Source organism: Primulina eburnea, chromosome 1 (genome assembly GCF_022965805.1).
Source record: "Primulina eburnea isolate SZY01 chromosome 1, ASM2296580v1, whole genome shotgun sequence".
Taxonomy (NCBI): Eukaryota; Viridiplantae; Streptophyta; class Magnoliopsida; order Lamiales; family Gesneriaceae; genus Primulina; species Primulina eburnea.
This window is the reverse complement of record NC_133101.1, coordinates 56,741,414-56,884,516: the sequence shown is the minus strand read 5'-3', so window position 1 is coordinate 56,884,516 and position 143,103 is coordinate 56,741,414. Positions and strand designations below refer to the sequence as shown.

The following is a 143,103-nucleotide window of genomic DNA, read 5'->3' as shown; positions in this document are numbered from 1 at the left end:
AGCATTAATTCTCAGAGGATATTCTCGATTCCTTGACTTTGTGGTTGACGATGCTCGAAGATATTCTTGATTCCTTGGCTTTGTGGCTGAGGATCACCAAAGATATTCTTGCTACCTTGGCCTTGAAGCCAGGAATCCCCTGTCATATGTTGAATTCTCCTTGAGCACTTTCTTTTTACCATCATCCTTGATATGAAACATCTTATTTTTGGTACCCTACAGTTTTTTATTCCTCCTTTTGAACTACTAAACTTATCATGTTTACATTTGAGAGTATTGGGTGTAATAATTGTCTTTACTTGGTAGAGTGATCGAAACGTGGTGCTTGAGCTGTTGTGCGGTTTAAAAGATTTGAACCATCACCACTAGGTATAGCTTTTGGCAAAGCGGTATGCTCTCGGTCCTACAATTGGTATCAGAGCCAAGGTCACGGGTTCGATTCCTATTGATTGCAAGGAGTGCAATTATTGGGAGGGAGATTGTTGGGTGCAATAATTATCCTTGCTTTGTATAGCGGTCGAATCGTGGTGCTTGAGATGTTGTGGGGTTTAAAAGATTTGAGTTGCACCATTACCACTAACTATAGCTTTTGTTAAAACGGTAAACACTCGGTCCTGTACAGAGGAATTAAAGAATATAGTGCTCCTGAGTATTACTTCCAACATTTTGTGAGGTGGTGGGTACCGATCTTCCTCAATTTTGGTTTGAAAGGAAAGCGATTAAGCGATGAGTTTCGCCTGCTTGAACACTCCCCAAAGATTGTCCTCATTCCACAACCTACTTGTTTGGCCCTGGAGATTTGGTTTGGATATCTTGAACATATGGTTACACTTTTATTAACTCCTTTATCAATATCTTCAATAGTTGCAACCAAATTTTCACTCATCTCATCAAACTTTTTGTTGATGATCTGCCCAACTTAGACTAGAGATTTGCTAGACCTTCTTGTTGATATGATGCATTTTCTCATCTCTAAGTGTGTTATGCTCAAACCGATCCATAATTTCATGGATTGGCGTTATTTGTAGCGTCTTTCTGTCCCATTAGGCGTGTCAATTTGTTTATCACGAATTTTGTGCAAACTTGCAAGTATGAAATATACCAAATGATCGAAATATTTTAAAAAATCTAAGTTCTAAAACTTTATTCGGGTCCTCGATTTGGCTGTTAGTTGATAGCCTCCTCTATTTCAAGGCCGTGCCTATGTAGAGGCATAAGAGTCCATTGACTCAGGCCCATTTATTTTATGGGGCCTATAATTTTTTGAAAATTTTATTATATATTAGTATATGTTTTTCCAACATAAATATATTATTTTGGGTTTTTTCATAACAAAGTCATCGTCTTCCTGTCAAATATTCAATATTTCTTGCAATTATATTATTAAAAATATGAATATTATAATAACTATTTTTGGTAGGTTGATATCTCCATATTTTTATTATAAAAATAACAATTATTCTTTTTGTTAATTTCAATTTAATATTTCATGTATCTATTCTATTTTATTAAAGTTGAGGACATGATAGTCACTTAGGAAGGACACCAACTTTTTCTTCCAACTTTGCTTTTATATGATAATAATATTACATTTTAGTTTTCTTTTAAAAAAAAAATTTCAACACACACTTTTATTTTTATTTTTTTTATTTCAACAATTCGAATATCAATTTAATCCCTCCATAATTTGTCAAATTTCACTTTAGTCCATCGATAATGATAAAAAAGACTGTACACACACATCGCGTGTGCAGAGTAACTAGTATTTCTTAACTCTTAACCCGCATAAAAGAAAAAAATTGCTCTGCCTACTCAATGTTTAATTAGTGGACAAAAATATTTTTGACTCTATCTTTTAGCTCGCGCAATTCTTATGCCCAAACACTACTAGTTCGTATGAAATATTTGACTATAGAGAACCTATTGAAAAAAAACGTTCGCTACCGCTTCTTGTCGCCAGCAAGCGGCACAGACGCTCCTAGAATCGAGATTCATTAATCTAAACCATGAAGTTTCTCGATCTTTCTAGATAATCACGAATCTTCCGCTATATTCTTTACTGTATCTGATTATTTTTGGAGGTTGGTTTTCGTTTTTTATTTTCTCGTATAATATTGTTTTGCTTCATCGAGCACAAAAATTTTAGCACTAGACCAGTAGTATTGCTATAGTATCCGACAATTCCATCTGTTGTCTACAATCTGTTTGGCGAAATGTATAAATCTGCTCTATAAGTGATTTTTTAGTTATCATTTTGGACATGTTTGATCTTTTTATTCGTTTATTTTTTTTATTAATTTAATATATTGATTTAATTCGAAAAATTTGTTATGAAACTAAAAAATATGAACACATGATGAGAGAATTTTTTTAAAAAGTTAGACTCGGGCCCAAAAATTGCTAGGATCGGCCTTGCTCTATTTAATGCTGAAAACATAAACTCAAGTAAGAATTAAGGATGAAAATAAGAAAACTTGTAAAAACAAATTCTTCAAATAACAGAATACTCGACTAAGGGCACCCACATTGGTATGTTAATGGGTGTTATTAACACCCATTAACATTAAAGCACCAATGTGGGTGGAGGTGTTATTAATTTTTTGTGTCAAGTCAGCAGAAAAATTTATTATAATAAAATTTGCGACGGTTTTTCAAAACCCGTCGCAAATTCAAAAGCGTCGCATCTTTCGAATTTCTTTAAAAAAAAATTGCAATCGGCGACGGTTTTTCAAAAATCGTCGCAAAAAGCGACGGTTTTTCAAAAACCGTCGCTAATTATCACCAACGGCTATTTTCAAACGGCAGAATAATGCACCAACGGCTATATTCGAAATTAAATACTACATATACTATCTACTAAAATTTATTCACTATATATACTAACCAATTTCTACAAATGCATCCCACAACATTTATCTTGTCATATTTTTAAGCCAAATGGGTGACAATAGTCAAAACTCACAAAATCGACATCGATTTGTTTCTCCACCACAATATCCAAATTGGCCGTTTGTTTCAAATTTCCAAGGTTATGAAAATCCTTCGAATCATCCAAATTACACCTCCCGAGCTCCGTATCCACCGCCTACACCTGAATATTGGCAAAGTATAGGCAACCCAGATTTCATGCCGCCTTATTTTTATGGATTACATAATCCACAATCCACCAATATGCCAATCGAGAACGAGCCGCCAACTCCTACGTTTGTCCCAGAGACTCAGTTCTCCGACCGTGAAACACGAGTTGATCTCGAAAATGTGCAAAATGCTGATGTAGATGTTGAGGGTACGAAGAAGCGAATAATATGGAAAAAGGAGGAAGACGAGCTACTAGCGAGATCGTATGTCACAATGAGTGATGACCCAGTCATCGGCAATGATCAGAAGGGGAATGATTTCTGGAGACGTGTTGCGGACTACTACAATAACAATCGTCCCGCTGGTTCATCTCGGAGAGCTTTAAACGTGATTCGATCTCATTGGCACAATACCGTCCAAAAAAAGGTACATCGCTTCAACGCAAATTATAATAGTGTTTACAATACTTACCGAAGCGGCCATAGTGACGAAGACATATTGCGGTTTGCATATGAAAAATACCGTGATGAAAATAATGGAGTTGCATTTAATCTGGAGCATGTGTGGAGAATCATGAAAACACGTCCACTGTTCACTCCACAGTCCGATGAGCACTTGGTTGGTACAAAGAAAGCGAGAATCTCAGAGTCGGGGGCTAGCAACACCTCATCGAACAAAGATGCGAGTATTGATTTAGATATAAATGAAGAAGAGATTCGCCCAATTGGTCAAAAAGCCGCAAAAAGAAAAGGTAAAAACAAAGCAAAATCATCGATGGAGGATTTGACAACAAGATACGACAGTATATTCGAAAGTTTTGCGCAGTATACAGACATAAAGAAGAACGAATCTGAATGGAAACAAAAAGAACTTGCAATAGAGGAGATGAAAGCAAAAGCGGCTTTGAACAAATCTGAAGCTAAAAAGAGCAAATATTTGCTTAAGGAATACGAAATCCTTTCGAAAGACACATCACAAATGACGCCGGAGCAGTTATAGTTCATGAACATCTGTGTGACCAGATTAGAGAGAAATGGAATATGTAATTTTTTTTTGATGTAATTCTCTTTTCAATTATCGTAATTCGTTTTCATTGTATTTTGTGGTATTTTTAAAGAGATTGTGTTGAATAATATTTCAAAAAAAAAAAGATTCCAATTTTTTTTTCGTTTCTTAATAATATTTTAATGAATATTGGAATGAAGTTATTTGTAAAATAATAATAGTACTTATTTTTAGTAATAGTTGTTGTAAAATTTTAAAAATATTAGAAAGATATTGAAATAATTAAAAATAAAAAATAAGTGAGTAAGTGGATAGTGGGACCCATAAATAATGAAAGTTGAAATTAAATGAATGTGGGTGTGTGTTAATAATGGGGAAGTGTTAATGTAATGAATATGTGGCTCGTGGACCCCATCATTTTTGATGAGATGGAGAGTTATTAACATGGATTAATTCCGACGGATGCGGATGCCCTAAGTCACTAAGAATAGAAATAAACATGGAAAGGACAAAAATAAAGCTGAAGGATCTTTCTTAAATACTGTATAAATTTACAAAAAGACAACTAGAACAGAAATTGAAATTAAAATGCTACTGGAATTTGTTTCAAGAATATTTGCTGAAGTTATTGAGTAATTGTTGATGATCCTTTTTCCTTCTGTCTTACGTGCGAAATCCATTTCTTCATTGTGTGTAACCATGGCCTTGGGCAGAAATTTTATTTTAACAAGTAAAAAAACAAGTTTTAAAACTACTTTTGATTGTATAAAATTTATAAGATTGCTTGCAAATTTCGTGGTAAAATAATTTTTTACAGATATGTGCAACATTGTTTAATCTTTTTCTGACGGAGGGTTACTTCTAATTCATTCTTGATTCTACATAAACTAATCAATAGCCAAGTATTTTTGTGAAAAAAATGTAATTTAGAACATGTTTTTTTAGTTGGGAGAAAGGATTTTTACAATAGGATTTCGTCCCAAATTCGGAATTCGGTGGCAGATGAGTTACAAGTCATCAGTTGAACATTTGAATGCAAAGGATTGAGAAGTGTGCATAAATAAATGAAAATTACAATTGTCAACTCACCAACCTATCCTTCCTTTTGACATATGGTGTATGAAAGTTTTCTTGCTTACTTCCTAGCTACACGGTTTAATGTCTTACTACAAAGAAAGAAAAAGGCCGAGGTTGTGGAAACAAATTGCTGAAGAAGTGAAATTGACGAAAACACTTGAAGCCCTTCTGTTGTTTGGTTGATCCTATCGCGATCGGAACACACAATCAACATGCGTTGCCTTCTCTACAGTTGAGTACACCTGCTCTTGCTGTCATCGAGCTCACGAGGGACGATGGTCTCGCGCTCAAGCTTGATGCTTTGGCGAAATTAGATGACGCTCCAGCACCAGACAGCGTGAAGAACGCGCCATTTAGCATCAAGTCGCCTTCTGATCTCCAGTTCCATTTCTTCCACTGGCTTTGTGGAGCGGTCTCGTGTTTGGTCACCTTGAAATGCAATAACTTCACTTATTAGCCACCCCCAATAGTTAAATCATGATTTATTTCATTGATTTATGTTACTATTTCAAGCAAATAATTAGATTCTTTATGATAAACATTTAGCAAGCATCATAGTATATCAGTATATATTCTCACCTCCTTATGGTCCCTATTTTCAGGAGCAAGAAATCTATTGCCTTGGCTGTTGATAGTAGGGGATGCACTGCCACCAATAGCATACATTAGCCAATGTGTGTAGTCATTGTTCACAATGTGGAAATAGCCATGCCTGCATCTGCAAAATATATTAAGAACAGAGACTTTTCAGCCATCGTTCTGGTGTGACGCATCACGTCGACCATATGCATCGTTTATCTCAACAAAATAATAACAGAGTTGAAATTTGTAACATGTTAAATAGCTACATTAGGCTCGAATTACGCAAGGGCGCGCGGATCAAGGAATTTGAAAGAGAGGGGCTATGGTGCCTGTTTTTAATTAATTTACCTTGGCATCCTCTGAATGAGCCCTTCTCCGAAATGGTTGAAGGCAATGGTGATTTGCATAGATTTGTCACGTGTGTAACTATCACTATGCCCCAAGAGCATGACCTTATCATGATGCGTCATGTAATTGTTCGAAATGGTGATGGCTGTCGAGCCACGTATGGCGTCGATGAGGCCATCTTGGCAATTCGACAACGAGCAATGATCGATCCAAATATTGCTGGAACTGAATATAGACACTCCGTCACCATCTGATAAGCCTCTCCATCCAAAATGTTTAGTAGAATCCCTCACATAAGCATTCCCCCCTTGCTTGCAGTCATGTATGTTGATGCCATGTATGATGACATTTGTAACATATTGAAGGGTTATGCATGGCCCGTTAGCTATGTGCACACTCACACCTCTGCCGTCAATTGTTTTGAACGAGGTTATCATGAGTTCTTGCTTGAGTTTGATAACCATGTCGCGCGAAAAAACGACCCACAAAGGCTCGCTTTGGATGCAACCGTATCTCAGAGTCCCTGGTTTCGGATTCACCGCATCATCTCCAGCATCTGTCACTACATAAATCTTTCCATCTCTTCCACCAATGGCCTGTCTTCCGAACCCAATCGCGCAATCTGCCAACTGCTTCCTATTGTTTTTCCAATTAGGGTCACAACTCCAGCATTCGTCAATGGGGTTGCTTGCTCCACAGGATAGAACTCCCAAATTCCTTCTTGATGCATTAACTTTTCTGCAAGAATTTATAGCACATTGTTAGACTATGTTAAGTAGAACGAAAATTATTAAATAAAACGTCGCGTCACGTTAGCTTACTCGTTAAATTCTTGCACTACTAGTTCAGGGTCTGGAATCGGCGAAGATAATGTGAGAAGTGGAACCAAAAGAAGAGGTAACATTAGAGTGAAAAGTGGGATTCCCATGTTTTTTTCCTTGTGTTTTGTTTTTGTAGAAAAAAAGACAGAGGAATTGGGAGGGTGGGGGTGGGGTTGGGGTTGTTAGTTATCTGTTATTTCTGGTTTGGTTTTCAAGTGAATGACTTTGTATTTATATAGGAATGAAATAGGCATTAATTAGCCCATCTTTTCTCCACCATTCTGAAATTTTGCATCTTTCCATGTGATCACTATTTAAAAAATCTGAAAATAACAAGAAAATATTAAAGAATAACACTTTCATTCACACTTGATTTTGTATATATTTTTGAATTTTGATTAAAATAGTGGCTTGTAATTGTGTTGTAGTATTTCAAAGAGTAGGTCCTTTGTGACACGGTCTTACGAATCGTTATCTGTGAGACGAGTCAATCCTACCGATATTCACAATAAAAAGTAATACTCTTAACATAAAAAGTAATACTTTTTCATGAATGATTCAAATAAGAAATATGTCTCATAAAATACAACACGTGAGACCGTCTCACACAAGTTTTTTGCATATTTCAAATTCAAATAAATTAATTTGAATATGTTTTATGCTTAATATTGGAATCGATAAATATTAATTAAAAATAATAATTGGACTGGGAAACAAGTCAAATCTTGAATGAGTAAAACTATATATGCAGCAATGATTAGATCTTAGTCAACTTATCTTAATTTTCTTTAATTTATTTCATTCAATTGTTATTATAATTTACTAGTCTTCATAAATATATGTACCAAAATTAATCTATTATATAAAAATAAGATTGAAATTTGCCAAGAATTCACATGCAATAGTTCAACTTGATGATCTTTTAATGTAAGTAGGCATGTGCCAACATTTACAACTATTTATGATTATTCTCTTTGCACACAAGGAACTTGTGAAAGATCATTCCATATCTCATGTAAGAAATCAATTGATTCGAGTAAAGATGGTCGTCGTTCTTCCTCGATTCAAATTAGACGTGAGTTTTTGTTTTTTCTTTTTTTGTTTTAGAAAAATATTAGTTTTATCATGCGATCGAATATATGTTTGAAAATAGACCACGTTTCCATTTTTATCGCATTTGCTCGAAGATGTTTATATAGGACATAATCGATCTTATTGTAGGAGCAGTAGATCTTGAGTAGACTCGGAAGATTGCTTGGAGGTGTTTGGTGCAATTTCAATTTATTTTTTTATTTGATTTGAAAATTTTTAATTTATTTTTTATTGAGTTTCATATTTTATTTCAGTAACATAAAATAAAAAGTTGACGAATGAACTAATTAAAGTGGGAAAAACTAAAAACCTCACATGGTTTTAACTGTCACAACCACAAAACCCGCCGAGAATTTTCTTTTTCATTATTATATATATATATTTTAGCTTCTTAAAGATCCGTATAGCCAAACTAAATCGATATCCATAGAATATACATACATTAATTAAGTATATACGAGCAGATATTTCATGATACAGTCTTACAGATCTATATACGTGACAAATCAAATCAATCGATATCCGCTACAAAAAATGATATTTTCAAAATTAAAAGAATTTTTTTTCACGATTTAGTCGGGTTAGAAATTTGTCTCACAAAAATAACTTGTGAGACGAACTCGTAACAATTTTTTATTATATATATAGTCTGAAAGTAAATTTCAATATTTTTACAACATTTACATAATATTGAACTAAATCACACTCTTCTGCTAAAATGACGGGCATTTATATATTATAATATTAATAATATCTTTTTTTTAAAAAAAATATTTAGATTTTAATCAATTTTTTCGTAGTTTTTTTTTTAATTTATATTATAAAATATGGATATAGGTGTGAAATTTACGTTGGTGAAGGATATAATATTATTTTTATTTTGGTGAAGTTTAGTTATATCGATAAGGAAATGTGGATTTGTATATAAATTATGTACTCATTAACTATTGGGCCAATGATACCTCTTCTTTTGGGTGAATTCATATTTTAGAGTAGATCTCTTGTGAGACGGTCTCACGAATCTTTATCTGTGAGACGGAGTCAATCCTATCGATATTCACAATAAAAAATAATACTAGTAGCATAAAAAATAATATTTTTCCATGGATGACCCGAATAAGATATCCGTCTCACAAAATACGACCCGTCAGACCGTCTCACACAAATTTTTGCTCATACCTTTATTAAATTTTTTAGATCTAAACAATAAAATTTATATAGTTAATTCCTAACACTCTTGATGATTATGCTAACTTTGACTTGTGAAAATAGAACATGAGATCGGATGATCGTTGTTTATTAAAAATTATAATTGATGTTAATAGTATGATTCAAATCTTTAAAATTGAATACAACTCAAATATATTAATTTAAATAATTTGATACATTATCTAGCTAAAAACTTAGGAGATAATATTATAAAAGACTCTTGCCATAAGTAAATTTTAAATGAAAACAAGTGTATTGGCGATGAAGTAATCATGTTTAATTTAAGATAATGTAGGGGCTCTTCGAAATTACATGTAGAATTGGGAGACCGATCATCAAATCTAAAAGGCCATCGATTATTATGAATTCACGCTTCTATATATTTATATTAGTTTTATGATTTACTCTGAATTCTTATTGTTTTAAGGGAAAAATTGTGTTTTTAATCATGTATATTTGCCTTTTTATAATTTTGATCTTTGATGTGTTCGAATTCCAGTACCAGTCTATCATATTTGTTATTGTCGCTTTTTTTCTTTTTTTTTTTCAATTTTAGTTGGTTCTCCAAATTTGTACTAAATATTGGATAATGCAATATTAATACTGAAATTTGATAACATAAAGAACCAAAACAGAAAGAAACAAAGACATACAACCGAAATGACAGTTTTCCGATTTTCAATTATTGTTTTCCTCTATCCAATATAAACAACACTTTCCAAGATCTTTGGTGAGCCCTTATAAATTACAACATGATCATCATTCAATGTAAATTTTTTTATTGCGTATCTTCAAGGAATCGCATGCACATGGTTGTGTTCTATATTATTATTAATTGTAAATATTTTTTTATTTGATTTATAATTATCAAATATGTATTTTTTAAATTTAGTGATATAATTATAATTATATTTGATATAATTAATATTATATTTTATTAATAATTGCGACCCGTGTAGGTCGAGATGTAAAGAGCTCGACCACTCTTTTTTTTTAAGTGACTCATTTTCTATTTTAAGAAAAGTGGGTCAAGAGCTCGACCTACTCTTTTTTTTTTTAAATTAAGAGCTCGACCCACTCATTTTTTATTTTAAGAAGAGTGGGCCGAGCTTTTTTTTCAAAACAAAAAAAAAAAGAAAACTCTTTTGCGCCAAATTCGAAGCAGAGGGAAATGGAGTTGCGCTATTGCGCTATTGCAAAATAGCACAGCTCCGTTGGAGGAAACCCCAGTATCAAAATAGCGTGATTTTCACGCTATTTTGATGTTGGGTTGGAGATGCTCACCTTCATGCTTGTATTTGATTTTGTGAGTTTATTGTTATGATGTAGATTTATTGTGACATAGTTCATGGATCTATATCTGTTAGACGGACCGACCGAACATAGACAAAATACCTAATCCATTCCTTAATATAAATAAAATTTGGATCTATCAAAATTACAAAAAAATGGGCTTCTTCTTTGATTCTGGCGGCCAGTTACTCTACACGAACAAAATTATTCATTTACTCTACACGAACAAAATAATTTTTATTTGCCTTTGATTCTCGACATAATCCCAATCCAATTTTTAAGAACATATAATGTAATATTTTTACAGTAAAAATATTAATTTTTTTACATAAGAAGTAATATTTTTCTTCGTAACATAACCAACACAAAATTTTGCTCACTTATTATAAATTTTTGAAAATAATAATTTAACTGCAAAACTAATATTTTTATTTCAAATAAACATATATTACAAAATATATTTTTAAACATAAAAATGTAATATTTTTGCTATGAAAAAAAAATTTTGACATAAAAAATATCATTTTTATAATTTAATATAAAACAATTTAAAAGTAAATAAATGCTTTAATGAATCAAGAACCAATTCTAACTTGTAAATCGAAAAGGCCAGAAGCGTTCAGGGATCATCGTGAATTATAGACGATTTACAACATATCATTTATATGAGAGGTTAATCACATCTAAATCACGAGATCGATGATATCTTGTAATTCCATCACCTTACTGATATTAAAAGCAATCTATCAATCAAATGGTTAAAAATACAATAGTTTCAAAAGTAGGTCTAGACGGTCTCACGAATCTTTATCTGTGAGACGGTCAACCCTACCGATATTCACAATAAAAAGTAATACTCTTCGCATAAAAATTAATTATTTTTCATGGATGACCTCAATAAGAAATTCGTCTCATAAAATACGACCGTGAGAGCGTCTCACACAAGTTTTTGCTAGTTTTCCAAAATATGATATCTTCAGAGCTCAGTATACTCACATAAAATAAATAGAAACCGAATTGTTCTTCCTGTCCGATTGAAAATATAGGAACCCACAAAGAAACACCATTGAAATGGGATTGAAGAGACTGAGGTTTCGTGAAGATCCCTCGAGTTCAACCTTAAACTGTGAGAAGTATTCGGTTGTTTGTCAAGATTTAGTTTTAATTGCACAACAGGCAAGTCCCAGAAGTCAGAATCTGGATAAGAATAGTACTCAGGGTCATTGAATTTCGGGGGTGGCTCTTGCTTTACAAGAAGGAACTCGGCGTGGTTTTATGGATTCTTGATAATCGCTACTAGTTAGTCTAATCAACGGACATTCCATGAACATCTCCTGATCATTCCTGAAAAGCAAAGCACATATAATGATTGGATAAGATCTCGAGGAAAAGTATTTTCAGTCCGTAGAATGTCTGAGTTTACTACTACTCAAAGTGTACTATTTGTCAGAAAGCACGATGATATGCACGAAGGCGTCTGCATGTGTAATGAATTTCCAAATTCAAAAAGACGATCATTGCAGATGATCAATGGGGCTTACTTAAGAAATATCATCCGAACTTCAACATTTTTATCTATCTGAGCAAAGGTCTTCAAGTTCAAATAAATTTTTTAGAGCACAATTGACTATATCAAGCATACACTTATACTTTGTAATCTGATCGTTAAGGAACAATTTGTACTTATAATTTCATCGAGTAATCATTGTAATTGAGAATAATAAGTCTTCCTACTCATCATGTTTAAGTTTCTGAAATACTAAGATTTTCAGTTAAACACACGTAAGTCCTGCTGAATTGGGTAGTTGCAAAGTATTGAAATTGTCAAAGTAATGAAATTCATCTGTAATAAAGAAGATATTTTATTCAACCTTATCAGTGAATCTTTTTTCGTGCAGTAATCAACTATTGGCTTCTTGATATCATACCGACGAAAATTACATTCAGTATTGTTAACTCAACCGAAATATTTTCAGAATTTATTGAGATTATTTATTCACCCCTCTAAATCAATCTTGAATCCTAACAAAAGTTTCCAAAAAAAAAAGTTGTTGACAAAAAGAAACCAGAATCGAAATGATATTAAACCGCAAATTTATGCCATAGATAGATAATATAATTAAGAGTGAGTCTCATGTGAGATCGTCTCATGGAACTTAATCTGTGAGACGGGTCAACCTTACCCATATTCACAATAAAAAGTAATACTTTCAGCATAAAAAGTAATAATTTTTCATGGGTGACCCAAATAAGAGATCTGTCTCACAAATACGATCCGTGAGACTGTCTCACACAAGTTTTTGTCTATAATTAAATAATTGAACTATTTAGATTATATAACCTTTATTTTCATTTTAATAAAAAAAATTAAAGATTCATATAATGTTTTATAAATTGTTTTGACATCCAAATAAACAAACAGTTGGTGGCTCGAGGCTGTCAAGCAATTAAGTTGACTCGTTTGGCCAACTGAAATAGCTTCATCTCTAGCCTAACCAATCTGTGTTGCTACCATATCCATTTGCTGCTGCTATTGTTTTCTAGATTTTGACATATATGTATATCAATTTGTCGAATGCAAAATCGACCCCGTAAAATTGGTTATCAGGGGGCAAGGAAGGATCTATTGTCCTCACGTCCCCAACACTACTGTCTCCACGAGCTAGGTTGATGTGTAAGTTCATATATCATGTGATTGTTTTATAATCTATCAAAAAGCTTGTTTTAAGGTTAGGTTAGATTTGGTTGTCGAGGTTGTATTGTTTTATACACTTTTGATATATTGCTATATCGTATTGTTAATGAGGTAACATTCATTTATTGGATGTGATTAAACGTCACGAAATTGTATCTTAGAATGACTTCATTGGTGGGTAAGGAGTTATACACATTAAATGCACAATATATCAAAGCTGTTGTTTAATATATTTTTGATATGCGGTCTATTCACTGTGTCCATTATACTGAGCATTATATAATTGGTGGACATGAGCGTCCGGTAGACAAAATAGTAAAGCTGTTGTTTGATAATATATCCAATTTAATGTTTGCTTGTAATTTTGTGTATTTGTTTGACAAAATTGTAATTCATAATTTTATGATTATTATTTATTCTACACATTTTCATATCTTACTTCTCAATTTGTCGGAATAGCTTTATTACACTAGCCAGCACTCTGGCTACAAAGACTCAGTTCATGCATGCAGCACAGCATCCCTCCATCAAAATTGATCGTGTAACGTAGGAAATATGTATTAACGATAAGTCTATTTTAAATTGAATTTTTTTAAAAATAGCCTTATTTGCTATACAAATTATTCATCACGTTTTTAATACATAATGTTTCATAACATCATTTCAGGAAAAATATCTTCGTAAAAACTTCAAGAAAAAAAGAAAAAGAAAACCATCATCAGATCTTCAAGTAAAATAAATCTTCATCGTGAACTAGATGAATTCATGGTTGTAAATCTGCAATTCCGTGTCAACTCACCTACTCATACAATCTGTTTTCTACTCAGCTGTGGGTATTGTACACAATCCTTTATTTCAAAATTGAATTCCATTTTCTCAAAAAAAAAAAAAAAGAAAAAGAAAATTAATCTCCTATTTTCTATACAAACAAATGAATTCAAGAACCAAAATCACAACACTAAAACAAAAAAATCAACTGTACCTAGTGGAAATGATTCATCTCCTGGCACAATTCTTACAGCACCCCACACTGTCATCTTGTTCTTTAGTGGTATGTACCGAAGAAAATGTTCTATGCATGCATACGTGCTAATTCTTTTTTAGTTCACCAAAACTCTCTTTTTCGTCGTACAATTTCCGGAAAACAGAGTCAAGCTCGGGAAATGCGGACAAGAGTAGCAACTGAAGAAGTTCAAACGCCAGCTGCTTCATGAAAACAGATGACTGTACATAAAGATCAACAGTAATTGATTAGTCATGATGCAGGTAATACTACATACGATTCATAATGCATGCCAACTGGTACGGAAATAAATACTAGATATTAACTTGTGTCAACAGCGACATCCTTAAGTATCGACCTTCGTGTGGTATATTTGTGGCGAGACATAACCGTATAATCTAAAAATAGCAAGGGAATAAAAACAAGAAAGATGCAAAAGGAGATAGAGGTAAATTATTTTCAAGTCATAATTTTTAAAACAATCTACATTTGACATTTGCATAATCGACCACTAAAATGTGCTTTCAAAATGCCACTGAAAAAAGGAGACGAAAAGCAAGATTCACGTCATATGAGCCAGCTATGCGAACAAATTCAGGTTAAAATAAAGTTAGTATGGCCTAGATAGATTATGAAGATAAATGGCCTTAAAGAACCAATGGAAGTTTAAAAATGAGTAGTTGAAGCAGAGGTTACCAACTAGAAAAAACGTCAATTACAGGGGCAAGATACAGCCCATAAGTAACGTACCTTATCTAAGTGAAGTACTAATTAAGACATGATTAAGCAGATGTTAATCATGCATTATTAAGTAAGTGATTAATTGAGGATCAGCATGTTGGGATCCACCAAATTTAGAATGAACCACCCAAATTTTGTAGCTAGTGTCACTCAGAGAGAGTTCCGGGACACACAGATCGAGACGTCATCAGCAAGCTGACAACACATACAGAGCCTTCAACAGTGATTTAGAATCATTATGAAAAATTTTGAAATATGTTTAGTAATTCAAGATCTGACATGATAGCGATTTCAGTATGTTGATATTGAATAAGTTCCGTCAGATTGTTTCAGTAAAGTACGTGATGTATTGATTGAGATATCCAAGTGTAGTGTACACACTTATATGTTGCACATTTATCTGTTGTGTGATACTTGTTTTACTGTTTTGACATATTATGCACGACATATCACGTTGGACATGATCTCTTGAGATATATATCGTTTGTTTGGGTGGCTCAGCCTTGTTCTATATTGTGCTACATTGTCCGAAGGGACTCGCGGACTCTAATGACCTGGACATTTTAGATCCACGTCTCGATGACGAGTGTAAGAGCCAAAACATGTCTATGGCAGATCATGGCAGATTAGAGACTACGCACTCAGGTACCTCTAGACTGAGCATGAGATTCTAGACTTGATCCTTGATATCCGAGCATATTGCATTTCGCATGTATCATATCGATTTGTACACTTGCACACTCATACATTCTCGTATTGGACGATTGTCGCTCACGTCCTTTTATTCATCTTGGACACCCCACATTCCATGGGACAAGTCTTAGGTTGGACGGTTCGGACGGTCAGGACAGTGGCCAGAGTAGTTGGATTATCGGTGGTGATCCAGTGGAAGATTTATTTGGTTTCTCGTATTCTCGTGCAGGATTATAAATTTCATATGATTGAATTAACGTTTAATACTGAGATTTTCTCTATGTTTTCGTTTGTGTTCTAAAATGATTAAATTTCTTGGTTTCTACCGTTTAATTATTGATATTAAGTTTAATTATGAGTGCTTACTAGTCTGTTGAGTAGTGACTCAAGTAAGGACACTATAAGTAATGTCATAGAACACATTCGTAAATTTTCAATTATGATGAATCAATCATGTATTCATGATGTGTGTACCATATGATAAAAAATAAATCTGAAATCAGAATAACCTGAAAGAAATAGTAGAGATCCTTTGCGCACTGTTCATATTCCTTGCGTCCAACAAGGCCTACAACAGCAGCTGGTGCCTTATCTGCAGCAGATTATCAAATTCAACAGCACAAACACGTGGCTGCAATTGAAATTAGGATACAGATAGGTCATAACTTATTACCAATCATTACTTCATACACAAGTTTGGCTCGCCGCTCAGCTTCTTCTGTTGTATCTCCTCCGTGTTTTGGACATTTTCTGGTTGAGGTGAGCAGGGAGTGGAATGTTGGTCACTAGGAGAATTTTGTACTGAGCTTGCAAGTTGTGGCTGCTGTCGCCTTGGATGCTTTGTTATGAATATCCCATCAGGCCACAATAACTATGAATATCATACAGGTAATAAATATTATTGTCATAATCATATTTTGTATTGGTAGAACAGCATACACAATGTAAATGTTCATGGTCAAGTAGGCAAGGACGCTCATAGTTCAAAAGTGGAAAATCTTATTTAGTAACTTTTTTTTACCAAAATAACCTCTCAACCGATTCCATGAAGCAAAAAAGGAAAGAAATAAAAACAACTCTACAAAGATGAATCATAACGGAGTCTTTTTTAATGATGACATGTACCGTCTCCAACCGCCGGATTCCGGAAGCAACAACTGATCCATGTCGCAGAAGCTGGATTTTTCCAATCAACCAATCATCAAAGGCGTCACCCATTCCCAATTGTAAAACCTGCTTGACCACCCAAAAAACCTTTCTCCTGCAAACCGCTCAAAATTGTGCAAATCAAGAAGGACAGAGTGGGTTTGAGTTTAGTTGTACGAACAAACCCCATATCTGCATGTATAAAAATTTCACAATTTATACCTAATCCATCCACCATCCTTGAGCTGCAAAATAGCCTCAACAAAATCCAGTAAAGGAACACTTAGGTTTGGCGGCACCCACTGATTGAAGAAAAAGAACTGATCACTACAAGATCAACAAGCAAAAACTGGGGATAACACAGCAACATCAACAGGAGACGGATAACTAGTTCTACAAATCATAATATTCGATAGCCATTTTGCATAAACCAAGACTAAATAGAGGATAATGTTTAATGGCTTCAACACAAAGCAAATACGTAGAACATATGTAAATTACCTCACTAGGAAGGGTTGCATCAGAGGAAACATAAATGTCATCAGCATAGAGTGGAGCTCGCCTAGTCTCCATTTGCTGTTCTCTCAATGTTTGTTGCTGAAAGAGAGTTCTTTGGCTCTGAACTTTTGAAGTCAGCGTTTGACTCTTGAGAAGCCTTTCTTACTTCTTTTTCAGGCTTTTTTGCTGAAAGAGATTGGTCTCCCGCTTTCAGTTTTGAATCCTCACAACCATGATTGTCCTTGATACGTGATTCTGAATGTTGGTTCTCATTTCTGAAATTTTCTTTCGTGGAGGATATTGGATCACTGACAGGCTGAGCGTACTTCTTATGCCCCTTGTTCTTTTCATATAGCGCGCCTTTCAAGTCAACTGAAACACAGAAACAGTTTGAACATGTAAAAACATAAAACTGGAAACATGTAAGAAAAAATCTGCTGTTTAGAAACTTGGTTCACCTGGAAAAGTTTCGATGATGGATAATGAATCTGAAAAAATGTACGTCTACAGCATTTGGACATAATAATAAGAAGCTAACAAAAATATAAAAAAGGGTAACATGAAACAGAAAATGCAGGTGACATCAAACCTGAGAATCGACACTAAGGAAATCCCAAACTTCAATGGAGCAGGAAATTTTTGGAAGCTGGAGAAGGTTCTGCACAACAATGGAAAGTCAAAGAAATATCATCTCCCAGAGACTACACCATTTTCCTTGTTCACATATGCATGTCATATCTAGTACAATTCTTGTGCAATTGTTGACATTGGCCGTTTGCAGTCCAGGGATAAAAAAAAGGAATTTCCCAGTACAGAAATATAACATCAATTACATGAAAAAGACGCTACTGGATTACAGTTCTATAGAAAAGATATAAATGGTTTTCAAGCTTCAATTTGGAAACAAAAACTGAAAAACCAGTATAGTCTTCATCATCCCAAGGTTTGTTAACAATATAATTATCAAAACCATCTTATAAGCATTAAGAAACTTTGCCAAGAGGTTCATCTTCTAAGCTCTTAAGATATCTTATATCAGATGTTACTCACTTCCTCTTAGAATTTATCACTAATTTCTTTAAAAGCATAACAAATTAAAGATCCTCTGGTTGCATACTGGATAAATCTTCATGGCTAACTATAAAAAACAATGCCAAGTAGTTCATATTCTAAGATCTCAAAACATCCTATCAATATTCACTTCCTCTTAGAATTTATCACCTTCTAATTTATTTTAAAGCATTATTAAAGATCCTCTGGTTGAATACTGGATAAATCTTCAATGGCTCTCTAAAACAAGGGCCAAAAAAAATATGAACCAGATCAAACTAGACATCTGAAGGAGACAGAAAATATAAAATGTAAAGTAACAATCTCAAGAATGAAGAGAATGGGAAATATATTGAGTGTAGTAGAAGTATGACCTTCAAATACTGGTCAAGTAATGTACAACGTTCTTGAATTACGAATACATCTAGACCAGTTGACAGGAAATGCTTCGGGGGCAAATGGAGATAATACTCTGGAAACTCTTTAAGGCGCCTATGTAACTCCTCAAAATGTTGGAATCTGTCAAGATGATCAAATTGAATTATGTCATGTGCTTTACTGCATTACACAATTCTTCATGTATATAGGCTACTCCCTCCGTTCAGGATTCAATATTGCTACTATTTTTCCCGTTCTCCCTTAATAGATTTTCCTCTAAAATATCTGAGGTATATAGTATTCTACATAAATATTCTCCAATAATAATTCTGAAGGAGATATAGAAAGTCAAAACACTGACTTTCCCTCTCCCTCAAAACTTTACCATTTAAATGAGGATGATCAATCCCAGAAATGGTATTATTCACCCATTCGAACAAATATTTATCATACAGCGGATATATCGGAGTCATATCTCATTAGGTACCTTCTTTTGATAGTCCAACTGTTATTATTTACATTTGTCACTGATATGGAATACACAGTGAATGTTTTGGATCCACTCTTGACAATATTGGCGCCCGATACCTGCAAAAAAAATTGCCACTCACATCGACCACATCCTCAAACTCAAAACATGCAAGCAAGTTAAGGGTATGGGTTCATTTATGATCCAAAAGGTGTACCTCACATCTTAGCTTGAAAAAAGAATCAGCAATAATTGAATTTGTCGCTGAATTCACGGCCAACTTATGATTTATAGGTAAAGAAGCATCCGGAAAAGATGGTGAAGTTGTTGCTTCACTAAAAGCTCTACCTGACAGCTCTGTCTCACTATCATCACTTGAATCTCCAGGCTTGTCAACTACATCAGTTGAGTTAAGTACATCCTGCCCATCTCCCAATAGGAAACTTGTTCTTTCACCCTCTTGCCACAAATGTCCATTATAACCACTTGGTCTAGATCTCTTCTTTGCAGATTTATTTCTGTGCAACCTTTTAGTGATGAGGTGACCTTTTTTTCCCTTTATATTACTTTGACCGTCAAGAGTTTCAAGAGGATGATGAATGTGACTGAAATTTCTTTTATTTTTCGCATCCCAGACTTTAATGGCAGGTGAGTCGAGACCAGTGACATTGCTGGTGTCTTCACCCTCAGAGTAACTGCTGCTCCAGGATTCAACTTCTTCAGAAGGCAGACTTCTATCTTCATATTCCCCTTCATGTAAGGAAGCTGAAGCTTGATTCTCTTTTGTCAACGTATCATTATCCCCAGGGTGTTTGTAATATCCAGAATCAAGAATACCTTTATCCAAAGAACCACCACCCATTGCTTCCGATTCATTTTTCTTCTGCTTTGGCAGCTCCACTGTGTTAGATAACACCCCCGACGAGTTCCTCTGCACAGGATCAGCCAGTTGATCCACATCTCCCTTTGTTCTGTAGTTCCTTCCCTTTTCCCAGATATTGTCTAAATGTTCAGGGGCCAAGGAGTCTATCTTTTTGCGTGAAAACACATTAGGAGAACCACCCGACACTTCCCCAGATCTGGGTAGTTGGATATCTCTACAATCGCAGTTATGAATATCTGGCAAAGAATTCCAAGAACGGGTAGACCGTGTATCCATGGAAAGCAATGGATCCTTAGAGAAAAGTGTCCCACTCGTATTTTCCAAGTCAAGATCCCGATCACCTTTCGTATTCTGATCTTTCAACTTTACCAGTTCAACACCGTTAACAGAAGGATCTGTAGACTCTGTAATATCTTCAGATGATACCTGTGTGGATCCATTAACACTAGATTGTGATGCCATACGAGTTGCATTACCTACCATAGCAGTCTTGTTTGCAGAAATAATTAGAGATTCAATCCTCTCATTAATAAACCTGATACCAAATTTGGCAGTGTTAAAAACAAAAGGAGCACATTTTGAAAATTATGATAAATGTATACTCACCTAGGGTTAGCAAGATTTATGACTGGTCGTATTACAACACAAGCAAGGAGTTCCCTGGTAATATTGCGAAACAAGGAACACTTCAAATCCTCTGGTTTGAACGTAAACAAAATGAAGCCATTCATGACATGTTGAAGAACCTGCCAGAATAAAAAATAAAAAATAGAAGAATATGTTACCAGTAGAGGACAGGAAAGGCTGTGTTGGAAGAAATAATAAGTATAGCCAACAGAGTGCCTCAGTGGGGTGGATTGTGAGACAGAGCCAAAGGAGAGACAACCTTATGCTCAGCTTCAGCAGAAAACAAAGCAGGATGCAGTTTGTTATCTGCAGCGAGAACAGACTTCAGTTCAACGTCTCTCTCTTCAATTGTCAAAAATCTTGATTGCTGCACCTCAATCTTTGTCTTAGTTGCACGAAAAAGCTCCAGCTGACTGCATAGAATATTGATAGTATCCCTGTGCCAAACCAAGCATCATCCCTTCACATAAATTCAGAAGGTATGGCAAAATATAAAAATCAATGAAATAAATATACAGGGATACAAACCTTGTTAAAAGATCCAAGAGATTGACATTTCTCATGCGACTTGAAATTTCGGCTAGTACACCATTCATTATCAGCACAAGCTCTTCTGGACCTTGTCTATCCGTAGTTATGTGAGAATACCATAAATCTGTCACCCACTCTGAGATAATATGACGAGTAAAATGGTCAAGTGCTTCCTCAACAACAGGGGAGTTCACCTTATTCTTCCAGTCAGACCTTTCACGGATATATCTCGGGCTCTCAAAAAGTTCTCTCTTGGAAGAATTGTTTTCAGATGTTGATTTGCTTTTGTAAGTAGCAGTTTTCCTCCGCATATCAAAATCCAGAGACAAATAGTGAAAAATGATTATTAAGAACATGGCAGCAGGCAAGTTGACTAAAACTGATGAACTTGTCACTGCAAGTAGAAAGACATCGGTCTTGTGAAAACGGGCACAGAGAAATAGAAGGGTTGTCCAACAAAACAAAGTTAATACATGATACAAATATTGAGAATGTAAATTGGATAATGAATAATGAGCTTTAGTGCTGATTTTCTTGGCCTGAATTAAAGAAAGTTCTAACACCAAGTAAAACACTGTGATGCCAGAAGCAAAATAGAATCGGCCCACACTCTGTGATTGCATGACTGATTTTTATCGGCATTTTCAAGGGGAAATGCATTTGATTCATGGCAAAAACACACAAAACAGCATTTGTTTTATGTAAACAATTAATTGAAAACATCGTCGGAACCTCAGCTCCCACAATATAAGCAGAGACCACAGGTATGAAGTATCAAAACATGGCAACAAGCATTGATAGATATGATAGTTTGAGTTCAATTCCCTAAGTCATGCTGGAGGAGGGATTAGATCTCGGATTCAAACATGGAAAATAAATTAGATGTTTGATCAAGAAAAGCTATCAGAAAATGTTGATGAAATAAGGTAAAAAACAAAGTGAGAATTTGTTCGAGAGTATTTAGTTTCAAAGTTACAATAAGCTATATTTTTGTGTAAAATGACAACAAAATGGCAACACGATTGAAATCAAAGCCAAAATCAAGTTTTTGATCACCAATAATTGGAAGAGAGATTGTTGGAACACAAAAATTGCCCTTACTGAAATACACATTGATATGTGATGTCTGTTTTCCCGAATTCCTCGATATAGTTTAAAATATTTGAGTTCCAATTACCAGGTATAAACTTTGGTAAAAACGCTAAACGTTCTTGCAGAGGATCTTAGATGATAATTATCAAACGGAGGCCCTAACCAAGTAACCATCACCTGGTTCGTGAGTAGCCACAGCTCAAGTGACTCAAGCTAATGCTGCTTGAGTAGAAGTGGAAAAGAGCACAACAGAGAAGTAACTTAAAAATGAGAAAATAAAAAACTGAATATTTAGCTCCTTGAAAATGAATAACATGAATAAGGGTTCATTAAAGAACGAAGCTTTAAGAAGATGCACCATCATTTCACTTTAACAAGAAATCCGAGACAGAAGAAATTATGCACCGGAAAATGCTCAATGAGAATCATCATAATGAAACAATCGTCGACTATCCATCTGTCTAGGAAAAAAATTCACCTACATGACATGAAATAGGAGAGCCCCACAACGCACACGACCAAAATGACAATTCGCTTCTTAGCTTCATCGACGAGATCCCTAACGCTCACAGTTGGTATGTGGCCGCTCATTTTCCGACCTCCGGAAACCGCTTACCTCGATCACACCCACCCTAAAACCTCATCCACACTTCAAGTATAAAGCTCCAACAAAACCGAAATCAAAGCATCCAATCCGAAGCAATCACATCCTCAAACCACACTCTTCAGGCCATCATCCAACAATCTCCAAAACACGGGGGAATAACTCAGCAATACGAAAGCCAAATCCACCAACTGAATAACTAATTCGTGCAAAACAATCAATCAAATGAAGGAAATAATCATTGTTGATACACAAATGTCCAATACACTGTGGGGGTTAGGGCTCTTATCGTAATAATTATTTACAATATATATATATACACACACACATTGACGAGGTGCGTAGGAATTGTATAGAATCTGATAAAAGGCGTCGGAGTAACAGCTTGGATTTTGTGTAAGAATAAATCCACCTGTGGGACAATTTCGTCATTTCACACAAACCATGCTTCGTTGTGTAACGCGTGTCGTTCATATTGAAACTCGTGTCATTAGTCAAATCAATTAAAATTAATTAAAAAACTAATAATAATGCACATACAAAGATTTTACGAATAAATTGCAAAAAAAATAAATCATGATTATTTAATTAAATTCTCTCTAAGATAGTCTTATATTTTTAACATAGACGCTCTCGCATTCACAATAAAAAGTAATATTCTTAGCATAAAAAGTAATATTATTTCATGGATGACCCAAATAAGAGATCCGTCTCACAAAATACGACTTATAAAACTGTCTCACACAAATTTTTACCTATTTTAAAAATCAGTACAAAAAAATAAGAATAAAAAAGTGAAAAATGGAAGTTTAGTGGGAGAAAATTTTGTATTACAGATTGTAAAAGTAAGTGGAGAAAGCAGATAATTTTCAAAACTTTTAAATATGTGATTCAGTATACGGGTTTTTTTAAAACTAATTTAAATTTTAAATTTTTTTTCAAAATTAATGCAAAAAAAAAAAAGTGTTGCAAAATTACGGCAAACCGTGCTTACAAAGCACGGACGCTGCACATGTGGAGCAGCGACCGTGCTTAGTAAGCACGGATTGAGTCCACGTTGGCTTATTAGCGACGGTTTTACAAATCCGTCGCAACTAGCGACTGTTTAATAACCGTTGCTACTAGCGACAGGTTACAAAACCGTTGCCAACTCAAATTTTGCGACGGTTGTGTAAAACCGTCGCTATATTATGGAATTTTTCCATACCGCATCCGAATGGGAAAAAAGTTTATACCGGTACCGGTTCGGTGTACCGAAATATTTTCGGTAGACCGATTTAAATTTAAAAAAATAATAATAATAAAAAATTATTTTTCGTTATTTCGGTATATACCGAAATATCGAAAAAAAAATATTTCATACTGATACCGATACCGAAATTTTCAGTACGGTATCCTTTTAGGTATACCGATTTTTTCGGTAAGTTCGATATTTTTTTCTGTACGATTTTTCGGTATTTCGGTATTTTTTCCCAACCCTTGCCGTGAATAGTAAATGACGACGTGCGATTAATGTACGCCGTTAATGTCCAGACATAATGTTTTTAAAAATATTTTACTATTAACAGCGCACATAAAGATGCACGCCGTTGATAATACATTGAACGGCGTGGCGTGTCTTTATTGTGCGCTGCGAAAATTGCATATGTTATTAACAGCACACATAAATACAAGCTGCAGATAGTACTATAAATGCACGCCGCGGATAGTAATATTTGCAGCTTGCATTTATGTGTGATGTTAATAACATATGCAATTTTAGCAGCGCACAATAAAGACACGCCACGCCGTTCATAGTATTATCAACGGCGTGCATCTTTATGTGCGCTGTTAATAGTAAAATATTTTTAAAAACATTATGTGGACATTAACGGCGTACATTAATCGCATGTCGTCATTTACTATTCACGGCTAGGGCTGAGAAAAAATATCGAAATACCGAAAGCGTCCGTGCTTTGTAAGCACGGTTTGCCGTAATTTTGCAACACTTTTTTTTTTTTGTATTATTTTTGAAAAAAAATTTAAAATTTAAATTAGTTTTAAAAAAAACCCGATTCAGTATTGATATTTGAGAATATTTATATATGATTACATTGATGTAACAGGTTGATTAAAAAAGGTAATAAGATGTCATAATGTTTTATGTAATACTAAAAATAGTAAATGTGTGGTTTCAAAACTTAAAAGTGGATGAATGTGTCATGTTCGATATCATTGTAAATCATCCCAAATTATAAGAAAAACTAATGGGAGAATATGTCTTTTTAGCAGATGATAACAATTTTTCTGGAGTAGTATTCAAATTTAAAATTTAGCATCTTCTAAAAGATTTATATTATTATAGTTATTTATATTTAAGGTAAAAATATTAAACATGGCAAAAACTTGTGTGAGACGGTCTCACGGGTCGTATTTGTGAGACGGATCTCTTATTTGGGTCATCCATGAAAAAATATTATTTTTTATATTAAGAGTATTACTTTTTATTGTGAATATAGGTAGGATTAACCCGCCTCACATATTAGGATCCGTGAGACGGTCTCACATGAGACCTACTCATTAAACATTGAGATGCTAATTAATATAAAATTAATGCTATTAAAGTGAGTCTTTTTTTTTTCCGATGAATGGAATTGTCACTACCAAATAAAAAAAAAAACATTAGCGACGGTTGTTGCGACTGAATAAACCGTAGCTAATCACATTAGCGATGGTTTTAACAACGTCGCTAAATATTGCTACGGTTTCTCAAAACTTGTCCCTCCTTAGCGACGGTTTTAAGATCTATACCGTCGCTAAATTAGCGACTATTTACCGTCGCCTATTTAGCGACGGTTCTGAAAACAACCGTCGCTTTTAATTTATAAAAAAATTAGCGACTGTTTTCGCGACCGTCGCTAATCACATTAGCGATGGTTTTTAACAACGTCGCTAAATATTACGACAGTTTCTCAAAACAATCGCTAATTAGCGACGGTTGTGAGAAACTAATTTGTCGCTAAATTAGCGACTATTTAGAGAAAAACCGTCGCCTAAGTAGCGACGGTTTGTAAAAAATCCGTCGCTTTTATTTTTATAAAAAACATTTGCGACAGTTTTTGCGACTGAATAAACCGTTGCTAATCATATTAGCGATGGTTTTCCACAACGTCGCTAACTATTACGACGATTACTCAAAACTTGTCGCTAGGTAGCAACAGTTTTCAGAAACAAAACCGTCGCTAAATTAGCGACTATTTAAAGAAAACCGTCGCCTACATAGCGACGGTTTTAAAAAACTGTCGCTTTTATATTTATAAAAAAAATTGTTGTTTTATAATATCTTAAAATAAAATTTAATTTAAAATTATTTATATAAATATTTAAATAATCTACTCAGCTCATTTAAATTAATGATTTTCAAATTTATAAATAATATATGAAATAATTAAATCTTCCGATGATAAGTAAACAACAAAATTGCTTAAGAGGAAAAAAAATATTACATAGATGAAGAGGTGTGATAAAATGGACTGAAATGCCCAAATTTATAGACAATTTGCGATGGTTTTTTGAAAAACCGTCGCTTTTATCTGAAAATCGTCACAATTGACGACAATTTAAATAAATTATAGCTAATAGACCGTCGCCGAGTTATTAACTCTAGCGACGGTTCAGCACACCAGTCGCTAATTAGCGACAGGTCTCGACGGTTCCTTTGTAATGTCGCTCATGAGCGGCGATTTATAATCGTCGCTCAGCGAAGATTTATATAAATTTTCGTTCATGAGCGACGGTTTTTGTTAAATCATCACTAATCAGCGACATTTTATATTTGCAACGGCTCTGCCCAAACCGTCCCTAACACCTGATTTTTTTTAGTGTGTAAGGTCCAAAAATACGATAACGTAACATAACTACATGTAAATCTAGGGAAAAAGAAAATTGACTAATTAAATGGTTTTAGTTGGATGAATTAAATATGATGTGCATGTTTACATATTTAAAAGATAGTTTTATATTAGAATGCATAAAACTGTTTTTAAAGTTTATTCGAGACGCGATCGAAAAATGGAGACTGAGGACCATATAAAGGAAAATATTTTTATTAAATAATTATTTTTAATTGTTTAATGTGTGGTGTATTTTAAATGCAATTTTCGAAAATGAAGTGTTTTTATACGCCTAGTCGTATTTTAAACCGGTATTCAATTTTCAATAAAAATAGGGACTTTTTGATAACTCAACTATTATTTTCACAAACTTTCCTAAATAAAATATTTACTAATGAACGTAATGGGCCTAAACTTACATCATGTTTTATATCAAATTTCCACTACAAGAAATTTAAGAATCAACAACACACATACGACAACGGTTTTAACTAAAACCGTTGTCTTTTGGGGGTCAAAGACAACGGTTTTTAGGGTCAATGACGACGGTTCTGTAAAAGCGTTGTCTTTGAACGTTTATGACAACGGTTTAATGAACCGTTGTCTATTAAGCGTGTTTTTTTGGACAATGGACAACGGTTTTAGAAAACTGTTGTCGATTAGCGTGAGTTTAGAATAAAACACAACGGTAAGTTAGCGACGGTTATAAGCTAAATCGTCGTTACTTTCACATTAGCGACGGTGTAGTTAAAACCGTCGCAAAAGTTAGCAACAGAATCAAGTAACACCGTCGCTAATTTGAAATTAGCGACGCTTTAGATATAACCGTCGCAAATATTAGCCACAGTTGTAGGAAAACCGTCGCTAATATTAGCGACGGGTTTTGGAAACCCGTCGCTAATTTCAAAAATTCGATCCCGCCTATATTTCTCCTCCATTTTCTTCCACCACTCTCTATAAATACCTGCATATTCACTCTATTTTCTTTCACTTCACTTCACAACACTTAAAATTTTCTCACTTACAAGATTTTACAACTTCACAACACTTAAAATTTTTATCTCTTACACGATTTTACTACTTCACAACACTTAAAATTTTTATCTCTTACACGATTTTACCACTTCAAAACAATTAAAAAATTTTATCTCTTACACGATTGTACCAATTCACAACACAGATTTATTAAATTTTTTTAATTTTACCTAAAATATTAGCGACGGAATTCATGTCTAAACACCGTCGCTAAATTTTTGTAATTTTACCTAATTTTTTTTTAATTTTACATAAATCTCTTACACGATTCTCATGAACACTGTCGCTAAATTTAGCGACGGTTATTAAATAACCTTCGCTGAGTTTAGCGACGATTTAGTAAACATTCGCTAAGTAGCTGATAATCGTTGCTAATATCATTTGCGATCTACTAAACAGTCGCTAATATTTGCGACGGTTTTTATTTTTGTAGTTTGAGTGATCCTTTTAGAATTAAACACTACAACTCACGCACACTACACACAAAAGCTAGGACTCTTTTCCCCTCACCCCACACGTCCACACACACTAATTCGAAGCCTGCACGTGAGATTTGGTGAAGAAAATTCAGCAAGGGCCTCCTCTCCACAGATGTTCCTCGCATCGTAAGTTGTTTTCGTTCATAATAAATGCAAAGGCACGCCTTAATCTCTTTTTTCTCATCTATCACACCATATTATATGTTTGATATATATTTGCATGAAAAATATGTTTCCTTGTTATTATTTTTTTGTTTTATTGTCATGCCATGCCAAAAACTCTTGTTTTTATGATTCAAAACTCATGCTAAGGATACTTGGAGGGGCTGCCCTGGTAGGGACACCAAAAAATTATGAATTGTAGAAGGTTTAAGGGCCTAGACAAGGTGGAATAAGGGCGGCACCAGCAGGGACAAAGGTTTGAATGAAAATAGAGTTCTTAACGGCTAGGGTTCTTCGGCTAAGAGTACTTGATGGCCACGGCTTCTAGCTGCTGTTAGGGTGCGTCCAGGAGACCTAAATGGGATGTAGGATGGTTCAAGGGGGCCTGCATGATGCTAGGTTCGAAGGGCTAAGTTATCGCATGAGGCAAGGGGGAGCCACACATGCCTTGGGACTGGTTTGAGGGTCTGTGGGTTTTTAGGCTTCTCAAGCTCAGTCCAGTAGGGTTCATAGGGGTCCAGAAGGGTCTTAGGTGGTCAACTAGGGGCTAGTCGTGGTGGATAAGGGTTAGGGCCGAGGGTTGCATGGGTAGATGGCTAGGGTTTTCAAGTTAGGGCAAGGAAAATTCAGTAGCTGGTTTAGGCTTGTCCAATTATTTAATGGGCTTGAATTGGGTTGTTTATGGTTTACTTAGGTTTTAATAAGCAGATTGGTTAAGTTTTGAGTCCATACGAGTTTAAACTGGGATGTACGTCTAAGTTATGAAAACGAATTGGGAAAATTAGTCGAGAAACTTAAGTTTACCTTTAAGAAATATTTATGAGTATATTTTAAGGTGATATGTTAAGTTTGAAATGATTTGGGTCATCGTCTTAAGGTCTAAGGATAAATTGAAAAAGTTGGGGTTTCAAGAGAAAAATGATCATTTTACACCTGAAAAATGTTAGACGCCTTGGCAGTGTCCTGAATGCTGTAAATAATGTTAAAGTTGTTTTATGTCAATTGTTTATGAAATTTTATGATGAAACGTTAATTCTAAAAGATATGTTACATGTTTGATTTAAAAGAAAAATAATTTATATGTGCATGATTTTTATAAATTATGGAAATATGAAAATTTGAAGGAAATGAATTGATTGTGACTGATCTGATGATACGATGATATATAAGGCCAATTCTAGGTTGACTGGTGAGAGTGTCGTTGATATTTTCGCCGCCCGTTACCGTGGTAATACATAGATGGATCCATCGACCTACGACTATTACGAAAGTCACAATTAAAGATCTGAATTCAATAAAAAAAGAAACATATATATATATATATATATATATATATATATATATATATATATATATATATGATAAAAAAAATATTATATGATATGTTGAAAGGAAATCGTTAAAGTTTATGTTCATGAAAAGCTGTAATGTCCCAGATTCGATGACTGTCCTCACTGTATCAAGACGGGTCTTTCCAGCGTGCTTATGTCCTCACTCACACGCACCCTGTGAAAACTTCTCAGGTGGTCACCCATCCCAAAATTGCCCCAAGTCAAGCACGCTTAACTTTATAGTTCTAATGTGATGAGATACCGAAAATAAGATGCACCTTAGTGGTATGAGTAGTACCAATCAAATCTTTTAAGCCTTCTTCAACTGTACAGTCCATTACATTGAACAGTCTCGGAATCCCTCTCCTTCCGGTGTAAGAACGGTTCATTCATGTTCCCTCCACCTAGAAGCCTGCCAGGAGCCGCTCATTGTCCGTGCCACCTCATGGCACCGGCGATCACCCCCGCCATCTTCGGCCCCGGGCCTCACATGTCCACCAGCTTCTACTCGGTTCGTCCCCGAACCACACCGTACTCGGAGAGGTCGGCTCTGATACCACTTGTAACGCCCCAGATTCAATGACTGTCCTCACTGTATCAAGACGAGTCTTTCCAGCGTGCTTATGTCCTCACTCACACGCACCCTAGGAAACTTCCCAGGAGGTCACCCATCCCAAAATTGCCCCAAGTCAAGCACACTTAACTTTAGAGTTCTTATGTGATGAGCTACCGAAAAGAAGATGCACCTTCGTCATATGAGTAGTACCAATCAAATCTTTTAAGCCCTCTTCAACTGTACAGTCCATTACATTGAACAGTCTCGGAATCCTTCTCCTTCCGGTGTAAGAACGGTTAATTCATGTTCCCTCCACCTAGAAGCCTGCCAGGAGCCGCTCATTGTCCGTGTCACCTCATGGCACCAGCGATCACCCCCCGCCCTCTTCGGCCCCGGGCCTCACAAAAGCTATTTTACTTCACTGTTGCTTGTGAATGTATGTGTATTACTTGTTATCATGATGAAAGTTTGGTGAATCGATGGATTCACTAGGTGTGATCAATGCACGCGAGCTTGATAATAATGGAGGTCTTGATGGTTGATCTTCCTGGACTGAAGGTGCACATAACCCGATGATCATCGCTAGTTTTCCACAAATAAAAAAGTTTATGATTTATGATTACTTAAATATTTTATGATTTATGATGTTTTTGAGAGGATATTAGAATTAGGTTTATTTTGAAATAATTTTAGGTTAGGTTAGGTTGGTTGACGTTTTACGACTTTATGCTTTGAACTACTTTCTTTTCGATTTTCAAATAATAGTTGATTTGTTTATTTTTAAATGGTCCAAAATATTCATATTTTAAATGTTTAGTGTTTCGGCCGAATGATTTAGAAAACAAATTAGTACTTTTTAAAAAAAACGAGTAGTTGACGTTTCATGAATTCCAATTGGACTTGGTGAAAATTTGATAGGGGGCATCATTTGAATGTCAATGAGCGAGTCAATATTAACTTTGGAAATTTTGTCACAAAAAGACATATTAATTTTTGTAATTTAAAAATATTTATCTAAATTGAATTTTTTTAGGGATCAATATAGAGTTTAGAGGGGGGTGAATAAACTCTTTCCTTTGACGGTCGTTTTTGCAAAGAGTGCTGGAATCCTGTTAGAGATTATAGATAATCTTGTTCAAGAGTAAGTCCAGCAGATCACAATAAAAAGTGCGGAAACAATCCGATTGAGTACGATAAAACACAATGAAACAGTAGACACTAGACAATGGTTGTTTATGAAAGTTCGAAGATAAAATCTTATACGTCTCCCCTTTTTCTGCTTCCAGAAGGTATCATTAAAATACTTTGGTTTTTACAATACAACACTTGTACACACTCACTTCAGTAAGAATTATCCTTTGGCTACTGAAACTCTTAGTAACTCAACACAATAAAAATGAATACAACAAAGTTCTAGAAATGACTCTTTTCCAAATTACAAACTTTTCTCAAAGATATAGTAACGTGAATATGCTTGTAGAGATAGTAAGAAACAGTCAGCACAATATGATCTCAAAATATCAGATAACTAATATGAAGCGTGTCATGCTTTACTGTATTTTGAGCTTGAAGATGATAAGAAGTTCTGAGTGCTCAAATCAACGTTCGTAATTTGGAGATTGTGCTCGTAGTTTTTGGTAACCTATAAACGTTGTTGATCTTGCGTATATATAGAAGTCTTGAATCCAACGTCTATAAACAAAACGGCTTCTTTGACTTCTGATAAGATCAGCTTTATTACCTAAAAAGGTTCCTGCAAAATGCTTCAGAACAATCAGTCTTGTTTAATACCACATTTGGTAAAACGTATTAAATGACTTTGTTCAGCATTTAATGATTCATTAAATACTCGTACTTGATAAAGTAACAGTAACATTTAATATATGAGTGATAGGTTCTGTTTTAGCAAAGAGCCAAGTTCTGCTTCTATTTTTCTAAGCTGATAAGTACTCGAAGAGTACTGCTTTGTTAAGGCAACATGAGAACTTCTGCTTTTATACTATCTTCTGGTTTTACTAACGAGATCTACTGGTTTTGACTATCATCACCACAATTCAATTAAGTCAATCAAAATTAAAACAAAATGGATCAAACATTTCGAGAGCGCAAAAAATATTTATAAATAAACGTGCTCGACACTTGCCATTTTCAAGTGTAAGGGCTAAATCAAATATCGGGGCAATAAGTCAACAATTATAATTTTGTAAGTATTTTTGCCATAAATACAAACAAATGGAGTGTGCAAGACCAAGGTTGAGATCTTTTGAGTACAATTAATTCACAAATTTCAAGTTTTTTTTCAAACAAAAATTATGACGAGATGTTAGGATCAAGTGTTTATCATTATTATGTCAAAAACTATAGTTATTATCAAATACATGACTTTATTTTTTATAATCCATGGCAGCACAGAGTACAACTACTTGGGTGTTAATGGGTCGAATGTTAGGTCTATGAGTTTGGGGAGACATATGTCTATTTGCAAGTATTGTCTCATATATCTTGGAGATCAGTCTTGCATTTCCATACAATCGGTCATGTCTCCAACAAAAACTATATTACCCATTACGATTTGACATCACTATTTTACAACTCACTTAACCAATCAGATCATGTGACATAATATCAGTAGCTTGACACACCAAAACTTTTGAGAAGACCACTCAATTCAATATTATTCTCAGATATTTATGCTTTAACTCGACAATGGTTCATTTCATTTTGTTCCTTGATTATGTCTTATGCTCGACTTCTATTTTATTTTCGTTAGTACAATATTTCATTCCTTTATCATTTTTGATCGTGTGTTTTTTTGAGTAAATAGAATTTTGGTATATAAATTATTGATAAATACACAAACTGATACATAAATTATTATAAACAACTTAAATAGTACATGATTAAACACACAAATAAATTTTACTCATAATATAAATTTCTTTTAATTCATTTTATTTTTCAAGATTATTTTATTAATTAAAATTGTAAAAATAATATAAAAAATATTATTTTATTAATTAAAATTGTAAAAATAAATTTAATAAATAAGTATCATATTATTTGTATAAAATATTGTAATTATTAACTATAAATAATATAGTAAGTATCATATTATTTGTATAAAATATTGTAATTATTAACTATAAATAATATAGTCAATTATAAAATATTTATCAATTTATAATAAAATGATAAATTTCTATCTATCTATATTATAATAATATTATGATGATATATCAATAAAAATAAAACTCAATAAATAAATCATACATAAAACTAAAATATATTTAGTATATTGATAAAAATATAATAAAATATATGCACATATAATATTTTTGATAAAAAACTAAATGATAAAAATAATAATAAAAGTAAAATGAATCACTTGAATTTGCTTTAAACGTGGTGGCATCAGATGTCATCAGCTCTTCTTACAACCGACTCTCAGGAGCAATTTACATATATACCCGTATATTTTAGCTCATCCTCGTGCTAAAGCGAAGCAAACTGTAGGGTCAAATTCGGGATTTCATCTTCCGCTCCTCCCCACCACCGAATATGAATCGCCGCCTCGACTAAAGCTACAGCGATTCTCTCAAATCTCGTCGATGACATGGATGCGGCCGACGAAGCAAAAGGATTTTTCGACTCAATCAAGCCGCCACGGCTGGAGGATGCAGGCCTGGAGGATTGCGCGTTGCCTCCGGACCTCATAAAGGAGGCTTTTCGCAAAGCCGCATCCGCCGTTAAGTCGGTCATCACAACATCTGACGAAGAGGGTGAATCCGGAGGTCAATGTGTTGATGATCCGTGGGAAGATTCAACGGACGTGGTGATAGGGATTGCGGATGGGATAACAGCTCCTTCTGGAGGCTGCGTCGTCCAGAAAGGCGGTGGATTGACGGAGGCTCCTGGTGATGAGGTGGCAGTTCTTGGTGGGGATCCGAACGAGAAAGGGGACACGGTGGTGGATCCAGATCTTCCGGCGAGTGGGGATGCTTGCGTCGATGGATTGCAAGGCTTGGACATTGGGGGAAATGGCCGGGGCATCTTGGGAAAGAAGCTCGTGGATCGGAAAGCTGACGTGGATGAAGAGGACGAGGGCGGAGATAGACCGACTTTAGCGGAAGGTTATGTGTGAAAATATCGCCATTAATGTAATTTGAGTGACCTGAGCTTGTTAGTTTCTGTTAAATCTCAACTACCATTTTGTATTGTATTTTATAAAAAAAAAAATTAAAGTTCCAATCTTTTCATCATTTATCTCGTGATTTGACTGAATTTCATGTCAATTTTGTTTCCATACTAACAAAGTTTTGGTTGCCAAGTCTTTTAGCTTGGGGGATTGTTTGGACCTTGCAATAAATAATCATTTATGGTGATATAAAGACCGGCTTTCATTAATGTTTTCACAATTGGTTATTTGTGTCTTACGCAATGTAGAGATCCAAAAATTTTGCAGTAATGTACAGAGTGAATCAAGGCTTAAAGAATATTTATTTTATCAGGTTTTGATTTGAAGAATAAATATTACACTTCCATTCTCAGTGAAGAAATAATTAAGACTCACACGATGATGAGATCATGAATTTGGAATGGTGGGTAAGTTGTGAGTTTCACTTAAGAAAGATCGTGGAATTAAGTGTCGTTGATTTTTCTCCACGATACCACAACAGCATATGTAGTTGATTACTTTGTTTACTAATTACAAGTTTTATTTCACGAAGGCCTTTGTCTTTTTTTGTCAAATTCAATTACGAAGGTTTTCTTTCGGACCCACAGTACTTGCACTTGTTTTTTATGAGTTGTGGTAGGCCACTTTACGCATGTTCTTCATACAATCATACTCTTTGACAAGAGTTGATAGTTTTAAATTGATGGTTTAAGGTTGGCCTGGGCATACAGACTTGCTTAAGGTTTTGAGTGCTTCTACCGACGTCACAGTGATAGCGTTGCGTGTTTTGGAGGTAATGAACGCATCTCTTGCTGTAGAGGATTTATCAACTGTTTTTCCAGAAATTTCTTCCAAAATCTTTTGACTTTCTTTTCACAGCTTGGTCGATGGCGATTTTTTTTTTGGTGGTTTGAAGTTGATCTTTTATTTAATTTTAACTCGTAAATTTGTGTTTTTAAGGTGAATAAGAAGTGGGATTTTTAGAACTTCGATGGCTGTGGTTGGAGCAGAATTTAAGAAGCCATTGAAAGGAATCGCTTTGATTGTGATTGGTGCAATTGTCTTAGCTTGCGGGGTTGTTTCTGCAGACGAGGGTTTGAAGCAGGGGATTGCAAGAAATGATGGGAGTATGGAAAATTCTGAATATGGTTACTTAACCAAAACAATCAGCCTGTCGCTGCGTAATGATGAAACACTTTTTGAACATGTTTGGCCTGTACGTTTCTCCATTTGCCTTTTCTTGTATTTTCCATCATTTGAATCTTGTTAGATTGTTTAGTTGCTGAAAACATGATAATTTGTCAAATCATCAAGTCAATTTCCATTTAGCAATTACTATTCTCTGTGAGATGTTTCACAGAACATGGAATTTGGCTGGAGAATTGTAGTAGGTACAGTTATTGGATTCTTTGGTGCTGTTCTTGGGAGTGTAGGAGGCGTTGGTGGAGGTGGCATTTTTGTCCCAATGTTCATTTTAATAATTGGATTTGATCCAAAGTCATCAACAGCTCTATCAAAATGTAAGGGATTATATTTACAACTCTGTACGATATATCAAGTTCCTTGCTAAATCTTACTTTTGGTCAAGGTACCAAGTTTAAGCCTTCTGTTGTTGGTCAGGTATGATAATGGGTGTGGCGATTTCTACTGTTCATTTCAATCTGAAGCTCCGTCATCCTACACTCGACCTTCCACTGATAGATTATGATGCTGCTCTTCTTTTCCAACCTATGCTAGTTCTTGGGATCAGTATTGGAGTTTTCTTCAATGTGATTTTTGCAGAATGGATTGTTACGACCATGTTGATAATTCTATTTGTAGGTAAACGGAATGGTTCCCTTTTTGCAGTATTTTTATCTCAAGGTCGGATGTATATTGGTTTGTAATTTTACAGGTACTTCAATTAAGGCATTCTTCAAGGGCATTGAAACCTGGAAAAAGGAGAGCATAATTAAGGTTGTGGCCTGGAATTTCACTTCCTCTAGTGCACTATTATATTGAATATATTTGATCTGTGGTTTTACTCTCTTGCTTTTGACTCCAGGAAGCTGCCAGACACAGTACTTCTAATTGTGAGCATTTCTATACTCCATTTCATGAAAGATTTGAAACATGGTTTTGAAAAACTATCAAGCTTTCATCAACATTGATGAATAAGTAGAATCGGTTATGTAAAAAATTCACAGGAAGACACTTTCTTAAGATTAATCATAGTTGCTTGTCAAGAAATCCTAGCTACTAAAATTCAGTATCTTGTATTGGTCTTTTCATCTCATGTTTTAAACATCAGATGATGATGTTCCATATGAACGTCTACCTGGGGGCCCAACTAATGAAACTCGAATGCGAGTCATTAAATTCGAGCCACTGGAGGTAATGCATCATTAATTCCGAAAGTCCAAAGACGTTTTCAAGGTTTAATTTACAAGTGTTACAGGTCTCAACCATAAACAATGTTTGCTGGAAGGAGTTCAGCATTCTTTTTCTAGTGTGGCTCATCATTCTCCTACTCCATATTGCCAAGGTTATTCAGCAAGACCCGCTTTTATGATCTCTTATTTCCTGTGAGCTCTTGTTGAGAACTCGGTCGCATATTTCTTCAGGATTTAACGGCCACATGTTCGGTAGAATACTGGATAGTCACCCTCCTGCAGGTATTTTTTTTTTCTTCTCACAATGTGGAAAATTAGAGAGAGAGAGAGGGGGGGGGGGGTGGGGGGGGGTGTGGATGGAGAAACCAATTTTTTCTTTATTGTATTTCAATCCATTCATATATGAAGAGTACACGTGATATGAGTTGCACTATTGATAAATGTTACATTTTTAAAGAAAGCAAACGTTTGCTCGTTATTCTACTCTACCCATTCTTGGACTCTGATTTGCCACTGCTCCTTGTGTGCGTCATATGCATAGATTTAGGCAAGATGCAATGTTAACTAATGATGTTTTGATTGTGTAATTCATCCTTAGATTCCGGTAACTGTTGTAGCCTCTGGATATGAGGCAGTTTGCTTATACAAGGGCTGGAGGGTGATGGGATCTAAGGGGGAGGCACAAAATACTTGGACAATATCCCAGTTGATTTTTTGTTGTTTCTGTGGGGTTTTGGCTGGTATAGTAGGCGGGCTGCTTGGGCTTGGTGGAGGATTTATTCTAGGGCCATTGCTTCTTGAACTAGGAATTCCACCCCAGGTGAATTTCTTCACTAAAATTGTAATCTTTCATCGGATCAAGCCAGTTATTACAAATACTATGTAGTATATTCCGATGGCTCATCGTCTAACGGGAAAATCTCGTTCTGAATTTTGGTACTGTGCCAAGTTAAAGTTCACAGATTCATATCATGGTTCAAATTATTGTGACACAGGTCTCGAGTGCCACAGCCTCATTCGCGATGGCATTTTCTTCATCCATGTCCGTGATACAATACTATATCTTGAGGCGATTTCCCACATCAAGTGGTATTCTCATCCAGCTTTTCCATTTCTCACAACATATTTCGATTTTACTGGCAAGGACCTCATGGAAACTTGGCAAAAGGTGGTGACTGTCATTTCAATATCTTGCAACTCTTTCTTGCAGCCCTTTATTTTATTGTGGTGGCTACGATTGCTGCATTGGTAGGGCAACATATTGTGCGAAAGATGATCAGCCTATTTGGGAGAGCATCAATAATCATCTTCATTTTGGCCTTCACAATCTTTGTGAGCGCAATATCGCTAGGCAAGTATTATCGAAAATCGCGATTTCAATCACATGTTGAAAGGGTTGTTGAACAAAACCTTACTCCTCTTTTTGGCAGGTTGGATTGGCATATCAAATATAATTGGGAAGGTAGAAGGAAAAGAGTATGTGTGGTTTTACGACATATGTGAATATGATGCTTAGTTCTTATTTGGAACATTTGTTGTAATACTTTTTTGTTGTCTTTTGGTAAATGTGGCTAGTTTCCCAATTCCTATATTTAATTTGACAAAAACTTGGGTGAGACGGTCTCACAGATCATCTTTTATGAGACGGATCTCTTATTTGGATCATTAATGAAAAAGTATTACTTTTTATGATAAGAGTATTATTTTTTATTGTGCTTATTTGGATCATTAATGAAAAAGTATTATTTTTTATGATAAGAGTATAATTTTTTTTGTGAATATCGATAGAATTGACCCGTTTCATAGATAAAAGATTCGTGATACCGTCTTACAAGAGATTTATTCATTTAATTTTGCCTTAATTGGTAGTGAAAAGTTGTTAAATAAAAATATGAATTAATATATTTATCAGAAGAAAGCACCCCAAAAGATTCAAGATTGTTGTGAAAAAGTAAAAATTTATGGTAAAAAGTAAAAATTTCAAACTCTCAAAATTTACCAAAATACACATTTTATAATATTTTTTTCTCTACTCAATTGTGATTTTCTTCACAAATGAGAGATCTATTTATAAAGTTTTTTTACACATAATCAAAAAATAAAATTCATCATCACCTACATCATCACACACTAATTTTCAATATTTACAACTCTTATTTTCAACATTCAAATATTCAATACACACATTTTAAATTATTTTTCAACACTCCTCCTTGTGATGATGATCATGATACGATGATGTCTTCATTACGTATTTTGTACTGCCTCGTTAAAAACTTTACTTGGAAAAACCCATTGGGATAAAAACCATAGTAAGGGAAAAAGAGTGCAGTCACGTAAACTCCCCCTGATGTTGACATGAACAATTCTTCACAAATTTTGTAGATTGCGCATCCCAATATTATATATGTGCTTTCTGAATATTGACGTAGGAAGTGCCTTTGTGAAGAGATCTGATGAGTTTTCACTTGATTGAATGTGACGAACATCAATACATTTATTCTTCTCAAGCTCCTTGGTGAATGCGAAGAACTTAAGAGGAATATGTTTAGTTCTGTCGCTTTTTATGTATCCTTCTTTCATTTGAGCAACACATGCAACATTATATTCATATAGTATCACAGGCTTCTCATCGAGTGATAATCCGCATGAAATTTGGATATGTTGGGTCATTGATTTTAACCACACACATTCACGACTTGCTTCATGTAGTGCAATAATCTCGGCATGATTTGATGAAGTTGTTACGAGCGTTTGTTTCTGTGAACGCCAAGATATTGCAGTGCCTCCACGAGTAAATACATATCCAGTTTGGGAACGTGCCTTGTGTGGATCAGATAAGTATCCAACATCAGCATAACCAATTATACTTGGATTAGCATATTTTGAATACAAAAGTCCCAAGTCTGTCGTTCCTCGTAGATAACGGAATATATGTTTAATTCCGTTCCAGTGTCTCTTTGTTGGATATGTGCTAAATCTTGCCAACAAATTCACGGCAAAAGATATATCAGGCCTTGTACAATTTGTAAGGTACATAAGGGCACCGATGACACTTAGATATGGTACTTCTGGACCAAGAATATCTTCATCATCTTCACATGGACGTAATGGATCCTTTTCTATGTTTAATGATCTAACAACCATTGGAGTACTTAAAGGATTTGCTTTATCCATATTAAAACGTTTAAAGATCTTTTCTGTATAATTTGTCTGGTGAACAAACATTCCACATTCTTTTTGTTCAATTTCAAAACCCAGACAATACTTGGTTTTTCCAAAATCCTTCATTTCAAATTCTTCCTTCAAGTATGACACAACTTCTTGAATTTCCTTATTCGTTCCAATGATGTTTAAATCATCAACATATACAGAAATAATTACGCATCCGGATGTTGTTTTCTTAATGAAAACACAAGGGCATATTGAATTATTTACATATCCCTTTTTCATCAAGTGACCACTTAGTCGATTATACCACATTCGACCTGATTGCTTTAACCCATATAATGATCTTTGTAATTTCACAGAATAACATTCCCTGAGTTTTGAACTTTGTGCTTCAGACATCTTAAATCCTTCAGGGATTTTTATATATATATTACTATCAAGTGATCCATATAAGTAAGCTGTAACAACATCCATAAGATGCATTTCTAAATTTTCAGATACCGCCAAGCTAATCAAATACCGAAACGTAATTGCATCCATCACAGGAGAATACGTTTCTTTATAATCAATTCCAGGCCTTTGAGAAAAACCTTGTGCAACAAGTCGAGCTTAATATCTTACTATTTCATTTTTCTCATTTCGCTTTCGAATAAAAACTCATTTGTATCCAACAAATTTTACACCTTCAGGTGTAAGGACTATAGGTCCAAAAAGATTACGTTTATTTAGCGAATCTAATTCAACCTGGATGACATCTTTCCATTTTATCCAATCCTGCCGATTTTTACATTCACCAAAAGAATTTGGTTCATGATCTTCGTTATCATTTATGATGTCGATTGCCACATTATAAGAAAATATACCATCAATTTCATCTATATCTTTTCGGTTCCATATTTTTCCAGTATTAATGTAATTGATAGAGATTTCATGATTCTCGTCAGTTTGTGGTTCTGACAGAACATTTTCATCATCATGTGTTTCTTCAGGAACACCATTCTCTATTTTGTGATCATCATGTGTTTCTTCAGAAACATCATTCTTTATTTTGTGATCATCGTGTTTCTCTATTAATTTTTTTTTTCGAGGATTTTTATCCTTGGAACCGAATGGCCTTCCACGCTTCAGGCGTTTAATGACATCATGAGTATCTTCCATTTGTTTCTTTGGAATTTGAATTCGAGCAGGGGCATTTGCAGCATGTATATATGATTTAGTTACCCCTTTTGTGTCTGCAAATGCATCTGGTATTTGATTTGCTATTCTTTGCAAGTGTACAATTTGTTGTACATCTTTTTCACATTGTTTTGTTCTTGGATCCAGATGTAACAATGATGATACATACCATGTAATTTCCTTTTCGGTATGTTTCTGTTCTCCTCCTAACATTGGGAAGATTTCCTCATTAAAATGACAATCAGCAAAACGTGCTGTGAACACGTCGTCTGTCTGAGGTTCAATATATCGAATGATTGATGGACTATCATAGCCGATATAAATTGCAACCTTTCTTTGATGTCCCATTTTCTTTCGTTGTGATGGTGCAATAGGCACATACACCATACATCCAAAAATTCTCAGATGAGAAATGTCTGGTTCTTTACCAAATGCAAGCTGTAATGGGGAGTATTTATGATATGCACTTGGTCTGATGCGAATTAATGAAGCAGCATGTAAAATACATGTCCCCATATAGAAATAGGGAGTTTTGTTTTCATAATCATTGGTCTAGCAATCATTTGCAGACGTTTAATCAATGATTCAGCCAATCCATTCTGTGTATGTACATGAACAACAAGATGCTCAACAATGATTCCCATAGACATACAATAATCATTGAAAGTCTGGGAAGTAAATTCACCAGCATTATCAAGTCTAATTTTCTTGATTGTATAATCGGGAAACTGATTCCTCAATTTTATTATTTGAGCAAGTAATCTTGCAAATGCAACATTTCGAGTTGACAATAAACATACATGTGACCATCTGCTGGAGGCATCAATCAATACTATAAAGTATCTGAATGATCCACATGGTGGATGGATTGGTCCACAAATATCACCCTGAATACGTTCAAGAAACATTGGTGATTCAGTTTGGATTTTGACTGGTGATGGTCTTATAATAAGTTTTCCAAGAGAACATGTTTTACATTGAAACTTATTATTCTGAAAGATCTTCTGGTCTTTCAGTGGATGACCATGTGTATTTTCTATAATTCTTCGCATCATTGTTGAACCAAGATGTCCCAATCGATCATGCCAATTGGTTAATATCGAAGAATTATCAACTACCATGTTTGATTCAATGAGACTTATATGTGTATAATGCAATCCAGTAGGGAGCATTGGTAGTTTTTCAATCATATATTTCTTTCCTGATTTATATGTGATAAGACACATATATTTCCCATTCCCTTCATTCATTGTTTGAGTATCATACCCATGGGAATATATATCATTAAAACTCAACAAATTTCTTTTCGATTGTGGTGAATATAAAGCATCATTGATCAAAAATTTTGTACCATTAGGTAACAAAAATTGTGCTTTACCACATCCTTTAATCAAGTCTACAGGACCTTGATATTGTATTCACCGTTGTTTTTGTTGGTTTTAGTTCCAAGAAATATCTTTTATCTCGGATGATAGTGTGCGTTGTACCACTATCGGGTATACAAACTTCAGCTTTGCTCATAGCATTTTCCATATTTGAACTTCAAAAAAATATGCAATGAAATAAATTACTGACAATATATATTTAAATATAACACATATCATAATTATACAATAAAACATTATTCTATGAATACATGAAAAATAAATTATTGTACATTTATATTCTACCATTATATTGTTCATTTTCAGAGAAATCGTTGAGAAAATATGCAGCATCAATATTTTTCATTTCTATCCCACCAACATATTGATCATTTCCAGAGAAATCATTCATAAAATCATCAGCATCAAAATGAGTTGAATCACTCAAACGGTCACTGCGTTCAGTGAAGTTGGTCTCCTTTTCTTTCCCCTTTAATGATTCTTTATAAAGTTTACAAAGGTGCTCAGGGGCTCGACAAACTTTGGACCAATGTCCTGGAGTATCACATCTGTAACAAGAACTTTCATATCTTTTTGAGTGATTCTCATTAACACTTGTACTCTCATGATGCCTTTTCTGTGGATGGTTTGGGATGCTCTTTTGAGATGAGTTATAAAAATAACTATCTCTATTATTTTCAAAACCACGGCCACGTCCACGATCACGACCAATTCCACGTCCACGTCCACGACCACGACCTCGACCTCGACCAAAATCTTGTCTTTGAATTTGATTTTGGTTCCGAGGTTTAAATTCATTTTTACTTACAAGCATTTACTTCTGGAAATGATGTTGATCCAGTGGGTCGGGACTGATGATTTCTCATTAATAGCTCGTTGTTTTTTTCTGCCACAAGAAGACAGGCGATGAGCTCAGACTATCTCGCAAATCCACGTACTCTATATTATTGCTGTAGAGTAATATTTGATGCATGAAACGTGGAAAATGTTTTTTCAAGCATCTCAGATTCTGTGACCTCATGTCCACAAAATTTTAGCTGCGAGATTATTCGATACATCGCTGAATTATAATCAATGACTTTCTTAAAATCTTGGAATCTTAACATATTCCATTCATCACGGGCGGTCGGAAGTATAACTTCCCTTATATGTTCGAATCTCTCTTTTAATCCCTTCCACAAAGCCATGGGATTTTTTCAGTCAGATATTCACATTTCAATCCATCGTCGAGATGTCGACGCAAAAATATCATGGCTTTTGCCTTTTCTTGTGACGTGCATATGCCATTTTCTTTAATGGTCTCGCTTAGACCCAAAGACTCAAGATGCATTTCTACATCTAGAGTCCATGGCATATAATTTTTCCCAGTAATATCAAGAGCGATGAATTCGAGCTTTGTCAAGTTTGACATGGTGGTACTTTTTCTTCTGTTTGGAGCTTGGAAAAGTATGTAGGACTTTTAGAGCTTCGTGCTGATAACGTGTTGTGAAAAAGTAAAAATTTATGGTAAAAAGTAAAATTCTCAAACTCTCAAAATTTACCAAACTACACACTTTATAATATTTTTCTCTCTACTCAATTGTGATTTTCTTCACAAATGAGAGATCTATTTATAGAGTTTCTTTACACATAATCCAAAAATAAAATTCATCATCACCTACATCATCACACGCTAATTTTCAATATTTACAACTCTTATTTTCAACATTCAAATATTCAACATTCAAATATTCAATACACACATTTTAAATTATTTTTCAACAAAGATATCTTTATTTCTTCAAAAAAATCTTATAAATTACAAAGAAAAGAAAACTGAGACACCCAATTTCATCCTTTTGTCTAAAGAAAGATGGCGCAAAACATTTAAAATATAAAACATCCATCAAAAAACAATTATGGACAGAAAACTTAACTGCATCATATCTTGCAACTTTCCAAGTTATGTTTCGATCGACCAGACATAAAGTAGAACGGATTTCAACTGTAATCGCACGAGTTCTTCTTGAACTCGATAATCTTGTTGCTGGTGGAGTCGATTTTCAACGGGCACGAGATTGTTTTCCGGTGTTTCGTCCTGACCAGTTTACCGACCACATCTCCTCGGGACTGTACGGTGAAATTCAGCATCAAAGGTACTTGAACAGCATTGTTTGAACCAACCTGGAGGGTTGATCCGGCGCCGTAAAGGGGAATCTTTGTTCCTTCTATGTGCACTAACACAGTCCGACGGCTTTTTCTCGGCTGAAAATATTTTTTGAGCTGCAATAAAATTTAATGAAATTATTTATTAAATTTACATGCTATAGATATTAATTAAACTATTATCTAGTTACCTGGCCACTGGCAACGACGAAATCTGAGTAGAAGAGATTGACTGGCATGGAACTAACATGAATCCCATAGAATGTAGCTGGATTGTATATGCTAAGCTTCAGGGATCCATTAAAATTCAGCATGTTTGTCGGAACGCCGGAGGAGTCCGAACCGGAGCCGATGTAGAAGTTGCTTACGGACAGACTCTGCTAAGGCCATTCAATTGTTGAATTAAGATGTGAAATTATATTTTTGTACAATTGCTTGGTTTTGCATGATTAAAATAATTTAATATCTATTTGTTTTGAGATGTAAAAGGGCTCTCAATTGGGAAAAAAATATCTCTCTCAAGTCAAAATGAATAGAAATTAGAAACCTTCAAATATTACTAAAAATAAAGAAGAGATAATAACTACTTGAACACAAAAAATTTTGTTAAATGGTATCTCGAGTCTATTTTGTGAAATAAATATCTTATTTAAATACTTTTTTAAAATTATAAATTTTGATCCAAACTAACTCTACGATGTCTATACGATTTATGTTAAAACATTGCGATATAATTTTTTATTTTTATTTTTTTACCGATTAAAAAATAATAATGCCCTTTTATTTGTAAAAATATATGTATATTTTAAAAAGTAATAATTAAATTAAAATTGACTTTACGTAAATATTAAAAAAGGGTAAAAGAGTGAATGTGTGTGTACCTTGACGGCAACTTCAGCTTTGAAAGGCCTTGCGGAACCCCAAATAATGAGGCAGAAGACAGTAAAGAGAAGAAGGAAGCCAGCCACCGCCATCGCCGCCTGGCACCGCCGCGTGAACTTCTTGTCATCATCGAATTCATCGTACTTCCCCTCTTCCACTATCACATCGCACTCCGGCCACCCTTTGTCGTTTCTTTTCCTCCCCTTCCGCCCAGAAGACGGCAATATGCCGGAGAATCTGCTGGCGGAGGAATTTCGAGAGTGGCGGCCGAACGACTGGTGCGACGGAGATTCCATCGGGCTGGGCTGCATGGATGATTTGTCTCCGTCGTGTGAATCCCTGGAAGGGCTCTGCACGTAGTAGACATGGCGTTTCGGTGATCTTGAGGGGGAAGACGGAGCTAGACTCGTGACGTCGGATTCTGATTTTGCATGCTGCATTTTTTTGGGTTCTTTCTTCAAAGAATTTCACGGCGACGGTGCTGAAATCTGACTCCCCGATTGTTGAAAAACAAGAATTTCCAACAGTCAATCACATTCGAGCTGAAATCAATTCAAGAATCTGAAAACTGAAACCTTGAGATTCATGGAAAAAGGTCTGATCCAGTGCATCTGTTTCGAGACACTGGAATGGATTTATATTGTGCAATTTTAATGAGAAGAGGCTGTCGAGGATACAGTTCGTGAACTTGGAATCCGAGGCTGGGTCCTCGCCTCAGTCGGAACCTGTGCATGGTTTGTGGTTCTGAATACATTCGGTAAATCTTTCTCATTGTTCGTAAAATGATATTATATAATTTCAAGAATATATTTATTTCATTTTAGTTATTTTTACAATCTAAAACTATCTTGATCAGATATTTTTATCCACATTGATGAAATTGTATAGATAAAGAACATTATGATTATTAAAATATTTGAATAAAATATATAATAATATTGACTATGCGATTTTGTTGATTAAATTTTGGATGAGACTATAAATAATTTTTTTTATTTATTAATAATTAATGAATATTAATAAAAATAATAATAAGTAATTTTAATTCACATTTTTTATATATGTTATCTGAATAATTAATTATTTGATTAATGTAAAATAAATAATCAATATAAAAATATACAAAAAAATATTTAATTGAATTCAATTATTAATCGTATCAAACTAAATTTAAAACATTAAAAATTTTGAAATATTTGTTATTGGCAAAAACTTGTATGAGACGGTCTCACGAGTCGTATTTTGTGAGACATATATCTTATTTAGGTCGTCCATGAAAAAATATTACTTTTTATGTTAAGAGTATTACTTTTTATTGTGAATGTCAGTAGGATTGACTCGTCTGATATATAAAAATTCGTGAAACTGTCTTATAAGAGACCTATTCTGTATTATTTCCGATACTTTATTCAGTTTCGTAATAAATAAACAATTTGAAAGTATTATTGGTATTTGATAAAATGCAATATGATTGTAGTAATTAGTTTTAGAAAATTGTATTCTCCTTATTCAATGTAAAATAATACAGCAATATTCGTAACCAGCATCCGAACCTAGGCATGGATCTTGCTCTGGGTTTGAGGAAGGGGAGTGTCGGCAGCCAGTGGTCGCTATTTCTGGGTTTTAAATATTTATTTGTCATTATATTTAAAAATCAAGAATTTGGACAAGCCACCTAATTTAGATTCTTGGATTCCAGTTGTTTTGGGCTGTTTTTATTTTTATTTTTAAAATAATAATAATAATATCGTGGAAATCAGGTCTCATTGATTATGGATTTGGACAAGCCACCAATGCTATAATATTTATTTAGAGGCGTGGTTGATTTTCTTGTGTGGTTAAATAAAGTTTTTTGAAATTAATTTCTTGAAACTTTTCCAAGAATTTATATAAAAAGATACCATAAATTTTGTAGATAGAGGGTTTTCAAAATATGCATACAAGTATTTGATTTTTTGTAGATTTTGGATCAAGAGAATTAAATATGGGTTTTTAATGTTGCTAATTAATTATTTAATTAAGGTCCAATTGCACATTAATAAAATGGGCCAAACCCACGAATTATCTTCCAAAGAACTCTAAAATAACCCATATATCTCCTTTTCTAAAACATTATCTTTTAGGATGCATTCAAGTCAGATTCGAATATCATACTAAGCGAACTCCATTCGAAAAAAAATCAGTATTCTTGAACTCAACTCGACTCGATAATGTGTTAACTTGATTTAGACTCTCTTTTAATTATAAATAAATAATATATATGATACTCACGGGAAATTTAGGGTCCGCTCCCAGCAAGTGTCACTAGTACAGACGCAGGGTCTTGAAATGATCTTGAGCCTGAAATCACGAAAAAGACCGTTAAGAGGGGGCCAGGAGGGTGTCCTGACGACGTAGCCCCTCCGACGCTCAAGTCAGTGACTGGGGATATAAAGGGGAGCAGCTAAGGGTGCTGCTGAAAACAATATAGTGAATTTCAAATCATACGGTTAAACCTGATATTTATAGGAGAATACCTGGGCTTGTCATGGGCCATTCACCTGTGGGCCTTAAAGATGGGCCGGGAGTTTGGGCCGGATCTTGAGGGTTCATCCCTGGGGTATCACCAGTCTCCCCCTCCCGAGTCGAACTGAATCGCAGGTTCAAAGTTCGATTAGTTGTGCTGTCCTCGGGTTACAAGGCGTGAATTATGCAGTTTTCCTCTGCCGCTCACTGCCTCGACTCGTCGCCATGTCTTGCCTATCTCGTCCTCACTCCTTCGTAGCCACGTCCGCCCTCTCCCTTGCATTCTCACCCCTCGCACCACCTCGCCAACAGCCCTCTCCCTGCGCTGCCAGCCTCATCTTCTCTAAGCCACGTCAAAGCCTCACCCTCGCCCGCAACACCCCGCCGCCTCTTCATCTCGCCCTCGCCAGCACTCACTCAATGCAAGCGCCTTGCCCCATCTCGCGTAGACAGCGCCTCGCCCACTGCTGCACATCACCTCGCCCATCTCTGCTTTGCCCCGCTGCCCTTCGCGAGCCCTCGCACACGCACAACGCCCGACCATTAGCACCCGACTCGCCAAGCAACCCTCACGCCCGCCCCTCGAGCAGCAGCCCTCACGCTCGCCCTTTGCCATTTGCCCGTCGACTCGCCAAGCAGGCCTCACGCTCGTCCCTTCGCCTAGCAGACCTCACGCTCGCCCCTCGAGCAGCAGCCCTCACGCTCGTCCCTTCGCCTAGCATACCTCACGCTCGCCACTCGCGCAGTAGCCTTCACGCTCGCCCATCGTCGTTCGCCCCCCGACTCGCCCGACAGCCAGCTCGCCCAAGCGCGGCCCGCCCTCGCCCACGACAGCGCACGCTCGCCCCACATCGTTCTCGCCCGTAGCCCCTTCTCGCCTCGCCTTACGCCATCACTCACCTCGCCCTCGCCCCACCGGCTAGCCTCGCCTTGCCCTATCACCTCGCCCAACACCTCGGCCAGCACCTCGCCCTCGCCCCAACCAGCACCTCGCCCTCGCCCTCGCCCCAACACCTCGGCAAGCTCGCCCAGCCCCGTGCCACGCTCGCCCAGTGATGAGAATTTTGATATATTCCCTTGCGAAGGGTTGTGTGATTTCTGAAAAAATTATGGGGGCGTTGCCCCCACACCCCCACGACCTAACCGGGCAGGTCGATCCCCGTAATTTTCGCAGCGGCCAACATTGTTCGTTAACGATAAACGAAATAAATTTTTCTAACACAGTATGCCCTCGTCGCCCCCATCTTCAAGGTCCTCTACTAAGCTTTTGAAGGGAAATAGTTTCCACTTCCCCGTGCCCTTGACTCCTCTGCTAAAATAGTTCATAGCAGGAAAATAAAATTCAACACCTCCACCCTCTAACTCCTCTGTTAGGTGACGCCATAGCATGAAGATAAAATTCAACACCTCCACCCTCTAACTCATCTGCTAGGCGATGCCTTAGCAGGAAAATAAAATTCAACGCGCCCACCCTCTAACTCCTTTGCTAGGCGATGCCTTAGCAGGAAAATAAAATCAACACCTCCACCTTCTAACTCCTCTGCTAAGCCGGGCCTTAGCAGGAAAATAAAATTCAACGCGCCCACCCTCTAACTCCTCTGCTAGGCGATGCCTTAGCAGGAAAATAAAATCAACACCTCCACCCTCTAACTCCTCTGCTAGGTGATACCTTAGCAGGAAAATAAAATTCACCACCTTCACCCTCTAACTCCTCTGCTAAGCCGGGTCTTAGCAGGAAAATAAAAACTCAACACCTCAACCCTCTAACTCCTCTGCTAAACCGGGCCTTAGCAGGAAAATAAAAACTCAACACCTCCACCCTCTAACTCTTCTGCTAGGTCGGGCCTTAGCAGGAAAATAAAATTCACCACCTTCACTCTCTAACTCCTCTGCTAACCGGGGCCTTAGCAGGAAAATATAAACTCAACACCTTCACCCTCTAACTCCTCTGCTAAGCCGGGCCTTAGCAGGAAAATAAAATTCAACACCTTCACCCTCTAACTCCTCTGCTAGGTCGGGCCTTAGCAGGAAAATAAAATTCACCACCTTCACCCTCTAACTCCTCTGTTAAGCCGGGCCTTAGCAGGAAAATAAAAACTCAACACCTTCACCCTCTAACTCCTCTGCTAAGCCGGGCCTTAGCAGGAAAATAAAATTCAATGCGCGCACCTCTAACTCCTCTGCTAGGTGATACCTTAGCAGGAAAATAAAATTTTTCTCATCCCCAACTCTGCTCCTCTGCTAGGCGATGCCTTAGCAGGAAAATAAAATTTTTCTCATCCCCAACTCTGCTCCTCTGTTAGGCGATGCCTTAGCAGGAAAATAAGATTCTTCTCATCATCTCGTAATACAACAACATCCACAAACTTAATATAAGAACTTGACTTTATTAAATTTCAACATAATATAAGACAAATTCAGAAACGAAATACAGCAAAATTCAAGTCAAGATAAATATTCTCTAAGGTGGTAAGCTGTTCCCGAGCCTCTTTAGAGTCTTGCCCTGCGCATTTTCCAACTTTCATCTCTGCTCCTCTTGTACCTCAATAGGACAAAGTTACTCACTTCTTCCTTTCCCAATCATGTTAAGCTCCACACGTGATCTTTTTCCCTCCCCTCTCACTACCCCTTCATAACACCGACGCGCGACTATTTGGTCCCCGCACAAGACCCCAACTCCTTTTCCCACAGGAAACTTAAGCTTCTGATGATAAGTGGAAGCTACGGCTCTAAAATCCTTTAGGGCTGTCCGTCCTAGAATCCCATTATACGCTGAAAAAATATCCACCACGGTGAACGCTATCATCTTTGTCACCCGCCGAGGATCAGTTCCCAAGGATAGGGGAAGCACAATCTGACCCAAAGGCGGGATGGCGTGTCCTGCAAACCCATACAGTGGGTGGATACCAGCTCAAACTCAAATCTTCCCATCTTCATTTGATCAACGTGCTCTTGAACAAAACGTTCACGGAGCTTCCATTATCAATAAATATTCTCGCCACATCATAATTTGCAATGATGGTCGTTACCACCAAGGCATCGTTATGTGGAGTCACAACGCCTCGGAGGTCTTCCGGCCCAAAGTTGATGACGAGGTCTTGTGGTAAGTCTGCACCCCTAGATATTTCAAAATTCTCCAACCTATTCCCGTGCGCCTTTCGCGCTCGCCCGAAATCTCCATCAGTAGCACCCCCCGAGATCATATGAATAATTCCTCTCGTAGGGTGGTTATCCTCATTCATTCCCCTCCTCGGTTCCACGAGCTCCTGAGGGACATCTTGACATCCACATTCCCCTCTCTGCTCACCCATCCTCTGATTTATCCATGGAGGGCCTTGACCACGCCTAGGGGGCGAGCGAGACCTTTGTCGACTCCTTAATGAGGATTCTTTTCGTCTATCCCGTGAAGGCAATCTAGCACTGCACCCAACCCTTCGCGACTTCTCCCACCTTCCCGCGGGCTCCCTCACCTCCATCACCTCGTCCCGACTCCTATCTAGGGGAACATGAGATGAGAATTGTCTTCTACTACTAGTTCTGTCTTCCTCTTTTTCCCCCGCACCCCTCTTCCTTCCTCCTTTCTCCGCTCCCTCAACTCTACTTCCTCCGGGCCGGCTCTCCATCCTTCTGTACCGTTGGGCATCTTCCAAGTTTACATATTTCTCAGCTCGAGCCAACAGATCATCATAGCTCAACGGAGGCTTCTTGACCAGCGACTTGAAAAACTCCCCTCCCCTCAGTCCTTGTTTGAAGGCACTTATCATGATGTCAGGGGTAGCCGCTGGTATTTCCAGCGCTGCACTGTTGAAACGCTGGACAAATTCTCGTAAAGTTTCATTCTTTTGTTGTTTCATCACGAACAGGCTCAAATAATTTTTCTGGTGGCTCTTGCTGCTAGCAAATCGGTGCAAGAAGGCAGCTGAGAAGTCTTCAAAAGAACGTATAGAGCTGGGCTGCAAAGTGTTAAACCACTGCTGTGCTGACCTCACCAACGTGCCCAGAAACACCCTGCACCTGACTCCATCAGAATATTGGTGCAACAGAGCCGCATTCTCAAACCTCTCCAAGTGTTATTCGGGGTCCGTATGTCCATCATATTCTCCAACGTTTGACTGTCGGAAATTTGGAGGAAGCCCCTCTTCCAAGATGGATAGTGAAAAAGGGCTTCTTTTCTTGGGTACCGGCTCCCTGCTTCCTACCTGCTCTCTCAACCTCCGTATCTCCTTCCACATCTCCCCCATCTCACTAATCTCCCCACTTTGGAGGGGATGCGTCTCTTCAACCCTGCTCTGGTGGATTTCAACATTTTCTTCACGCTCCTCACGGGCAGCATGTTCCTCTACAAACATAGACTCTTGATTCTTCTTCATGGCCTCATCCACTGTCCGGGTGATAAATTGACCCAACTGCTCCAGGGTCAAGTTCCCCACATTTTCATTAGGACGTGGTTGCTCGACCCTGTTCTCTTGACGAGGCTGTTCTGTTCGCGCCTCCTGATGGGGTTGTTCCTGCCTTGCCTCAGCATGAGACTGTTCGGGTCCCCTCTGAGGACGCGATGATGCTGAGGTAGCTCTTCTACTCTCTCTCTTCCCTACCATCTCTACGTCTCAACTCAAATCTTCCCACAGACGGCGCCAAGTGATACTCACGGGAAATTTAGGGTCCGCTCCCAGCAAGTGTCACTAGTACAGACGCAGGGTCTTGAAATGATCCTGAGTCTGAAATCACGAAAAAGACCGTTAAGAGGGGGCCAGGAGGGTGTCCTGACGACGTAGCCCCTCCGACGCTCAAGTCAGTGACTGAGGATATAAGGGGGAGCAGCTAAGGGTGCTGCTGAAAACAATATAGTGAATTTCAAATCATACGGTCAAACCTGGTATTTATAGGAGAATACATGGGCTTGTCATGGGCCATTCACCTGTGGGCCTTAGAGATGGGCCGAGAGTTTGGGCCGGATCTTGAGGGTTCATCCCTGGGGTATCAATATATAATCGAGTAGCTCGCGAGTTACTCTAAGAAACACATGTAAAACTCGAGCTCGACTCGATTAAATATTCAAGTTACTTTCGAGTTTCAATTGAGCCGTTCACAAGCAATTCAAGAATAGCTTGGCTCGTTTGCACCCCAACTCATGTTTTTATTATAAAAACTCTCTAGTTTTTCTGAATATATTCTTGGTAACCGAATAATTTTCGATATTTATTTTTACATTTTTTACTTTGGAATTGACATTACATATCCTTTTGTCCACCAACAAAAAAGATGTTACATTCAATATCAAAATTAGTCACGTAGGGTAAGTACAAAAGCTAATCGGATTTCGGCCTATTCCATTGCCCCAAGATTGAACCCATTCTTGCTTTATCATAAGAACTACATTGGAATGATGAATGACTTTAACTTTAGATGATTGTGACCACCCACAAAACTTGTTTTTTTTTTTTGGGAATTGTTGGAGTGACCGCTAACCATTCGGATCGACTGTCCACCCGGATTGGGGTTTGTTTCACCCTGTCCATGCAGGCAGTGCCTACACGGACAATGAACGGCCCAGATTACTCCACATGAGTGATCTTATAGTGAAACGTCGCCTCCGTCTTGACGAAGAGTATGGATTAATTTGGGCCTCATCAGGCCTATCCTTGACGTAGTTACCCACTGGACGAATACAGATAAAGGGAAGGACGCTAAAAAGTCCTTAAAGTGTGGGAGTAAAAAGGACGCAAGAATCTATCACATGAAGAAAGCCGCTTATATAATGACAATACACTTGTAAAAAATGTACACAGTGAAGGCGAAGCGAATGATGAGTAAGCTAAGCTAAGCATCTCGCTGATATCATCTTCGCGATCAATCCAAAATTTCCTTTTCTGGGTTTTCGAGATATTTGGGTTTAGGTGTAGGAAAACGAGTAAATTAAAGGTGCGAACTTGAGACTATAAGATGTTAGAAGGGAAAGGTTTGATACAGGATACAGATATGCCATTGAAGATGCAGATCCAAGCAATGGATTTTGCTTCCCAGGCTCTGGATCTGTATGATGTCGTTGATTGCAAATCAATTGCTGCCCACATCAAGAAGGTCGGTTATCCATTTCTTCTTCTTCTTCTTTTATGTTGCATATATTCGTCTGGCCTCGCATCGCGAGGTTTTAGAAAAATTAGAACTTTTGTTCGGTGAGATTTTGAATATGATGCTCTGGATATGGATAACTATTTTAGGACAAAGATTGGATTGTCTTCTTGTTGAATTTGCTTCTCGGGCATGTCATTTTGGTGCTCAAGTTTGTTTGAAAGCGCTGTCTTTAAATGATATGTAGTAAACATAAAATTTACCAGTTTTCTAGTTACTCTATGATATACTTAGTAATTTGGAAAGTTTTGTGTTTGTGTAAATCGGCAGGAGTTTGACAATAGGCATGGGAATGGATGGCAATGTGTGGTGGGATCAAACTTTGGGTGTTTTTTCACACACAAGAAAGGGAGTTTCATATATTTTACACTTGAATCTCTCAAGTTTCTCATCTTCAAAGTTTCTTCCTCTCCCCCATCTTCTCCTTGATCAGACGGATTTCAAGATTGGATTATGCAAGTAAGAATGGTGCGAGTTTCATATCTCTGTCCTTGCAACTATTTAGCACGATGTCCAAAAATGATCCACTTTCGAGGTTTGTTCATCATGTAATGCTCTAATGCGGTGGGGTGGCAAGAATGAAGTTCAGTTTGTATATTTTCTTATTATATAGATATATTATTCAGAAAAAGAACATGTATCATTTAGCTACTACCTATCAAGGCCAAATGTTCTAAATTGAAAGCGATGTTAACTGAAATTGAGACTATACCTTGGTCCACTAGCAGCCCAATTTGATTTGAAGAGAAAGACGTAGGCGAAAAGCAAGTGAGAAATTTCAAGGAAACACGACTCGAAGCATCTTCTGCCTTCACAAAAACTCATAGTGTGAGACTGATATCTTCCTCATCCGATCATGAATATTATTTTATGCCAGAAGTATTTATTTTCGTTTCAAATGTAAATCGACCTGCCTCACTGATCTATATCTGGAGACTCTAGAAGGAAATCTAATGGTGCGATGGTGTGATATTAATGTATAGGATAACTCAAAGGAGATTTAATAATTTTGATATTAGATGGTTTTATTTAAACAATTTTTCGTAAGAGGCGTTACCTTTTTACTCGAAATGAAGCATTCATTCCAATAAAGAATTATGTCCGATGTGAGACTAAAATTTAACATCTCAATGATACGACTGCCAGATGATCAAAATCAAACTCAAACCACAGGTGTTAGCAATGGTTTGTTAATAAAATATGCCTCCAAGTTTGCAACAACAAGGTCAGCCATGGCTTTGGTGGTTTCGACAGTGTCGCTCCCAACGTGAGACAGCAATACAACATTGTCAAGTCCAAGAAGTGCCTCGGGTACCAGAGGTTCATTCTCAAAAACATCAAGCCCTGCCCCAGCTAACCGGTCTTCGAGCAACGCAGAAATGAGCTCTGGTTCGTCAACCAGTGCCCCTCTTCCGATATTGATCAGAATCCCTTTTGGTCCTAATGCACCAATAACATCCCGGTTCACAATGTGCCGTGTTTCTTCTGTCAAGGCACACGAGGCGATCAGGATTTGGCAATTTGCAGCCAAATCGACAACATTTGAGTAGTATGTATAGTTGATATTATGTTTCTTGGATCTGGAGTTGTAACCAATGGTGCAGCCAAATGCTTCAGCTCTCTTGGCTATTGCTGAACCAATCCTGCCCAATCCAATTATGCCTACTGATTTACCACTGAACTGGAAATCAAAGAAGTAAATGCAAGGAATAACAAACAAATGCACATAAATGTAAATTTTGAGAGTCTTCGAACACCTTCGCTAAAATTTAACTTTTTCGCTGGATGAGATGCTATCTCCAGGATAGTACCTCAGTCATTCATCAAACATTTATACCTCTACACATGAATAATATTGACATTTATAATGCTAATATGACAAAACACGAGTGATTAGGATAAAAAAAGAGCAAAAATCCTATGAAAAAATAAAAATCTTGCACATAAAAAGCCACATACCTTAGAACACAGCTGAAAATCTCCATTTTTCCACAGCCCACTTCTCACAAACCCATCACAAGCACAAATCTTCCGCAAAGTCGCCAATGCCAACCCAATCGCTGTGTCCGACACATCATCAGTGAGCACGTCAGGAGTATTCGCTACTCTGATGCCCTTCTCCCTGCACTTATCCAAATCGATCTTATCCAATCCCACACTGTACGTCGCCACGATTCTCAAATGGGGAAGCGATTCGATTAGCTCCGCATCGGCACCGATTTTGGTGTCCCCCACAACAGCCAAAATTGAGTCGGCGTAGCAATCCAAGAATTGGGTTTCGGAAGGAGATTCCCAGAGTTTAAAGAGTTTGAATCGGTTGTTGAGTTCTTGCTCGAGGTAACTGGACATTGGACTGGTCATTAGCACGCCAACGTCCTCCAATTTCGTCGCCATTGACACTCGGATTGGCCGAAATCGGGAAACTTTTCTTTAGCCTAAATCCATTGGTCGGTTTTGTTTCTTAACCAACAGTATTCCAGTTAATTTGGGAATTGCTCGAGAGTTTTTAGGGACTAATTAACGGTCTAAACAGTTCCTCTGATCAATGGCCTCACAATTTTCACTCTTCGTCTCTTTTCGACTGGACTTATTTTGTGAGACAGATCTTTTATTTGTTTTTATTTATGAAAAAATATTATTTTTTATGTCAAGAATATTACTTTTTATTGTGAATATCGGTAAGATTGACTCATCTTAAGATAAAGATTTGTGAGACCGTCTCACAATAAACGTATTCTTTCAATTATACTGTCATCCAAATTTCTTAAATCGAAAAACAACACTACCTAATGGCCATTTGTCTCACACAAGAGATGACCATGTATTTTATAGTATAAATCAAACAAACCATCGTTTTCAATTTATGACATCCTTTGTCTTGGAATTAGTTTTTTCTAAAAAACATGTGTACAAAATATGTAAATGTTTATAAAAAAAATGTTTATATTTAGAGAAGTATATAAACATTTTTTACATGTCAACTCATTTTTTCTTTGTTCATGCTCTGATATGCACCCAACATCCTCAACATCTCAATAAAAGTGTTTGTGTCGATGGACTGCATAATTATCAATATTTTCTTATACGAGCATGTTGTGTGACGTAGTTTATCTGACTAACGTGTTTACTAAAATATTGTGTTCATTTTATAAATAAAATAATAGCAACATCATATAAAGTTAAATAGAATAAAATAAAAAATAAATAAATTTTCTTTACTAAATCAGAAACAACACATTTCCTTGAATTTTTTTAAAAAAACTTGCTTCCTCAGCTAAAACATAATCACCTTTGTTTTGTTGTCATAATACTAATTAAGAAACATTTCCTTTACTTCCTCTTTCCTTTCAAAATACTAGGAAAGGGAACGGAAATCATCTTTACCAGTCCTCCCATTCCTATTATCTTTTTTTTTTTCTCTTCCATTTTCCATACAAAATCCAGCTTGAATCACACACAAAAAAATAATCATAAAAAAAAATAAAGAATATGGTTCGGGCCGCTTTGGAGGAGGAAAAGGAAATGTACGTGAACAGGTTGGGGTATTTCAAAGGAATGCATGAAAATGGAGGGGGGAAAGCCAGGAGTTTGGTTCTTGATCAAAACAGCGGCTCTTTGTCGCCGTCGGATCAGGAAAGGATGACGTCGAGAAGCCATGCGTCCGCCCCTTTACATGATAGTCAAGCATTGGAACAGGCGAGGATTGGGTCTGAGCTTAATCGGACGGAGAATATCAAGTCCCGGTTTGCCGCTGATGGAAGTGTGGCGAAAGAGGGACATCATTCAGGCAAGAAAACAAGATATAAACGGTTTGATTTATGTAGTTTTTTGTTCCCTCATGAGTTTAATTTTGTCTTGTGTTATTCGTTAGATTTCTTTCCAATATAAACGGTTTAATATGATTTGGAGCGTGATTAATAATTTCTGAAATCAATAAATTTTTTGGTTCGGTTGGATCCGTCCTTGCTATTTTTGAAGATCGTAGCTATTCTGGTTTGGGTTGTTTTAGATTCTTTTTCTTTATCGATAAATACGGATGAAAATCTGTTGTTGTTGGGTGTGATTTAGATATGGAATTGATGAAGGAGAAGTTTGCGAAGTTGCTTCTTGGTGAGGATATGTCAGGTGGAGGGAAGGGCGTTTCATCAGCTTTGGCATTGTCAAATGCCATCACAAATCTAGCTGGTAAATTTTTCCGATAATTTCCACTATGATGTCAGAAATTTTCCATTTTTATTGCTTTGGTATGCAATATTGTTTAGATTTTTGGAGTTTGATGCAGCTTCTGTGTTTGGAGAGCAAAAGAGATTAGAGCCAATGTTACCAGATACCAAGGCAAGATGGAGAAAGGAGATTGATTGGCTATTATCTGTAACAGATCATATCGTCGAACTTGTTCCCTCAAAACAAAGATCAAAAGATGGAACCTCTATGGAGGTAACTTTCATTCATTTGTCCATCACATGAAATTTGGACGTAATCTAGCTAAGGGGTCGATGGATCTGACGCTGGCCGTGTCTGCATGTTGATAAAATTGTTCTTGATTGTACTCATCGGTATTTTGAATAAGTTTGAGTTGACTTTTTGCTTTGCCAGATTATGGTGACAAAACAGAGAAATGATATCCAAATGAACATACCGGCCTTACGCAAGCTTGATGCAATGCTACTTGTAAGAGTATACTTTATTTGATTCTCGATCTGTATCTGGTTTTATGGGCATTCTTTAATTTGTGACTACTCATTTCTCTATGGTTGGAATACAAATAGGATTGTTTGGACAACTTCAAGGAGCAAAATGAGTTTTGGTATGTAACAAAGGGCGATGAAGATTCCCAGAAGGGAAAGAACATGAGAAACGATGAGAAGTGGTGGATTCCAGTTCCTAAAGTTCCCACAGATGGCTTATCTGAAGTTACAAGAAAATGGCTACAGTATCAGAAGGATTCTGTAAACCAAGTGTTGAAAGCTGCAATGGCCATAAATGCTCAAGTTTTATCAGAAATGGAAATACCCGAAAACTACATTGAATCTCTTCCTAAGGTGCTTAAGAATACAAGAAAAGTGTATCTAAGTCTTTGGTTTTGTACTAATAAAAGTGGAAAACCATTACTTATTCTCAGTCTCAAGTTTTTGTGGCTTTGACTTAATGAGCTAGCCCTCTTTCTCTTCACAGAATGGGAGAGCATGCCTTGGAGACTTGATCTACAAGGGAATCACTGATGACCATTTTGATCCGGACTATTTTCTTTCATCTCTGGATTTGTCAACGGAACACAAGATTCTTGACCTCAAGAACAGGATTGAGGCCTCAGTGGTGATATGGAAACGGAAGATGACGGCTAAAGACAGCAAGTCTTCGTGGGGTTCTGGTGTAAGTATGGAGAAAAGGGAACTTTTTGAAGAGAGAGCCGAGACGATTCTTCTAATTCTAAAGCATCGTTTCCCCGGAATTTCTCAATCTTCTCTAGATATCAGCAAAATCCAGTACAGCAAAGTAAGACCCACTACATTGTGTTACACAAGAATTCCCTCATTTTATTCCATCAAAGAGTTCAGATTTTAGAGCTTTCATGACCTTGCAGGATGTGGGACATGCGATTCTTGAAAGCTACTCGAGAATCATCGAAAGCCTGGCGTACACCGTAATGTCTAGGATCGATGACGTAATGCACGCAGACTCACTTGCAAGAAATCCCTCTGGGGAGACGAGGTCGCCTTTAAAAGATCAATGCCCTCTCAAAGTATCAGAGAAATTTCCCAACGCCAACGAGGAACTCGATAAGCTTAATTCATTGGAAAAACCAACTTCAATGACATTGTTGGATTTCATGGGATGGACTTTAGATCCAGGAGATTCAGAAGCGAAGAAGGACTCGAATGATGATAGTTGTGGAGACACAGATACAAAGTTCCTCGGTAAACCGGCTAACATTGTAACAGACAAGAAAATGTCATACATAGAGAAGCTAGAGATCTTAGGTGGTTCGAGAAGTCCAACAGCGCGACACTAACACGATCCCATTGCAGACGAACTAACTGGTTAAGACTAGGTAGATGAAGCCTGGAATTGAATTGATGTATGTATGTAAAATGCTCTTGACAAGTTATGTAGATGTTTTATCATATATGTTATAGATAGGAAGAATTCTTAGAGATCTATTTGAATTTTGACTACCTTAATTTAGATGTACAAGAATTCATGTCAACGGATTGTACCTTCAGGGAGAGTTTTATTTATTTAGTCATTGTGAAATGTTACCATTCGGCTGTTTTAATCGGTTCAGCAACATTTTCTTTATATATACACTGATTGAATTAGAGATGTACGAGAAGGTCAAGAGAAATATCGTAATACATCAATAAATCACTGAAGCTTAAATCAATCTTATCAATTCAAAAGTTATTCACGTTCAATCGTCAGTTCTAATAAATTTTAAAAAAAATCACGATAATAAATTACAAAATTCATAATGTTCTATAAAAAAGTTTACAAATATCAATAAAACTTATACAAAACAAATCTACAAAATTCTGTGAAAATTTTTAAAAATCTATGAGATTCTGCAAAAGTAAGTAGAAATCTATGAACTCCACAAAAGTCTTTATTTAAAAAAAGTCAGCAAATCTCTGCAACGAATACACCATCTTTAAATAATGTTAGTTTTGCTACAACGTTGTTATGTAATTTATACAATTGACTTCATATATTGTTTTTGTAATTGAACTAAAACAACATATAAACACCCACTTGAGCTCATTGTGATTCTTTTTATCCTATTACCCTGTTTTTTCATCATTCCATAATCATTAACATTTTTTGTTCTATAGTTTACCACTAAAATAACGTGAAATTTAGTTATAAAAAGAAAATTTGTACACGATGGCATATACTTATCAATGTTGTTGAGTATGTTTTTAGTCCTATAGTTCTAATATTTAATTGAACTTACACCTAAAAATAAATTTGATTAGGTGTTATTATTTTTTTTTTTCTATTTTTAAAATTCAAAGAGATAAAAAGTTGTTTTTAGATATGTTCTATTACAGCATATGTTTTTTCCCAAGTGGTGAGAAGGATGACATCAAGATATTCTCATATTGAAAGAAGGAGACACTGTCAGTGAATACATTTAGTCATATGAATATTTCTTCCGATCTATTATGAAGAAAGAAAAAACAAATTATTTCTTACGTATTTATACAATTACAAGGATACAATTATACTTTATGAACAAACTGATCGGCATTTTATGAATACTTATGAAATATTATGCGTAATGTTATATTTAATCGAAAATGGTAAATAACGAAAAATATTTTTAAATTTATTTTTTATTGTTTTAGAATATTTCTTTTAACACTAAGTTTTGATGATTGACTAAATAACAACATCGAGCTGTTACAAAAAACCAGCCGTTATATTGTTTTGTAATTTTAGGTTTCTGACCGCTGACAAAGAAGTCATACCGTTTAAGTTATTTAATATTTCATGTTGCAGATCACTCAGAGTTCTAACCAGAACAAGATTTTAAATAAGCATTCAATGTTGACCATTATTATCCAACGTTGGTCAGAAACGTGCAAAGCAAAGTGGATATTTGTTTTCCTCGTTCTAAAACTACATATTTTGGTATAAGACTACATCATTCCACCAACTCTTGATGTGACAAAAAGTTTCCTAGCAAGCCTAACTAAAGTCAAGTTAGTTTTTAGAGGTTATCCAAGCAAAAGACGAAAAAAGGGAACATTAAATGACATTTATTGCAGTGTACAATATTGATAGAAACAAGATCATTATATCGAGAATTAGTACAAGTGATCATTGAAAAACATATCCGACCGCTGGAGCTTTTCAACTATATATAGATCCAAATTCAGTTCAAAGAATACTCTTGTTCTCGAACTCGTATATTATCTTATCTGCATTTTAAACATCTTTGAGCAATCTTAAATCTATACATTTTCAAACCGCTCATTAAGCACCCGCTCTATTAGGATCAAACTTACCACTAGATCAAAAGTCATAGCTGTTAGCCAAATAACAATTTATTTTCTTAAACTTGTGGTTGCGCATAGTGCACTTACTTGTTTGCTAATAGCTCAGGCTGGTAGAGCTATGAGTCTGGACAGGTGCGTGTCTATCTGTTGGTGTTGTCTCATATATTTTACTGATCAGTCTTAACTTTTCTCTACCGTCGGTCCTGTCCCCAACAGAGATAATATTACAGTTAAGATATGACGTCACTCTTTACGGCACACATAGCCAACCAGATCTAGCGGGCAATGTCAGCAGTTTTACGCACGAAAATTTCATAAGAGGTCACTAATATCAGTACTACTCTGACACTCATATATGCTTAACCCAACATTTTCCCTCCCAAGATGTATATAAATATGTTTCTTAGGAAACTTGAACTCGTGATCTTACTCTGATACCAATTGTTAGTATTAAACGCTTATCATTAGGTCAAAAGTTATAGTTGTTAGCCAAAACGCAACTTTGTTTTATTATAGTTGTGATAACAAATAGTGCACCTATTTGTATGCTAATAGGTCGGGCTGTTAGGCTCATGTCCGTGGAGATACTTGTCTATTTGCTGGTGCTATCGCATATCCTTTAGAGATTAATCTTCTCATTTCTCTACCGTCAGCCATGTTTCCACCAGAGACAATATTACCCGTTAAGATGTGACGTCACTCTCTTACTGAGCCAACCAGATCAAACAACGCAACATCAACAGTTTGACGTACGAAAACTTCCCAATAGCTTACCCATCCCAGTAGTACTTTCACTCATGGATGCTTAACCCAACACGCTCAATAGTTCATTTAGATTTTCTAAGGATCATCGTTGTGCTACTTCACCAACTCAAGCCGTTACAAACTATCTGTTGGTTTTGTTTCTAAGTATCTCGTGAATCTATTTTTCATAAATAGCCATAATTGTAACATGATCACGAGTTTCAGTTTAAGCAGTATGATAAATTTTAACTGAAACGAGCTTATTACAAAACGTTGTAAATCCAAAATTTTTTAATAGAAAATTTTCTAAGCAGAAGAAGATGTGACATATACATTTTATCTCCGAACATCCATAAAAACTTTGTGTCATTTACTTACGCATTTTACATTTTCGCAAATTCAAATTTTTTGACCATTTGTTGTTAAAATGCTAACCGTTTGTTTAACACTAAACAAACCGAACCGTTTTCATACTTACTCTGTTTTAACGTGTTCTAATAAAAACTAGTCGTTCAAGAATGTTTTTCAACATATAAAATAAAACGGTTAACAACGGATTTAAATCAAGAAAATTTTTAAAAAATTATTTACCCTTCTCAAACTCTAACTCGATAAACAAGTGATATCAGTGCAGGTTTTTAGTAAACTCTGACAACTAAAATTTCAAATCTTGATTATGATAATATAAGGGACCAAAACCACATACGTCAAATATGAAGGATGGAAAAAGAAATACGTAAAAGATTTAAAAGCAAATTCCACAGTACCGCTTGAATTGAGATGGAGTTATAAGGGAATCCGTCCGTCAATTGTAATTTATAAAACCCTGATCGCCGTTCACACCTCAATGTCCTTCAATAAATCAGTTCCATTTTCGGAACAGAAGCGAATGAATATTACATAGATGAAACATAAGTGAATATGAAGACAGAAATTAAATCCAAGCTTACAAGTTTATTATTATGTTTTTTTTTTTTTTTGGGTGTCACCATGCAGTAGTCGTATCCTCGTAATCTAAAAAATAAGTCACGCACTGTGTTTGTCCATTACCAAAAATTCCTCGACGCTGCCTGTTGTGATGCTGAGTTTATATAACTCGTGCATTCGAGAAAACATGACACGAACTATTGCGCAACCCCACTTTTTCTACTTGCATCAATATTTGTATCCGACCCCGTACATTAGCTTTGGTTCATAGCTGCAAATCAAACGAATTGGAATGTTAGAAAGTACATAGACAGATCAAGTTAGTTTTACAAGGGGGAGCGGGATAGAAATTTTTCCAGATATTCAAACATCATAGTCTTCAAGAACATCTGAATCCAAGTTAGAAATGAAATTCGAATATCTTTTAATTTGGGTCCAGAGAGACCGCACGCTCCTTTCTCCGACCATTGGCATCGATTGTCATCCAGTATGAGCAAAAGACATGCGTACCTTGGAAGACTGAGCCAAATCTCGTTTAATCAACAGGAAGAAGTGCCATTTCAATTTCTTGTAATGACTTTCCTTTGGTTTCCACCACGTTCTTCTTTACAAAGACAACTGCCATCAAGCAAACGGTAGCAAACATTGTATACAAAGTTTTTGGCCCCAGAATCTCCAGCAGATGAAGAAATAGCAAACCAACAAAAAAATTTATCACCTGAAAATAACATTGTTGAACAAGACGTTATTTTTATAGAAAAACGACCCAGAAACAAAATCACATTATAGCATTGGCGAGCACCCCCGACACCACTTCCCCGATTTTAATAATCAAAACAAATTACATACCCAATGTACGGCCATGCAAATAGCCATTGCAGTTGCCCTAATTCGGCCTGGGAAAATCTCTGAAAGGAGGAGGCCAGGCACAGGTCCAGCGCCCAAGGAAAAAGTCGCGACGAACCTATAAAAGAGAAGAAAAGCAATCACCAGGTAAAGTAGTGGCCAACAAAATATTTCAGTTTCCATTTTTAATAAAAATGATCTAACAGGTCCAAATAATTTGAAGGGAACAAAACAGTAAGAGAATATCTAAATATCGATTGACGAAGTATGATTCCACAATTTTCTCTTGTTCTCTTTCTTTCAGGAATGCGAAAGACATTATTACCAGAGAGAATAAAAGTTCCCATTGGCATAAAATGGATAGTCTCTTTGAGTTTCAAGTTATAAGCATTATAAGCTGCAACTTTGTAATAGCTAAGTCAAGTGTTGTACTCACAGCAGCATGCCGGCAACAGAAAGATACATATTTCCTGAGCCTTGTAAAAATCCACTAGCTGCTATGACTTGAAAACACATAGCCAATGCCTGAAACCAGTAAAAAATATTGAAGGAATTTAAGCCACATGTGATGCATTTTCTTTGCAGTAGGTAAGTTTCTCGAGTAAGGATGTTTTACTTGCCATGCCCAAGAAACTCCAAATCAAAAGCACCTTCCTTCCTAATCTATCCATCAAAATCATTGCAACAATAGATCCTGTAAAATTAAAAAGAATAGGGTGAAAATTATGAGGGCTTAACAAGAGAAAATGCAACTTGCTTTTCCTTGTCATTACCTGATAAATTTACCACACCTACGCATATATTTCCGATATCTGAGGACACTCCAGCACTTCTGAAGACAGTTGATGAGAAGTAGAACACGGCATTTATGCCCGACAATTGTTGTAAAGCAAATAGGACAGACCCAAGGAATACCACTGTGGAGAGAGTTATAATGTCAATTATTGATATGTAAATGGAGATTTCACAAAATGCTACTCAAAAATATGTACCTTTAAAATGACGACCGTGAATCAACTCAGAAATTTTTAATGTATCCATGTCATCACCTCTGCCTGACTTGCACAATTCTGCCATTGCAGGTTTAACATGTGAAGCCCCAAAAAGCCTCTCGAGTTCTTCTTCAGTGTCCGCTATTTTTCCTCTCTGAGCCAATAAAGTTACAGTTTGAGCAGAGAAAGAAACAGTATGCAACAATAACGAACAACTCCCAGGTACAGTTCTAACAAGAACAACTGATCAGGGACTAAATGTTATACTCACAAATCTTCAGTTTCCCCGTAGGATAAACAAAATTATTTGATCTAATACATTTATACAAAGGAAGGAGAACTGAAGGTGAAAGATGAGAGAGGACCTTCAAAAGCCAATGAGGAGACTCAGCAGAGAACTCCATCAAAAAAGCTAATAGCACAGCAGGAATAGCAGAGATCCAGAAGCATACTCTCCACCTGCAACAAAACCACTGAGTGACATGATCTAAGAAGAGAGTTACAAGCAATATCATCTATAAATGTGGGCACACTCAACCAGGTGAAGCTCTATTTCATGACATCCGTTAGCCCCTTACCAGCCAAGAACACTTTTTGCTGGAATCCCTATGAAGAATGCCGTCATAAGTCCAAGGCATGTTGCAATCTGAGTGAAGCTTCCGTATGTACCCCTCACAAAAGCTGGAGAAACCTGTTCAAACATTTGAAACATGATCCACAAGACAAGTCGATGCAAACAGTTGGTGAATTATCTAATGAAATTGGGGCAGTAAATGGGATAATCATATTGTATACCTCTGATACATACATTGCTACAACGGGAGGACCAACACCCATACCAGTTCCAACCAAAAACCTTCCTAGGAGCATACCTCCTAGGCTACTTGTTGTGGCACTGAAAGTTGGGATGAAGACACCTTAGAAGCAATATGATTAAGTTAAGAAAGTTAAAGAAAACAGCCACATCCCAGCAATTCTAATCAATAACATTTTAAGTTAAAAGACAACACAAGGTTTTCATTTTTGAAGACCAGTTTTGTCAAAAGTGTCACAAGTATGCCTTGCTAAACTGGATCCAGGTGAAAATCAATATGATAGAACTGCAAGAGCTCTATCTCAAAACAATCACAAAATAATGAAGAAAAAGAGGTTAATCCCAGTGATCGAAAGCAATGAAACGATATTGTATTCAATTTTCAGAAATAGAAAAGAAATAAAAATGAAGAACTCTCCACTACTTCACTCAAGAAGGGAACAATCCCTCTTTGCCCCAGTAATGCTAGACTCACGTAACAAAACACATCATACAATCCCTCATGCCCTAGCAATGATAATACATGCAACTCTACTACTAAAATACTGTTCAACTGAAACATTTTACTGCAGAAAGTTAACCTTGTGGAAGAACCAATAATCATCGGTAAAGCACATAATTGAAATGATCTTCTACGACCAAGTCCATCAGCAATCAAACCACTGAACATTGATCCAATAAAGGCACCTCCTAGACATGTACTCACTACCAGACCTTCAGTTAATTAAGAATAGCTCATTAGATGGAGATTCATAACATATTGGTGAATCAATTTACTAAAACAAATCTGAAGACCATCCTTGTTACCTTCAGCCAACGTGCTACCACTGAAACCAAGATCCAATGAAATGCTCTCCAATGTGTCATTCACCACCCTTAAATGATCCCAAAATAAAGGTAAATAAATACATGTTCACTGAGCCCGGTTTTTGACAAATTCAAAGCATGGGTCAAGCAAAAAACTTCAGTGAGATGGAACAAACCCAAGATGGTAGCCAAACAAAAATGATGATAGACTTGCCACCACAACATATGGCAAGGGCCGCTTCCAGGAAGGGTTTCCAATATCTTTCCACACACCATTGTGTGACTGCTCTGAAATTCCAGAAAACAGAAGGAAAACTCAATAGATTACCACCCAACTTCACCACAACAGTAAGAAGAAATTTATGATGCATAAAAACTACTCACACAAAAATGCAAGATCAATGACATGCTTACAATAAGATGCATATGCCAATATCAACTTCCTCAACAACATTTAACGGAAAATGCAAATAAAACTAAACGACTAACCTAAATTTTCATCTTTCTCGAGAAAATTGAGACGTTCTTTTGACGATACACGCTTGTGCATCGTGAAGATGTCTGTATGGCGCCCTCGCATACCTCGATTATAGAATAAACATCCAAGTAAAGTCTGCCACAATGGATAGCTCAATAATCAACAATTTGTTCCTTTTTTTCTGTTTTTGGAAACATCAATAATTAAATTTCCGTATACTCTGTGAGTCCACAAACAACCCGAATAAAAATGCAAATGATACAAAAAGTGTGATAGCTGCAAAATCTTAGAAAAATCATATCTTATTATTGAATAATACAAAATAAATTGGAAATACATAGAAAAGCAGATTCAACGGCGCAGGTACGAACTTATAATCCGATCTTCAGTTTCTGGACAATGACTACAAATTAAAATGCGGAATCATAAGCAGTAACCTTATAATAAAAAATTTACCCTGGAATCAGGATATTTCACATCCAATCAACATTCCAACCAAACAAAAAAGTGATCTCGATTAATCTCTAATCTTTTTACACCGAAGCGCTTACGTTTGTGAGCACGTGCATACACACAATTCACGATCAAACAAAACAACGTGCATAACAAAATATTTTCTCCATGCGTCCATAAATACAGTAAATGCGTAAACAAACGTATTCCACTTCGACCAAAGACGAGCATTTACCTGCAGAGATGACAATGCGAGAGAAAAATCGACAAAATCGCCACTCAGCGGGATCCGAAAACTTCTTTTTCACCGTTGATCCGCAATTTAGGTCGGCGTATCGTAGAATGGAGTAGAGTGAGTGTAAATTAAGGAAGCAGCAATTATGAAACGACGGTGGACAAATCCATCTAGAGCTCACAGAGAAACACCTGTGAATGTTGTTGGAAAGAGTGTAGAGCCTTTCATTTTCTTTTTTATTTTATGTATTTAATTCCAACGTCTTAGAAAATTGAATATTCATACATTTTGTAAATATATTATTATTATTATCTATAATTATATTTTCTCAAATTTAAATTATTTCAACTAATCTATAAATATTTACTAAATTATTGATAATAATGAAAAAATAAAAAATTTAGCAAATTAAATATTATTACAAAAGGATAAAAAAGTATTACAACAATTTACTCTAAGATCATTATCCAACTAAAATAACATAACTTTATAATAATAATTTTTTCATTATACTCAACTAATATTATTTAAAAAAATATATTAAAATTACATTATAATCGGAAAATCATATATATATATTAATTTAATCGAGTATTAGCTTTGAGTACGAATAGAATTCTTTAAGATCTGACTTCATTTTCATATCCGAAAATCCTCATATTTGAATACTTATATATATAATTGAGTAAAAAATCTTTTTCATACCCTAGTCGTCCGAATTGAATATCAAATTCAATATCGAGTTGAAAGAAATTATCTTCCCTACAAACTAGTTGTTGGAAGTCGATGAGCCTTTCTTGCCATCCCATTTTTTGTCTTTTTCAACCAAATATCTTTATTAAATTATATATATACACCCTATGTTGGTCCTAAATAGCAAGGTTCTAAAAGCGTGAAGCGTTTCAAAACGCAGATATCGAGTTCTAAGTTTTTCAAGCTCAAGCGAGATTAGTACGTGTTTAAACGTAAAAAAACATTTTTTTATCTTTAATGTAATTGTAATTATTTCAAACCAATAAAATAGATAAAATAATACATAAATATGATAAATTTAAGTTTGATGCATTAATTCTCATATTTATAACATCATAAAATCTCAAATTTATAATCTTTATATTTTTTTGCAACTAGAACATATTAAAAAATGCTAAATATTTGTCAAATCATTGTCATACACGTTTAATCATAATTAAAATTAAAAATAAACGTCTAAATTATAAACCTAATTTATTATTTTAAAATAAAAACATATATTCAAAATAAAAAATAAATAAAAAAATAAACAGATGCGATTACTTGTGTTTAAGGATACTTAGTTAAACGTCTTAATTACGCTTAATTCACTGCTTTTCTCCGAAGCGGGGTATTTTTGTCAAGTTTCAAGTTTAAACGTGCTTACATGAAGTTTAAACGGATTTTTTTAGAAGAATGCTAAATAGTAAGTAGTTATTTATTATTATTATTGTCTTGAATATATAGTTCGTTTCTAGTATTTATTATTATTATTTTTACTCATATGCAAAGATATTCAACTCTCTCTTTAATGAATTAAGTGAGAATAAAATATAAAATTTGTTTTTAAAATTTTTATTTTATTTTAAGCAGTGAGACGTGGAAGTCTTGAACCGTGACATATTCATTATGTTAAAGAGTGAGTCTCATGTGAGACCGTCTAACGGATTCTAATCTGTGTGACGGGTCAACCCTACCGATATTTACAATAAAAAGTAATCATTTAAGGATAAAAATAATATTTTTTCATGAATGACCCAAATAAGAGACTCGTCTCATAAATACGACCCATGAGACCGTATCACACAAGTTTTTATCATGGTTAAAATAACACAATCATATATTGATAATTATTTTATTAGACACGACTAATCAAACCTCTAACCCATTAAATCTATTTTTTTATGACAAATAAATCTATTGTGGTTCTTTTCCATTGAGTCACCGTCAGTCCCAGGATGGAGGGAAAATAAAAAATAATTATTTTTTTACATTATAGATTTACCGTGATATATGTATTTTTTAAATGAAATTTGTGAATTTTTTATATTAATTGTTTTGTATAAAATGTAAACGTGTGAAATCAATAATTAAACATTTTATTGATATTTTTTTTATAAATATTTGATAATCATTAAATGAAAATTTTAATTAATTATAAATATTTTTATTTTTCTTTACTATTTTGTGAGCCGCGTGCCTAAACCCTAACCCCTCTTGGGTTGGGCGGGGAACTTCCAGCCCGTCGAAATGGCTGACCGGCTCTATCCATTCCGTCATACGTTGGCCCGTTTGACAGTTGTAGTAATAAGTTTATCCGAGAAAATATTGATAGGAAAATTTAAACTTTTAATCATTAATCTGAGTGTTCAACTAGTGCACTCTCTCATATATATGAACCCATTGCATCAACTTTGTTCGCAATTCATTGTTGTCACAATTGCATGTGTTTTTTGTCTGTTTCTTTGTCTTTTTCTTTTTTTCATTTTCATTTTCGTTCAATCTCTCCTTTTATTTCTTATTTAATATTTAATGTTTCACATATGAGTGAACCAGTGGTAAACACAGTAAAATAACATTACAATCTCAAATTAATTATTGGTACAAAGTGAATAAATATTCGTCGAATCATCAATGATGAATTACTCTGTAGGATGTTAAGTCTTTCTCAGGCTTTATTTGCACGAAATTTCCATATTATCAATATTTAAATTAATTGACTGTGCTATGAAATTAAATGAAAATTTCTATTTACTTGTGCTTTCTCAATTGTTTTGCCATGATTGTTAAAATTAATATACTTATTCTGCTGAGTTACTAATTGTTCATTCCACAAACAAATAGAATACTCTAAAAATTCAAATGTGAACTTAAATATCATAAATAAATCTAAAAACTCATAATAAATATGGTTATAGACATAATAATATTTTTTATAGATTCTAAAAATATTATAAATTAATTTATAAATATTATTATTTTAATTGTTTTATAATATAAAAATGGACTTTAATTTGTGAGTTTACAAAAATATCTTTATGTTTCTTAATTATTTTTTGGGTTTCATAGGCTTGGTTGTCTTTTTCGGTACCTTCCTAAGGTAATTTGTGTCATTTTATATGCTAACTTAGTAGGTCTATAATAGGAAATTGGAGTTATTAACAAAATTTTTTAAAGGTACGAAGAAATTAATCGATGCTAGCTTAGTAGGTTCGTAAAATTCCTACGAAATTGAAATTATTAAAGTATTATTTATTTTTTTGCTACGGTGCATACTACATATAAATTAATCTATTTATGGAATTAAGATCTTATGCCCGTAGATTATTTAAATTGTTAATGTTGTAATGCTTTCATATTTGTTACAATCCTTTAACAAAAAATTGACGTTGTTGGTTTAAGAAATTAAAATATGGTTTACAAAATTATGAAATTTAAATTAAGGGGCTTGAAGATAATCGTTTAGAGGGGGTGAATTAACTGTTATGCAAACTATGTCAGATAATGTTAAGCTTAAGATGCGTTAATAACTTAAGACAATATTACAATCAGACGGAGTAATTTGAGCTACTAAAAACATATTCTAAGTGGGAAAATTTCTCAAATTACTTAATGAATATGATATAAAAACAACAACTCGATTTACTTCAGTTCACTTATAATCACATATGATAAACTTAGTAGCTCAAGTAAATAGAAGAAGATAAAGAAGCAAGAAGTTGTTTATGGAAGTTTGAAGGTTAAGCGTCTATGTCTCACTTTTTTCTATTTCCAAAAAGATTTTACTAGAAGATTTGATTAGTACAATGATTTGTACAAACACATTTCATCTCGATTCCACAACTCTAATGAGCTGAAACTCCTAGTACTATTTTCTTCAATTTGGCATGTTCAAAAACATGTTTCTGACAGTTACAATTGATTCTCGCAATACAACAATCGTGTGTAAAAAATAAGTGAGAATACAAAGTGCATAATATTGATCTTTAATCGATCTGATGATTAACTGAGTGCGTGGTAGAATAGTTTAAAGATGAGTCTGTTGAGAGATAATGTGCGATTTGAATGCTTGATGAAGATTGAAAAAACAATAGTAGTTTTTTGAGAGCTCTTCAGCCTTGATACATTTCTTATTTATAGATGTCGGTCACTAACAAAAATAAATATATTTGATGCTCACAAATATACTGGGTAGCCAATATTTATGCAGATATAGCCACATGTCTTTATTGATTTGTCAGATATAGTGTCAGCCTTTTCAAATTCTTTTGATACTAGCTGAAGGAGTAATCAACATAACCGAGAATATTTGACAGACTAGTCATCAAGTTGATATGTTCTGTTCGAGTAGCTTGGTTCAAGTTGTGCTGATGAATAGACTATGTTAGATCAATATAGTCAACTTGATCTGTCGATTTAGTTTAATAGTCTGCATTAATATGAGCTTGAATTATATCAATTTAGTTTTTGATGACCAAAACTTAGATATAAATTTTGTCTTAGCAACTCTCTATCAAACTAAGTAAAACATTTTTTTAATATAAAATTATTTTTTCCAACTTTTTAAAAGAATGTTGTCATGAATGTTAGTATATTGATTGTCTGTAAATTGATAATATTATCATATATTTTAATTATTATTTTAATGTAAATATTTTTAACAAGTTCTAAAAATAATTAAAAAAAATTGACTGAAATTTTTTTGGCTTTTTGAAAAATATTTTTTTATTGTTAAAAATTTATGAACAAAATAATATATGACTTTTAAATATATTTTCTATTTTTTTATTAGTAATAGTTACATTCATTTAAGATAAATAAGTTAATTTAAAAACATAATATTGTTATCCTCATTTAATTACAATATAAATGATATAAGCGTATCTCAAATGATTTAATTTTTTATATATAATATTTAAAATTTAAATATATTATTATATTATATTCGATGCAATAATTGTCTTTATTGTGTAGAACAATCAAAACGTTTTACTTGAGCTACTGTACATTTTAAAATATTTGAACTGCTTCGTTACCATCAACTATATTTGATAAAGTGACAATCGATTGATCCTACAATTGATATCAGAGTTAATGTCATAGTTCGATTTTCATTCATTGTAAGAAGTGCAATTATCGAGAAATAGATTGTTTGGTGTAATAATTATCACGAAACGTGGTGCTTGAGCTGATGTATGGTTTAAAAAATTTGAATAAGTAAAAAGTGTTTTCTGAAAGTAATGTGAAGAGGCGTGACTTGCAATTTTTTTTTAAAAAAAATTGCATGTCACGTCATATTATATTAGGCAATTTTATATATATATATATTAGGCAAGTCACGCCAACTAATTGGGTGTGAGTTGCATATATTTTTTTTTTAAAAAAAGCAAGTCACACCAATTGAATAAGCGTTACTTGCTTAATTTTTTTTAAATAATTGTTGGACGTTTGTGATGGAGGAACCATCCCAAGTGAAAGACTGCATTCATTTTTCTTTTCTTTTAAAAAGAAGATTTTTTTAATTAAAATTCGTGTGTTAAAGTGATGCGATGTATCACCGATCAATACAAACATGATTTGTTTTTTATCCAAAATTTTGCTTATATATCATTTGTCCTCGTTTCAAATGTTTCATTCTTGTGATTTTATCATTCTTCATTTCTGTGGATTTTTGTTTGATGTTTGATCAACAACACATGAGGTTTTTATGCTTTAAATTAGGGATGTAATCAAGTCGAGCCGAGCTCGAATTTTAATTAACGAATATATACATGACTCACGAGCTTTTTCAAGCTTTTATCAAGCCTAAACAAGCTTAATAAAAATTAATTATACATTTAAATTTTCATTAAATTAATTAAAAATTAAATTAAATATTCAAAAAAAAAATACTATTCTTATTAAAATTTGTAAATGTATTATTATAACAAATTTAATAGATTTTTCTATATATTTCATAAATAATATGTGAAATCAATTGTAATGCCCGAGATTTTATTACCGTAATCTGAGATTAATCTGGAATTATTTATTCAATAATCGAGATGATTGTAGACGGTACGGATCGGACCGAGAAAGAAGCAAAATAGGTTTAAATGTGTGTGCAAGGAAGTGATTGGCGCACATGCGCGTTGAGGTGCGCGAGGCATGCGAGAGAATGGCAGAACCTGTCGCGCATATGCGCGACTTGCCTGCGCGCATATGCGCGGAACCTCCAGAGCCCTCGGCGCACATGCGCGGTAGAGTGTCGCGCATATGCGCGAGGGAGTGCCGAGACACACGCGTCAGGAATGGTGTCTCGCGCATATGCGCCGATGATTGTCGCGCATATGCGCGAGACGTGCTGCGTGAAGAAGCGAGACACGTTGCTTTATACATGCATGATATATATATGTGTACATCACCGATTCTCCATTCAGCCTTGGAGAGGATTTGGGGAAGAAGCTTTGTTCTCACTTTTTGAAATCGATGTACGAGCAAAACGTTTATTTGAATTGAAATCCGACTGCGGTACTGTGTTCCTGTCAGCGCAGGCTTCATCCGGACGTAAGTTTTATTACGTTTAGACAAGATTTGAATTTATGATATTTTCAGAATCTGATATGATTCATATATGAGGTTCTTGTCATGTTAGACATCGTATAATCGAAACCGGATTGAAGAACATATACCATATGAAATTGTTATGATGTTTAGAGTTGAGTTGATTGAGAATTGATATCAGGATCGGAGTATTATCGAGTATGAGATATTAGAATTAATATCTGATCGATATGGTATTGTTGGGTATATTGATATTGTACCGTTATGCCATCGATATCGAATTAGGTTAAATATTGAGCAGAACAGATTTGATTCGAGTAGTGTATTGATATTATACTCATCGATATTGTTCTTGTCAGATTGAGTATTGACAGGATTTGAGTTCGAGACTTCGACAGAGTCAGAGTATCAGAGTAAAAGGTATAAATTAATGTTGTGTTGGGATTGCACAACTCGAGTGTGGTTTGACTCGAGTCTCCCTAAATCACATACTTAGTTTATTACATTGATTTTTATAATTGTTGAGATTGATGTGTGTAGTCTATTGATTCATAGCTATTGCATGTGTTGACTGCTGATTCGTTTAGTCATTGGCTGATTCGCCTAGTCACCGACTGATTCGTCTAGCTATCGGCTGTTTCGCCTAGCTATTGGCTGATTCGCTTATTTATTGACTGATTCGTCTATCTATTGACTGATTCGTCTATCTAGTGACTGATTCGTCTAGCTATCGGCTGTTTCGCCTAGCTACTGGCTGATTCGTCAATTCTGTGGCTGTTTCGCCCAGACATCGGGATCCCTAGGTTAGAGTTGAGTCGAGTCTGAGACGGCGCGTTGTTTGAGTTGAGTTTGAGTCTGAGTGTGATTCATTGCTTGATACTGATTTATATTATTTGATGTTGATTATGTTCCTGATGATGGTACATGTTTAGAATAAGAGTTATTCTTGATATTGCTTCATGTTCTGATTTGATACATGTTATGATTATTGCTTATATGCTTTTATATATGTTTTTATATGATTGCATGTTTACATTGTTTATACTGGGATATTTATATCTCACCGGAGTTATCCGGCTGTTGTCTTGTTTTGTATGTGTGCATGACAACAGGTGGGGCTGGATCAGGGTCAAGAAGAGGATGAGAGAAGATTAGATAGCGTGGAGATCCGGGCTTTGTAGCAACATATGATTCAGCACTGATATGTAGTTGAACCTAGTTGAATTCTTGTAGATAACGCAAGATTTGTATGTGTATGTTTAATATGTAATTTGAGTAAATTACATTACGTTTCCGCTTTGTATTTTTAAAAAAAAATTTAGACCCTGTTTTATAATTGATTAATTAGTCCCAATGATGATTAAGAACATGATTAGCGTCCGGGTCCCCACAACAGGTGGTATCAGAGCCTTAGGTACTAGAACTGTAGATTCTTGAAATTGAGATAGAAGCTAGTGAGCGGGGTAGAATGTGTTTCTTTCCTTGCTTATGATTGCTAGCATTCTTTACTGCTTTATATAATACATGTTACTTGACTTATCTGATTTGATTTTGTAATATGTATTATGGGGAACGAATCTGAATTGATTCTCGATCAACAGTAAGATGATCGGAGGAGAGACTGAATTGAAACAGATGTGTTGGATTGGGTTACTAATCCTTTTGAGTTTCAGATATGCCTCCTAGACGAATCCCAGAACAGGGTAGTACATCGAATCCTCCAATGGATGTAACACCGACTCCAATGGAAACCTTGCTGAAGAGGTTTCAGTCATTCAAACCACCCACTCTGAAAGGTACTGAGACATCAGTCGAGTGTGAGAGTTGGTTAGGTAGCATTGAGTTGCTGTTTGATTCACTGGAGTACAGTGATGAGCGCCGGATTAAATTGATTGGACACCAGTTGCTGGATGTTGCACAAAGCTGGTGGGTTACAATGAAGAGGGCCTTGGAGCAGCGAGGTACGATTATTACTTGGGATGTATTTAAAACTGAGTTTTATCAAAGATTCTTCCCAGTGTCGTACATGAAAGACAAGGGGGCGGAGTTTGCCAATTTGAGACAGGGTCAGTTGAACATTGAAGAATATGTGATCAAGTTCTCTACCTTGTTGAAATTTGCTCCACATGTGGCTGACAATGACGAAGCCGTTGCTGATCAGTTCATCAATGGCTTGAATCCCGATATTTTTACATTGGTGAACACAGGGCGACCGATAACTTTGCTGATGCCATGAATAGAGCAAAGGGCGCTGAGGCGGGCCTGATAAGGCAGAGAGGAGCTGAATTTGTTCCTCCATTGTCGAGACCACCGCAAACACCTCCTCGATTTGAGAGTGGCAGTAGCAGTGGTGGAAAGAAAGATTTTCTGAAGGCTAGAGGAAAGCAGTTTAAGAAGTCTGGCGGCAGTTCTTCTAGTTCCAGTGGTTCTCAGCAGAGTTATACTGGCGTGTACTGCGGAAATTGTGGAGGGAGACATTCCACTGAGCAATGCCAAGGAGTATTTGGTAGTTGCCACTTCTGCAAACAACAGGGACATTTTTCCAGAGTGTGTCCACAGAGGGGTTCCCAAAGATTCCAGGGAGCCGAATCATCTGGATCAGCGGCACAGGGAAGTAGACGATCAGCTGCTGTTCCTTCATTTCAGCCAGCACCATCTCAGTCACAGCAGAGGCCAGGAGGAAGCCAAACAGTTGGCCAGCCTCCTAGACAGCAGGCCAGAGTATTTGCTTTGACCGAGGAGCAGGCTCAGGAAGCACCAGATGATGATGTTGCAGGTAACTGATTTGTTTGATTATCATGCATATGTATTGAGGGATACCGGTGCTTCACATACTTTTATTTCTGAGAGATTTGCATTGATGCATGCATTATTTGTTGAGTCCCTATTTACTGTAGTATCTGTTTCTGTTCCTTTGGAAAAAGATCTTGTATCAGCGATTTCTGTTAGATCTTGTATACTACAGTAGGATGAGAATGAGATCGAGTTAGATCGTGTAGTAGCTTGTGTTGTACTGGTGTTCTAGGATTTTGGAACTGCATTACTGATATTAATATGCTGATTAAGTACAGTACAGAGCTACCATAGACTAATTCCAGAAGATGGTGAGAATCGAACCTGAGATGGCCAAAGGAGGAATATTGTACAATAAGAATTCTAGACCGAGAATTCCTTTGATATTCGTACTAGCTATGACTCAATTATTACAGAAAGGAGCAGAGTAACTCCTTATGTATTCAGTTGATTTACTGAAGTTGAGTCTATCATTGGCTGATTTACCAATGATAAGAAAGTTCTCGATATTTTCTCTGATAAGACTTCAGATCTGATTCCAATCAGAGAGATTGATTTTAGTCTTGAACTGATCTTAGAAATTGTTGAAATTTCGAATCCTGACTGAGACAGATTGCATTCAGGATGTGTTATATCTGAATATGATATGTTTGGTGATTTTACCAGAGTTAAACCGTGATTAGTCAGCTGAGTTTGACATCAGTGTCAGACAGTTGCGGTTTATGAATTTAGCATGTTTGAATCTGATTGAATATTGATGTTATTCTGAATACGTGGTTGAGACGGATTGTAGACAATGGAGGTTATATTGTACCGTCCGAACCAGAGCTGATTTTGAAACGTTAGCAGTTCAAAAAGCTAAGTAGAATGTTTAGAACTCAATATCGATAGTCAGAACAGAGTGTCGATCAGAGTAACAGATATGTGATTGTGTATGTTGTATGAGATTGATTATTCTGTGATATCAGATGTGTCAGAATTGTACAGCAAAGCTTGATAGTGATAGTTAGAGCCGAATACCAGGTAGGTATTTCTTCTTTAATTTATGTTATTAACTGATTGTATATGTCAAATAGTTCGAATCAGGAAGAACAGATATTGTCAGAAACTTACATTAATGAATTCAGTGTTCAGTCTGATGATTGAGAATGTATTGTATTCGAACAGATAGTTGTGATATAGACAGATGAGATCAGTTATAACAGAAATGTATTGAAATGTTGGCAGAAATTGTACTGAGATGTCTAAATCGCTAACAGAAAAGATAGACAGATAGAGATCAGAAGATTTATTACAGAATTGTAAAGTTCTAAATAAAAATGGGAGTACATTTCTATAGCCTTCGTAATGAAATTACCGTCATTTGTACAGATTGTAATATGATATGATTAAGATTGACAGATTGGTCAATCTATATCTATCGGTTTGTACCAGATAATGTACAAACATGACCAAATGACACAGATTGATGTCAGAAAAGTGGTCAGAAAGATCAGAATGCCATAGTAGATTATGTCAGATTGTAATGTTGCTTGAGTTTGTATTCGTGATAGAATATATCATGAACTCTCTCTTAGATTGTTTTACAGATTGACAGGCAGTCAGAATGGGTTATCCAGCTAGTGGAAGACCTTGGCACAGCTTTAGTGCTGGATGTTAACACTAATTGATATGATTTAATATCACTGCATGATAATAGCTATCAGCTTATCAGACGAGTAATGAGATAGTTATAGACAAGACAGTATATGATGAGTACTACAGATCTCATTTGAAGACAATTCGAAGGAAGATGAAGATAGTTCAGAATGGACAGATTTAAGAAACCAATGTCGGATGATGACGATTGGTATTCGAAGCTGATGACTGTAGATGTCTTTGATAACAGCAGATGGTACGGATATGTGATGAACTAGGATTGGTTTATACGGATGTGGTATAACCAACATGGCAAGATCTATCAGAAGGATTGGAGAAGTATTATGATATCATACTTAGGAAATTCGTATTCCAGACTGGAATCAGATATTTGAGTTTTGGTTTAAACTCTGTTATGCATTTCTTCTGATATCTCTGAATTGATTGTTTATGAGTTCGGGGACGAACTCAAATCTAAGAGGGAGAGAAATGTAATGCCCGAGATTTTATTACCGTAATCTGAGATTAATCTGGAATGATTTATTCAATAATCGAGATGATTGTAGACGGTACGGATCGGACCGAGAAAGAAGCAAAATAGGTTTAAATGTGTGTGCAAGGAAGTGATTGGCGCACATGCGCGTTGAGGTGCGCGAGGCATGCGCGAGAATGGCAGAACCTGTCGCGCATATGCGCGACTTGCCTGCGCGCATATGCGCGGAACCTCCAGAGCCCTCGGCGCACATGCGCGGTAGAGTGTCGCACATATGCGCGAGGGAGTGCCGAGACACACGCGTCAGGAATGGTGTCTCGCGCATATGCGCCGATGATTGTCGCGCATATGCGCGAGACGTGCTGCGTGAAGAAGCGAGACACGTTGCTTTATACATGCATGATATATATATGTGTACATCACCGATTCTCCATTCAGCCTTGGAGAGGATTTGGGGAAGAAGCTTTGTTCTCACTTTTTGAAATCGATGTACGAGCAAAACGTTTATTTGAATTGAAATCCGACTGCGGTACTGTGTTCCTATCAGCGCAGGCTTCATCCGGACGTAAGTTTTATTATGTTTAGACAAGATTTGAATTTATGATATTTTCAGAATCTGATATGATTCATATATGAGGTTCTTGTCATGTTAGACATCGTATAATCGAAACCGGATTGAAGAACAGATACCATATGAAATTGTTATGATGTTTAGAGTTGAGTTGATTGAGAATTGATATCAGGATTGGAGTATTATCGAGTATGAGATATTAGAATTAATATCTGATCGATATGGTATTGTTGGGTATATTGATATTGTACCGTTATGCCATCGATATCGAATTAGGTTAAATATTGAGCAGAACAGATTTGATTCGAGTAGTGTATTGATATTATACTCCTCGATATTGTTCTTGTCAGATTGAGTATTGACAGGATTTGAGTTCGAGACTTCGGCAGAGTCAGAGTATCAGAGTAAAAGGTATAAATTAATGTTGTGTTGGGATTGCACAACTCGAGTGTGGTTTGACTCGAGTCTCCCTAAATCACATACTTAGTTTATTACATTGATTTTTATAATTGTTGAGATTGATGTGTGTAGTCTATTGATTCATAGCTATTGCATGTGTTGACTGCTGATTCGTTTAGTCATTGGCTGATTCGCCTAGTCACCGACTGATTCGTCTAGCTATCGGCTGTTTCGCCTAGCTATTGGCTGATTCGCTTATGTATTGACTGATTCGTCTATCTATTGACTGATTCGTCTATCTAGTGACTGATTCGTCTAGCTATCGGCTGTTTCGCCTAGCTACTGGCTGATTCGCTTAAATCTTGACTGATTCGTCAATTCTGTGGCTGTTTCGCCCAGACATCGGGATCCCTAGGTTAGAATTGAGTCGAGTCTGAGACGACGCGTTGTTTGAGTTGAGTTTGAGTCTGAGTGTGATTCATTGCTTGATATTGATTTATATTATTTGATGTTGATTATGTTCCTGATGATGGTACATGTTTAGAATAAGAGTTATTCTTGATATTGCTTCATGTTCTGATTTGATACATGTTATGATTATCGCTTATATGCTTTTATATATGTTTTTATATGATTGCATGTTTACATTGTTTATACTGGGATATTTATATCTCACCGGAGTTATCCGGCTGTTGTCTTGTTTTGTATGTGTGCATGACAACAGGTGGGGCTGGATCAGGGTCAAGAAGAGGATGAGAGAAGATTAGATAGCGTGGAGATCCGGGCTTTGTAGCAACATAGGATTCAGCACTGATATGTAGTTGAACCTAGTTGAATTCTTGTAGATAACGCAAGATTTGTCTGTGTATGTTTAATATGTAATTTGAGTAAATTACATTACGTTTCCGCTTTGTATTTTAAAAAAAAAAATTTAGACCTGTTTTATAATTGATTAATTAGTCCCAATGATGATTAAGAACATGATTAGCGTCCGGGTCCCCACATCAATAAATCAAATATCAAAACTATTATTTTTTTATCTAAAAAATTACTCATGAACTTATCAACGAACATGTTCACGAGCCGAATACTGTAAAACTCGATTTTGATATGTTTATCTTAACGAGCCTCATTAAACAAGCTCAAACGAACTTTTATTGAATCGAACTTCGAATAGCTCACAAACGGTTTAGTTTGTTTACATCCCTACTTTAAATTATAGGACCGAGCTCTTGCCGCTTTACCAAAAGTTATAACTAGTGGTAATGGTGCAACTCAAATCTTTTTAAACAGCACAGCAGCTCAAGCACCATGATTTGATCGCTCTACAAAGCAAGGACAATTATTGCACCCAACAATCTCCCTCCCAATAATTGTACTCCTTGCAATCAATGGGAATCGAACCCATTACATGGCTCTGATATCAATTGTATGACCGAGCGCTTGTCGCTTTACCAAAAGCTATAGTTAGTGGTAATGGTGAAACTCAAATATTTTTAAACCACACAGCAGCTGAAGCACCATGGTTCGATCGTTCTACCAAACAAAGACAATTATTGCACCCAACAATTATTGTAGTTAATAATAACGATTGGAGAGTGTATTTTATTAAAATATTTAAGATTTTTTATTATTATTATTTTATAAAACAAAAAACAAAAGTCGTGATTTTTTTAAGACAAACAACTTAACAAAAATATACATACAAAACATATTATATTTAGCTTTTTTTATTATCCTAACACATGATTATAGAAACATTATAAAAATTAACAATAACCAAAAAATAAACATATAATATTATTGTCGATCATAATTAGCGGAGAATGTATTAAAAAAAAATTCTAATTAAAGAAATTAAAATCAAGCATATGTCAATAATTAATAAGACTCTATTTATCATAATAAATGGTTTTGAAATATCTTTATAAAAAATAATAATAATTACAAAAACACATAATAATTATAATTGCAAAAAAATAAAATTGGCATAACACATAAATTATATTTCAACACAAATAATAATTTTCTAAATTTAATACTTAAAATCAATAATTATATTAGTATAACTACTTTATATTGACAGTTAAATCAAAATTTACACCAAAAAATTCAAATTAACTGAAAATTAAAGTCAAGCGAGTAAACAAATTACATAAAAAATATTAAGAGAACTTATGAGTAAAGAGACGAGAATGAGAAAAACTTAAAACACAACTCTTCATATTATATAAGAAAACTATGAGGATGCTTTTCATTATCAATTATAGATAGAGCACATGGCTTCACAGCCTTTTACTACCATCCAATTATCAATTAAAGAGATAGCACATGACTTTGCAACCTTTGACCATCCCTCTTACATTTCAACGATTGAAGATACAAATATATATTTTTTAGATAATTAAACGAAGTCACATCACTCTAACACGCGAATTTTAATTAAATTTTTTTAACGTCTTCTTTATAAAATAAAAGAAAGGTACAAGCATGTCAATAATTATTAAGCTGCAGTGCATCGTCAATTTTTCACATTAGTTCCTCACCCACAATCATCCAACTATTATTTTAAAAAAAAATTAAGAAAGTCGCGTCTATAAAAAAATTTAGTAAGTCACGCCCAATTATATATATATTTTAAAGCAAGTCACGTCATCTCATTAGACGTGACTTGCATTTAAAAAAAAATTCCTAGTCACGCCTCTTCAAGAGGCGTGAAACATTATTTTAAGATACTATTTTTTACTTTATTTTATTAAATTGTTATATGTTTTATTTTAAACATTTAAAAGCCCCCTTTAGAAACACATCAACATAAAAAATAATTGAGGAAGGTACATAATTGATATTAATGATGACAAACAGTAGAGAGCGAGAATAATAGAAAATATAATCATATTTATCATTTTAATATTTGTTATAATATTCTCACTTCATAATATTATATATTTGACAGTGTAAGTATGTTTTTGAAACTCAACAGAATACTCATTGTCACATAATTGACTTATACTAATTAAATTGTAACACATATTTTCAACTAATAACACATCCTTAATTATTACATTGTCATGGATAATTTTATCCTTACCCACGACCTTATACTTGAAATTATTACTGAATGTGATTCTTGGTCATTTGTAATCATTCACTTCTCACAACAACTTGATGTCACCGATCATGTGCTTTGAACCACCTACTATCTAAGAATTAGATGGATTCTTTAAGAATCTTCTTCTTTTATACGTGCAATCATCAAGATAAGATCTTGGTACCCAAGAGTAGTTGAGTCCTGAACAGATTAACCTTTCAAGACCCACACTTGAATATCCGAATAGATTTTCCATTGTATGTTCTCAATAAGGCGCAGTTGTGTGCAAAAATAAGTGATGCGTCGTATTCTCTCTCTCACTAAATGTTGTATGTGTCGTTCATACTTTTCTTTCAATTTGTATCTCTTTTGCATTAGCCGACAATTGTGGTAACAGTTTGATTTTCCCTTCATAGAGTAATGTATGGTTGAACTTGGCTTTTTGCGATAATATTTCAAGTCGTTGTGCCTGGCTTAATTTTGTCTACCATGACCCGTTAGACCTAGAACTCTCTGGTTCAATGTAACCTAAGATATGATGCATGTCATTCCGGTAGAATTGAAAGTTAGGATGGTCATAATCATATATCGTGCTAGACCTGACAAAGTTAATCATTTTTTATTTGCCCTTATCTAGGCACGATTGAGCACTTACCTCAGAAGTACTGCACTCATTATTGTCAAAACATAGCTCAGTTCTATCATCAACTGTTTTTTGCAACTCATGCATATTCTCTATGGAAGCAAAAGACTTGTTCCAATAGTTGACCAGGAGTGTCTACCGTTTGTTTTCATCTAACGTTGCTTGGAAAACTCTTCGCATATCATCATTCTCAACTGCTAACATATTAACTTTTACTTTCAGACCGTTAACCTCATTTCGGTGCAAACAATTATAATTGGTCAACTTATCTTTCAAGCTTTTTCTTTCTGCCTTGCCTTTATAGAATAATTGTGAGAATTTTTTGTATTCATCTACTATGTCGTGCAGTGATGTGAGTGTAAATCAATTGAGTCAAAAATAAATATCATGTCATCGGTAGTTTTCAGCTCATTTTCAGAAGTTTCGGCTCAACATCTGTTATGAGACACTGGACTTTTTTTCCCTCACTTTCACTTGATGAAGTCCCCAAATTGGATTGTTCTATATCTGAATAGGCCCATTTGCTTTTACTCTCCTTTGCAATAAACAGTCTTTGATATTTATTCTTTATTAAAGATCTTCTTTTATTTTTGGGATGCCGTCTCTCAAATGGTTTTTTTCATCTTTTGATTTATTACAACTTGCAATGAAATTGTCTTGTTTCACACAATTAAAACAAGCTTGATTTTCAGTACCTTGGTATTTTTTATGATAAGAATTGAATTTGGACTGATTTTTCTTCATAAATTTGTCAAATTTCTTAACAAATGAGAACATAGTCTCATTGCTTATCTAGTCAGCAGATTTTCTGCTAGAGGTTTCTTTATTAACGATTGGTGTTGATGTTGTGGCGGCTAGAGATTTGTTGGTTTAGGAGTGGATGACTCGTCTTGTGTCTCGATCCCCAACTCAAACACGTAAGCTTTCAGGCCAATAAACAAATCATGCAGCGCTAGTTTGTTGAGGTCTTTGGACTCCCTCGTGGCCACTATCTTTACATCTCATTCTCTGGTAAGTGTTCTCATTTTACCTTCAAAGAAATCTCACGGTTAGAATATCACTTACCGAGATATGGAAGTTCAATAATGATACTATTAAACTATCCATCAAACTCATTTAGAGATTCATCAAGCTTCATTTTGGCGTTATCGATCTTCTAGATAACAACAATTAGCTTGTTCTCCTTGATTTGGTTATTGCCTTCACAGAGTTGGATCAGCTTTTCTCAAATATCTTTGGTTGTAGAACAAGTATTGATTTTACTGAACACGTTTTTGTCCAAATTCTTGTGAGATATCTTTGGCTACATTGTCGATGTTGGCTTTCTTCTTATCCTCATCGTCCTCTCGGACCAGTGATTTTCCACAATCTTTGGAATACTATCAGATATTGCAACGACTAGATTGGTTTTTAAGATCTTCATTAGACTATCTGTGATGACATATCACGTCACCATCTTGAGTCGCTAAGTGTAAGTGTGCATGCATATATATATTGTCCAGTCATTATAATATTCTTTAAAAAACATATGAAAACATGAAACAACAGGATAACCAGATTTTCAACTTTTTTATTTTTTGATTATTTTTTATGAATTGTTTTTGAGGATATAATAGATATTTCTAATTTTTGTTATATTTTAATTAAATGGAGGAAGTCATAATTTTTAAAATTAATCAGCTTTTTTGTAATAATAGAAAACTTGAAGGAGGAAATCGTGATTAATCCTTAAAAAAAAATTAATAAGGAGAATTTAAAATTTCAGATTATCATTATTGGCGAGACTGGATGGCTCGTTACGATTCAGCAGTGAGCTCTGCAGTTTGTTTGATGAGATGACAGAAGTCGAACACGCTAAGAGAGAGGACAGTAGTTAATCGATTCAATCTCTCCATACGTCAATTCAGGTAATTTTAACGCTGTGCTAAGGTCTGTGCACCTCTGGGAGAGCTGTGGGTACCCAATCTGTTTGATAAAATGCTTAATTGAGAATCAATGGAAATACTATTACATTTTTAGATCATTGGTCTATGCTCCCCTTTTGGGATTCCAGTGTAATTGTTCTGGAGCTGCAAAATATATTTGTTTGCTGATTTTGAGCGGAGATTGATGGAGACCAAAGAGGATGAAGTGAGGCAGGAGCGAATAGTGGAAGCGCGAGCAAGAAACATAAGTCATAATGTGAGGTGCACTGAGTGTGGCAGCCAGTCTATTGAAGATTCTCAAGCAGATATAGCAATTCTTCTGCGTAAGGTGCGGGTTTTGTTCCTCTTGAAATTTTGTGAAATGCGCTAAAGAATTTTTTTAAAAAAAACGCCGGTGTTTGATGTTGGATTACTGTTGTTAGAGGATGTGAAGTGTGATGTATATCTGAAACCAAAGTCTGGTGAAATTTTGATTAAGATTGAAGCGACATGTTTTTGGCTGATAACACTTAACGACTTATGTTTCTTGGAATCACATATGAAATGACTGATAGTTAAAGTGGTCGATGCCTTGGGCAATGGGGAAGAATATATTAGTAGAATTTTTATGGCCTCTGCTTCATCTGGTGAACTTTTGTATCTTGTTCTTATTTCTCGCAAGAAAGCTAGTTTGAGGATGCATTTTGTATTTGGCTCTTAACTCTGGCAAGAGAATATGTGCTGTAAACATCTGCAGTAACTGTTGGGCTAATTAAAATTTTGAACTTCTGCAAAGTTTTATATTTCTTGATCACTCTTTGATATGGAGACGTTCACACTGATATCTCTTGTGTTTCTGAATTAGTTGATCCGAGATGAAATTCGGGGAGGGAAATCTGATAAAGATATTTACAAGAAACTCGAGGATGATTTTGGCGAGACAGTGCTTTATGCACCAAAGTTCGATATGCAAACTGCTGCTCTTTGGCTGTCACCGGTTAGTTAAAGATGCTCGTGTACGTGATCAGATTTTAATCTCTTGGTAACTTGCACTAACATCAGAATATCGATGAAATGATGGTGACAGCTTTTGATTGCTGGTGCTGCCGGAGGCATATGGGGTTACAAGAAATACAGGCAAAAGAATAATGTACACATTATGGCCTTAAACCTTGTGAGAGGAGTCCCATTAACTCCAAAGGAGAAAGAAACCATGCTGGAGATTCTCACACCACCCCCTTCAGAAAGAACTCCATTTTCTTGGTTGAGAAGGTTGCTGCAACAGTAATTTGATGATATATCTCCTGGAACCTCGTTGGATGGATGTTGAACCATGAAAGTTCTGTAGTTCTAATCGTGAATGATAATTTGAAGAAGTGTGGCGAGTCAGTAAAGAACATGCTTCAGTCTAAGGAAATGTATTTTTATTGTTAATAATTGTCATGGTTTCACTCTACTTGATGCAGCATTATTTGATGGACAGACTCTCATGTCCTGTTCTGTTCATTTCCTACTACCATCGTCCATCTTATTATTTTCATTGTTAAATTGATTAAAAACAAGTGGGCAGGAATGTTCTTGAGTTTATAGTTAATTGTTCATACAAACTTTGTGTATTGAATAGATAAAATGGAAATTACAAATTCGAAGAAATAGTATTGTAAGATAAATTTCGAGTTTGGATCTTCTATCGTGCACAGCATGGGAGCATGGTGCTGATCCAAATCAATAAATTACACAATAATACTTTTGATTTGATTCAGAGTGATTTGGATCAACTTTTACGTTGAATTGTCAGCGTTTTTGAAAAATCCGTGTTTAAAAAACCCAACTAAATAAGAGCTATTCAAGGAATTTATATTACACATGAGTTATTATTATGATATGGGTGAGTGGGAAGGATATAATTCATGCTATAAAATTATTGAGTTTTATGATCAACTATGAAAGATTTTTCCGAGTAAAATTATTCACCTTTGCGTTTAATAGGTTTTTGTATGAACATTGGCAAATGGACTTAACAAAATTCTTTTAGTTTCGATCCCCAGAGTGAGTATAGCCCAACGAATAGGCTATTTTCGAGTATTTTCCATGCATCTTACAATAATTATATTTCAGAAAATAAAATATTTTCCAAAGCAAACAAATTTGTGGTCTGTCATTGGAGTATGGACTTTGGGGTCACCTAATTTCGAAGTCTGAAAACAAGAAATTCAAGTTAAGGCCAGCAAACAAAAGCCAACATATAGATGATATTACACACCACGAATGTCGAAACATTATTTTTTTTTTTGAAGGATGTCGAAACATTATTGATGTAGTCGAAAAATGATATTACCATAACATCTGAATAGTAAATTTTGTGGATTATTATCTGCATCGCAAAACAAAGTGAGTCTCACTCCAAGGTTGGCCAACGAAAACACTCTGACACTCAATTCAGTAGTTATTCAATAAAAGTTCCAAAGAACTAGATTATTTTACTGATACTAGACAACGTACTTTGAGAATGTGAAAACATCATTTGTTTATAGATTTCAAAAAGTTTTGCAGGCTTGAACCTCTTTGAAGGTTTTTAAATTTAAGAGTCTTGATAAATCTTTGAATTTATTGTTTATTATTTTGGTCCTTACATTATAATTTGTCGAAATATTAGACTTCTTATGTATTATTTAACGTAAAACATGTTCATGTACAACTCCAATAAATTGACATCCAGAATTATTATTCAAACAAACTCATACAGTAATTGCTACATGCAATTTTATAACTACTTACAAAATTGTAATAGTAAATATATGTAATATCACAAAAACTCTTATGAGATCGTCTTACGAGTTAATTGTGTGAGACGAGTCTCTGACCCGACCCAACGCATGAAAAATTATTACTTTTAATTACATATATGAATATGATTGATTCATTTCACATATATAGATCCGCGAGACATTTCACAAAAGACATTTTCATGTAATATAACCCAATAAACAAAACCTTATATAAAAGACAACGTTTCTCAGCATATAATCATTAATTGTAGATATCATCTATATTGAAAACATGAGATTATACAACTTGATGTACGATAATAATTATTCTTATGGTTATTTATTAATTACTAAGAAGATTATGATGTTAGTCTAACAAATGCCCTCAATTTGTTAATGACAAAAACAACGAATTATTTCAGGTTCACTGTTGTTATTATGTATTTACAAGTTTCTAGCCCTTGAACAAGTCAAGACGCTCACCGCTTAATCAGAAGCTCAAACTGCAGACATCATCAGCAGATCATCACTTAGATTTGCTTAAAAGCGGATCGATTTATCGAAGAAGTGTTCAGAGTCAAACCGTTAAACTCTAACCGCATTCCAACCAATTAAACATTAGCAGATAAATATGGATACAATAAACTCAGGCTATTCGATGCTATCAAATAAAATGTCATGCACATTATCTTACAAACTCCATATTGACATGAGTACTTTCTAAAATGTCAAGAGTCAATTAACATTTTAAAAACTAAAAGAATCAAAACCATAAGAAGCATTAAATGAACATTTAAAACAATGTACAATGTAGAGAAGTTGACAATGTCATTCTGTCAAGAGATGATACAAATAATCGTTGAAAAGTTTTTCGATCGTTCGAAAACTTTGAGTATAATTATAGTATTAGACTATAAAGTGAAATAATTAAAAATCATTCGAAACATAAAATGATTAATTTACTGCTCAAATAAAGAAAGCTCATCATATTATGCAATCGAAAATTCTATTCTATCTGAAAATGGAGAACTTTAATCAACATCAACGACAACAAACATTTATTTAATTCACTGCTAATTTTTTTTCATAAAAATCGAAATTATACTAATTGGCAAAATCGAAACCTTAATTCTAAAAAAACTCAATGGCAAGGTAAAAAAAATTCAATGAACAAGAACACAAAATCCAACGAAATAACAAAACATATATGGAAAAGTCGTTTTTTTTAAATACTAAAACTAAAGTACTATAGAAATGTCAAAATCTAGGAAGAAAAATATCTCGTTATCGTGAGAGGAGAAATTTGGAGTTACATGCTAGATATTAGTTGTGTGCAACATCATCGATTTCTTTCTTAAGGTTGCGCCAAATTTCGAGTGTGATGACATAAAAAAAATTGTCCCTCCTCGAATTGGACTGGAAATTAGGGTTGGGTTTTGATAATTTTAGAGACGTGACAGTCACATATCATGTATCTCGTTAGTTTTAACCATTAAATTGATGAAATGACCAAATTGGTCAAAATTTGTAAAAGTTTAGGACTAACCGGAAACCCCGAAATATTTGAGACCAAACAGAGAAAGATGTCCCACATACGAAACTAAACTAGGTCTTTTTCAATTACATGTCATGCTTTCCGTTAGTTTTAACTATTAAATTGATCGAGGACCAACTAGGACAAAATTTGTAAACGTTGAGGATAAATCGAGAACAACAAAACATTTGAGACCAAACATATGAGACTAAGCCGGGTATTCTTTGGTTCACTCGACCCTATCCCTGCGGGCAATGCCCGCAAGGGTCGATCCAACGGCTCGGATTTTTCCGAGTCAAATTTTTTTTTTTACATGGAGGTCGGCCCGGATCACTCACGTGGAGTGATCTGGGCCGTTCATTGCCCGTGCAGGCAAACAATCCGTGTTCTTTTCTCATCACATGTCATGTCTCCCGTTAGTTTTAATAATTTAATTAATGGAAAGACCAACAAGATCAAAATTAAGCCAAAACATTTGGGACCAAATCAAGAAAGAGACCAAATATCTAGGGCAATCAGGTGTTTCTCCATCAAATCAAGACAAAAATTGACCTGAATCCCTCAAATTTCTCTGAGTGAGTCTCATGTGAGACCGTTTCACGGGTCATAATCCGTGAGACGGGTCAACACTACCAATATTCACAATAAAAAGTAGTACTCTTAGCATAAAAAGTAATACTTTTTCATGGGTGACTCAAATAAAAGATTCGTCTCACAAATATGACCCGTGAGACCGTCTCACACAAGTTTTTGCCAATTTCTCTTGTTATTTATCTGATGGAACTGAACGACAATGGCCAATAATATATATTTCTAATTATCATGTTTTCAATTATCCTTACTTATATTTTCTCAAACGAATTTATCACATTCAGTAGTTAAAATGATTTGCACACTATAATTATGTGGGAGGTAAAATAATAATCTATTTTTGAAAATATTAAAAATAAAACTCTTAAAATCAGAACACGAAGAAATTTGATAAAATATTAAACACAATGAAATTATGGACTCAACTACCACCTTTGCTGTCACCCGTCCTTCGTCATTGCAACCTACCATCCCCACAATTTGAATGAGAGGCGGAGCCCACGATGTGAATTCCAGGCTTCCACGCAGCCAAACAAATCACTGGGACACCAAAATATACTATAATTTTACTCTAGTACTTGTATTAATTTATACAGTTATTTTGGGTGGAAAGTGGAGACTTTGGTTGCAGGGTCACCGCGCGAGCTGCCCACCTAACCATGCGCATATTTAAGGCCATTAATCACGTGACCAGACAACAATCCTTTTCATATTTAACTTGTACCTGTTGCCCAGGATCTCGTCCTTCCTGTTCCGGATTGGGATTCCTGTGTTCTCTCTCTGTTTTTTCTCTCAAGTTACCAGACTTCGGTTCCTTTCCTTCTCGCTTCTTTAGTTCTGGTATGCATTTCTTGGACTTTGTTTTATGGTGTAAGGATTTGTAGTATTCATTTTGACTAGAAATTAGTTGGAACTTTAAATCATGATGTGGCGCTGAAACGGGTTTTGAGAAAAAAAAATTAATTCATCAGCGGAATTGGTTTTTGTTGCTGAAGGTTGCTAATCGAGGTAACTATTGTGCATTTCGGATGGTTTTGATTTTGCAGTGTCGTTTGAATGTTGCAAGGCTTGTGTTTTTTGGATCTTATTACCTTCAATTATCTGAAAGGTTCTTGTGGCTTATATAGCATATCGAATTTAAGTTCAGAACTTGAAATGTGAATTCATGAATGGCAGCAAAAATAAATCTTGTTTCATATGGCTGGGGTAATTCATTAGTGGAAGTGGATTATAGTTTGGCTTTGTTAAGGTATTGGAAGTGGATTAGTGACTCTGTGTAAATTGATTGCTTCTTTACATATGCAAACAATTTGAAAAATATGTTATCCTATTTCTTCTGGACTTGGTTTGATTTCTGGATCTACATTTGGTTCGAAAATGTAAACTTTGGACTTGAGCTTCCTTTAAATATCGACTAAATATTTCCCAAGCACTTTGATTAGTTGAACTTTTTTTATCATATGAAACTTGGATATGTATATATTGACCCTATTCGAAGCTATAACACCTAAACTTGTCTAGACATGCATGGGATGAAGATGATATGTACATAAGCATCCCATTTCATCCTACTTATACTTATCCTTATGTTTCTTTAAGAATAAAAGGTTATTGTTTATGTCTCTTCTGTATGTCTCTTCCATGTTTCTCTTTTACATTTCTGATCAACTAAGATGTTTTGTCGGCCCAGTGTGGTTATTTTATAAACGTGTTTATCTAGGTAGTTAGGCATTTTCATTTGTTATCGAAGGATATTATCACTAGGAGTTGATTATTCTCAACGTGGAGAAGTTTTTGAGGCCTTTTTAAGTTGGTAATCAAAAATTATATTTTGCCTTATTCTGATTTAATTATGTATTTCTTATTGGGTTTGAAGGTATATAATGCACAAGGTACTAAGATTGCGTGATTTTTAGTTTTGCTTTGTCTGATCTTATCATACAGATACACATCATAGTACAAGTATGGAGCTCGTTGAGGCAGTTGCCAGAAGAGAATCTACTTCGCCGGGGAGTATTGCAATTAGAGCTGATCAACAAAATTACAGTTATCATCAACTAATCTCATCTGCTAGGATGATATCTAGTTTGTTACGCAAAGCTGATCTGAAGAATGTAAGATGAAGCATCTTTTAGTCTTATATGTTTCACCAGGTTTAAGCTGCAGCATGTACTGTTGCGTAAACTGCATTGAAGCGGTAGTGAGTAGTGTTTTGATATCAGTTAGGAACAGAAGCAATGATTCAGTACAAGTGCATCTTTTGTTATGGTTTTCTGGAATGGGGTTCTTGATTTGGCATTTATTGAATTAATACTGGAGTTTTGGATCCCATTTTAATTATAGCATGTTTTACATTAAACATTACTTGAATTCACTGATGTACTTGTTTGTCTTTTTGTTTGTCATGTGGCTAAATTTTGAATTCTGCGTTTTAAAATGGCTTACAATCTTTATATCCTTATTGCATGATGAATTCATCTCCCTTTGAATTGGTATCGACATTTGATAAATTTTGGCATTTCTTGAGGATGGAAAACCATTAAATTTTTTGAGTATTTAAGCTTCATATTCTTTATGAAAAGCTGACCATAGAATTCACATGAATTCATACTTTGTAGGTAACTGATGTCAATGAAAAAAAAAATCTTGCTGGAGCAAGGGTAGGGATTGTTGCTAAACCTTCAGCTGAATTTGTTGCTGGAGTACTTGGTACATGGCTCAGTGGAGGTGTCGCAGTCCCTCTCGCTCTCAGCTACCCTGAAGCTGAGCTACTGCATGTGATAAATGATTCGGTTCGTTTCCCAGAATTTCACATCATGATTTCCTTAACATTGTTATCAGTTCACATCCCTTGGGAAGACCTCTTTTATTTTGAATAGCATAGAGCCTCCTCTATGCAAAGCAAATGCATGTTATCAACTTGAGTTTAATACTCTTGTGTTTTGAAACAATATGTGTTATTTTGTATAGATATATATGTTATCAACTTAGAAAGTAATATAGAACTTCTAGACGTGATGTAGTTTTTTATCTTTTAATTTTATGAATTTCATTTTTTTAGGATATTGTGATGATTCTGAGTACTGAAGATCATCAAGATCTTGTTAAAGGTGTAGCAGCTAAAACTTCTTCACAATTATTTATTCTTCCTCCTGTTCCCAACATAAACACGGTATCAACTGAACTTGAGCTCACAACAAATGGGGATATAAAAGGTAATAAATCTTTTCAGGGTAGTGAAAATCTGGAATGGATTTTTGTATTCTGGAGATTTTCTATCACATTTGTTTTTTTCTTTTTTTATTCAGCTTGGTGGCATTATCTTGTCATACTTTGATGTTTTAATGTAGGTGACGACCCGGCACTGATTATATACACCAGTGGAACAACTGGTAAACCTAAAGGAGCTGTGCACACACACAATGGTGTCTTATCACAGGTACTTGCTACACGTGATTTTCCTTGTGGCCGTTCCTGCCATTCAGGCAGTCAATATAAACTAGTTCGCCAAACAATATAATATGCATATGAAATCTGCTGTTGTAGATTGATCTTTTTCTATCACTTGGATTGGCAGTTCCTGCCATTGAAAATGGATTTTTAGCATCTCATTCTTGCATGTTCACATGAAATTTCAAGTTGTTGATAATTGAAAATTTGTCATTATTTCAGGCTCAAATGTTGTCAGGTGCTTGGAGATACACTTCAACCGATCAATTCTTGCATTGTCTACCTCTGCATCATATCCATATAGGCGTGTTGCTCTTTTGAGCATTATGTAGTGTATTAATTCCTATGACTTTTGATCTTGAAAATTTGTATATCATGTTTCTCTTAACTTCCTCCATACATGTGCATGGCCTTTACAATGCTTTGCTTGCCCCTCTCTATGCTGGTTCAACGGTAACTCCCTAAACTCTACTCCGCACTTGCGAAGTTCCTTAAAGAAGGCATCATTTGTGCTAATTATTCTATGATACAAGTTTGGTTCATCGGCATCAGTCTGATCAACTGTCTTCTAAGTATTTGTGTTTCAACAGGTGGAATTCATGCCAAAATTCAGCGTGAGGGGAGTCTGGCAAAGATGGCGAGAATCTTATCCTAGTGATCAAACTAAATCCAATGATGCCATTACTGTATTCACTGGAGTAAGCTTCATCTTTGATATCAGTATCACTATAAATTTTGACATTCATATTGGATCCTCCTGTACAATAGCAATAAATTTAGACCAACGTTCTATGATTCTCATGAAACTGTCCGTGCATGATTTTGTTTAGATTGCTTCCCTCCATTGCTTGTAATATAGTTTCTCCACATCCCAGTCAGTTAAATCCAAAAAATCGTAGTTCTTGATTTTCTTTCATTATCTTTTTGCCATAGGTCCCAACAATTTATACCCGTCTAATACAAGGGTATGAAGCTATGGATCCAGCATTGCAAGCTGCTTCTGCTTCGGCTGCTAGACTGTTGCGCCTTATGGTAACTCTTGCTGTGATTCTCTGATGCGTCAAACATTTAAATATTTTAATAGAAATTGGAATGACTGTTATTGGATGATGTTTTAGCCTCATATGGTTATCGTGTTGTGAGAATCCATATCCAGTAATGCTTGTCTTCTTGGTATTGATTTCTAGATGTGCGGCTCTTCTGCACTGCCTCTTCCAGTTATGCAAGAATGGGAAAGTATCACCGGGCATCGTCTTTTGGAACGATATGGCATGACAGAGGTTAGCATTTGTCTTTAATTTGTGGTTGTGTCATGCCTCGAGACCGAGGTGGGCCTTCGGTGTTGTTTCACAATCACACCATCGTAAAACAATGAATCTCGTAGTAATCAAATAAACAAAATCAGTCTATTTCATAAAAATAAAACAAATGAAATGCGGAAGAGTACAACGAAAGTTAAATAGTATTGTAGGTAAAAGATTCATTTATATCGAATGAGGCTTCATCAGCATCCCCAAAATGCATTTAATCTTCGATCTGTTCCTCGTTCTTATATGGGGTGATGAGTGTAAGGGATAAATATTTTGTGAAATACTCATCAAATGAGGCCCGATCGAATAACAAAATATGCATATAATCCTTGATAATATGCAAGCTGCATAATCAAGGAACAAAGACTATCTTTCAAAATTTCATCAAGCATGTCATCATTATAACATAATCTTGAACTTATATTTATAGTATTAATATTGAAATTCTTCTCATATTCTATGATGTTAATATCAGTACTACCCTGTATGGAAATCCTTTAAGGGGTGAGATCATACATCGATTATTATTACTCATCGCATAAGGATCATAAACTTATTATGTTTTCGGAAAATTTCCTTTACCATTTCAAATCAAATCATAATAGTGATTTTGAATTTATAACATGCTTGTGATGTTCAGTTATATATAATAACAATTTGAGCAGCTCAAAATTATAAATATCGAAGCCAAATAAACCTTTAGAAATAAAGGTCGACTAAATCATGCCATGTCATGAACGATCGATTTAAAGCATACATATTGATTTTAAAACATAAGCTCATTTATGAATTATGCTCCAAAAACGATGAAGGAACAAAATGGAATCTATGTGGCACGTATACTCCTAATTTTTTTTTGAAGTATCCGAAACGGATACGACACGCCGATATGCGAGTCGGATACGGCAAAATCCGCGTCGTTGAATTTTTGTAGTTTTTATTTTTCTTCTTAAATCCCTCGTATGAAGTTGTACATTATATATATTTTTGTGTAAATATATATTATTTATAATATATTTATATAAATATGTATATTTCTACAATTTTTAATACTAAATTTATATAAATATATATATATATATATATATAATTTTTTCGAAGGTTAATATTTTAATAATTATAGTATCATAGCCATATCATGTCTTATATTTTCAAAAATTTTCGTATTGCGCTATCCGTATCGTATTCGATACAATACCCGTACCCTGTATCCATGCGGAAATTGATGGGATGGGATTCTCGGTTATTACATCACTCTCTCTTTATTGAAAGTTCCATCATCGACACTTGAGGTCGTCGGATCTCTTAATAGGTTGGGATATTGTTTGCACATTTTTTCTTCAATTTCCCAAGTAACATTCTTTCCCGTGTGATTTGACCATTGTACCTTGACGTACGGGATAATTCCCGGTCCTTGGTATCTACGATCCGAATAAGGAACTCTTCGTATTTCAGTTCCTCATTGAAATTTCCTTCAATTAGTAGAGGTCATGCCTCAAAAATGTGACTCGGATCTTGGATGTATTTCCTCAATTGCGAAGACATTGTGGATCCTTGACATATTGGATGGTAATTCTAGTCTGTATGCTAGTGTTCCCACTTTCCCCAAGATTTCAAATGCTCCTACATATTTAAGGTTTAGTTTTCAGCCTTACTGAATCAAACTACTCCCTTCATTGGGTAAACCTTTATGTAAGATTTAGCTCTACCGAGATGGTAGTTTATCGTCAAGTTGTAGTCCTTCAAAGAGTTCAATATGTCGTCTTTATCTCATATTTAATTATTTTTGAGTGGACAAGGACTTGAGACATTGATGGTCGGAAGAACATGACGAAAGTGATTCTAGCCTCATTCTTTGTGCAACCATGACTTCGAGAAACCGTTGAGCTAATTCAGGATCAAGATTCTACTTTGACGAAACTCGAAGAACAAGTCAAAGAAAAGAAGTCTCAAGATCTTCAGATTGACGAAAAATGAGTTCTATGGATGAAAGGACGATTGTGCGTACCTGACATCGATAACTTACGACAAGAAGTAATGTCTGAAGCATACAAGTTGAATTTTTGGTTCACCATGGAAGCACATAAATGTATAGAGACTTAAAGAAGAATTTCGGGCGGAGTGAAATGAAGAGGGATGTAGGAGAATTCTAGTCTGTCAATAGCTTAAAGCTTACAAGAAACGGCCTGGAAGACATTTTCAGCCACTAGAAATCCCGGAATGAAAATGAGAGCATATTTACATGGACCTTGTAATGGGTTTACCAGGACAAAGTCACGATGAGATATGCGTAATTATAGATAGACTCACAAAATTTGTGCACTTCCTACTCGTCACATGAAATATAATCTGGACAAGTTGTCTATCTTGTACATGGATAATATTGTGCGATTACATGGAGTTCCGACAAACATCTTGTCCGATAGAGATCCAAGATTTGTATCCCGTTTCTGGAAGAGGTTTCAATAAGCTATGAGAACTGTGGTCAGTCTCATACATCCTATCAAGCACAAACTTATGGCCAAATCGAGAGAACTATACAATCTCTTGAGGATATGCTATGAACATGTTCCCTACTAGACTTCAGTGGCAATTGGAGTGAATATTTACCCTTAATTAAGTTCGGTTACAATAACAATTACCACAACAACATTGAATGACACCATACAAAGTCTTGTATGGATGAAAATGGTGATCACCCCTGTACTGGGATGAAGTAGGAGAAAAAGCTATCGCTGGACCTGAGCTTGTCCAAGAAACAGTGGACAAAGTAGCGATCATCAAGGAAAGACTCAAGGTGGCCCAAGATTGATAGAAAAGTTAGGTTAATCTAAAAAGAAGACGAATGGAATTCGACATCGGTGATGAAGCTTGCTCAAAGGTTTACCCATTTAAGGGAATAGTCCTATTCAAGTAAGCCTGGGAAACTAAACCCTAGATATGTCGGATCGTTTGAAATCTTGGAGAAAGTGGAAACATTAGCATACAGACTAACCAACCCAATATGTCAAGGATCCACAACATATTCCACGTATCGTAATCGAGGAAATACATTCAAGATCTGAGTCACATTTTTGAGGCTGGACCACTCCTAATCGAAGGAAATCTGAATGAGGATCTGAATACAAAGAGGTCCTTATTCGGACTGTAGATACCAAAGATTAGGTATGAAGACAAAGAATCATCCTATATGTCAAGGTAAAATGGTCAAATGACATTGAAAAAATCTACCTTGAAAAGAAAATGCGCAAGCAATATTTTTACTTATTTAAGATCTGACGAGCTCAAGTTTTGAGGACAAAACTTTCAATTAGGAGGGATGAAGGTAGTAACCGAGAATCTCATCCCACCAATTTGGCTACCATTCAAGCCAACAATTTTGTCCCAAGTCATGCTGCATGATGGCTGCCTTGATGCCATTTCCTCTTCGTTATTTGGCTCTCTACCCACACCTATAAATATATGAGCCTCTCATTTCTGAATGGAGACAGTCAAATCTGCAGAAACAATCCACCATTTTCGAGCTAAAGCCCTGTGTCAGCAGCAAGTTTTGTTTTGAGCACCATTCTGTCCATTTTTCGAGTGATAATTTCAGGCCAAAATTCTGTCTAAACCCGATCTCCACATTTCAGAATATATCATCTTATGTTCTAAATTCATCCAAGATTCCAAATCCAACCGTTTAATTTTCGTATATAGTTTCCGCAAGAAAACAACTCAGATTCTAGGTGAGAATAACATATCTACTGTTTTTCATCCATAAACTGGTCTAAACGACTTTCAAACCCGATCTCCACTGTTCACTACTTGTGACCATACTACCCAAGTTTAAACTCGATCCAACGGTTGGGTGATAATTTTCATCTTGTTCCTTCAACGTTTTTGGAGCATAATTTGGTTAGTGAACTTATTTTTAAAATCAATATATATGCTTTAAATCGATCGTTCGTGATAGGACTTGATCTATCCGACCTTTATTTCGAACTGTTTATTTGGATATGATATTTTTGCTTTCGAACCGTTCGAATTGTTATTATATGTAATTGTTCATCACAAGCATGTTATAAAATTCATGAGCAATGTTATGGTTTGATTTGAAATAGTAAATGAAATTTTCCAAAATCATGTAAAATTTATGGCCCTAATGCGGTGGGTAATAATAACCAATGTATGACTTCATTTTTTAGAGAAATTACATATAAAGAACTGATCAGTAACATCATGAAATATGAGATTAATTTCAGTGCTAATTCTGTAAGTACATATATTCAAGATAATCGTATGATGATGTCATGTTTGGTGAAATTTTGAAAGATTTTCTTTGTTTCATGTGATTATGCATCTTGCATATTATCAAGGATTATATGTTATTTTTATTCTGTGTTTGATCGGCCCCACTTGCTCACCTCTTACGCTTTTATCCTAGATAAGAACGATGAGCAAATCGAAGATGAAGAACAAAAATATTTTTGGGATGGTGATGAAGCCCCATTCAATAGAAATGAATCTCTTACTTACACCATTATTTTACTTTCGTTTAAAGCTTCCGCATTTCATTTGTTTTGGATCGCATTTTAAAGATGATTATTTATTTTTATGAAATAAACTGGTTTTGATTATTTGTTTACTAGGATACTTGTTGTTTTACGATTGTGTGACTTAAAACAACCTCGAATGTCGATTTACCTCGGTCTCTAGGCACGACAGCTTGAATAAACGATTTTCCACGTTTATGTCTTCAACGGGTTGATTTTGTAGTTTGTCATGGCACTTTCTAATCCATTGATTGGTGAGCGGAAGGGAGGTACTGTTGGAAAGCCACTTCCTGGTGTGCAGGTCTGTATAAATTTAATTGCCTGATTCTACATAAAAGGTGCTGTATATATGGAGAGAGAGAGAGAGAGAGTTTATTTTCGTTGAAAGACAACTCTTGATGACATACTATAATTTAGTGTTGTGAAAACACAAGTTTAAAAGAGTTGTTACATGTCATTCAAAAAAAAAAGTTGTTACATGTCCTTTTCAAATAGTATCATGAACCAATTAATTAAGGCTTATTTCTTGTAATGATAGGCCAAGATCATTGTAGAAGATGGTAGTGGTAATGGTAATGACGGGGTCGGCGAGCTCTGCATTAAAAGTCCTTCATTATTCAAGGAATATTGGAAACTGCCTGAGGTATTATTGATTATGAGGAGATAATTTTGTTATTCGTCATTCTTACAGAAACAAAAAAGGTCAGTTTTAAATGTTTTCATCTAAGCAAAAAGAAGCGGATATTATTTTAGATATGATAGTTCAAAATACTATATTTTTAAGACAGAAGTAAAAGCACAAGCAAAAGCACTAGATGCGATAATTTTTGCTTCTTGATAGCTGATTTTTTTTAAGTACTTCTAGAAGTTTCAAAATCCAGTCTAAGATCATTTTACCTCTAAAAACTGCTTTTGCAGAAAAAAAAAGCTCTTTCTTTTATACAACTTGTATAACCATACACTCTGAATCTTCCGATGACAGGAATTTGTCATGGCTTCACTTGTATCCTTTTTTCCCTTTTCTTATTTTTCTTTCTTAATGATCATCTGCTAGGTGACTGCGCAGTCATTTATCGAAGATGGCTTCTTTAAAACTGGAGATGCTGCAAGAGTCGATGATGATGGATACTATGTCATCATGGGACGTGAGTACTTTCAATTCTTCAAAACTATCAAATGTTGGCTCAGTTTTTGTGGGGGCCTAGGTCCATTTCCTATGCTCAAAGTGATTTTTTTTTTAAAACCATAAACATGCTGATAAAAAAATAAACTGGTGGTGATGTGTACTGCTTATGCTCTTGAAAATAAGCATTTTGTAAATATCCGATGCCATCCGATGCCATCATTCAGGTACTAATGCAGATATAATGAAAGTTGGTGGTTACAAGTTATCTGCACTCGAAATTGAAGCAGTTCTTTTAGAGGTTTGCTGTATATTATGTTTCCTTATGACTTTTCTATCTAAAAAGATGATACGTGCCGTGATTTTCCTGGATTGATAATGGTTAAAATTTGAAATTTTTTGTTGCTTTCAATGGACCTATCTTGCGCAGCATCCTATTATTTCCGAGTGCTGTGTGCTGGGTTTGCCTGATAAAACCTATGGAGAAGCTGTGTGCGCGATAATTGTCCCAAATCCAGGACTTAGAAAAACAGACATGGAAGAGACTCGGCCTGCTTTAACTTTGGGAGAACTTTCTATCTGGGCCAAAGAGAGACTTGCGCCATACAAGGTATCACAACGCGTTCACCTCTTTTAAGTTTTACTGGTAAAACAGGGAGATCAACAAAATGCCTGCAGCAACTAAATATAAAGAAATCTAAATTATTTCTCAGTCGTAAACTAATCAAAAGTAGTCGGAAAAACGGTGTGTAATCATTTGTTTATCGACGGTGTCAAGTGGTGGTTTTGACTCATATCACTCTCTCATCAGATACCAACCCGTTTATTACTGTGGGAATCATTGCCTCGTAATGCTATGGGAAAGGTGATTTAAGCATATTGGTCATTTCATTTATATCCGAGTTTATCGTCGGGATTCGGACTTATGTATGTGATTTCAGGTGAACAAGAAGGAACTCAAGAGAAAGCTAGCTGGAGAAGTATAAGGTAAGAGGGGAACTGCTGTCAGGCAGAAGAGTATCTTTTGTGCAAAGCGAAATGAAATTCTGCATATATGCAGGTTTTAGTTTCAGACGCGAAACTCTTGAATATTATCACGTTTAATACAATTTTTTATTTAAATTTCTATGAAGAAAATAATGTATGATTTCGAAAAACAATTATATTTAGGAAATATCTTTATTTAAAAATAATATGATCAAATATAATTTTGTTGTTTTTACGTTTTTTCTGAAATATTTCAAATCGCTTTACGTTATCCTCTACGGTTATTATTTTAAATTCCAGCTTTAGTAATTGTGATAACATATTATATTTCAACTAAATAAATTTAGACATCAAAACTACAATAACACAAAATATTCCTCAAATTCAAACTTCTCGACCACATGAAAACATAAATAGGAATGTAGTAAAAATAATAAAACTCTATTCTTCAGAAGTTCAATGCTTGAAAACTCCAACAATATGTTCAAGACAAAAGAATGACTCACTCTAGATGATTGGATGTGCTTGTTCAACGCCTCCACGGCTCCGCGCTAACTCTCGGCTTGTTTAGCTGGATTCGGACTAAAGCTCAGCCATGAAGGGCCATCTGATGATGGATGACAACCATCCTCGCTTATCTAGACTCGGGACCCGGGACCGGAAGTAGATTGATGATCATAACAATACATTTTTCTACTCTAATCCATCCCCATCGATGCTGGTTATCACTACTTTCTCACCGCTGGGTCCATAACACCAATTACAAACAAGAAAATATAACAAATTTATGAGAGTCAAAGTTGCAAGAAGCCAATAGTAATACTCGTAGTGACCCTTGTTGATGTTATTCGAAACCCAACTCTCTTTTCCTCCTCCCCTTGTTACCTTATCCACATTGCTCAATATAACACTAGCTAACAAGTTTGCAACGCCCATCCCGACGCCAGCCAAGGAGGTTGCGATGCTAGACATGCTCTTTGGAAACTCAGAGTAGTAAAACTCGATTTGGCCTAACATGTTCAGGGCTTCTGCTAAACCGTTAAAGCAATGTTGTGGCACGAGCCAGAGAGCCGACATGTGTACGATTCCACTTGGATCGTTTAGTAATCCTTGCTCGATTGCCTTTCTTTTCCGAATACGCTCCACGATTCCAGAAACCAACATGGCCAAGCAAGAGAGGAAGATCCCAATTCCCATTCTTAGTTTGGGATCAAGATGGACTTTCTTGTCAGTAATCTTGGATGCCAATGGTATGATTGCACGGTCGTATAGGATGACCCAAATTGCTATCGCGATGATTGTAAACATCCCAAATGAGCCTGCAGGGATCTGAAAGTTAGAACTGATGTGCCTGTCCATTGACTTGGCCTGGAGCAAGGGAAATGAGTTCTGACTTATGTTTACGGACACAATGATTCCTGTGGACCATAATGGGATGACTTTGATGAGTGCTTTCAGCTCCTCAACTTGTTCAATTGTGCACAGATCCCACCGGTTAGAAGAACTGCCGGTCAAAGATGTATCCTGAGGATTCTTGATGACGCAGGCCTTGTTTAAGAACCTGAAACAAGAAATGAACTGTAAAATATTTCAACAATGGGGAAGAGAGAAGGTGAACACAATTACACGAACAGAATCCAAGTCATTTGGTCATGAAAACCTACATAAACAACACGCTGTCTAGATGGCTAAAAGCGTCAATAACATCTCTTAGTTTAATGATACCAAAAGCTGAAGCCATGATACCTTAATCTATCAGTTGGAAATGCATAAGCCGAGGCTTTCTCACGATGATAACCACTTGAGTAATCCGATGGAAAGCTAAGCTTGCGATTCTTGTAAGCAACGATGATTACTTGAAGTAATCCAGTGAAGAAGCTTTTGTCAGCCTTGTGTTTGATGTATATAGAAGAGGCGAGGAAAAATACCAGCGTGGAGCAAAACATGAGGACTGCAGGAACTCCAAAGCCCACTTTCCAACCCATGTGATCTTGAACATAGACGATACCCGTGAAAGCGATCAAAACTGAGACTACAGTCGACGTGTAATACCAACCAAAGTAGCGTTCTAATACCGTGGCATTATTGGGATTGTTTCTATTGTCGACTTGATCAGCACCGAATGCCATAGAACATGGCTTTATCCCACCACCACCAATGGAAATTAAGCCGAACGAGGATATCAACAGCGCGTATTGTCCTGGAGTTGCGGATTCATGACAGGGCTGAGCCAAGATAGAGCACGGTGGTGGCCTTGCGCTCGAAATCATAGCTGTAAGCCATAGTTGAACCATCCCCTGATCATCAACATTGATACAATGAAAGTTAATAAGCCGAATGAACTTGCTTGAAATCAAAATTATGACAACTTTGATGGAAATTTTTTGTTTTGTTTCTTTTTGTGAAAGAATTTTGTGAGATGAAATCTCATGTTTGGAAAATAACAGTCCATGTTTACTGTACAATTCCAAAAATCGTGTAACAATATTTCCGTCAAATGTTAATTAAAAAATCATCATAAAATATGAGAATATTTTCGGAAAATTATGTAACGTAATGGCTGCATGAATTGAAAAGCGTGAAGATAAGACACAACATGGCGGCATTGAAAAACAAAAACATGAAAATGAGATGTTATTTCTTATGATTTCCACAAATATTTCCATTTCCACGTTCAATTTTTTAATATATATATATATATATATATATATATATATATATATATATATATATGTATATATATGCAGACTATGTTGTCGGATTTTCACAAATATCAGTTAATAATCAGTGAAATTTAATTTAATATGGTGTGTTGAGTAATATTTGTGAAAATCCGACAACATAATATATATATAATTTGTTCTATAAAATTATCAACTCAACACACCATATTAAAAATTTCACTGATTATTAACTAATATTTGTAAAAATCCGACAACATAGTCTGCAATTATTGTAATAATTTTTCCGTGTGACACTAAGCACTTATATTGAAAAAAAAACTAAAAATAGGAAACAAGGACGTGACCAAAATCACTTATAAAAGATAAAGGATTAAAAGCAATATTCCCATTTAATTTTTGGGAAGAGAGATTATTGAGAAAAATAAAGCCAAACAATCAATGTTTTCATTCCAAGCTCAAACTCAAAACACGAGAATTTACCAAGAAAGTAAAGATGCATCCCACTCCGATACAGAGAAAACGCCCAAGAAATGAGTCGGCAACGAAAGCACCAATAAGTGGAGTAAAATTTGAAGCCGCAGACCAGTAAAACATCAAGTTGCTAGCTTCTTTGACTCCCATTCTGTATTCGTTCATCAAGTATAATATCATATTCGGCATCAAACCAATGGTTGCTACCATTTGGAAGGCTTCGTTTGCTGCAACCAACCAACCAAACAACCGAGAACAAACAAAGTTTTCAAGATTCAGCAGCAACAATAATATTAATTACACTGACAAGATTGGTGCGTACCTATGATAAATGGTAAAGTGATGATTCCGCCCTTTGGTTTTCTTGAAGCTTGTTTCTGGTTCAATGATATTTCAATATTACCTTCTTGATCAGAAGCTGAATTCTCCTCCATTTCCATCTTCTCCGTCGACCCTTTACGCCTGGATTGCAACCGAGGGAGGCACAACAAGCATAGATGACAGCTGCCAATCATGCATTTACGCACCCTCGAAGTGCGAAATCATTTATGTTCCTATATCATATATAATAAAAAAAGAAAAGAAATAGAATTGGGTCGGCCGGATCGGATTATTATTTATTTAACTTTATTATTTGTTATAGTAATAACAAAGAGAAAGTAACAGAAAATAGAAGATTTTTATTAATGGATAACTAAATAATTAATGAGTATGTTTTTTTTTTTGAGACAATTTTATATATTTTTATTAGTGAGACATGTTAATAATGTCCATATTTACAATAAGAACAACACTTTGACATAAAATTTAATAATTTTTTATGAGTAACCCAAATGGAATACTTGTTTCACAAAATTGATGCACGAGACAGTTTCAGATGAGTTTTTGTGAAAAACTATATTTTTATCTGTGATTCAAATATAATATATATCTCATAAAATTGACCTGTGAGATCGTCTCATACGATCTTTGTGATAATTAATTTTTGTTTTTTGAATGGTATATGTATATATATAAAAATAGCTTATTATCAATAATCAAATAGAATTGATTGGTAATATTTAATTAACCCAATTTTTAATAATTTGTCGGATTATAAAATGTTTGGAATTTTGGGTTTAGATAGATTTTGACTAGCAAGTATAGTATGAAAGGGGAGAGAGTTTGACCTTCATTTTGGAAGTGGTAGTCGAATGTTTTTCTTTCTTTCCTTCTTTTTTTTTTCGTGCATATTTCATGTAACGCCTCCAGTTTTTTCGGGAGATACTTTGTAATTTCAATTATTATTTCATGTACTCGAACACAGATGAATTTCAATTTCCTTAGAAAAAAAGTCAAGCGGATTTCAAAGTCTCTTTGAGTTAAATGAGTACTAATATCGATAAAAAAAAAATTGACTTATTCTGATACTAATATCAAAGATTCTCCGATACATTTTCAGAAAATACAATCGTATGATGATTTTGTGATACAGATATCCTATCTAACTTGATTCATAAAAAAAATTACTTTTCACGTATAGACCGATCTATCGATGTAATGAATCTATATTCACGACAACGTCTCACAAAAGATATTGTCTAGTTAAAACTTATTATTTTGAAGAGTAAGAAAAATAATATTTTTTTTTCTATTCAGGATAATCAAAACCAAACAAAAGCCTTATTTTCAACATAAGGTGTGAAAGCAACAGCAAGAATGAGATATGTCAATGTAATTAATAAAAACAAGGCAAAACAATAGTGTTGAGAATAAGAGATTCATCGTTGAAAAAAAGAGTTGTAAATATTAAAAATTAATGTGTGATTATGTATATAATCGTCTATTTATTTTTGGATTATTTTTAAAGAAATTCTATAAATAGACCTCTCAATTTGTTAAGAAAAACACAATTGAGTAGACAAAATTTATAAATTGTGTAGTTTAATATATTCTGAGAGTTTGAGATTTGTACTTTTTATCATAAATTTTTACTTTTAACACGTTATCAGCACGATACTCGAAATATCTCCATATTTTTCCAAGCTCCAAAACACAATAAAAATGTAACAATATTCAAAAGTAAAAATATTTATTTTACTGTTTATTTATTTTTATTGTATATATATTTAATATATAATATCATGTTATTATATATAAAGAGTCTATGACTCATCATTATATATATTATTGTGTTACCGTTTGTTTATTGTATATGATATGATTATACTAGTAAATTGCTTATATAATTTTATTGTGTTACTGTTTATTTATTTTATATCAATACTATTATATTAAATATGAAGCCCTAATAATAACCGCTCTATGAGGACACCAACTTTCTTTCCTATTTTACCCTTTTTAATTTTTTATATTTACTATTTTATTATAGTTGAGCCCCTAATAATAACCGCTCTATGAGGACACCAACTTTCTTTCTTAATTTACCCTTTCTCATTTTTTATATTATATTTTTTCTTAACAAATAATATTATATTCACCGTCATAACGAAACTGCTCACGTGAAAAATAATATTATTTCTTCTCCAAACTAGCCACCATGAAAAATAAACTCTCTTCTTTATGTTGTGACGTCATTATGTTGTAATATCATGAATATTTAATATATTAGCCACATGTATTCAGGACACACGCAACGCGTGTGCCACGGTTACTAGTATATTATTATATAAAAGAAGTCTATGACACCCCATTATAATAACGTGATGTGATTATGATATGATATACATAATTATTTAAATATGATTAACATTATATACATAATATTATTACCATAAAATTTAAATATTCATATATTTATTTTTTTAAAATTTTGTAACGATCATAAACAGCTAGTTTTTATTCTATAATATGATTTTACAAACACATTCAATAACTCCAAACTTATTCTTCCTCCCTAAAAATTTTCTTCATCAAAATTTTTGAAAAAGAAGAAAATGGTTCTTTCAAGGTTATTTTGATTAGCATACTCACTAGTCTTGTATTTATCAGATAATATCTACCTCGCGTTTTTCTTTATTTTTAAAAATGATTGTACTAATAATTTATCCGTTACTTTTTATTGCCATGCATATTAATAGATTTATAACTTAACTAATAAAATTCATTGTTATTTTTTTAGTATCACTATGTCAAATTTGGCAAAACTCAAATTTGTTGCGCTCGACATTATGGGAAAAAATTATATATCATGGACTCTTGATGTAGAAATACATCTTGAGTCATTGATTTTAAGTGAGACCATTAAAGAAAATAGGATTTCATCATCACAAGAAAAAGCAAAACTATAATATTTTTGCGTCAACATTTTGATGAATGAATAAAATATGAATATCTCATTGAAAATAATCAATGACTTTATGGAAATGATTAAAAGAAAAACTTGAACATATCAAGGAAGTTATACTTATGACCACCCGTGATGAATGAAATACATTAAGATTATAAGATTTTAAGAAAGTCATTGAATATAATTAAGCGATGTATCGAATAATCTCGCAATTAAAATTTTGTGAACATGAGATTACAGAATCGGAAATGTTTGAAAAAACATTTTTCACGTTTCACGCATCAAATATAACTCTACAACAATAATATAGAGTGTATGGATTTGCGAGATATTCTGAACTTATCGCATGCCTTCTTGTGGTGGAAAAGAACAACAAGCTGCTAATGAGAAATCATCAGTCCAGACCCACTGGATCAACAGCATTTCCAGAAGGAAATGTTGTAAGTAAAAATGAATTTAAACCTGAAAACAAAAATCAAAATCAAAGACAAGGTTTTTGTCGAGGTTGAAATCGACGTCGTGGTCGCAACCGTGGTTTTGAAAACAATCGAGATAGTTACTTCTATAACTCATCTCAAAAGGGCATCACGGACCACCCACTGAAAAGGCATAGTGAGAACATGAGTGTTAATGAAAATCACTCAAAACGAATTGAAAGTTCTTGGCGGCACTTCAGGACATTGGTCTCGTATTTTTTGAGTTCCCAAATACCTTTGTAAGCTCTATAAAGAATCAATAAAAGGAAAAGAAAAAGAGACCAATTTCACTGAACGCATTGACTGTTTGGGTGATTCAACTTATTTTAATGCTGCAAATTCCCTGAAAATGATCAATATATTGGTGAAATAGAAATGCAAAATATTTTATTTTTCATGTGCTCATATGCTAATGTTTTATTGTATAATTATGATATGTCTTATATTTTTCAATAAATTACATATGTGTTATCAGTAAATTTTTTTAATTGCATATTTTTTTGAAGTTCAATATGAAAAATGCTATAAACAAAGCTAAACAGTGAACTAATCATATGGAAGTTTGCGTACCTGATAGTGGTACAACGCACATTATTCTACGAGATAAAAGATATTTTTTGGAACTAAAACCAACAAAAACAATGGTGAATACAATATCAGGTCCTGTAGACTTGATTAAAAGTTGTGGTAAAATACATTTTTTTGGTACCTAATGATAAAAAATTTATGATAAATGATAGTTTTTTATTCACCACGATCGAAAAGAAATTTGTTGAGCTTTAGTGACATATATTCCCATGGATATGATGCGTAGACAATAAATGAATGAAATGATAAATATATGTATTTTACCATATATAAATCAGGAAATAAATATGTAGTTGAAAAACTACCAATGCTCCCTACTGGATTGCATTATACACATATAAGTCCAATTGAATCAAACATGATAGTTGATAATTCTTCAATATTAATCAATTGGCATGATCGAGTAGGACATTCTGGTTCAACAATGATACAAATAATTATAAGAAATACACATAGTCATCCGCTAAAAGACCAGAATATTTTTCAAAATAATAAGTTTCAATGCAAAGCATGTTCTTTTGAAAACATGTTAAACCGTCACCATCTAAAATCCAAACTGAATCACTCATGTTTCTTGAACGTATTCAGAGTGATATTGGTGGGCCAATTCATCGACTATGTAGGCCATTTAGATATTTTATAGTATTGATCGATGCTTCTAGCAGATGGTTACATGTATGTTTATTATCAACTCGGAATGTGGTATTTGCAAGATTACTTGCTCAAATAATAAAATTACGGAAATCAATTTCCTGATCATACAATCAAGAAAATTAAACTTGATAATGTTAGTGAATTTACTTCCCAATAATCATTGTATGTCAATGGGAATCACTGTTGAGCATCATGTTGCTCATGTACATACACAAAATGGATTAGCTGAATCATTGATTAAACGTCTGTAACTGATTGCTAGACCAATGATTATGAAAACAAAAATCCCCATTTATATACGGGACATGTAATTTTACATGTTGCTATATCAATTCGCATCAGACCAAGTGCATATCATAAATACTCCCCATTGCAGCTTGCCTTTGGTAAAGAATCAGACATTTCTCATCTGAGAATTTTTGGATGTATGGTATACATGCCTATTGCACCGCCTCAACGAATAAAAATGTGACCTCAAAGATTGGAATTATGTTGGCTATGATAGCATATCAATAATTCAATATTTTGAACCTCAACCTCAGATATGTGACGTGTTTACAACACATTTTGCTGATTGTCACCCAATGTTAAGGGGATAAAAGAAACATATCGAAAAAAAATTACATGGTATACATCATCATTTTTACATCTGGATCCAAGAACTAAACGATGTGAAAATGATGTACAACAAATTGTGCATTTGCAAAGAATAGTAATTAAAATACCAGATCCTTTGCAGACACAAATGAGGTAACTATATCATATATACATGTTGTAAATGCCCATGCTTGGAATTAAACAAATTGAAGACACTCGTGATGTCACTAAACGCTTAAAGCGTGGAAAAACAATTGGTTCAAAGGATAAAAATCATCGAAAAATAAAAAGCATAGAGAAACACAATGCTCACAAAATAGATAATGATATTCCGGCAGAAATACATGATGATGAAAATGTTCTGTCCACAAACTGATGAAAATCGTGAAATCTGTATCAATATATTAATATTGGAAAATATGGAACCAAAAAGGTATAAAAGAAATTGATGAGATATTATGTGACATTTGACATCATAAATGACAATGAAGAATATGAACCAAAATCTTTTGGTGAATGTAAAAATCGATAGGGCTGGATAAAATGGAAAGACGTCATCCGGGTTGAATTGGATTCGCTAAATAAACGTAACATTTTGGACCTATAGTCCTTATACCTGAAGGTGTAAAACCTGTTGGGTACAAATGAGTTTTTATTCGAAAGCGAAATGAGAAAAATGAAATAGTAAGATATAAAGCTCGACTTGTTGCACAATGTTTTTCTCAAAGGAATATATTTGATTATGAAGAAACGTATTCTCATGTTATGGATGCAATTAAGTTTCAGTATTTTATTAGTTTGGCGGTATCTAAAAATTTAGAAATGCGTCTTATGAATGTTGTCACACTTTATATATATATATATATATATATATATATATATATATATATATATATATATATATATATATATATATATATATATATATATGTCAGTGACAACCTCCTACTCCACATCTCATGTTTGAGCACGATGTATCACTTCGTGCCGACGGGGCGGGCTTGCGCGCGAGTCAAATGAAGAAATGCTTCGCCGAAGGAGAGGTACTTATGGCGCACAAAGAAAATATTTTGTTGTGAACGAACACCTGTAGTAGGACAGATCGCGATGGTAGGACATGTATTTCTATTACTATGAGATTCATAAACGTCCCCTCGGCAAGGGGCTGGCGGGATATATATATATAATGATCTTTGTAATTTCACAGAATAACATTCTTTGGGTTTTCAAATTTGTGTTTTAGGCATCTTAAATCCTTCAGGGATTTTCATATATATATATATATATATATATATATATATATATATATATATATATATATATATATATATATATATATATATATATATATATATATATATGAAAATCCCTGAAGGATTTAAGATGCCTAAAGCACAAATTTGAAAACCCAAAGAATGTTATTCTGTGAAATTACAAAGATCATTATATGGGTTAAACAATCCGGTCGAATGTGGTATAATCGGCTAAGTGAGCACTTAATGAAAAAAGATATGTAAACAATTCAATATGCCCTTGCGTTTCGTTAAGAAATTATACAGAAAATGTCCTTAAACGTTTTAATATAGATAAATCAATTTTTTAAGTACTCAAATGATTGTTAGATCATTAAACATAGTAAATGATACATTCCGTCCATGTGAAGATGATGAAGTTATTCTTCGTCTAAAAGTACCATATCTAAGTGATATTGATGCCCTTATGTATCTTGCAAATTGTACAAGACTTGATATATCTTTTGCAGTAAATTTATTGGCAAAATTTAGCTCATTTCCAACAAAGAGACACTGGAATGCAATTAAAAATATATTACGTTATCTACGAGGAACGACAGACTTGAGACTTTTGTATTCAAAAAATATAAATCAAAGCATAATTGGATATGCTGATTGCTGAGTATTTATCTGATCCACACAAGGCATGTTCTCAAACCAGATACATATTTATTTGTGGAGGAATTGCAATTTCTTGGCGTTCATAGAAACAAACACTCGCCATAACTTCATCAAATCACGCCAAGATTATTGCACTACATGAAGCAAGCCGTGAATGTATGTGGCTAAAATCAATGATCGAACAGATCCAAATCTCATGCGGATTATCATTCGACAAGAAACATGTGATACTATATGAAGATAATAATGCATATGTTAGTCAAATAAAAGAAGAATACATAAAAAATGACAGAACTAAACATATGCCCTCTAAGTTCTTAACATTCACCCAAGAGCCTTGAGAAGAATAAAGATACTGATATTCGTCACATTAAGTCAAGTGAAAACTCATCGGATCTCTTCACAAAGGCACTTCCTATGACAATATTCAGAAAGCATATATATAATATTGGGATGCGCAATCTACTAAATTTGTGAAGAATCGTTCGTGTTAACATAAAGGAGAGTTTACGTGACTATACTCTTTTTCCCTTACTACGGTTTTTACCCCAATGGTTTTTTCCTAGTAAAATTTTTACTGAGACAATATAAAAACGCGTACTCAAGACAATCATTGTATCATGATCATCATCACAAAGGGAGTGTTGAAAATAATAGATTGACTGTTGAAAATAAGAGTTATAAATATTGAAAATTAGTGTGTGATGATGTATATAATTAGGGGTGAGCAAGATTTCGGTTAAACCGAATTAACCGACCGAACCGAGCTAATTCGAAAATTCGGTTCGGTTATTTCGGAAATTCGGTTTTCAAATTAAAAAAATTCGGTTAATTCGGTTCGGTTACGATTTTCAAAATTTTAAAATCGGTTAACCGAATTAACCGATATAATAAATATTATTATTTAATAAAAACATTATTTATCAATTTTTATAAATATTTTAATTTTTAGTTTTAAAATCGATATAATATGTATTAATTGATGTTCAAATAAAACTTATACATTTGTGATGTATGTGATTTTATGTTTTTATGCATTTGTATAAAGTGTAGTGTTAAAAAAAATTACATATATAATTAAAGTTAAATCACAATTTTTTTATAAACTAATCGGTTAATTCGGTCACCGACCGAATTAACCGATTTTAATTCGGTTCGGTTTTCATCGGTTATGAAAATTAATTCGGTCGGTTCGGTTATGGCTAAATATTTCGGTTCGGTTCGGTTATGGCTAATTCGGTTCGGTCGATAACCGAATTAACCGATGCTCACCCCTATATATAATGATGTATTTATTTTTGGATTATTTTCAAAGAAATTCTATAAATAGGTCTATAAATTTGTGAAGAAAAACACAATTGAGTAGACAAAATTTTATAAAATGTGTAGTTTAATATATTTTGAGAGTTTGAGATTTTTATATTTTATCGTAAATTTTTACTTTTAACATAAAGAAGTGAACTAGTACTCGTCATCCATGGGTATTTATTGGTGGGTTGGAGATATATTTCATCCTATATATACACTAGAAAACTACAAAAATACAAGTGTGTTGTACATGGACAGTTAACTGCGAAAATATATGTACAAAATTTTGATAATATTTAAAAGCATTCACACAGTAGTATGTCTAGAAGCATTTATCAATTGAAACAAACCAGAGCATAAAAAATAAAATAAAAATCATGCCCATAAGCGATATATAAGAATCAGAGACGTTCTCTTATAAACATGACATACTTTACAATCCGGTTATTGCTTGATTTTGACAACTCCTTGTGTAGTTTCTTATAATATCCATCTTCACTTTTTTAGTAAAATCACCAAGTATCTCATCGTCTTCAATAAATATTATGTCATTCTTTCGACTTCACTTCAAGGAGACACATTTATCTGACATGATCGTGGTTTTCTTCCCTGTCATCTTTTTTTTGTGTATTGTTGTATCTATTTTCGGAGAAAGAGTGAATAAACAATTATTCAAACTCTGTACGTTCTTTGATTTGGATTGGGCTAATAGCTTCAAATATTATATCAATTGTGTTGATTGTATCAAGCTAGAAAAAAATTTCATGTACGGAAAAAATCTTGTTGAACTCAGTAGAGCTGCTAGTACAAATATACAATTTCAGCAGAGCTCGTGAACAAAAAAAATTAAACAGAAAGTAAAATAAATCACAATTTGTTTATGTAAGTTCGAATGTGGTATAATTCTTACACATCTTCTCTTCTTCTGTTTCCAGAAAGATATCAATATAAGACTTTGTTTAGTATAAAAACTTTGCAAAAACTCATTTCAGCAAGATTTACCAATAACCTAACGAAACTCCTAACTAAACACGCTCTAAAACAATCCGCGAGTCTTAAACCAAAGCACCATTTGCTATATCAACATGGTCCAATTTGTTTAAAACTAACAATTACACGCCCCGATCAACTTATTGTCCGACTAATTCTTGCATGAGCTTTCAAGGATGTCAAATACACTATATCGATATTAATTACAAGGACAAAAATTCATGCTAAAAAAACGCAAGGAAGAAATAAAAAGCGAGAGACAATTGGTTATTTAAATCGATATTTGTTAGAGTAACATCTATGTAGCAATGACAACTTAAAAAGAAAAATTTTGAAGTATCGAACATGGTACGACACGGACACGAACACGGATACGACACGCAGACACGCGTGTCGGATACGGCAAGATCCATGTCGTTGACTTTTTTAAGTTGACCAGTCGGACACGGCGAGAACACGTCACAGACACGTTTTTCGAACATGTTACGACAATTTTTTCTTATTTTTTTTAATCGTTGCTCTGAAGATTGTATATATTTACATATATATTTCTGCAATATATTTATATCTTTACACTTTTTAATTTTTCTATACCATATATAATATAAATATATATATATATATATATAATATTTATATATTTTTTTAATAATTGTCGTATCTTAGTCATATCATGTCTTATATTTTCAAAATTTGTTGTATCGCCATATTCTATCGTATTCGATTCGATATTCGTACCCGTATCCATGAAACATAGAGTAACATTGTGCAAAAATGATAGAAGTAAATCACATCACCTAATAAATTTGACAAAATTACGCTCTCTTTTACATAATATTTCAATGATATATCACGAAGGCTCAATAGCATTTAAGGTAGATGTTGAAGTAGGGATGACAACTTTTCTTACAGGTTTGGGGCCCGCGGGGATAACCTGAAACGAGGATGAGGATCCTTTTTTCGGGTTTGGGTTCGGGTTCATGGATTTTTTTAAATCCTCGATGTACTTTGGGGCGGGTATGGGATTACTATCATCATCCCCGAAATCTCCGAACTCGCCCCGAAAATAATATCAATAATAGTATTATTAATATTGTGACATTAGAGTCTATTTTATATTCATTGGACTAGGTTTGTGGAAAAATTGAAATTTTAGCTTTAAATTTGTCTGCATTGAATTTTAGTTTTTTAACTTGTTAAGTTTGTTTTTCATCAATCCAATATCTTGAATTTTTTTAGTATTCGTTTTTTTCCCCCAAAATCACTAAATTCCCACATGTACCACGTAGAAGAAATAATTGTAAAATAAATCATATTCAATGAATTTAGTGGTTTCGGACAAAAAAAAAAAAAAGAACAACGCCAAAAAAAATCTAAGTTACTACGAGAAAACCAAACTTCGACAAATTAGAAAACTAAAATCCAAAATAGATTAATGTACATAGGGGATGGAAAAAATACCGAATTTTCTGTATACTGAAATTACCGTACCGAAAAATACTGATGTAGCATAGACTAATTGAGCAGAAATTTTTTTATAATTTTTTCCAACTTTATTTTTAATTATTGGATCTCCCATTTTCTGCTTAACTTGATCTTTTGGATCAAAATGATAATTTTAAAAGAATAATTGAGAAATCGGCAACATATTAAAAAAAATATTATCCTCAATGATAAGACACGCTACCAAGAATTATACGAATAAAACTTCGACAAGTATATGCAATCATCAACGAATAAAATATACATTTACAGATTAATTTTTTTAAAAAAAAGAAGAAGAAGAGTGTAGCAAACCAGAAATTTGAATTATGTTACAGTAACAGTAACGAAGAATGTCACCATTATATTTCGAGGAAACCTACAGTTTTCTTCTAGAAGTGCTTGTTCTTGAATTTTGATGATGATATAGCAGGGATGGTGCTTCGATATGGTCATGAATCGTGTGGTTTTTCTGCATTAATCGTCGGATTTACACCATTCTTCTAGTGTTGGTATGGCCACACCAACATTGCTCATGTCAAAAACATTTGCTGCAGGAGTAAATCATAAGGCACTAGAATGGGTGTTTTTAAGAATATATTATGACGAAAACCTGTCCGGATTTGCAAAATATAGCAAATCTGGATGGTATTGGTCATACAAACTTGATAAGCTAAAATTTGATATAGAAAGCAAAGAAACAATTTAAGAAGAGATGAGTGAACTTTTCTGAATAACCGATCCCCTTTCCTTAAAACAAGTACAATTATTTATAGACATAGGAATTCTAAATGATAATAACTACCCACTAAACCACTAAGCCAATTATAAAAACTAATATAATTTGATCCTCAATTTCCACTACTCCCGTTGACCTATTCTTCAGCAAGCCACTACCATTACGTGTCTATTGCATGGTTTGTAATGTATGAAGATTGACACGTAACAATTCCCCCTTGCTTAAGCATCCTTGTCCTCAAGGATGAATTCAGGATACATCTTAGCAAAGCGTCGTGCATTTTCCCATGTTGCATCTTCAACTTGTGTCCCTTTCCATTTGACTAACACTTCAGATCGTGGTTGAAACTTTCCTTTTTGAATTACTCGCCGGTTTAAGATGACTTCTGGTTGAGGAAGAATAGTAGAATCATCGGCAACAGGAGGAAGTTGAGTAGAGGTCGGAACGATTGGCCCCAGATGTTTACGCAACAAACTTACATGGAACACATTGTGAATTTGAGAACCTGGAGGAAGAGCCAACTTATACGCTACTGCACCAACTTTTTGTATGATCTCATATGGTCCAAAGAAGCGTGGAGCAAACTTCATATTACGTCGAAAGGCTACAAAAGTTTGGCGGTATGGTTGGAGCTTTAAATATACATAATCTCCGATATTGAAAGAAGCCTCTCGTCGATGCCGATCAGCTATACTTTTCATTCGATCTCTGGCTATCAAAAGATTATGGCGCAATTCTCGTAAAATGGAGTCACGGTCGCGCAAGAACTCATCAACCGCTTGAACACGAGCTGTACCTGGAATATAAGCTAGTGGAGTTGGAGGCGGAATGCCGTAAACAGCTTCAAATGGAGTCATTTTGGTGGACGAATGGACTGACGTATTGTAACTGAACTCCGCCCATGGGATCCATTCTGCCCATTTCCGTGGTTGATCACTAACAAAACATCTCAAATATTGCTCCAAGATTCGATTCACTACCTCGGTTTGTCCATCGGATTGGGGATGATAACTTGAACTCATGCAAAGCTTGGTTCCTTGCAGCTGGAATAGTGCTTGCCAAAATGAACTAATGAAAACTTTGTCTCGATCGCTAACAATTGACGTTGGAACTCCATGGAGACGAACCACATTTGCAACAAAGGACTTGGCCACAGTGAGTGCTGTGAATGGGTGTTTCATGACTACAAAATGACCATATTTCGTCAATCGATCCACAACCACCATGATGACGGTAAACCCATTAGATGAGGGTAACCCTTCAATAAAATCCATTGAAATATCTGTCCAAGCGCGAACAGGTACTGGTAATGGTTGGAGTAGGCCAGCAGGTTTCATGCAATCGGTCTTGTTACGCTGACAAACATCGCATTGTTGCAAGAATTCCTTCCCTGTCAAAGCCTCAATGTTAGCCTGCTTCAGTCCTTGGAAGGTGTGGGAGACTCCGTCGACACGGAAGGTCATTGTGAGCTTCCTATAATCAGTTTGGATAGGTCCAAGAGTTTCAAGCCATTGTACCCCCAAAACCAATTGGCACGCAGCGACAGGAAGAATATAATAATCTGTTGTGATGGAGTGACCCTGGATCATGATGGTTAGTGCTTGACACTGCCCAGAACATTCTATTTTCTCTCCATTAGCTACCATGACTTGAAACATTTTGGCACGGACCACCGGTAATCCATACTTAGTGACTATGGCTTGATCCAGGAAGTTGTGAGTGCCGCCACTATCAATTAACACCGTGATATCCCTGTTTTTCAGCTTTCCCATGACACGCAATGTTTGAGGATGCTTAGTTCCTGTGATGGCATGAAAAGAAATTTCAGGAATTTCCAATAGACCTTGTGGAGCTTCTGGAATGATATCGTCATCTCCCGAGCTTGAATGTATTGACTCTTCGATCATGAACAATTGTGGTCGCTCACATCGATGGCCTGGAATGAACTTCTCGTCACAATAGTAACATAGCCCCTTCTCCCTTCTCTCTCGTGCCTCTTGGTTGGTGATTCGACGGAAATGTGGAGGAGTAGAATTAATACGCAGGTGGGGTGGAGGTCCTAGTATACCGGCTGTAGGATTTGCATTAACTTTTGGAGCCACTGTAGTTGGAGTGGGGCGGAATGGCTGGCTTGCTTTCTTTTGTAACTGGTTTCGCTCCTCTATTAATTGAGCAACGCCGATGGCATCTATTAGAGCTTTTGGTTGTTTTATTTTCACGTCTAGGCGGATGTCATCACGAAGACCTGCAATAAAACAACCGATGAGGAAATTCTCGGGTAGACCATCAACTTGGTGAGAAAGTTTTTCGAAAACTTCTTGGTAAGCTGCTACTGTTGTGGTTTGGTTCAGCCTACTTAGAGCTTCCGAGGGGTCTTCGTAATCAGTTGGGCCAAAACGAAGAAGGACAACTTTAGAGAATTCATTCCATGTCAATGGCCCGCGGAATTTCGTCAACCACCGATGCCATTGAAGAGCAATTCCTTCTAAATGAAAGGAAGCTAGTTGGACTTGTTCATCTGGTGCAATAGTTTTTATCTCAAAATACTGCTCAACTTTATAGATCCAACCTGTTGAATCTTCCACATTGAATTTGGGAATGACAACGAAAGATGTTGATGACGGTTTTCGTTGGAGGAGTTAGGGTGAGAGGTATGTTGTTGTAAGGTTTCGTTTCTGCCAAAGGATTGGTTTCAAGATGATTCGTGTTTGGGCTGTGCGAGAGTCGAAGAGATTGAAGCTCGGTTAACACTTTTTGCAAGGTCACATGAACTTGGTCAAAGTTCGATTCATGTCGGGCTAAAATTTCATTGACGTCGTTGCGAAATTCTTCATTGCTTTTACCACGGGTGTCCATGATGGAGACGTCGTGTAACCTGGCTCTGATACCAATTGATAAGCTAAAATTTGATATAGAAAGCAAAGAAACAATTTAAGAAGAGATGAGTGAACTTTTCTGAATAACCGATCCCCTTTCCTTAAAACAAGTACAATTATTTATAGACATAGGAATTCTAAATGATAATAACTACCCACTAAACCACTAAGCCAATTATAAAAACTAATATAATTTGATCCTCAATTTCCACTACTCCCGTTGACCTATTCTTCAGCAAGCCACTACCATTACGTGTCTATTGCATGGTTTGTAATGTATGAAGATTGACACGTAACAATACTCTAATAATCAGCCCGGTACATCATATAATATTTTCAGGAAGTGATGAAAATCTGAATATAAAGGATCATAGTTGTTAAAAGTGTGTGCACAGCTGCACCTAGGTGACATGGCGCAGCCAGGCACATCACTTGAAACAAGTGTGCTTAAAGTGCACGCCTCTGCCTAGGCTGCAAGATATCCGTGAGTCACAAATGTATACGCTTTAAGAAGTGCTCTGCTATTTTGTAAGTAAATAAAAATTAACTCAAGCTAAACAAATTTTAAACCCTAATTAGCAAAGTCCATAGCTATTTAATGATAAAAAACCCTGCAAGGTAATATCTTGTTTATCGAACTCGGCAAGTTCTAGCTGTTCTTGTTTCTGTTGTTGAATCACGCAGCAAGACACCTTATGCATTCAATTTCATGCTTCTTTTCCTTCAAATTCCAAAATGCTGTTTGTTTTAATGTATTCTCTTGGTTACTGTTTTTTCTACCCCATAATCTTTCACCAAATAATATCCTTATTCCTACCAAATATCATATATTACAGAGTGCTGCTGATGGTTTAAGCTACGTGAAGGTTAGCAGAATTAATTTTGTTGACCTTGTTGGATCGGAGAGACGGAAACAAACAGGTGCAGCTGGAGAACGCTTTAAGTAAGAAGGGAATATTAACCGTTCTCTGTCATAACTTGGGTATGGTTTTTAATATTGTTTCTCCCATTACTATAATCACTTCATACATGTTGAATTTTTAAATTTATCTCAAATGCGCTTTACTTCGATAAAACGTACTCTTTGACTTGTGCTTCAAGATCCAGGTTACCCAGCATTTTAGTGTATCTTGCGTCCTAAACAACTATGTAAAGCATAATTATGTCGAGAACTTGTATATACTTTCCATGAACGACAACAAAAATAAGGCATTAATATTTGGTTTGGGAAATGCGAAAATGGTTTGAAAAGTTGAAGAATAGATTCAAAATGGCTCCCCACTGGTAGAGGGTTTGCCTTATTCATTGATAACTTAAACAGAAAAAAGTGATTTGAAATTCATGTATTTGAGTTAACTGCTTATAAGATTTCAAGTACTCAAGAATTCATAATTCAGGGTTAATCTTTATATCAAAACCTATCCATGTATTTCCTTCTATCTCCTCATCGCCAATCACTTCTACATAAAGTAGGGACCTTTCTTTCAAATGAATAGGTTTTAAATTGATACATAAGATTTTCCTAAAATATCAGTATTCTATCGACAATACACTAAGCCACCCTTGCCAAATTTCTAGGTTCATTGCTGCTTCTATAGGTACTCAGGCAGCTAAATGTTAATCATTGCAGTCAAACATACCACTCCGTGAGCATATTTGTTTTCAGGTTCTTATAATCATTATAAATCTGATCAAAGGGACATCTCTATTCTTTTAAACCACACAACAAGAACAAAGCATGAATTCAGCGAACAAGAAATAGAATCCGCACATGAACCACACATATTTATGTTTGTTTTGGGAGTTGCATTGCGTACCATTATGGATGTCAGGAGTTGCGGCAGCGGTGGCATCAACTACCACAGTAACAGTTTCATAATCTAATGCTACCGCATCGAAGACGGTCTGCCGGACACAATTTGGGGTTTGTACACCTGTGTATATCGAGGATTATGATATATTATTAGATATCATTTACCGTCGTATAGTTTTAAAAAAGACTTCCTACCATGTTTATCCCAATATATATTATATGAAGGAGATGATTGTTGTAATCTTAATGAGAAGAAAAGAGCAACCAGCACTGTGCCGTGAATGTAGATCATTTCATCTCAATCAGGTAGATCCCGCAATGTGTTCTATTATCTTTTTCCAATACTTCTACCATAAATCCAACACAACAAAACCCAAATATAGACATAAGAACATTGATATTACCAATGATTACCAACTTCTTAACTCCAACACCCTGAAGATATGAATGGAGGTGCGTGTTAAAAAATGCACTAAACCGCGTCTTCACCAGCTTGTAGTCACCATCTTTGATATCAAGCCCATCAACCAGCTCCGCACCCTTACTGCCCTTAGAAGTTGGTTTTGGTTTTCCAGAAGAATACAAGTGGCGGCGGAATAATTCAACATCTCTCCCCAAAGGGTCATGCTCACGAACAACCTATCACAAGTTTTGTTAATTGGAATCGTTTTCGATCTCAAGGATCGTTTCAAGTACAGTACAGGAAACTCAAAGACAATGGAAATTCACTCGCTACCTTACTCGGATCAGGAACTCATGATCCACCAAAGTTTAAAGAAATCCCACTAAAAGTAATCACAAGAAATGGAATCCAACTTGAAAAATCCAAAATGCTCATTTTAGAAAATCAATTTTATTTGCTTATTGCAGCTTCAAGAAGATTGCTGTACATCAACCATAGTACAACCAGTAAACTCATCACAGGTCACCAGAATTAAAGTCTCCATGGACTAGAACAGCAAAGAAAACTGGCGAGCATATAAAATTAGAAGGTACCCAAATAACAGGAATGCCACGGCTTCTAGAAACCTCAATCGCTTTGATAACATTTGGCACAATAGCTTCACCCCCTTTTACATGCATCGGACCACCGGGCAAAATAAAATCATTCTGCCGAGAAAAAAATGCAACACCAAATAAATACAGGAAATTTTCGACTTTTGATTAACGATGAAGAATCAAGAAAGAAAAATATGGAAAAAAACCTAAAAACAATCACAAAAACAATACCTGCATGTCAATCACGATAAGGGCAGTGTCCTTCCACTTTGAGTCAGCAGCGGCCGCCATTTTTGTGAAGGGAAAAGCTGCGCTCTGAGCTGCTGATCAAGAAATGGAATACGATTGTTTGAAATTTAATGTGGGCTTGATCATGGGCTCTAGTTTGAGCCTGATCTTGATGAGATATGGGCCTTCACATATTTTCCAACTGCGTAAGTGGGCAATGATTCTGAGAAAAAAAATTCTTTTTAGAGGTGGGTATATCTCAAATAAATATCTTCTCTTCTAACCGTGGTGAGCATATGACAGAACTAAACATGTTGAATTGTGTGATAGAAAAAACAATGGTACCATAATTTCACGGGTCGGTTTGGCGAGTAAAAAATTCAACTCCAAATGAATCTGACCAAACTTGGTCAGTTCCGGTCGGAATGTTTCTACATAGATGAACAAAGGTTAGAAGGACACCGATTTTGTTTTCTGACATGATCCTTCCGATTCCGATGCTTAAAACATACACATTTTGTATATGAACTAACTAAAGACAAGATATTTAGAGGTGCTGCAGTCTAGACTCAAATAATAAACTCTATTGATATTCGGAATTTGCTTTCATATCCATTCGATATCTGGGTATGAAGATTTGTATATATATCTCGAATATTTGGAGACGATATTTTTCTTATTAAACTAGATTTACTGTATATCTGAATATGCAAACATAATCATGATCTTATAGAGATATGACGAGTGACTTGTGAAGTCATGGTGATGCTCCAGGTGGGTCTACCACCAGGGTTCAAAGATGGTCCCAATGGGTCAATTGGTTAGGGCCTGATGAAAGGTTGTTGATTTAGAGTGCATGCTAGTGTGGGGAGCCTTTCTTATCATACCGGTCTGGTGGTTCAGGGTGGCTCAACAAGCTCAGCTATCTCAAAAAGTGGGCCACATGACCACAAGGAGAATAGGGGGCCAGGAGCCGGGTCGAGGTATGACCGGAGCCCTATATAGTCATATAGAAGAGGGTATAGAAACCAAGTAAAAAAAGTGATTTTAGAAAATAAAAACTAAAAATAAAGTTAATGGAAAAGAAACCAAACACCCAAAAGCGAAAATGTATAGTCTCTAAAAATATAAAATAAAATAAAGAAACAGTTTTGTACTTTTTTTTCAAAAAGAAATTAAAAAATGGTGAGGGGCACTAACTCGAGATAATTAAGTGTGATTTTGACTTTGAATGTATCAAAAGTGCTACTTCCATTCCCATATTTATTCCAAAAAAATGTTTTCTTGAAGTCAATACAATCGGCATGGAAATCGTGTAGTGCTTTCACTCAAACGCGTGTTTCCAAAGCCTCCAATCGGATCATACATAAGGTTCATAGTCACATCTATTAAGATCTCTAGATTATGCTCACGAGGAAGACATAAAACATCCATTATCACTTAATTTTATCGTGGATGATGTTTATCTTTGTGATAATAATTTGTAGTAAGATTATTTTCAACAATACTAATCCCAAAACCACATGTGTGCATTACGTTCGAAGATTATGACAAGGTCATCGCAGTCACAGTCGAGCCATTCATGAACCGAGTGGTTTGCTCAAAACTCAAATCGAACTCACTCCTTATTGAATCTGTCTTAATTTATTATTTGCAATCAACAATAAACACGATATAAGTGAAAATAATTTATAATTACTTTAATACTATCATGTGAAATTGAGATATTAAGTTTCAGAAAGGTCCTCTATGCATGCTTGGTTCAATGCATGTGGTTTTCATTGAAGATTTAGAGTGGATGGGAGACACGATTTTGACTAAGTGATATGGAAAAAGCGCACTTTAAAGGTCTTGTCAATATCAGTATACAGGAGGAGGTCAATGGATGTTACCTTTGAAGTAATAGCCAATATAGTATCGAAGCCACCTTAACGATTTAGTACTGTTTGGTGCGGATGAAAATATATTAGTTAATTATAAATCATTGTTTCATCTTATCTTTTATTGAAATTTTCCGGAGAAATAGAGTTATGAATCATTATAGATAAAAACATGTATGAGACGGTCTCACGGATCGTATTTGTGAGACGGATCTCTTATTTGGGTCACTCATGAAAAAATACTACTTTTTATGCTAAAAGTATTACTTTTTATTGTGAATATGAGTAGGGTTGGCCCGTTGAGACTCACTCTTAAATTGTTCATATTATTCAAATTATTTGAAATCATTATTCAAAATAATTATTTGCTAAAAATTATTTAAGTTTTAGCATAGTAACTCTTATCACATTTTAGAATCGAAAACACAGATCAATAAAGAATTATCTACTAAAAAATAAAGAATTTAGAATTTTTAATCAAGTTTTATAATTTTGAAATCATTATTCAAAATATACGAAAGATATTAATGAGATATAATAAAATATTTGAATATTTTAGGAATGATAAAACGATCGGTTAAAGGTAAAAATTACAAAAAAATTTATGAGATGATTCTCCAATTCAGATCACTCAAGAATAATATTATTTTTTATGTCAAAAATATTATTTATTACTATAAACATGGACATTATTGACTCGTATCACGGATAAAGATATGTGAGATCGTCTCACAGTAGAACTAATATATTTTAATCGGAGCCTCTAATTCGATTTCTCTTCCCCATATATGAACTAAAAAGAACTATACTTAGTAAATAGTAAAGAAAAACGATAAGTTCACCAATACCAGTTTACGCTTTTAAAATGTGCCAGGGAAGCAAAACTCATAATTAATAATAGCTAATTGCACAAACCTTTTTTTTTTTTTTTGAAAAGTATAAAAAACATAAAACCATTTAAAATATATTAATAAGTTAATGTCCTTATTTTTTTAAAATCACACATTTTTCACCCATATTTTATAAAAACTCAATTACATTTACCACATGTAGTAGGGGCCTTTATATATATATTTGATTTTTAAGAACACGAGGTTTAAAGTGAAATTAATTTTATATAAGGTTTTTTTTTTTTTTTAACTGTGGGTATTGATGGAATTAGCCTTAATTCATAATTTATATAATTGCGAAAAACAATATTTTATCATCAAAATAATACAGAAAATTATAAATTTTAAGGAAATAATATAACCGTAACAACCTGTCTTAAAGAAACAAATTCATAATATAACTGACCATCGTTTGATCCGACCCGCACGCTTGCAGTAGACGCGTATAGGTATCGATATTTGGTGAAAAAGATAACTGAGAGGTTAAAAAAATCAGAGACAAAAAACATATATAAAAAGGCATTGTATTTTTTACAGTAGAAACTTTTGTCCATCCCTCCACAATTTTTAATAATAATATCTAGGAATCATTGCACACGCATATGTAATATTTTTTTTATACAAATATTCAGCATTAACTTTCAGGACACCATCCGGTCGGGGGTGCCATGTACTTGTTGTGGATCGAGGAGCTGGTATTGGTTTTGTTTTCTGTAGAAAGGCTAGCTCGATAAATAACGGCAGTTCTATCAACACAAGCAATGACTTCTTCACGCTATGAAAGATGTATTTTTAATTTTATTTGGTACCTTGATTTGCCACATCTTTCGAAGGCCCCCATTGAAGATATTGAGAGATCCGTTGCTGGTATTTTCATCATTCCCCTGAGTTAGGCAGTGACCTGATCGATTTAACTGTGTATTCACCATGAGAAGTATACTGTCAAATCATCATATCCTCCCCACGAGTCGGACCTGGAAGAATTCTTCTCACTTCGTCCCACAAGAAATTGTTCATTTTGTTCCAATCCCATCCTCCTCCTAGTTGCATCCAGTGGCAAACTTTCAACATGTTGCTTGACAGGTTTGGTGTAGATATGGGCAGGAAATGCTTCGGGTGGAGCAACCATGGATCATGGAACACTAGCACACAAGTACCATTTGCAATTTCTCCATCTTAAACGTTTAACCAAGCGATCTCTGTCCCATAATAAACTCATCCAAACAAAAGAGGGATTATGAACAATAGTAGCTTTTAGAAATGTGGTAGACGGTGTAGATATGGGCAGGAAATGCTTTGAGTTGGGATTGTTAAGAACACATGCTTGTTTAGCCAAGAAATATTGATTGAAAGAGCTAAGATCACGAAATCCCATACCACCCTGCGCTTTAGGACGACATAAAAGATTTCCATTCTTCCAATGAACACACTTTTTCCCCTCGTTCCCCCCGCCAGAAATTAACAATCATCGATCTTAGGCTATTGCAAAGAGTGAGGGGTACCTTGAAAATGCTCATGGTATGGGAAGAAATATGGCTGGAGCTACTGCTTTGATAAGAATTTCTCTACCTGCAATCGAACACAATTTGCATTTCAACCATTGGAGCTTCTGCCAGACTCTCTCCTTTATAATACCTTCAAACATGCGTTGTTTATCGCGTCCTGTAAAAGAGGGAAGTCCCGAGTGCATTTCATGAGATTCACTATCGTTCATACTCAGTGTAGAGAACATGTGATGTTTCATTTCCTGGGAAGTGTCGGGACTAAAGCTGATAGTTGATTTTTGAAGATTTATAGACTGTCCCGATGCATATTCATATTTCACGTAGCTTAACACATGTATGATTATCTGTCGTCCCAAATATTAAGGTGTCGTCCTCAAAGAAGAGGTGTGTGATATTGGGTGTGTTTCCGGCACACTTAATCCCATTCAATTCACCCGTATTAGCTCGGCTTCGAAGAAGAAAAATAGACCTGGGGAACAAAGAAGGCAATAATGGGCATCCTTGTCTGAGACCTCGAGTTGTTTGGAAAAGATCAATTGGTTTTCCATTTACAAGAACTGCATAACGAGTTGTCTGCAGAAGATTCATGATCTTATTCATCCATCGTACAAGATATCCCATTTTTTCCGTAGTTGCAAGTAAGAATTTCCATTCAGCTCAATCATAAGCCTTTTTCATGTCTGAATTTTATTGCCATAAGACCCATTCGTCCTCGTTTGCGATTGCGCAGAGTATGCAAACATTCAAACGCCGCCAAAATATTATCCATAATTAATCTACCTGGGACAAAAGCACTACTCTATGATGTCATTCAAACACGGCTTAAGATGATTTGCCATTGATTTAGAGACCAACTTTGCTACCATGTTACAAAGGCTTATGGGTCTGAATTCAGTGACCAAACGTGGCTTTTTTGTTTCTGTTACAAAGACAATAATCAAAAACCATGCATAGGATCTTTAGATTATTTACTTTTGAGCGATAAACACTTTGAATCTAAATATTTCGATTTTTAAGAAGAAATAACTCTTCTTGTATCTCCCTACGACGAATGAATCTCCTTGAATCTCTTGGTCTACAACTAGATTCCAAGTTCCTCTTCTAGTTTGAACTAGAAAGACTACAAGAAAGTTCACAAGCTGAGATAGAGACGGTGACGACGGCGATCTCCGGTAGCGTCACAATGATGATTGCTCCAATACCAGGTGGCGTCTGAAAAGCTTAGAGCACAGGTGAGGGGTAGCCAACTTGATGTTGGATCTCGGTTTTCTACACGTCCAAACGCAGCGCAAGTTTTAAAATTTTTATTTTATTTTGACAATCAAAATATATTTTGCTTTGGGCACTCGTATGATTTTATCATAAACATACATAGGATGTCAGAAAAAATTATACCTTTGTGAATTAATCACGTGGCTCCAACTAATCCGGTATAAACGGATTAGCTCTTGATGAATCCCTACAAACTTTCTTCGATTCTTCTAATTAGGTCCACGACTAGAAGATTTGTTCTTCTTCCAAATAGCACTAGAATATTTGGAAGAAGTTTCAACGTTGGAGATTAAAATCGAGAGACGGCTCAACCCTAAAATTAATTCAAGGTAGCCGAAATTTCTTTTCCTTTGGAATAGGGTTCTCGAAAGTTGGTGGGAGAGTTGGCTAGGTTTTTGACACCTCAACCCTTATTTATATTAAAATATAAGCTAATTACATAATTAACATTAATGGATTTGATTTAATTAATTGGGCTAGTCCAACTAGTTTAATTGATTTAATCAAATCACATTTAAACTTTAATTATTTATTATGTTGGACTTGTACTCCTACAAGCCCATTAAACATATTACCCACCATATTTAATTTATTAATTAATCAACTCAACTTTTGAGTTTAATAAATTAAATATATTATAAATTCAACTTTTGAATTTATTATTTAAATTATAAATTCAATTACTTGAATTTTCATCACCCCCAAAATTTAATATTAATAAACCCAACATTTGAGTTTAATAAATTAAATTCTCAAATTTTATAAATTCAACTCATTGAATTTATTTTCTCCAAATTTCATAAATTCAACTTCTTGAATTTATTATATCATAAATTCAACTCCTTGAATTTATTTTCTCAAAATTTAATTATCATAAATTCAACTCCTTGAATTTACTATATCATAATATAAACTCAACTCCTTGAATTTATTCTCTCAACGGGAACAAACGATCCAATGCTTGTGTGACCCTCAATGGTTCAGGGATACAGCTAGTCGTGGGTTCACAACTCTTTGTGATTCAGAATAATATTTATTCTTATTCGGGCTTACCCTAGTTAGCCCCATTCTTTTCATGAACACCTTGATCAAGAATGTCAAAACTCATTTCTGATTGCACCCATCGGATCATGGTAAGAGCGTCTAGTAGCATCGCCCCATGATCCCCTAGGTATCACTGATAGTGCCTGCAAGAACCAGTCGATTATGATTAACGTACAGTACGGTCCCTTCATCTCATATATCCCGATCGAATCTGCAACCATTGGTTCATCGAGGGTTGCATATTAATTCGATAACTATGTGATAACTATAAATAGTGGCATCGCATGTACCATTGGAGAACTCCTTCTCTAATGTACATCTCATACTCTGGCCAGAGATTCCACGCACTATAATTTCATTAGATCACATAGGATATCCACACCCGTAGGTGAGCGGTGAATCCCCGACTACAATGCACTGGCTCCTATATGTGTCGCAACTGTACCCAACCTCGCCACCTGCTGACTTTCCTGGAGCCGGTAAACGAGTCAAAGCACAGCCCTAGCATATAGAGCCTCAGTGTTGTCCCGGGTCGTAAGGACTAATGGTGTACAATCATAACCACAGGACTTATCCTCTCGATGAATGATAACCACTTGGAAAGTCCGAGGGAGGGTTGTTCGGTATAATCATCATATGACTACCCATCTGCATGTTTGGACATCTCTATGCCCTTACCAAGAAACGCAGTACACAACATCACAGATGCTAGTCTCGAGCTCAAGCGGCATTTATCCCTGTTTTAGGCGGCTGAATCGACTAGGAACGAATTTAGAATATGCAGTGTTTACGAATGAGTTTCAACATCGAATTACGATTCATTTGTATTAAAGCATAATCAAGGACTTTATCTATGCTGATTGAATGGGTATACAGATAAAGTATAACAAGACATAAAATGTTAAATTATATTAAAATAAAGATTGTTTATTTCACTTGAGTCAATAATTCCCTAGCCAACCGTTGGCTTGCAGGGCATCTACTCTAACAATCTCCCACTTGCCCTAGAGCCAACTACCCTTAATTTTAAACTCATTGCTTCGCGATGCTTTTGAAACAATGGTCCTGGCATGGGCTATGTAAGTGGAACAGCAACATTATCTGCAGAGGAACTCTTTCAACCGATATGTCTCCTCTTCCCGCTATCTCCCGTATGATGTGGAACTTCCTCAGTACATGTTTGGATCGCTGATGAGACCTTGGTTCCTTTGCTTGCAGCAATGGCACCAGTGTTGTCCCAGTACAACGGGACTGGATCAACTCCATTAGAATAACGTCCAACTCTTGGACAAAATTCCTCATCCAAACTATCTCTTTGGCTGCATCAGATGCAACAATGTATTCAGCTTCAGTGGTGGAATCCGCAACGGTGTCTTGCTTGGAACCTTTCCAAGAGACAACAGCACCATTTAGCATGAATACAAACCAGAGGTCGATTTCGAATCATCTATGTCACATTGGAAGCTAGAATCCGTGTAGTTTTCCAATTTCAATTCTCCACCCATAGACCATGAACAAATTCTTAGTCCTTCTCAAGCACTTAAGAATATCTTTCACGGCCTTCCAATGCATTGGACCAGGGTTCGCCTGATATCTGCTTGTAACACTCAAAGCGTAAGCAACATCAGGACGCGTCGATATCATACCATACATGATACTACCAATAGCTGACGCATATGGAATACGCGTCATCATCTCTATCTCTTCATCAGTTTTGGGACACATAACTATAGATAGAGTAATACCATGACACATTGGTAAGTATCTTCTCTTGGACTCTTCCATAGAGAATCGTTTCAAAATGGTATCGATATAAGTGACTTGGGTGAGTCCCAACATCCTCTTTGATCTATCTCTATAGATTTGTATTCCCAATACATAGGATGCTTCACCCATGTCTTTCATGGAGAATTTATTGGCTAACCATACTTTAGTTGATTGCAATAATCCCACATCATTCTCAATGAGTAGGATATCATCAACATAAAGTACTAGGAATGTCACTACACTCCCACTAACCTTCTTGTACAGGCACGGTTCCTCTGGATTCTTAGCAAAACCAAACTCTTTGATAGTGCTATCAAATCTGAGGTTCCAACTCTTTGACTCCTGCTTGAGACCATATATTGATCTATGAAGTTTGCATACCTTATGCTCACTTCCTACTGATGTGTATCCCTCAGGTGGAGACATGTAAATTTCCTTTTTGATGTCTCCATTGAGAAATGCAGTCTTTACATCTATTTGCCATATCTCATAGTCATACCATGATGCTATGGCTAGTAGTATTATAATGGACTTAAACATAGCAACTGGTGAAAATGTTTCCTCATAGTCAACTCCTTGCCTTTGAGTATAATATTTTGCAACCAGCCTTGCTTTGAAGGTCACTACCTTCCCATTCGCCCAAGTTTTCTTTTGTAGATACATTTGCACCCTATAGAAACGATTCCCTCAGGTTGATCCACCAATGTCCAGACTCGGTTTGAATATATAGAGTCCATTTCTGACTGCATGGCTTCAAGCCATTTGGTTGAATCAGTATCAGATATTGCTTCCTTAAAGTTCATTGGATCATATCCAACAAAAGACTCATCATGGTCTTGTTCATGAAGAAACGTATATCTAGCAGGTGGTCTAATAACCTTATCAGACCTTCTAAGAGCTTGTATTTCAACTACTGGTTGTTGGAGATTAGGTTCAACTACTATAGTTGAGGGAGTATCTTGAATTTCTACAAGTTCTATCATCTTGCCTTTTTCTATCTAATAGAAATTCCCTTTCATAAAGATGACATTTCTTGAAAACAAACACTTTTGCTTCATTGAGATGATAGAAATAATATCCAACAGAATTCTTTGGATATCCTACAAAGTAGCACAAAGTGGATCTACTATCCAATTTGTTTCCCACTGTCTGCTTCACGTAAGCAAGACATCTCCATATTCTCAAGTAAGAATACTTGGGAGGTTTCCCCATCCATATCTCATATGGTGTTTTATCCACTGCTTTAAGTATGGACATTATTCAACAACATTGCCGCAGTTTCAAGCGCAAAGCCCCAAAACGATGTAGGCAATTCAGTGAATCCCATCATTGATCGAACCATGTCCAACAAGGTTTGCTTACAATGTTCAGAAACACCATTCAATTGTGGTGTTGCTGGTGGAGTCACTGTGAGAGAATCTCATTCTCTTTTAGATAACCGAAAAATTCAGCACTTAAGTATTCTCCACCTCGATCAGATCGAAGTGCCTTAATACTTCTTTCTTGCTGATTTTCTACTTCAGATCTGAATTCTTTGAACTTTTCAAATGCTTCAGATTTGTGTTTTATCAAATAAACACACCCATACCTCGAATGGTCATCAGTAAAAGTAATGAAGTAGGATTGCCCATATCCTGTGCTAACACTTAGCGGGCCACAAATATCTGTGTGGATCAAATCCAATAGACCATATGCACGTTCCACGTTTCCATCGAATGGAGTCTTGGTCATTTTTCTTTTCAGACAGGACTCACGGGTAAGTATAGAATTTATGTCTGACAAGTCAAACATACATTCTCCCACTAGCTTGTGCATCCTTCTTTGAGAGATGTGACCTAGTCTAGCGTGCCATATTTGTGCGGGATTTGGATCATCTAACTTTCTTTTGTTTGTTGTTGAAATCCTGTTTACTTGGACATTCATTCATCATTTCCAGAACATTTCTGGCTCATATAAATTCTTATGTCCGGACTTCTTGTAGTGAAATATGTTCTGACTTATCAGGGCTTTGTAGGTCTTTTAAGTGTCTTTCGGAGTTTGCCTCTTATTGGGTTTTTTCTTGTGAGGGGCAGAACATTTCTTTCCCTTACATTGCGGGCCACTTTTGTTCCTGACAACAAGCCCAACTAGGAAACAACATTTTCCTATTTTATGATGACTTCATAAGTCATAAGCATGTTGAATAGCTCTTCAAGGCTATCATCAATTTTATTCAAATTGAAGTTCAACATAAACCCGTCAAATGAGAAAGAGAATGACAACAAATTGATTGTCATGAAGTAACTTGTTATGAATCACCTATTCCAAGCCCACCACTTTCTCATTAAACCCAATCATATATACACCACGCTCATGGACCAAAGCCACATCTTGCATTCGTGTAGTCATGAGCTTTTAAAAGTGGTGTGCATCACTGTACGAGTTTCATGCACTATGCAACTCTTTCATATGTATTCGAATGTCAGCAGCATTCAACATTTTCTCAAACTGTCCCTACAGTTCATTTGACATAGAAGCGAGCACATCACACTTTAGCTTGCACAATATGGTCCCACCATCTTGCATGCATTGTCAGTTCAACAAGACTGACATTAGTGTGTATGTCATTTTCTCCGAATTCAGAACAATTTTCCCAACCAGTCTTGAAAATTAGATTCGGTTAGCTTGTTAATAACAAAATTGGATTATGTGACGAAATCGAAAAATATACTGATATGGAAACAGAATAATTGTTGCTGATTATTTTAAATTATTTTAAGATATAAAATATGGATTTTTATTTTATAAATTCCCTCCCACTATTTTGACATTTCCACCACCCTCTGATGAAAAAGGGAAATCGTATTTCGTTAGTAGGCACGTAGAGTCCAATTAGCCAATTATAATCCCGAATAATATCAGCCAATTATAATTTCTAAAAGGTAGAGTCCAATTGCATCCCTATGCAACCTCCGCGTGTTTTGCATCACGTTTAATAAGGACCCAATAATATGACGTTGTTTATTTTCGCGTGTCAAACCAACCCATCAATATTGAATTGTAGTAGACGGTTGCCATGAGTTCCCCAAATAATATGAGCCGAAGTCATGGGAGTTCCACTCAATTCACATCATATGTCCGGTGGAAGTCACAGCTTTCCGGCGTACAGACCTCCCCAATAATATGAGCCAGACACTGTCCGCGGGTAGCGATCAACATGCAACCACGGTTGATGGAAGGCAAGGAAAAATTAAACTCTTTTAATTTTTACTTTTTCGGTTTGATATAAATTTTGAATCTTATTCAAAATGAGGGATTTTAATTTTAAAATTGTCTCATCATTTTAATTTAAAAATCGCGTGCCACGAATTTGTATGTTTGCCGGATTCATGCAACTATATTATATAATAATATACATACATGCATACTACTATATATCGCATATATATCATAATATGACATTCAACAATAAATAAAGATGATCGATCGCCAACACTATTAGATCCATGTGAGCCAGACATGGATCCAGGTCCAAAACCTAGATGAATTCAGGGATGCAAATGCAACAATTACAAGAGCTTCCAATATTTTACATGTCTTCATCTTGATCATCGGGCCCACCATCTTCCAGTCTTGATCTCTCACTATTTCTAATAATTACATTTAAATAGCCATGGCACATAAGGGATACATCTCATGGGGTGGGAACGAGCCATAAACCATGCCCACTTTAATAATATCAAATATTAATAAAAAACCGAATAAAACAGTAAAATATCCTAACATACACCTACACATTGGTCAAGGCTCTCGATCATCCTTCATGCATTTAATATCAAATATTAACATCAATTTAATTAAACAAATTTAATTAATTGATAAATCATATATCTAATAATTTTATCACTAACCACCACACTTATTAAAGGATTTAATAAATTAAATAAACTCCTTTATTTAATTTCCAATTAAATCAATAATAATTGATTTTTTGTAAAAACTCATTTTTACCATAAATAATTAAAATCATATTCTAATTATTTATTTCACAAGAAAATTATTAATTTTCTAAAAATCAATTTTTCAAAATAAAAATTGAACCAATTTCAAAAATGTCAATTTTACCCAAAAATTTTAAAATTCAGAAAATTGCACCCTGGGCCTAAACAATTCAGGTCCAACATCCAGCACGGTTCCCGAGACGATCCCGGGCAGCCGCCCTCGCTGCCCGCCCGCTGCCCGAACTTTCGGGCAGGGGCGGCACTCCTGTGCACGCAGGCGCACAGGCGCGCGCCGCGTGCGGACGTTCCGCACGCCGCGCTGGCGGCGCACCGCGTACGGACGCTCCGCACACTGCGTCGCTCGGCGCGCGCTGCGCGTCTCTGCGCGCACGCTGCGCGCCCCCATGCGCGACCCTGCGCGCATGGGCTGCCCGGAACAGTTCCGGGCAGAAACAAAATATATATTTTTTTTGTTTTCTGGAAAAATAAAATTTTCTTGATGCTAAATTTTCTGAAAAATTTTCTTGTGTAGTTAGAAATAAATTATTCTATATGATTTAAAATCATACGATATAGAGAACCTGGCTCAAATACCACTGTTGGATCTCGGTTTTCTACATGCCCAAACGCATCGGAAGTTTTAAAAATTTTTATTTTATTTTGACAATCAAAATATATTTTGCTTTGGACGCTCGTATGATTTTATCATAAACATACATAGGATGTCAGAAAAAATTATACCTTTGTGAATTAATCACGTGGCTCCAACTAATCCGGTATAAACGGATTAGCTCTTGATGAATCCTTACGAACTTTCTTCGATTCTTCTAATTAGGTCCACGACTAGAAGATTTGTTCCTCTTCCAAGTAGCACTAGAATATTTGGAAGAAGTTTCAACGTCGGAGATTAAAATCGAGAGACGGCTCAACCCGAAAATTAATTCAAGGTAGCCGAAATTTCTTTTCCTTTGGAATAGGGTTCTCGAAAGTTGGTGGGAGAGTTGGCTAGGTTTTTGACACCTCAACCCTTATTTATATTAAAATATAAGCTAATTACATAATTAAAAGTAATGAGTTTGATTTAATTAATTGGGCTAGTCCAACTAGTTTAATTGATTTAATCAAATCCCATTTAAACTTTAATTATTTATTATGTTGGACTTGTACTCCTACAAGCCCATTAAACATATTACCCACCATATTTAATTTATTAATTAATCAACTCAACTTTTGAGTTTAATAAATTAAATATATTATAAATTCAACATTTGAATTTATTATTTAAATTATAAATTCAATTACTTGAATTTTCATCACCCCCAAAATTTAATATTTAATAAACCCAACATTTGAGTTTAATAAATTAAATTCTCAAATTTTATAAATTCAACTCATTGAATTTATTATATCATAAATTCAACTCCTTGAATTTACTATATCATAATATCAACTCTGAACTTATCTCGGGGGGTCCGGCTGTGTGACCTCAATGGGTCAGGGACGCGAGTTGGGCCACCATTCGAATAATATTTATCTTATTCGGGCTTACCCTAGTTAGCCCCATTCTTTTCATCAACACCTTGATCAAGAATGTCAAAACTCATTTCTGATTGCACCCATCGGATCATGGTAAGAGCGTCTAGTAGCATCGCCCTATGATCCCCTAGGTATCACTGATAGTGCCTGCAAGAACCAGTCGATTATGATTAACGTACAGTACGGTCCCTTCATCTCATATATCCCGATCGAATCTGCAATCATTGGTTCATCGAGGGTTGCATATTAATTCGATAACTATGTGATAACTATAAATAGTGGCATCGCATGTACTATTGGAGAACTCCTTCTCTAATGTACATCTCATACTCTGACCAGAGATTCCACGCACTATAATTTCATTAGATCACATAGGATATCCACACCCGTAGGTGAGCGGTGAATCCCCGACTACAATGCACTGGCTCCTATATGTGTCGCAACTGTACCCAAACTCGCCACCTGATGACTCTCCTGGAGCCGGTAAACGAGTCAAATCACAGCCCTAGCATATAGAGCCTCAGTGTTGTCCCGGGTCGTAAGGACTAATGGTGTACAATCATAACCACGGACTTATCCTCTCGATGAATGATAACCACTTGGAAAGTCCGAGGGAGGGTTCTTCGGTATAATCATCATATGACTACCCATCTGCATGTTTGGACATCTCTATGCCCTTACCAAGAAACGCAGCACACAACATCACAGATGCTAGTCTCGAGCTCAAGCGGCCTTTATCCCTGTTTTAGGCGGCTGAATCGACTAGGAACGAATTTAGAATATGCAGTGTTTACAAATGAGTTTCAACATCGAATTACGATTCATTTGTATTAAAGCACAATCAAGGACTTTATCTATGCTGATTGCATGGGTATACAGATAAAGTATAACAAGACCATAAAATGTTAAATTATATTAAAATAAAGATTGTTTATTTCACTTGAGTCAATAATTCCATAGCCAACCGTTGGCTTGCAGGGCATCTACTCTAACACTTGAGAGTAGAGAAGATGAGAGATTTTGCTTTGATGTTAAGCAACTTATTGTGTACGAGACTAGGTAAGTACTACTAGTCTATTTATTATTAGTTTGATGGGTTTTCTAGTGTAACTAAGATATATTAATTTACTCATCATGGTCCAATTAGGACTCCAACAACTTTCATGCTCAAACTAAGAGTCTCACTAGTTAGAATCTAAGAGTGTACTGTATGTGCAACTAGAGAGATCATTTACCCTAATGTAATCCTCAAATGTTGGCCAGAGATCATCATCTCACTAGATCATAAAGGATATTCACTCTCATATGCGAACAGTGAATCCCCGACTATAATACACTTGCTCCTACTGTCACGTCCCTAGACTGGGGTTAGTCGACATCGACGTTGTTCAACAATCACATAATCGTCAAATAACAAGTCTCGTAGTACAGTATAAAACAAAACTAATTTATATCATAATTTCCATAGAAATCAATATCTTTACAATGCAATTACTTAAAATGATAGAAATAACGCGGAAGCGTTTTACAACTTAATTAAACATAAACTTAAATTAAATGTCTTTGTGCATCTATCACCAGCTCCAAAACTAGTGTGACTATTCTTCCTCGATTTGTTCTTTAGACTTATCTTGGGATGGTAGAGTAAGAGGTGAGTGATAAGATTGTCACTCTGTAAGTGGGGGTCGTTTGAGCGCATACATAACAAATGTACATGATATACATAATCTTCGAAAAGTAACACATCATGCAAATAGCATATTTTGTATAACGTATCATAAGCATAAACGTAAACATAACTTGGCATAAGCACTGTGATTCCTCTACTTTATATGGTTTATTGATATCAATCCCTAATTTTTACTTCTCAAGGGGGCGAGACCATATAACGATTAACATCCCACCATAAAGGGCCATAACATATTCTATGTTGGGACGACAGAACATGGAGTGCAAAAATTCGAAAATTCAGCAGCACTTAGAGAAAAACATTTCAAAAATATGGAGTGTTTGAATGGTGCAAATTTCGAATTACCTAGTTGTGATATTTATAGGAGTGGTGTTAAAATCTTACCATAATCGATTGATATTTCTTCCATAATTTTGATGTAATTCTTCCATATTTTTTAGATGCTTCTTCCATACATAATATCATTCCAAATTTTGAAATTTGATGTTGGACTGGATGATTGAATATAGATTGTTTTCTTGTATATATTCATAATGTATCTAGACTGTACTAAAATTTGTTAGCTTCCTTATTGAACAAAAGATGTCTTGTATATAATATTTTCTTTTATATTTGATTGATATCATATACTTAAATTCAAAATTCTTGAATAAATTATACTAGATTTTATAATTTCATGTATTTATTTAAAATTCGAATATCATGTATAATTTAATATTTCCAAATTTATTATTTTTACAAAAATACCATAATTTGAAAATCTTCTTATACATGTCGATATTTACATACCCAAAAATCGTAGTGCTCACACCTACATTTGTCATAATTATGCACAATCTTGACATCTGATTACCCTCAAGAAGTCGGTAAACGAGTCAAAGCATAATACTAGAATGCAGAGCATCAGCGTTGTCTTGGGTCATAAGAACTAATTATATACAACTATAACCATCTATATGTTTGAACATCTATATGTCCTTACCAATTAAACGTGATACACATCATCACAAATGTTATTCTTGAGCTCAAGCAGTTGTTATCCTTCTTTGGACATCTCAATTGATTAAGAATGTGTTTAGAATATATTGTAATTAAAGGACGTATTTCATGACATCAGGTACGATATTATAGCTCATTTATTATAATATATTCAAGGTTTTTATCTATGCAGTTTGCATGAGAAAAACAGATAAAACGTTTGACAAAATAAATATAAATTATATTAAAATAAATATTGTAATTACAATAAGTCAATATAACCCTATCCATACTTGGCTTGTAGGTCATTCACTCTAACAGATAATGATCATGATCATACATAGACACACACACACACACACACAATACGGGTCGACTCGATCCATACCATCATTGAAAAATAATGGTTTTCATATAAAAAATAATTTTTTTCACTCAAATCAACATGTATTATACAATATATTTTTGACATTAAAAGCAACACATTTTAACCAAATCAACATATATTACACCATATTTTTTTATATCATGACTAACAAAAATTATATTTTTGTAGTGAAATAATACTTTGGACATTAAAAATTAATTCTTGTATTGGTTGGGTCATGTATTTCTCTCCCAAAATCGATATATGAGACAGTCTCACATGAGTTTTTGTATAATAATAATAATAATAATGATAATAATATTTTTATTATTTAATAATAATGTTAAAATTGATCAAAATATTTGGCCTATGTTGATTACAATTTCTAGCTTTTCAAAAACAAGAAAGATAAAATTACAAGTTTGTGATGTGTGTTCACATCTCCATGATTTCCGTAATATCGAAAAATTTTGATTTTAGTAATGTATCTTTAAATTTTTTACAATTCAATGTATTTTTTTACAGTAGTGTGATGTAGCACTGGATATGCCAAATCCATACCAGTATCATACCAACCCTATATTGATATCATGCTCAAGCATCACGCTTCGATTACTAAATCTAGAAAAAACAATTATCGTACCCAACAAAAATACGTACCCTCTATTAACTCAATTCTAATTGATTTGGTGAAACCTGATTTAAAATTAGAACAATAACCTCATGATACCACTTTATCAATTAAACTTTATTTTTATTGATGAAACTTTTTTCCCCCTAAAATAACATTTTTTTGAATCTCACAATCTCATCTATATTATATTTTTAAATTCAATCCTATATTTATCTAAGTTTTAAAATATTTATATTAAGAAATAATAATTAATATAAAAATAACAAAAATTATCGTGTTAGTTAATTATTCCAATAGCACAAATGCTCCACGTGCACATATATAACAACAAAATTTATCATATTATTTCAATTATATAAACATGCAACGCGGGCATATAATTAGAAAGCTACGGCCATAGTAGGGACATTTCTTATAAACTTTGATTTTGTTGTACACACTCAATCTTTGGTTCCTTCATGCACATTTCTCTCATTTTCTTTAGGGTTTTTTTTCGTCTGTTTCCTTGAAAACATGATTTTGGAAAAATTTCCACTCTTTTTAATCTCCCAAAAAATTTGAAAAGGCAAGCATTTTGGATTAAACATCTCTTGGGTTTATGACATAATATTGATGTTCTCGTTAAAAGTCGGCGTAGTACGTAGAAGATGCAACTTAAAAAAAATCCATCATGAGATCAGTGTTGATAATTGCGATTATAAACTGGATTAATTAAGGTGCATAATGCATGTACTGAATACTGAAAATATATAAAAATCGTTAAGAGTAGATCGTCGCGGACGTCAACTTCTCAAAAGGTCGGTAATGTTACAAGTGTCTCACATCAAATATTAAACCTAATAAAGAGCATTTTATAAACTCATGAAGTAATATCACCTAATAAATAAGCCTTTTAGAATGACATCTCTTGAGTTTATAGCTTGTAACATTATTTTCCAAATATATTTAGCTGTAAAAATAGTTTTTATTGCATCCTTTCAATAAATAATATCTTCTTGTGAAAAAGGATAAATTTGTTAGGTCACTGTCCGGAAATTTCGTGGTCTAGCCTTGATTTCAAGACAACGATTGGGTTAAATTAGATCTATATATGAATCCTAGAAATGGATATTGTGTCCTTGAGTTCAAGTTTTATAATCCTACATGAAAATCCAGATGGAGCCCTTGATTTTAAATATAAAAATATATAATTTTTATACAATCTGAATTATAATAGAGTAATAGGATTGACAGTAAATATTATCAAAGATCTTGAGTACATCCCTCCGAAATTGTTGGAGGATCCGATACCCGACCCAAATAAAAAAAAGTATGGAGGGATTTTTAGACCCGATTAAATAATTAAGTAATGTGGTATGGAGATTTTCGGGTTCGGGCTTCTCAAATCCAAGTGAATCGGTACTTTTTCTTTTTTCTTTCCTTTCACTTTCACTTTTACGCTTCAAGGTTTTACCACTCTTTTATTTTACATCTTTTTTAC

The 143,103-nt window shown here is 35.0% G+C and overlaps 13 protein-coding genes across 23 annotated transcripts; 6 read left to right on the top strand and 7 right to left on the bottom strand.

Moving 5' to 3' along the window:
* Window positions 1-5,036: 5,036 nt before the first annotated feature.
* On the bottom strand, window positions 5,037-7,075 carry LOC140832813 (probable pectate lyase 5). Its single transcript, XM_073197021.1, has 4 exons — window positions 6,912-7,075; window positions 6,091-6,828; window positions 5,740-5,878; window positions 5,037-5,589 (listed from the first exon to the last, which is right to left on the bottom strand). The coding sequence occupies exons 1-4, from the start codon at window positions 7,016-7,018 to the stop codon at window positions 5,368-5,370; spliced, it is 1,206 nt and encodes a 401-aa protein (XP_073053122.1). The 5' UTR covers window positions 7,019-7,075; the 3' UTR covers window positions 5,037-5,367.
* A 9,687-nt stretch (window positions 7,076-16,762) lies between these two features.
* LOC140832794 (uncharacterized) lies at window positions 16,763-23,296 on the bottom strand. Of its 3 annotated transcripts, none has more exons than XM_073197011.1 (12): window positions 22,790-23,296; window positions 21,217-21,613; window positions 20,948-21,125; window positions 20,668-20,807; window positions 19,396-20,596; window positions 19,197-19,297; window positions 18,706-18,850; window positions 17,871-17,939; window positions 17,740-17,785; window positions 17,285-17,653; window positions 17,006-17,085; window positions 16,763-16,898 (listed from the first exon to the last, which is right to left on the bottom strand). In XM_073197011.1, the coding sequence occupies exons 1-10, from the start codon at window positions 22,857-22,859 to the stop codon at window positions 17,346-17,348; spliced, it is 2,655 nt and encodes an 884-aa protein (XP_073053112.1). In that variant the 5' UTR covers window positions 22,860-23,296; the 3' UTR covers window positions 16,763-16,898; window positions 17,006-17,085; window positions 17,285-17,345. The 3 variants fall into 3 exon arrangements, with proteins under 3 accessions (XP_073053112.1, XP_073053096.1, XP_073053104.1); XM_073196995.1 differs by having other exon boundaries at window positions 22,794-23,296; XM_073197003.1 differs by having other exon boundaries at window positions 16,882-16,898; window positions 17,006-17,110; window positions 22,794-23,296.
* A 10,505-nt stretch (window positions 23,297-33,801) lies between these two features.
* On the top strand, window positions 33,802-34,609 carry LOC140832787 (uncharacterized). The gene has a single exon (XM_073196982.1). It carries the CDS (start codon window positions 33,964-33,966, stop codon window positions 34,489-34,491), a length of 528 nt encoding a protein of 175 aa, XP_073053083.1. The 5' UTR covers window positions 33,802-33,963; the 3' UTR covers window positions 34,492-34,609.
* On the top strand, window positions 34,437-38,528 carry LOC140832769 (sulfite exporter TauE/SafE family protein 3-like). 4 transcript variants are annotated; one of them, XM_073196942.1, is made up of 14 exons: window positions 34,437-34,480; window positions 35,238-35,317; window positions 35,485-35,740; window positions 35,885-36,044; window positions 36,145-36,345; window positions 36,419-36,480; window positions 36,569-36,596; window positions 36,815-36,897; window positions 36,962-37,048; window positions 37,128-37,178; window positions 37,495-37,716; window positions 37,892-37,985; window positions 38,107-38,247; window positions 38,327-38,527. In XM_073196942.1, the coding sequence occupies exons 3-14, from the start codon at window positions 35,516-35,518 to the stop codon at window positions 38,410-38,412; spliced, it is 1,440 nt and encodes a 479-aa protein (XP_073053043.1). In that variant the 5' UTR covers window positions 34,437-34,480; window positions 35,238-35,317; window positions 35,485-35,515; the 3' UTR covers window positions 38,413-38,527. The 4 variants fall into 4 exon arrangements, with proteins under 4 accessions (XP_073053043.1, XP_073053052.1, XP_073053062.1 ...); XM_073196951.1 differs by lacking the exon at window positions 34,437-34,480 and adding an exon at window positions 34,489-34,507; XM_073196961.1 differs by lacking the exon at window positions 34,437-34,480 and adding an exon at window positions 34,970-35,112.
* Window positions 38,529-44,389: 5,861 nt separating this feature from the next.
* On the bottom strand, window positions 44,390-46,310 carry LOC140832758 (uncharacterized). Its single transcript, XM_073196931.1, has 3 exons — window positions 45,655-46,310; window positions 44,965-45,150; window positions 44,390-44,890 (listed from the first exon to the last, which is right to left on the bottom strand). The coding sequence occupies exons 1-3, from the start codon at window positions 46,093-46,095 to the stop codon at window positions 44,609-44,611; spliced, it is 909 nt and encodes a 302-aa protein (XP_073053032.1). The 5' UTR covers window positions 46,096-46,310; the 3' UTR covers window positions 44,390-44,608.
* Window positions 46,311-53,872: 7,562 nt separating this feature from the next.
* On the top strand, window positions 53,873-54,939 carry LOC140832751 (uncharacterized). Its single transcript, XM_073196920.1, has 2 exons — window positions 53,873-54,241; window positions 54,563-54,939. The coding sequence occupies exons 1-2, from the start codon at window positions 54,104-54,106 to the stop codon at window positions 54,719-54,721; spliced, it is 297 nt and encodes a 98-aa protein (XP_073053021.1). The 5' UTR covers window positions 53,873-54,103; the 3' UTR covers window positions 54,722-54,939.
* Window positions 54,940-55,363: 424 nt separating this feature from the next.
* On the bottom strand, window positions 55,364-56,878 carry LOC140832741 (glyoxylate/hydroxypyruvate/pyruvate reductase 2KGR-like). Its single transcript, XM_073196908.1, has 2 exons — window positions 56,252-56,878; window positions 55,364-55,973 (listed from the first exon to the last, which is right to left on the bottom strand). Exons 1-2 carry the CDS (start codon window positions 56,684-56,686, stop codon window positions 55,455-55,457), a joined length of 954 nt encoding a protein of 317 aa, XP_073053009.1. The 5' UTR covers window positions 56,687-56,878; the 3' UTR covers window positions 55,364-55,454.
* Window positions 56,879-57,519: 641 nt separating this feature from the next.
* LOC140832731 (rop guanine nucleotide exchange factor 12-like) lies at window positions 57,520-60,571 on the top strand. The gene is made up of 7 exons (XM_073196898.1): window positions 57,520-58,079; window positions 58,361-58,477; window positions 58,575-58,729; window positions 58,889-58,963; window positions 59,062-59,334; window positions 59,468-59,788; window positions 59,877-60,571. The coding sequence occupies exons 1-7, from the start codon at window positions 57,782-57,784 to the stop codon at window positions 60,303-60,305; spliced, it is 1,668 nt and encodes a 555-aa protein (XP_073052999.1). The 5' UTR covers window positions 57,520-57,781; the 3' UTR covers window positions 60,306-60,571.
* A 3,234-nt stretch (window positions 60,572-63,805) lies between these two features.
* LOC140832718 (probable plastidic glucose transporter 3) lies at window positions 63,806-68,799 on the bottom strand. 2 transcript variants are annotated; one of them, XM_073196884.1, is made up of 15 exons: window positions 68,589-68,799; window positions 67,912-68,081; window positions 67,599-67,710; window positions 67,423-67,490; window positions 67,197-67,329; window positions 66,597-66,696; window positions 66,380-66,492; window positions 66,167-66,260; window positions 65,802-65,955; window positions 65,583-65,726; window positions 65,430-65,503; window positions 65,246-65,334; window positions 64,813-64,927; window positions 64,474-64,681; window positions 63,806-64,234 (listed from the first exon to the last, which is right to left on the bottom strand). In XM_073196884.1, the coding sequence occupies exons 2-14, from the start codon at window positions 68,000-68,002 to the stop codon at window positions 64,499-64,501; spliced, it is 1,470 nt and encodes a 489-aa protein (XP_073052985.1). In that variant the 5' UTR covers window positions 68,003-68,081; window positions 68,589-68,799; the 3' UTR covers window positions 63,806-64,234; window positions 64,474-64,498. The 2 variants fall into 2 exon arrangements, with proteins under 2 accessions (XP_073052985.1, XP_073052977.1); XM_073196876.1 differs by having other exon boundaries at window positions 67,912-68,035.
* A 17,711-nt stretch (window positions 68,800-86,510) lies between these two features.
* LOC140812872 (cytochrome c-type biogenesis CcmH-like mitochondrial protein) lies at window positions 86,511-88,262 on the top strand. Of its 2 annotated transcripts, none has more exons than XM_073171250.1 (4): window positions 86,511-86,678; window positions 86,825-87,024; window positions 87,541-87,672; window positions 87,763-88,262. In XM_073171250.1, exons 2-4 carry the CDS (start codon window positions 86,881-86,883, stop codon window positions 87,961-87,963), a joined length of 477 nt encoding a protein of 158 aa, XP_073027351.1. In that variant the 5' UTR covers window positions 86,511-86,678; window positions 86,825-86,880; the 3' UTR covers window positions 87,964-88,262. The 2 variants fall into 2 exon arrangements, with proteins under 2 accessions (XP_073027351.1, XP_073027344.1); XM_073171243.1 differs by having other exon boundaries at window positions 86,512-86,678; window positions 86,791-87,024.
* Window positions 88,263-92,163: 3,901 nt separating this feature from the next.
* Window positions 92,164-103,208, top strand: LOC140832695 (probable CoA ligase CCL8). Of its 4 annotated transcripts, none has more exons than XM_073196857.1 (18): window positions 92,272-92,408; window positions 93,289-93,381; window positions 93,513-93,682; window positions 94,187-94,360; window positions 94,630-94,783; window positions 94,919-95,007; window positions 95,241-95,312; window positions 95,421-95,471; window positions 95,609-95,716; window positions 95,952-96,050; window positions 96,206-96,298; window positions 101,087-101,164; window positions 101,402-101,506; window positions 101,918-102,008; window positions 102,214-102,287; window positions 102,417-102,596; window positions 102,798-102,851; window positions 102,928-103,208. In XM_073196857.1, the coding sequence occupies exons 3-18, from the start codon at window positions 93,533-93,535 to the stop codon at window positions 102,970-102,972; spliced, it is 1,617 nt and encodes a 538-aa protein (XP_073052958.1). In that variant the 5' UTR covers window positions 92,272-92,408; window positions 93,289-93,381; window positions 93,513-93,532; the 3' UTR covers window positions 102,973-103,208. The 4 variants fall into 4 exon arrangements, with proteins under 4 accessions (XP_073052944.1, XP_073052950.1, XP_073052958.1 ...); XM_073196865.1 differs by having other exon boundaries at window positions 92,281-92,408; window positions 93,319-93,381; XM_073196843.1 differs by lacking the exon at window positions 93,289-93,381 and having other exon boundaries at window positions 92,164-92,408.
* Window positions 103,209-103,369: 161 nt separating this feature from the next.
* On the bottom strand, window positions 103,370-106,646 carry LOC140812861 (protein NRT1/ PTR FAMILY 1.2-like). The gene is made up of 4 exons (XM_073171231.1): window positions 106,451-106,646; window positions 106,138-106,355; window positions 104,720-105,270; window positions 103,370-104,534 (listed from the first exon to the last, which is right to left on the bottom strand). The coding sequence occupies exons 1-4, from the start codon at window positions 106,641-106,643 to the stop codon at window positions 103,667-103,669; spliced, it is 1,830 nt and encodes a 609-aa protein (XP_073027332.1). The 5' UTR covers window positions 106,644-106,646; the 3' UTR covers window positions 103,370-103,666.
* Window positions 106,647-117,636: 10,990 nt separating this feature from the next.
* LOC140832686 (probable inactive nicotinamidase At3g16190) lies at window positions 117,637-124,241 on the bottom strand. Its single transcript, XM_073196832.1, has 5 exons — window positions 124,084-124,241; window positions 123,850-123,963; window positions 123,258-123,492; window positions 122,858-122,974; window positions 117,637-117,976 (listed from the first exon to the last, which is right to left on the bottom strand). The coding sequence occupies exons 1-5, from the start codon at window positions 124,141-124,143 to the stop codon at window positions 117,903-117,905; spliced, it is 600 nt and encodes a 199-aa protein (XP_073052933.1). The 5' UTR covers window positions 124,144-124,241; the 3' UTR covers window positions 117,637-117,902.
* Between the last annotated feature and the right edge of the window lie 18,862 nt (window positions 124,242-143,103).

What these genes read in the sequence shown, in the direction of transcription:
- LOC140832813 (XM_073197021.1), bottom strand. Translation starts at nt 7,018, where the DNA reads ATGGGAATCCCACTTTTCACTCTAATGTTACCTCTTCTTTTGGTTCCA. An exon ending in CTCATTCAGAGGATGCCAAG is followed by an intron (nt 5,879 to 6,090) that starts GTAAATTAATTA and finishes TATATTTTGCAG; the next exon opens with ATGCAGGCATGGCTATTTCC. An exon ending in AAAATAGGGACCATAAGGAG is followed by an intron (nt 5,590 to 5,739) that starts GTGAGAATATAT and finishes TTGCATTTCAAG; the next exon opens with GTGACCAAACACGAGACCGC.
- LOC140832794 (XM_073196995.1), bottom strand. Translation starts at nt 22,902, where the DNA reads ATGAGCGGCCACATACCAACTGTGAGCGTTAGGGATCTCGTCGATGAA. An exon ending in CTCTTGGATCTTTTAACAAG is followed by an intron (nt 21,126 to 21,216) that starts GTTTGTATCCCT and finishes GGTTTGGCACAG; the next exon opens with GGATACTATCAATATTCTAT. An exon ending in TTTTCAAGCTAAGATGTGAG is followed by an intron (nt 19,298 to 19,395) that starts GTACACCTTTTG and finishes TTTTTTTTGCAG; the next exon opens with GTATCGGGCGCCAATATTGT.
- LOC140832787 (XM_073196982.1), top strand. Translation starts at nt 33,964, where the DNA reads ATGGATGCGGCCGACGAAGCAAAAGGATTTTTCGACTCAATCAAGCCG.
- LOC140832769 (XM_073196942.1), top strand. Translation starts at nt 35,516, where the DNA reads ATGGCTGTGGTTGGAGCAGAATTTAAGAAGCCATTGAAAGGAATCGCT. An exon ending in ATCAACAGCTCTATCAAAAT is followed by an intron (nt 36,045 to 36,144) that starts GTAAGGGATTAT and finishes GTTGTTGGTCAG; the next exon opens with GTATGATAATGGGTGTGGCG. An exon ending in TCCTACTCCATATTGCCAAG is followed by an intron (nt 37,049 to 37,127) that starts GTTATTCAGCAA and finishes ATATTTCTTCAG; the next exon opens with GATTTAACGGCCACATGTTC.
- LOC140832758 (XM_073196931.1), bottom strand. Translation starts at nt 46,095, where the DNA reads ATGCAGCATGCAAAATCAGAATCCGACGTCACGAGTCTAGCTCCGTCT. An exon ending in AAGCTGAAGTTGCCGTCAAG is followed by an intron (nt 45,151 to 45,654) that starts GTACACACACAT and finishes TGGCCTTAGCAG; the next exon opens with AGTCTGTCCGTAAGCAACTT. An exon ending in TCGTCGTTGCCAGTGGCCAG is followed by an intron (nt 44,891 to 44,964) that starts GTAACTAGATAA and finishes ATTTTATTGCAG; the next exon opens with CTCAAAAAATATTTTCAGCC.
- LOC140832751 (XM_073196920.1), top strand. Translation starts at nt 54,104, where the DNA reads ATGTTAGAAGGGAAAGGTTTGATACAGGATACAGATATGCCATTGAAG. An exon ending in TTGCTGCCCACATCAAGAAG is followed by an intron (nt 54,242 to 54,562) that starts GTCGGTTATCCA and finishes GTAAATCGGCAG; the next exon opens with GAGTTTGACAATAGGCATGG.
- LOC140832741 (XM_073196908.1), bottom strand. Translation starts at nt 56,686, where the DNA reads ATGGCGACGAAATTGGAGGACGTTGGCGTGCTAATGACCAGTCCAATG. An exon ending in ATTTTCAGCTGTGTTCTAAG is followed by an intron (nt 55,974 to 56,251) that starts GTATGTGGCTTT and finishes TTTGATTTCCAG; the next exon opens with TTCAGTGGTAAATCAGTAGG.
- LOC140832731 (XM_073196898.1), top strand. Translation starts at nt 57,782, where the DNA reads ATGGTTCGGGCCGCTTTGGAGGAGGAAAAGGAAATGTACGTGAACAGG. An exon ending in ACATTGAATCTCTTCCTAAG is followed by an intron (nt 59,335 to 59,467) that starts GTGCTTAAGAAT and finishes TTCTCTTCACAG; the next exon opens with AATGGGAGAGCATGCCTTGG. An exon ending in GCAAAATCCAGTACAGCAAA is followed by an intron (nt 59,789 to 59,876) that starts GTAAGACCCACT and finishes ATGACCTTGCAG; the next exon opens with GATGTGGGACATGCGATTCT.
- LOC140832718 (XM_073196884.1), bottom strand. Translation starts at nt 68,002, where the DNA reads ATGCGAGGGCGCCATACAGACATCTTCACGATGCACAAGCGTGTATCG. An exon ending in CGAGAAAGATGAAAATTTAG is followed by an intron (nt 67,711 to 67,911) that starts GTTAGTCGTTTA and finishes CTGGAATTTCAG; the next exon opens with AGCAGTCACACAATGGTGTG. An exon ending in TAGCAATGTATGTATCAGAG is followed by an intron (nt 66,493 to 66,596) that starts GTATACAATATG and finishes ATGTTTGAACAG; the next exon opens with GTTTCTCCAGCTTTTGTGAG.
- LOC140812872 (XM_073171250.1), top strand. Translation starts at nt 86,881, where the DNA reads ATGGAGACCAAAGAGGATGAAGTGAGGCAGGAGCGAATAGTGGAAGCG. An exon ending in TAGCAATTCTTCTGCGTAAG is followed by an intron (nt 87,025 to 87,540) that starts GTGCGGGTTTTG and finishes TTTCTGAATTAG; the next exon opens with TTGATCCGAGATGAAATTCG. An exon ending in CTGCTCTTTGGCTGTCACCG is followed by an intron (nt 87,673 to 87,762) that starts GTTAGTTAAAGA and finishes TGATGGTGACAG; the next exon opens with CTTTTGATTGCTGGTGCTGC.
- LOC140832695 (XM_073196843.1), top strand. Translation starts at nt 92,228, where the DNA reads ATGCGCATATTTAAGGCCATTAATCACGTGACCAGACAACAATCCTTT. An exon ending in GCAAAGCTGATCTGAAGAAT is followed by an intron (nt 93,683 to 94,186) that starts GTAAGATGAAGC and finishes CATACTTTGTAG; the next exon opens with GTAACTGATGTCAATGAAAA. An exon ending in TTGAAGCAGTTCTTTTAGAG is followed by an intron (nt 102,288 to 102,416) that starts GTTTGCTGTATA and finishes TATCTTGCGCAG; the next exon opens with CATCCTATTATTTCCGAGTG.
- LOC140812861 (XM_073171231.1), bottom strand. Translation starts at nt 106,643, where the DNA reads ATGATTGGCAGCTGTCATCTATGCTTGTTGTGCCTCCCTCGGTTGCAA. An exon ending in CACTTTACCATTTATCATAG is followed by an intron (nt 106,356 to 106,450) that starts GTACGCACCAAT and finishes GGTTGGTTGCAG; the next exon opens with CAAACGAAGCCTTCCAAATG. An exon ending in GATGCATCTTTACTTTCTTG is followed by an intron (nt 105,271 to 106,137) that starts GTAAATTCTCGT and finishes GTTGATGATCAG; the next exon opens with GGGATGGTTCAACTATGGCT.
- LOC140832686 (XM_073196832.1), bottom strand. Translation starts at nt 124,143, where the DNA reads ATGGCGGCCGCTGCTGACTCAAAGTGGAAGGACACTGCCCTTATCGTG. An exon ending in TTATCGTGATTGACATGCAG is followed by an intron (nt 123,964 to 124,083) that starts GTATTGTTTTTG and finishes TTTTCTCGGCAG; the next exon opens with AATGATTTTATTTTGCCCGG. An exon ending in TAAGAAGTTGGTAATCATTG is followed by an intron (nt 122,975 to 123,257) that starts GTAATATCAATG and finishes CGATATACACAG; the next exon opens with GTGTACAAACCCCAAATTGT.